The 137,895-nt window shown below is 58.8% G+C and overlaps 4 protein-coding genes, 2 long non-coding RNA genes and 1 other non-coding gene across 7 annotated transcripts; 4 read left to right on the top strand and 3 right to left on the bottom strand.

The window, feature by feature from the left end:
• The first annotated feature begins 40,871 nt into the window (after positions 1 to 40,871).
• Positions 40,872 to 40,956, top strand: TRNAR-GCG. Its single transcript has one exon. It is a non-coding gene; the product is annotated as a tRNA-Arg (tRNA).
• Positions 40,957 to 49,927: 8,971 nt separating this feature from the next.
• Positions 49,928 to 79,761, top strand: LOC115499602 (semaphorin-4D). The gene is made up of 15 exons (XM_030293708.1): positions 49,928 to 50,167; positions 59,601 to 59,949; positions 61,446 to 61,591; positions 63,791 to 63,853; positions 65,271 to 65,369; positions 68,187 to 68,280; positions 68,701 to 68,814; positions 69,515 to 69,666; positions 70,615 to 70,790; positions 70,879 to 71,035; positions 71,849 to 72,071; positions 72,838 to 72,953; positions 76,470 to 76,648; positions 76,732 to 76,775; positions 77,574 to 79,761. Exons 2-15 carry the CDS (start codon positions 59,850 to 59,852, stop codon positions 78,497 to 78,499), a joined length of 2,589 nt encoding a protein of 862 aa, XP_030149568.1. The 5' UTR covers positions 49,928 to 50,167; positions 59,601 to 59,849; the 3' UTR covers positions 78,500 to 79,761.
• On the bottom strand, positions 62,980 to 73,121 carry LOC115499604. The gene is made up of 3 exons (XR_003964212.1): positions 72,965 to 73,121; positions 64,697 to 64,703; positions 62,980 to 62,992 (listed from the first exon to the last, which is right to left on the bottom strand). It is a non-coding gene; the product is annotated as an uncharacterized LOC115499604 (long non-coding RNA).
• A 5,338-nt stretch (positions 79,762 to 85,099) lies between the features above and the next one.
• LOC115499603 lies at positions 85,100 to 87,711 on the top strand. Its single transcript, XM_030293709.1, has one exon. It carries the CDS (start codon positions 85,695 to 85,697, stop codon positions 86,667 to 86,669), a length of 975 nt encoding a protein of 324 aa, XP_030149569.1. The 5' UTR covers positions 85,100 to 85,694; the 3' UTR covers positions 86,670 to 87,711.
• A 3,061-nt stretch (positions 87,712 to 90,772) lies between these two features.
• On the bottom strand, positions 90,773 to 131,281 carry SECISBP2 (SECIS binding protein 2). The gene is made up of 17 exons (XM_030292688.1): positions 131,146 to 131,281; positions 130,162 to 130,307; positions 125,210 to 125,459; positions 124,945 to 125,017; positions 123,233 to 123,462; positions 120,359 to 120,440; positions 118,777 to 118,979; positions 116,477 to 116,599; positions 115,216 to 115,305; positions 113,687 to 113,819; positions 99,566 to 99,729; positions 98,963 to 99,098; positions 97,527 to 97,677; positions 96,834 to 97,054; positions 92,366 to 92,520; positions 91,964 to 92,135; positions 90,773 to 91,622 (listed from the first exon to the last, which is right to left on the bottom strand). Exons 1-17 carry the CDS (start codon positions 131,179 to 131,181, stop codon positions 91,519 to 91,521), a joined length of 2,469 nt encoding a protein of 822 aa, XP_030148548.1. The 5' UTR covers positions 131,182 to 131,281; the 3' UTR covers positions 90,773 to 91,518.
• A 111-nt stretch (positions 131,282 to 131,392) lies between these two features.
• LOC115499007 lies at positions 131,393 to 132,129 on the top strand. The gene is made up of 2 exons (XR_003964049.1): positions 131,393 to 131,471; positions 131,837 to 132,129. It is a non-coding gene; the product is annotated as an uncharacterized LOC115499007 (long non-coding RNA).
• A 543-nt stretch (positions 132,130 to 132,672) lies between these two features.
• Positions 132,673 to 137,463, bottom strand: CKS2 (CDC28 protein kinase regulatory subunit 2). The gene is made up of 3 exons (XM_030292690.1): positions 137,305 to 137,463; positions 134,287 to 134,414; positions 132,673 to 133,005 (listed from the first exon to the last, which is right to left on the bottom strand). The coding sequence occupies exons 1-3, from the start codon at positions 137,361 to 137,363 to the stop codon at positions 132,953 to 132,955; spliced, it is 240 nt and encodes a 79-aa protein (XP_030148550.1). The 5' UTR covers positions 137,364 to 137,463; the 3' UTR covers positions 132,673 to 132,952.
• Between the last annotated feature and the right edge of the window lie 432 nt (positions 137,464 to 137,895).

The raw sequence follows: 137,895 nt of genomic DNA, 5'->3' as shown, positions 1-137,895 counted from the left end.
TGGCTGTCACCATCTTATTCTTCGCTCTTCTGGTGTGTTGTGTGCTGTATGCTTAAGATTTTGGTGGAACAGCTTTTCCTCGTTTACTAGCTAGCCGTGAATATTCTTTTAAGTACCTGCGCAAAACTCCTGCCCACTTTTGAGTGGAGTTGTGTTCTTATATTCTGAGAGTTGTTTACATACTCTGGATTTAGGTCCTTTATTTGTATTGCAGATATTTTCCCTGTCTTTAGCTTGCCTTTTTTTTTTTAAGTTTTTTTAAATGTTTATTTATTTTTGAGAGAGACAGAGCATGAGCAGGAGAGGGGCAATGAGAGAGGGAGACACAGAATCCGAAGCAAAGCTCCAGGCTCTGAGCTGTCAGCACAGAGCCCGATGTGTGGCTTGAACCCACGGACCGTGAGATCGTGACCTGAGCCGAAGTCGGATGCTTAACCGACTGAGCCCCCCAGGCACCTCGCTTTTTTTTTTTTTTTTTATTCATGACCTCTTTCAAAGGGCAGATGTTTTCAGTTCTGATTAAATCCAATTTTATCTATTGTTTGTAGTAATTTGTGTCCTGTTTACGAAATCTTTGCCAGAGGCGTGGTCAGGAAGATTTTTCTCCTGGGTTTTCTTCGGAAAACATTATGGTTTTATCTCCCGCGTTTGGGTCTCATCCATTGTGAGTTAGCGTTTAATTGGAAAGTGCTGAGGATTGGGGTTTGCTGCTTTCCACGTTGGATAACCAGCTTCTCCAGCTCTTTGGAAGAAACGGCCCTTCTCGTGGTGCTCTCTTGGCATGTTGGGAGGTGACTGAGTTTATCCGAGTCGTTTTGTTTCTGGCCTTGATTCTGGCCCATCATGGGTTATTCCTCATCAGCCCCCAGCCGCTGTGTCTTTATGATTGCCGCCTTAGAAGAAGTCCTGAAGTTGGGTAGTCTCCCAACTGGGCTTTGTTTCCAGGATGGTTTTGTCTTCTTCTAGACCCTTTGCATTTCCATGTGAATTTAAAATCAGCTTGTCAACTTCTGTAAAAACGCGTGCTTGGATTTTTAGGTGATTGCCTGAACTCCTTAGAGCGAGTTGAAGGAGATTGACATCTTAACAGGACCGAGTCTCCCAGCCGGCAGGCGTGGCCGCCCTTCTGTCTGCACGCACCTCCCCTCGTGTCTCTAGTGACCTGCCGTGGCCCGGGTGCGGGTTTTATACGTGTTTTATCAGATTTGTTCATAAGTAGTCCATGTTGAATGCTATTACGAATGGATTTCTTAAGGTTTTATTTTCCAGTTTCTTGCTAGTGTATGGAAATATAGTTGATATTTTTATATTGTTTGTCCTGTGACCTTTCTAAGTTTACTTGAGTAGCTTTTCACGGAGCCCCTTAAGATTATGCACGTAGATAATCCTGACGGTTACGAAGAGGCACCGTTTTGCCTCTTCCTTTCCAGTTGGAATGCTTTTTGTTTTTCTCTTTTTATTCTGTTGTCTGGGGTTTTCAGTACAATGTTTCACAGCAGTGACGGAAGTGGATGTTGTTCCCGGTTCCCAATCATGGGAAGAGAGAACTTAACGCCTTTCTCGTGAAATATGATGTTAGGTGAAGATTTTATGTAGACGCCTTTTATGAGGGTGAAGAAGGTTTCTCATTTGCTGAGTTTCTATCGTAAATGGATGTTGAATTTTGTCATATGCTTTTTCGGTATCTTGGAGATGACTGTGTGGGTTTTCTTTTTTTTTTTCCATAATTATGGTGAATTATGTTGATTAATTTTTGCATGTTCAACAACCATGCCTTCCTGTTACAAACTCCAGATGGTCATGATGTATTATCTTTTTTATATATCGCTGGATTCAGTTTGCTACAATTTTATTAAGGACGTTTTTAACTATGCTCATGAGGTATCAGTATCGTGTTCTTTTTCTGTAATACCTGTCTGGTTTCAGTATTAGGGTAATGTGGAACCTACACAATGATTTAGGAAGAATTCCTTCTTCATTTATTTATTTATTTAAGTTTATTTATTCTGAGAGAGAGGGAGAGAGAGCGGGGGAGGGACAGAGAGGAAGACAGAATCCGAAGCAGGTTCCAGGCTCCAAGCTGTCAGCACAGAGCCTGACGTGGCACTCGAACTCACGGACCGCGAGATTGTGACCTGAGCCGAAGTCGGATGCTTAACCGACTGAGCCACGCAGGTGCCCCTTTATGATTTATTTATTTATTTTTGAGAGAGAAAGAGAGAGCATGAGCAGGGGAGGAGTGGAGAGAGAGAGAGGGAGACACAGAATCGGAAACAGGCTCCAGGCTCTGAGCCATCAGCCCAGAGCCTGACGCGGGGCTCGAACTCACGGACCGCGAGATCGTGACCTGAGCCGAAGTCGGACGCTTAGCTGACTGAGCCACCCAGATGCCCCTATTTATTTTTTTTAACAAAGAGCTTGCATGGGGCAGTGTTGTTTCTTCCTTCAATGTTTGATAAAATTTACTAGCGAAGCCACCTGGGGTTCTCTTTTCAGGTAAGAATTTGGTTTCCTGACCTAGGGCTGATGACATTTTCTGTAGGTGAGTCCTGGTGCTTCGTGTGTTTCAAGGAGTCTGTCCATTTCCTGCAAGCTGTCAAACTTGTTGGAGTCGAGTTGCCCACAGTATTCCTTTATTATCCTTCGAATGTCTGTAGAATCTGCATGAGGTTCCCTGTCCGGTTTGAGCCTGGAGACTTCCGGTGCCGGGCCCCGCACCCACCCGGTCACATCCGAGTCCCGATGGGAGGGAGGGCACGGGCCAGTGGTTTTGCCCAGCTGCTCGGGTCATTCTGACACGCGGCCGGAGTTGAGGACCTTCGAGGTGCAAGGAGGAGGGATTCGTCTATAGTTCCCGGTGGTCCAGCAGGTGTCCCAGAGCGGGAGAAGGCAGAGCTGAGAGAGCCGAGCGGGACACGGGGCCCTCTCTCTGCACGCGGGTTCTGTCTGGAGAGCGCCAGCAGAAGTGGCCTTGGGGGGCGGGGGCGGGTGTTGGGCTGGGGCCTCGGGTGAGGAGTGTGTTCAGAACGTGCCAGACCCTGGAGGCCTCAGGAGTGGGTGCCGAGGCCTGTGCTGCTGGGTGCTGGTTCGTGTTTTTAAGTCAGATTTCCTGACGTGTAATTTGTCTGGAGCAGAATTCACCCCTTGCCGCGTCCTGTCGTGTGAGTTCTGATGCACAGTCATGTAACCACCACCGAATCAGGATGTGGAAAATCTCCTTCCGCAGACTTCCTCGTGCCCTCTGGAGTCAGATCTTTCTCCCCCCGCCCCTGACCCCCTGCAGATCCATTTCCTGTCCCCGTAGACTTTTCCGGAACATCACGTAGGTGGACTCATACAGTTAGGTTGCAGGCGTCAGAGCAGGGATTGGTGCCATCAGGCCCAAGTGGAGGGGTGCATCTGGCGCCCCTGACTGATGCATTGGAAAGGCGGGGATGGGCACGGGAGGCCGTTACGGGAGGCGTTATGGCTGTTTCCGTGAGAACCACATTGTGAGGGATGTGCCGGATGCATTCTGTCCCCATCTCGCGGAATCCTGGCCACAGGACTCCCCTTTTTTATAGGTGAGGCCCTGGAGAACAGAGAGAAGGAGAAAGTTTTCACGGGGTCACTCAGCCAGGAGGTGGCGAACCCCCGATGCGGGCCCGGGGACTGGGACTTGAAGCCTGCAGGGACGTGTGCTTTCTGGACACAGCGTCTGAGGCATTTATTGCAGAGGGCATTTGCCAGTGTTTGTAAAAGCAGAAGCCACCGAGGGAGGGTCAGAGATGAGTAGTTACAGCGAAACCAGCGAGTCTCAAGAAATCACAGTGTAGAACGTGGCCACGGGATGGGAGATCAGCAAACACGTCACATGGTACGACCCGCCCGTTCCCAGGGCCGTAGGTGCAGTGAGGGTCTGTGGTTCACCCTGGAAGTAACGGCCTGTGCTTTTGAAAATATCATAAATGCGCCTCAACCTCTCTAAAGCTTGGTTTTCAACATGACACTGAGTTCCACGCGCCTCCCGTTTCCAAGTTTGCCAAGAAGGGGCCTTGCACTGTTGTCATTCCGTGGAGCCGTGGCCGCAAGATGGGTCTCGACGTCCTCCTGTGTTGCCCTTGGTGTGTGTCACCTGTCTCCCGTTTCTCTTGAGCGTGTTACACACACGCACACACACACACACGTACATCAGTCCCGAGAGCCCAGCGCGATTCTCGTAGGCTCGTCATACCTGCCTCGCTGAAAGAGCAGGTGGGTGTTTTACTGTTTGTCGAACTCTTAAGCAGCGAACATACTGTGGGAAGCCGAGCGGCCGCATCGGCCGGTGGGTGAGGGCCGGCTCCCGAGCGGGAGTGTGCGGTGACCGTGAAAGATCTCTTCTTGGCAAACTTGGAAGTGGGAGGCATGTGGCACTCGGTGTCATGTTTGAAAACGAGCTTTGGAGACGTTGCAGTATCTGTAGTATTTTCAAAAACATTTTCTGTTAGAACATTCAGGGGCGCCTGGGTGGCTCAGTCGGTTGAGCGTCCGACTTCGGCTCAGGTCACGATCTCGCGGTCCGTGAGTTTGAGCCCCGCGTCGGGCTCTGTGCTGACGGCTCGGAGCCTGGAGCCTGCTTCGGTTTCTGTGTCTCCCTCTCTCTCTGCCCCTCCCCCACTCACACTCTGTTTCTCTCTCTCAAAAATAAACATGCAAAAAAAAGTTTAAAAAAAAAAAAAGAGCATTAAAACTTCACGGCAGTCAGGAGGCCTGGCTGCATTCAGACCCTGACGGTGACTCACGGGTAAGACGTGCATTTTATACTGTGACCGGTGCACAGGTGTGCACGCACAGCACACCCATGCACACAGTACATGTGCACGTGTGCATACCTGACACGCACACACGTGCATACACAACACGGATGCACACAACACACACGTGTGTACATCCGCCACCAGAACCAAAGTTTTCCTCGACAGAGCACTCACCCTTCACTGCAGACAATACCTCTGATGTTTGCTCGGTCGCATCTTCTTTTTTTTTTTTTTTTTTTTTTTTTTTTTATTTTTTTTTTATTTTTTCAAAGTTTATTTTACTTTTTGGGACAGAGAGAGACAGAGCATGAACGGGGGAGGGGCAGAGAGAGAGGGAGACACAGAATCGGAAACAGGCTCCAGGCTCCGAGCCATCAGCCCAGAGCCCGACGCGGGGCTCGAACTCCCGGACCGCGAGATCGTGACCTGGCTGAAGTCGGACGCTTAACCGACTGCGCCACCCAGGCGCCCCAGTCACATCTTCTTTAGAAGCTGCTTCTGCCCACCCCCTGGATTGAAGACGCCCCCCTGGTGTCCGACTCGGGGTGCGACTGCGTGGACGGTTAACACGCTGGCATGACGTAACCTACGTATTTCTCATTATCGTCGGTCTGTCTGTGTCTGTGGCCAGGCGTGGGTTGGGACCACTGGCCACCGTGGAGCTGCCCGCTCGGGAGCCACAGGGCTGGGAAACTGGGTCACGGCTGGGTCCCGGAGCTGAGCAGGCAGAACTGGACTCCCGGCAGGCCTCTGAAACCCAAGGGAGAGGCTTGGGTTTCAAATGTGGGATCCCGCGACTGCTTCCGGTTCCCTCGGGCCTCCTGTGTGGGGCCCACGGTCCCCTGGCTCTGTGGACAAGACCACACGGGGACGGGCTTGGTTTCCACAGCAACCCCAGGAGGTGGTGGGAATGTGATTTTTAAAATAGATTCTGAGTGCTGAGGTCCTGGAGAGCGGCCTCTGGGGAGAGGCAGGTCCCCGTCACCTGCACGGGCCCCGTGACAAGCCCCGAGCCAGGCGCGGGCCTGCCGGGAGCAGAAAAGAGCTCCATGTCCGATGAGCACACCTCTTTGTGCGGAAGGAGTAGCCAGCTCCGCCCTCGTCCCCTTGTCGCCAGAGCTAATGCTGTCCCTCCTCTCGGCCAGAGAGGAAGCCGCCGGCGCCCCGTGCGCCTTGTCCCTGGTGAGCGGGATACTCCTGCAGAGGTTCGGGCCACGGCTGTTTGCAGGCCTTTGCTAGCACTTACTAGGTTGCAGATGCTAAACCAGACAGGAAGCTGTTTTCCAAACACAGCAGCTGTCGGGCTCCCTGGACCCCGGGCCAGCACGAGGGGCAGTGGCCTGGCTCGTTCGTCCAGAGCTGCCTCTGGAAGGGGCTTTGCCGGAAGCTGACGGACTTTGCGTGGCGGGGGCTCCCCGGAGACAGGAGCTGGGCGGCGCTGGTAAATGGTCTTCGCCCCTGGAAGGTGCAGACGCCTGTGTGCTCGGAGACAAAGGGGGATCGGTCTTGGGAGGGAAACGTGGCCACGGCCTGGGTCGTCGTCTTCGCCCTCAGAGTGACCTCCTCCTGGCCATCCTGCCCTGGGGCAGCGAGAAGCAGCAACAGCCCACGGACAGCAGGAGAGCTCGTTCCCCCAGCAGGGGCCCCCGCCCTCCAGCCACCCCTGCCCGCGGCCACCCACGCCACCTTGTGGTGCATCCCCTGCCCAGCCTGGTGGCGGCCTGTCCCCGCTTCCTGGCTTGACTTGAAATGCAAGGGAAGGTCACACCAACAGAGAGGGGCAGCCGCAGAACCATCCGACTGCCCTGCTTCCCTCTCTCTCCACCTCCCTCCGCGGGGAGAGGTTTGCACGCTTTACGGTAATACGCACACAGCCTGGCTTTGCTCACCAACGGAGCCCTGCCGTGCGGTGCCCAGAACGCCCCTGGGCTTTGCTCCGTGTGGCCTCTGCAACGCACACCCCCGCGTGTCGCCCTGCCCCCTGGCTCTGTCCCGTTGCTTGTGTGCGTCCCCGTTTCCGCGCCCGCAGGGTGGCCGTTACAGTGTGGCCGGCGGGTGTGAGTGGGGACTCGCGCAGAAGCCGCAGGGTGCTGCGTGGGGACGAGAGCTGCGGTTGTACCTCTGCCGTCGCTACCGGTGCGGGCCCGCGGTCTCTGTCCTCCCTGCGGGTCTGTGGCCTCGTGCCCGCTCAGAGCCTGGAGCACTGAGATGCCACACGAGGGGCCCGCGGCCCTGTGGCTGCCGTGCCGTGAAGGCCACGCCGTGGGGGACAGCGTGGCGGGCGGTCCTGGCCTCCGCGCCCTCCCTGCCGGGGCCTGCCTGACGCACGAGGGGACCAGCCGGCACGGACCGCAGCCCTCGGCGGGCGGATCTCCCAGCCGGGGCCTCAGACGTGGGAGCCCGGACGGATGTCCCTGCTGTGGCCCACGGAGCCGCGAGCCCACGCGGGTTTCAGGGTCGGGGGTCCTCGGTCGTGCCGCGGAGTGGCGGAGGCACGGGCTCCTGGGAGAGGGCGGCGGCCGGGGGGTGCGGTGCCCTGGGAGGAGTGGAGCGTGGCCCTGACAGGTGCCGGGAACGCGATGCTGTGGGTTCATCCCGCACGCTCCCCGGCTCTGGTGAACCGGGAGTGAGGGAACCGTGCCCACGCCTCCCGGAATCACGTGCGCGCACGCATGGTCCCTGGGCCGCCATAGCAAGGCGTCACCAACGTGGAGGCTTAGAGGACAGAAATGGATGCCCCCCCCCCCCCCCCCCAGTTCTGAGGCCAGAAATCCAAATCAAGGTGAGGGCAGGGCCACGCTGCCCCTGGGGACCTAGGGGAGGGTCCTCCCTGCCTCTTCCAGCTTCCGGAGGCTCCAGACGTCCCTCCGCGTGGCCCACAACCTGTGTCTCCGTCCTCAGCCGGCCACCTCCCCTGTGTCTGTCCCCTGCGTGTCTCCCGTCAGGACACTTGTCAGTAGATTCCGTGACCACCCCGATGACCCAGTATGCTCTCATCGTAACTCCCCGATCTTGACCTAATTTCCCGTGCAAAGACCCGCGTCCACGGGCTCTGGGTGGGTGCTCTTGGCGACCTTCTGTCGCCCACCAGAAGGCCAGGGAGACGGTCGTGGGGCTGGTGGCCCCGGGCTGGCCGCCCTTCACTTTCTCCAGGATGTATTTCTGCGGGGCTTTATCAGCAGGAAAATGGAAACCGCGGCTGCTTTCTGCACCGGGGGGGGGGAGTTCTACGAGCGAGAGCGCCGTGGAAAGTCGCTGCCGTGTCAGTCGTTTTTTCATTGACTCAGAGGGGAAACAGGAAAGGGCCTCTTGTCTTTTGATGCGAGTTTTTATCTCTGCCGGTGGGGCCTTTTCTGTTAAGTGGCGTTTCTGCAGAAACACTTGTTGAATTTTTGGTGTGAACAGGAAGTCAGATATGCTGACTAACTTTTCCTTTATTTTCATGACATTTTTCTTATCTGGAAAACGAAGCAAGAACGCGCCTCCTCGGGCCCAGGGTGTGTGCCGTTGACAGCTGCGTTTCAGAGTTCTGGCCTGTCACACACGTGTGTCTTCCCTGTCACACACGTGTGTGTGTGTGTGTACACGTGCGTTCATACAACATGGCGGTTTCCTGAAGGTGTGGTCACACCCTGGAGGGCGCGGCGCTGTGGTGTAGACAAGCGTGCTCGGAGACCTGCCGGGAAGCCGTGCGTGGCGCCGTGAGGGCCCTGCGCTTGGCGTCCCTCCCCCATGGTGGAGATTTGGGAGTTTCCGAGTCTGCCACATCCTTGACCACTTTTCTTCGTGTACCTCGGTGAGTGTTCTCATAGGGAAGAGTCTTCTGGGAAAGCAAGCAAAGCCTGTGTTTTTTTTTTAATGTTTATTTATTTTTGAGAGAGGGAGAGAGGGGAAAAACTCAAGTGGGGGGGGGGAGGGGCAGAGAGAGAGGGAGACAGCACCCGAAGCAGGCTCCAGGCTCTGAGCTGTCAGCACAGAGCCCGACGCGGGGCTCGAACTCACGGACCGCGAGATCGTGACCTGGCTGAAGTCGGACGCTTGACCGACTGAACCACCCAGGCGCCCCAGAAGCAAAGCCTGTTTGAAGGCAGTTCACCTGGAAGTTGTTTAGCAGACGCAGCCGAGTCCAGATTGGAGACCAGCAGGGCCATTGCCTGCTTCCTGTGGCCCATCGGGGTGGGGTGTCCCGAGGGTACAGAGCCCCTCATGTCCAGTGCTCTCCGGCAGGCTTCGGTCAGCCTTGGCTGTGCGGGCTGGGCCCCGTGGATGGTGGGGCCCAGAGAAAGGAGTTGGTGTTTGTCGTTGGCTGTGTGCGTGTGTGTGTGCATACGTGTGGGCATATGTGTGTGCGGGCACGCGTGTGCTCCTGGAAATTAGGGCGCAGCACGTCTTGACTGCGTTGGAAGAGGCCTTCACGGGTTGAGGGGTGTCTGCCTGTTAGGAGGCTCGTGGAACTTGTTTTCGTCCGCCTCAATTATATTTTAGCCCCATGATAAAACTCATTGCTCACTTGCCTAGTGCCTCTCGCTCATGTGGAGTGGTAGAGAATTGATCTCGACATTGTACGTGATGCAGCATGTCTTTCTGGGGGACAGCCGTGCGCCCACGCGCTGGGTTGTGAGTCCCCTGTGGTTCACACACGCGGCTGTTCCTGGAACCGTTCATGGGGCGCCTGGTGCTCACAGGGGTGAGGTTCTCCTTGGGAGTGGGGTGGCTCAGGCTGGGTGGCATCTGGAGGGCTGTGTCCCATTATATCAGTCAGTCAGGGTTCTTTAGAGAAAAGGAACTGACTGTGTGTGTGTGTGTGTGTGTGTGTGTGTGTGTAGGGGGAGGGGGGAAGGACTCTTTTTTCTGCTAAGACCTTCAACTGATTGGACAAGGCCCACTCACATTCTTGAGGGTGATCTGCTTTACTCAAAGCCTCCTGATTTGAATGTTAACTCCAATCAAAACATCCCTTCCCAGAAGCCCTTGGAATTGCTTGACCAAGTATCGGGCACCGTGGTCCAGCCACACGGACACATAAAACTAGTCACTGCGCCAATCAGTATCCCCGAGTGCCTCCACCCCGTGGCAGGCCACAGGTACGGTGAGTGAGCTTGCTCGGGGTGCTCACCGGGATGACCTACCTGAGTGGGTGCAGCCCAGGGCTCATCCCCAGACGCCCGGGGAGCAGCCAGCCCTGGCGGGGAAGAGGTGACACTTCTAGTCTCACTGACCCGGGGCCTCCCTGGGCCTGAGCTTATCCGGGCTGGCGCTGAGGGCCTCCCCCTGAGCCTCCGGGGATGATTCCTGTCCGCCTCCCTCCAGAACGCGCCGCACTCCCCACGTGGACACGGGGAGGTGTGTACTAACCGAAGGCCTCCCTCCCCATGTGGACACGGGCAATCCTCGAGAACACGCCTCACTCCCTGCTTGGACGCGGGCGGGGTGTGTACTAGCTGGAGGCCTTGGTGCTGTGCCTTCTGGTACTTTCTTTTTCTGTGAAAAGCCTTTGTTCGGGTTGAGGTCTTGCCGTTCTGTCCCCACCCCTCGTGAGCTTCGGAGGCTGGCCTCCTGTCCTCCTGTCCTCCTGGCCCCCTCTCATCCGGCCTCTTGACCAGCCTGCTAATTTGATGATAAATAATCAGGGTCAAACAGAAGACAAGCAGTGTGGTGTCCTGGGGCGGGCACGGCTGGCCATTTTTGTGGGTTTGGAACTGACCCCGCCTGGCAGAGAAGTGGAGGAAAGCAGGGAGCGGTGCTCCGGGTCCCCCCCAAACGGTAAAGGAGGTGATTTGTCTCTCTCTTCCATCAGGTGTGGTGTTGGAGGGGAGCAAGTGAGAGAGTGGATGGCAGAGGGAGGAGGCCGGTCCCGGAGCCTGGAGGGGCTCAGTGGGGCAGGCAGTGCGGCGGGCACAGGTGTCGGGGCCGCGACCTCGGGGTCGGGCGGCAGGAACGAGCATCAGTTCTCTGGGCCCGGCGCTCGGCGTGTGTCTCAGCTCCCCCGTGGGCTGAGGCTCAGAGAGGAGGGTCCTCTGACACCCAGGTCCACAGGCACCCCTCACTCCTGGGTCTGCGAGGTCACCGTGTGGGTGCCACGTGCCCCGGCCTTGGACGCGTCCCGCGAAGCCTCTGCTCTCCCTGCTTTCCCGGTGGCCTGGGTGTACCTGTTTGTGGCTGCTCTGGGGTCCACGGGCGCGGACCCTGGTCCTTCTGCAGGGCTGGTGGGCCGCCCCGTGGGCACCTGAACCTGCCCCTGCCCGCTGCGGGGGGCTGATTAGAATGTGCCGACGCTGGGGGACGGGGGCCGATGGTGACAGCAGGTGCCTGAGCGAGACGGCATCTCCAGGCCTGCCCCCAGGGTCTAACGCCCTGGCTCCTCCTCTCAGGAGTGCCTTCTGGAGTTTTCCAGGGTGGTCTGGCGGGGCATCCGGGGCTCCACAGCCGGCACCCCTGGGGGCACACCCGGGACAGACCTGAGACCTGACATCAGCCCCCACGTTTCACCGGGAAAGGTTCAGCAGGAGGGACGGGGCAAATTAAGTGAAAACGCTTCCTGAGTCTTGCTCCTTTTTGAGGGACACACGTCTGTGCGGACGTGTGCCTGCCGGTCCCCATGCTTTCTGCCCCAGCCTCGGCCAGGATGTTCTGGGCAAGGTAAAACCTGGAGGGGCTGACGGCGGGCGAGCTGGTCCACGTGCTCCGAAGCTGGGGTTCTGCGGGGAGGTCTCGGGGAGAGCGGCCTCGCCCCCGGAAAGGAGGGAGCCAGATGCAGTTTACAGAGGTTATTTGCTGGGCCCTCTCTGTGTACGCAGGGGCGGGGGGGGGGTATTCCTGGAAATGAAGAACTTGGAGGCGTTCGGATCGGTTTATATCTGTGTGTCCAGCACAATGTTTGTGATGTTCTTATTTGGATTAAAAGGACGCGATTTCTTGACTCGGGCGCCAACGCAGAGTTTAAGGGGAGGTTGATTCCTGCAGAAGGCTTGCGCCACATAGAACTGGATGCATGAGTCATACTGTGTTTTTCTGTCGCTGGTTCTTGGTACCAGGGGTCCGTATGCTGCAGTTCGCCTTTGCCATCTTTGGGGCTAAGTTTCTCGGCAGCCAGTGGGGCGGCAGGAGGGCTCACGCCCAGAGGCTGGCGCCCGGGGGTCTACAAAGTGGCTGCAGGTTTTCCAAATCTGGAGTGTGGGCCACACCACACGGTGCGGCTGCTGGGGGTCCGGACCTGCTGCGGCGGGGGCACCACCCGCCTGCTTTCTCTGCCCCCTCCCCTGGGGAGAGCCCCAGGAGGAGAGGACGCGGAGGGTCCGGCCATCTGTCACGGACTGATTTGCCCGGAGTCTCTGTGGCCGTGTGTGTCTGCATGAGGTTCCGTGTTCTGGTCCGCGCAGTCGTGGCTGAAAGTGCAGGCTGGTTCGTCAGACCTCGGATGTGTTTTGCTTAGGTTTTGGTTGCCTCCTGTAGGGAGCAAAGAGTGAGTCTTTGAAAATCCAGAGGATTGGACAGGGTGACCACCGGTCTCTGCTTTGGTCCCGGTGACCGTGTGAACAGACCCCGTCCCGTGCGTAAGGGAGCCTGCCGGCTGGACAGAACAGCGACGCGTCTCCAGCGAGAGCTGCCGTTCGAGTCTCTTCCTGCTTGCTTTTACGGCTCGCTGTGTTGTTTTATTTTCATGCAAGTACAGTTTTGTAAACCTGCCATTGTAGCCATTTTTTTTAGTTTTAGTCATTTATTGAGAGGGAGAGAGAGAGAGGGCGGGGAACGAGAGACGGGGAGAGGGTTTCTGAAGCTCTGGGCTGAAAGCAGAAAGCCCACCACGAGGCTCAAACTCAAGAGCCGTGAGATCACGGCCAGAGCCAAAGTCGGACACTTAACGGACTGAGTCACCCAGGCGCCCCTCTAACCATTTTCAAGGGTACAGTTTGGTGACATTAAGGACGTTCACATTGTTGTGAAACCACCGCCGCCATCTGTCCCCAGAACTTTCTCATCTTCCTGAAACTCTGTCCGTGTTACGTAATAAGTCCCCAGCCCTTCCCCAGCCCTTCCCCAGCCCCTGGCGCCCACCATGTCTCCGTCTCTGTGAGCTTGACCCTCAGGGGACCTCGAACAGATGGAATTACAAAGCATTCGTCCTTCTGTGTCAGGCTAAGAAACGAAAGCGTTTCTGAAAACATCACAATCCCACGTGCACACAGGCACACCTCCTTTTATTGCACTTTATTTTCGCGTGCTTTGCCGATAACCGCGTTTTTTACAGACTGAAGGTCTGTGGCAAGCCTGCGTCCCACGGTATCTCCCGCCCTTTCCTTATCACGATATGTGTCACGGTGATCCGTGGTCCGTGCCTGCGACTCGCCAAAAGCTCGGATGACGGTTAACAGTTTTCAGCAGTGACGCGTTTGTGACTAAGGCGTGTGTGTTGTTTTTAAATTAAAAAAAAAAAAAATTTTTTTTTAACGTTTATGTATTTTTGAGACAGAGAGAGACAGAGCATGAACGGGGGAGGGTCAGAGAGAGAGGGAGACACAGAATCTGAAACAGGCTCCAGGCTCCGAGCTGTCAGCACAGAGCTCGACACGGGGGCTCGAACCCACGAACCGCGAGATCGTGACCTGAGCCGAAGTCGGAGGCTCAACCGACTGAGCCCCCCAGGCACCCCGAGGGGTACAGTTCTATTATGAGCGTTAGAGCTTGTATAGATCTGTGTGACCACCACCATGGTTGGACACAGAGCAGTTCCATACCTCCCCCCCCCCCCAACCTATCCTGTTCTCTCCCTTTGTGTTCACCCATAACTACCCACTATACCTGATCTTCTCGGTCCCTGAGTTAACCTTTCAGGAACAGCTAATACGTGGAGCCACGTGGTGGGTTGCCTTCCGCGCTGGCCCCATCCACTCAGCATCGTGCTGCGTGAGGGACAGCGCATCTGTTTCACTATAGCATTCCATCGCATGCTTGAACACTTGTGGGTTCCCTGAAGGCACAGCTTCGTTTCCTTGGGATGAATGCCCAAGAGTAGAATTGCTAGATCATAGGGTAAGCGCGTGTGTTACTCTATCAGAAAGCACCAGAACGTCTCCTGGAGTGGTTGCAGCGTCTTACGGCACGACGGCATAGTTGTTCAGTCTGCAGACCCAGCAACCATTCAGTAGCTCCACATCCTCACCTGCACTTGGTGTCGCTACTTATTGCCTTTTCGGCCATCCCCGCGTGTGGACGGTGTGTCTCATTGTGGCTTTCATTGGCATGTCCCCATGGCTGATGACGTTGGCCATCTTCCCACGTGCTCATCTGCCATTTGTACATCCACGCCGACCCAGTGTCTGTGTGGGGTCTTTCGCTCATGTTTTAACTGGATCGTTTGTTTTCTTCCTGTCGAGTTCTGAGAGTTTGTCACGTGTTCTGAATACAAGTTCTTTATCAGATACATGACTTGCAGGTACTTTCTCTGTGTTTGTCTTTTAATTCTTGTAACCGGATCTTTTACAGAGCATAGCGTTCTAATTGCGGTTAAGTTCAGTTTAGCAGTTTACTATCATCGTGAGCACGCAGATGCAGGGCTCATTTCACATTGGGGACCTTGTGTCCTGTGACTTTGCTAAACTTTCTTGTTAATTCAGAGAGCTCCTTTTTAGAGATTCCTTAGGCTTTCCAACATGAGATAATAAGGAGATGCCACAGACGGGTCTGTGCACACACGGCCCACACCGTGGAGGGGATACCCCGATTTCTCAGTAACCGCAGACCGCCAGAACTCACCCGCGAGGAAACAGACATACCGTAAGCGCCAAAGCATCTGAATTCACGGTGAGGAACCTTCTGAAAAAGCCATCTCCAGACCCGGATGGGTTTACCGGCAAATTCCACCAAACATTTAAGGAGTAACAGCCATTTCACACAATCTCTTCCAGAAAACAAAAGAGGAAAAAAATAAAAGAGACAATCCTTCTGTCTCTTTATTTCATCTTTGCTAACTTGTATGTATCGTATATATTTTTCTTGCCCCCTTCCCTGGCCAGGCCTACTGCTGCAGAGTCAGACAGGAGCAGGGAGAGGGGACATCCGGTTGTCCCTGTCTCGGGGGAGAGCGTTCAGTCTCCCCACCGCGGTCCTTGTTGGCTGTGGGTTTCTTCATAGACGCCCTTTATCAGGGTGTGGGGTCCCCGCCTTTCTGTGCCTCGCTCGCTCATTTTATCGTGAGTGAACACCGAATTATTTCCGGGGCTTTTTCTACATCAGTCGATACACTCAGGTGGTTTTTCCTACGTGGACTCCCAGCAAGCTGTGTTACGTTTTACTGATTTTGCATATGGAGCCAGCCTCGCGTCCGGGGATAAACTCTATTTGGTTGTGGCGTACCTTTACATACACGTCGGATTCTGTTTATGGATATTTTCTTGAGGATTTTTGCATCTGTGTGTGAGGGATACAGGTCGGCAGTCTTTCCGTGCAGTGTTCGTCTGGTTTTGTTATCAGAGTGATCCCGGCCTCATCTAGGTTGGAAACCTTTTCTTCCTCTTCTGTTTTCTGGAAGAGATTGTGTGAGATGGCTGTTACTCCTTAAATGTTTGGTGGAATTTGCCGGTAAAGCCATCCGGGTCTGGGGATGGCTTTTTCAGAAGGTTCCTCACCGTGAATTCAGATGTTCAGTTGCGTTGGCGCTTACGGTACCGGGCAGGCTGTCTGTTTCCTCGCGGGTGAGTTCTGGCGGTCTGCGGTTACTGAGAAATCGGGGTATCCCCTCCACGGTGTGGGCCGTGTGTGCACAGAGCTGCCTGCATTTCCTCAACTGTTCGTGTGTCTCTGGAGTCCGCAGTGATGACACCTCTTTCTCCGGATACTGGGAGTGGGAGCGTATCCGATCTCGTGTTTGAAATCCAGCCTCTGGAAGGAGGCGTCGTCGCAGCCGGGGGCATTGCCCCATCTCCCTCAGCGCGGTTCCCTGGGCCCTCGAGATGTCCCCCGGGAGCAGCAAATGAGGGGCGGCAGGAGGAACAGGAAGGCTGTTAAGCCGCTGGGGCAGCAGTTGGTGCCCAGGGGCAGAAAGTGCATACGCGCCCCCCAGTGACCCGCACGTCCTCGTGTGTTTCCAGAAGCATCAGGCTGCTCCCGGGGAGAGTCTCCCCAAAGGACGGGGGACGCTCTGCGCCTGGTTCATGATGCTCAAGGGGACCCTTCCGGGCGCGGTGGCTGCAGTGCTCATCAGTTCCTGTTTTATCCGTTTCCGATCAAGGCTCACAAGCTGGGTTGCTCTTGAAACCCTGGCGAAGTGAATCCACGCGGAGCTTTCTCTCCGGGTTCACGCAGAGCTTGCTGGTGGTGCTGGCTCACCCGGCAGGGCCAGGAGCCAGGGTGTCCGCAGCACGTCCTCCCTTATGGGATGCCTCGTGAACCCTAGAGTAGACGTTTCTAGGCTGACGGGCTGTGGGTTGGGGCTCAGTCCGCTCGTGCTGCTGTAACCAAGCCCCGCAGGCCGGGCGGCCTCTGAACAACACAGCCTTGTTTCTCATGGTTCTGGAGGCTGGAGGCCCGAGACCAGGGTGCTGGCCCGGCTGGGCCAGGGCCTGCTTCCAGGTCTCGGGTCACAAGCTTCATTCACGCCGCATCTTCACATGGGGGCGGTGGGGGCGGGGACCTGGCGCTCCCGGGGTCTCTTCTAGAGGGTACTAGTCCCTCTGCTGGGGCTCCGCCCTCACGACCCTGTCACCTCCCAAAGGCCCGCCTCCTGACGCCATCACATTGGGGGGCAGGATCTGACACGCGAGTTCTGGAGGACACAGACCTTCCTCCAGTAGATGCTGATATTGTAGCATCTTCCTGTATGAGGGAAAAGGTCAGAGCTGGGGAGCGATTCACGGAGCAAGATTAATTTTGCTTCATTTAATTAAACAGTCTGTGTCTCGGGGCTTTAGAGTAGGAGAGGGATTTATAAGCAGTCGAGGGAACGTGTTTTGCGCGTGCGGAAAGACTGCTCTGGGCACGCCAAAGCGCTGTCCTGCGTGCGTGTGCAGTTTCCTATGTGATTTCACGGCTGGGCGACCACCCTGGTTGCTGGGTTTGGGCCGCCGTTGGCCTCGCTGTCCCGTGGCAGGTGCATCCTCCTGCCCCCCGTCTGCTGTAGGCTGCGTGTGTGGCGTCTGGGGCGGGGACGTTCCAGGCGGGGCGCCGGGAGGGCCGTGCGGGGCGCGGGGCGCCCCCACGACCTTGTCCCTGCAGCAGCTGATACGACTTACCGCCCTTCTGGGTGTGATTTCCGGCCTTATTCTAAGGTAGCACGTTTCCCGTAGGAAGTGCAGAAAGGAGGGAAATTAACATCGGCTCCTTGGCCGAGAGCGTCGGGGGGGAGGGGCATTCCTTTGGTGCCCACAGCCCCCATGTCTTCGGGGCTGAATTGTAGGCACTGAACGCCAGCGTGCTGCCTCGAGGGGCGTCCATGGGGGTCTGAGGTCTCAGAAGACGGGCAGGAGGACCGAGAGGGTGTGGAAGTGCGTGGGGGGCACACGCTCCCAGGAAGGGGCTCCGTGTCCGCGTCCATGCGTGGCCACCAGGAGGGAAGCAGGCAAGGGCCGTGGGTGGCGGTCCCTCCAGGAGAGGAGGGCCCACGCCACGTGCGGTTAACTCTGGAGATTAATAATTCACCTTCTTTCCAGCAGGTCGGCGACATTTTAGTCTTGTGTTGTGATTGCTTGTTAAAGAGGAAGGGAGCCCGCCGTAAGGCCGAGCTTTCTGGAGCTTGTGCCTTAGAACCTCGTGGTTCCATAGTAACGAGAGGGCTGGGGGCCGTGGAGACAGAGCCCCATCTTGAGGAAAGTTCCAGTCGTTGACGTCGGATTCACATTTGTCAGCGCCCTCCGACACACCCCAGAAGGCAGCCGCCCCCCTCAGCATCCCAGGAGGACGGAACTCGTGGGAACGCACCGGCCGTCGGGCACGCACCTGCCGTGGGGGCCCCGTTCCGGGTATGGATGAGCACACACAGCGCGGGGAGGGGTGCCGTCTGGCTGTGTCCTGGAGGGGTGCCCGCACGCACCGACCAGCTCGGGCCCTGACACGGACGTCCCTGAGCGTGGCCCCACACAGAGGAAGCCCCCGCCGTCCCGGCCAGACCCTTGTGTGTGTTCTGGACAGGAGTGACCTCTCTCTTCCCCAGACGGCCTCCGGGGTGAGCGTGTGCCCCACTGGAGCGCGCTCACCGTTGTCATGCGGTCCGTAGCCGTCAGCGTGTCTGGGGAGATGCACGCACGCTGGCGAGGTCTTAGGGGTGTGGGGACCCGGGCGAACGCATGTGGCTTCCCTGGCAGTGGTCTCACAGAAGGGGAAGCCCTCCCTCTGCTGTCCAGGGCTCTTAGAGATGTAACCCGGCGGAGAGTCACAGATTGGCGGGAAGAGAAGGCATTGAGCCGCCACTGTGTTTGTGTGAGAAAGAGGGATCTTTCCTTTTGTTCGTGCCATTTAGCCTTTTATGTGTCCGGTCCCAGGCAGCTCAAGGCGGGGGGAGGGGCTGGTCCCCAGCTCCCCACCCCGACTCCCCTGCAGAAACACAGGAGTCCTTCTCGACGCCACCCCTCCCCATCTGCCCCTGCACCATCGCCTGGCTGGAGACCCCTTTCCTCCCAGGTCGCAAAGCCCCGCCCCTCCCCACCCCCGACCTGGCACTTGGGAATGAGCAGCTTTCTGGGGGAGCCTCTGGGGTGAGTGTTTGCACAGTTTGGTGCGATGCAAGAAATCAATGGCCACAAGGACAGCCCTCCTTGGCAGGTTGCAGATGAATTCTGTCCTCTGGCCGCACAGTTGACTCCGTCCCGTGGGAAAAGCCATTCCGGGCCTGTCGGAGATCATTCCAGTATATTCCTTTACTCCACGTAATGTTTTATGGAGCTGAGATTCACATAACATAAAATGGGCCACGCTGCCGTGAACAACCCAGGGGCATCCAGGACATTCACAGCGTGGGGCGACCTCCACCTGGGTCTGGTTCCGGGACACTTGTCACCCCAGGGGAGCCCCGTCCCCATTAGGCAGTCACCCCCCCTGCCCTCCCCCACCCAGTTCTCCACTTCTCCTTCGAAGAGAAGTAACACCTCGTTGGTTCCTCATGAATAATGAGTCAAATAACATTCTTCACATGTCATTTTTTTTACAACGACCTTTTAACAACCGTCCTGCCCTTGGCTGAGCCTCAGTGCCCTCCATGGGGTGCGGGGGCTGAGAATCTGGTCATGGTGGGGGGGAGGGTGTTGGTGAGCTTCCCACGTGGGCTTTCCCCATCTTGTCACCTGGGCGAAACTGAGTCACCGTCCTGGCTGGGGCTCTGCCCCCCCCCCCCCGGCGAGTGCGCACTGGTTCATCTTCCCGTGACCAGTGGCGTGTAGTGTGTGAGAGGTTCACAGCTGTGGAGAGGGCTCAGTGCCAAGAACAGAAATATATCTGAAAAAAAGAAAGAAATCCCATAGCGTTCGGAGCCCACGGGCGTGCACTGTAGCCATAGGTGGCCGCTGAGCAGGGCAGAACCTCGCCGCAGAACGGTCTTGGCCCCCGTGGTGGTGGCCGGGACGTGGCCTGGCCTGTCCCCAGAAGGCTGCGGGCCACCTGCACCCCCTGCTCCCGGCAGACTCAACATGAAATGTGATTTTATTTAAAGCCTCCACTTGGTGAGGGCTGAACCTGTAAGTGGCCCGAGTCACGATTAGTCTGACTCGTGGGCCCTCGCCCTAGCGGGACTGGCAGGTTTTGAACTCTGTCATCCGCGACCCTGGCTTTTCCCGCTCCTGCAGCCGTGTGGGGACGTGGGGACGGGCCCGTCCCAGCTCTGCAAAACCGGCAGCTCCGGGCGGGGGGTGCCGACTTGGAGCAGGAAGAGAAAGCCCCCGGGGAGCCCCACGGAGCAGATTCAGCGTTCCGGGAGATGGAGCCTGGTTCGGAGGACAGACGGCTGGCGTGAGCTTCAGGCACATCCTCCGCTCAGCGCGGGCTGTGGCTGCGTCGTGGGCGGCCGTGGAGGGCGGCGTTGGTCTGCGGCCCTGAGTGACCCGCGTCGCCGTTAGCCAAAGCCCGGGATCTTAGGACATGTTCGTTTCTTCAGGTTTTAAAGAAAAAAAGTTTATTTATTTTGAGAGAGAGAGAGAGAGAGAGAGTGAGCGGGGGAGGAGCAAAGAGAGAGAGGGAGCGAGAATCCCAAGCAGGCTCCGTGCTGTCAGTTCAGAGCCCGATGCAGGGCTCGAACCCACGAACTATGAGATCATAACCTGAGCCGAAAGCAAGTGTTGGACGCTCAACCACCTGAGCCACCCAGGCGCCCCGTTCCTTCGCTTTTCACACATTCTGTCATCTTGTAAAAACCTGTTTTGTAGGGAAAACAGGGCTCACGTTATGCAGGTGTGCCCCAGAGAAAGGCATCTCCAGGCCGCGTGACTGCTCCTGCTAGCTTAAGGGGAGACCGTGGGTGTCCACTTCCCGGCTTTGCGGGAGACGCAAGGACCACAGGGCTCGTGACCCTCCCTCTGGGAGTTAGGAAGGCACCCTGTCGGAGTCATGGAGTGGAGTTCCCCACGCGTCCCGGCGTCTACACCGGCGAGAAGCTGAGTTTCCGGGATTTGCGACACAGCGTGGCCGAGCCGTTTCTAGGCTTGTCCGGACCAAACCGAGTCCGGCCAGCTGCTGGGAGAGGCGGTTGCTGAAACTCACCCCACCCTCTCTTAAATCCAACCCGCTAATCCACGGCTGCTGCAGAAACACACGTCAGCCCCAGGGCCAGCGGGACTCCCGGGTCAGAGAGGCTGAGGACAAGTGGTTTCTGTGCACAGGCCACTCCCCACGGGAGGAGGCAGATGGGGGCGGGGCAGCTTTTCCAGGTTTGTTTTGACAGCTTTCTTGTGTGGACACGTCTCGTGGAGGCTGGCGGGCGTCCCCGTTGTCCCCTTGGCTACTGGACGAGGTACGGTGGCCCGAAGGACACACACCCACAATTTGGTGGCACTGTGGTCTTTATGTCCCCTTATATACTTAATTTTTGGGGGACGTTGTTAGTTTAAGCTGCCGAGGGTCTACTGGGAAGGGAGTTTCGCTGTGAACACCTGCCCGTGTCCCATCCTCATCCATAGCTAACACAGGCCTCTGGAAGGTCCCGGATGGTCGTTGGCCATGTTCCTTCTAGAAAATGCTTCCCACTGACAGCGGGGAGCCCTGGGTTAGAGGCTCGTGCACATGTGTCTGCCTGAGCGGGAGCCCCAGAAGTTTTCCATCTGTGGGATATTTAAGTCACCCACCACGTCCTCCTCAGAAAGCCTGTCATGTGGACTGCACCACGTTCGGGGAGAGAGCGTTCTGCGGTCCCAGGGATCCTGGCCAGGCCTTCCCTGCCTCCGGGGGCCCAGGGAGCTCAGGAAACCCCCACCGTTGTTACCTTTCACGCTGTACGTAGTCTGCTTGCAAAAGGCAAATTAAAAGGAAATGCTTAAGAAGACTTAAAAGCATATTCTAGAATGTGTGTCGAGGTGGAAAATCAGCTCATTTAAGGGATCGGCTTTTCCAGTTTGGAGCGGTTCGTGAGTTCCTTGCGCGGACGCAGAGCGGTTGTGCTCTTCTGTTCCCGCTGCGGCCCATCCGTGGTGAGGGCCCGGGGGACGCGGCCTGAACCCAGGAGGCCTCTGTGAGTCGCTGACCGCTGGCTGGGGTGTCCTCCCCGTGACAGCAGGGACCGGGCCGTCCGCGAGGCTGGCTTCGAGGCTCGGATGGTCGGGGTCACTCACTCGTGCTTCAGACCTGTGCCCTCTGGCGCTGTGTCGACACCCCCCGGGCGCGGGCGGTCCACGTGTGGCTGGTCAGAGCCGCGGGTGTGGACATGCGCCGCAGGCTGGGAAGACCTGGGCTCAGGAGGGGCTGTTCAGTACCCTGTTCGTGGCTGTGAGTTGCTTGTGATTGTCTTCGGATTTGCGTTGGGCTGAGTGAAAGATACTGTAAGAACTAATTTCAGCCGTTTGTTTTTACTCTTTCCACATGACTTCTGGAAACATCTGAAACCGCACACTTGGCTTGAATGTGGCTCACCGGGCGTCTCGGTCGGCAGCACGGATCCAGCAGGGGGGACCCTGTTGCTTTCGGTTCCTGCATCCGCCAGGCCCGGCCCGGGGGGCTGGGAGGCCCTGACTAGAAACAGACACTCAGGCTTTGAGAAAACCGCTAGACCTGCGTTAAGTGCCACCGTTTCCCCATTTCCGTGGACATTTACGGACAGATGGCCGGCCCTTATCAGACAAGTGGGTTCGGCGCTCGTTTGTGTTTCTCCGGCGCGGGGGACCCAGCACCCTGCTTGGCGAGCGCGCTTGGGCCCCGAAAGGCCCCCCAGGCTCCCTGTTCTCCAAGCCTCCGTATCCCTGTTTTCCGTGGACGCAGAAACGTGCGGCGTGGTGGCCCGACGCCCCCCGCCAGCTGTATCCTGCACGCAGCTGTTGGTGAGCCGAGCCCACGCGGCGGTGACGGAGGGACCGCCGTTTAACCCCGTCCTGCCCCCGGATGTGCGGCTGCATGGGCTTCCCTGGGTCCTGCTGACGGGGGCCACCGTGGGGGCCGCTGTGGGCCCGCGGGAGTCCCGGAAAGAGGCCCGTGGGCGTTCCCACATCTGGCTGGGCTATTTATATCCCACAAAGGCCCGTTTTCCTCTGAAAGCGTGGGCATGTGGCAATGCTGTCATGCACGCGGGCAGAGCCAGTGAAACGAGCCTTTCATTAAGTGACTAGCTGGTGCGTCCAACACGTTCTCATCCACGTGCCCCGGCCTCGGGGCGTCACATCTGCCCTGCTGCGTGCTGCCGGCACATGTACTGGGCGTGGGCGGAGTGCGGCCCCCAGGGGGGCCCCACTCCCAGTGTCCTGTGTCCCTCCCCGGGGGGAGGACAGGCCCCTGCAGACCCCCTGTCTGCACCGCAGTCCCGTGCAGGGCAGCGAGATGGTCCGGGGTGCACGGGAGGGAAATCCAGTGGGGAGGGGTGCGGAGAGGAAGAGCCTCATTGAGAAGGGCGGCTGAGGAAGGGAAGACAGCACCATGCCTGGGTTGGGGAGGAGCGCTCCAGGCAGAGGGGACAGCAGCTGCAAAGGCCCTGAGGCAGCAGTGTGCCTCCTGCGTTCAGAGGACGTGGGGAGCCTGGGGGCTTCTTGGCGCTGGGGGTCCTGAGATGGGAGCCGTGGAGCCAAGAGTTTGGAAAGGCCTGCAGGCTTCCGGGGAGAAGGGAGCACCTGGGGTGCAGGGTGCCCACGTAGGAGGCCGTAAGGTGGTCTGGAGAGAGGATGGAGACACAGGCGAGGGTGCAGCAGCCGGACTGGGACGATGGCCCGGTTGCCTCTTGCTGAAAGGTGGAGCCTGGGGTGGGTGGGGGCCAAGGATGCCCTTAGGTCTGGCCGATCGACTAGAGAGTGGAGGCCAGCCCCCCGCTCCCCCAGGAGGTGTCGGCGGACCAGCCGGGGCAGAGGGCCAGTCTCCCGGAGGGTGGGCACCCTGCCTGGGGAAAAGCCTCATTCGTTCGTCCGTCTGTCAGCTGAGGTTGGCTGTGCGGGACGCGGGACGGGCCAGCCCCCGGGGAGCCCCCGCCACAACTGGAGAGACGGGTCAGGTGCACGAAGGTACGAAGGTGGGGCGTGGCAGGGTTCCCAGGGGTCTCAGCAGGTGGCTGTGCGCCGGGTGGGGGCGGGGGGAGCGGCAGAGGTCCTAAAGGGCACCCACTGAGCTCTGCGGGGTGCTGGCCGCCGAGGCATCTGGAAGCAGGGCTGGGAGTGTGGGAGAGGCAGAGGCCACCCATGGGGAGCCCTGGCCTGGTTTTCGGAGTCTGTGCAGCCTGTGTGGTTGGGGACAGGAGTGGCTTTAGGAAGGAGGCGCCTCCCTCCTCCAGCGCAGACCTCCTACCCTACCCTCCTCATGCCTGTCCCCCCCCGGGAAGGACAAGTCACCACCCAGGGACATGGACGGCCCCACCTCTGGGTCAAGCGGGGCCCTCATTTTTGCAGGCACATCTGCCTGCTGCCTCACTGTAAACCCGGAGGGGCCAGGTTGTGTTCATCACAGAGGAGAGTTCGTGTGTCTTGTGGTCTCGGCCGTATTTGGGGGAGGAGGCCGTATTTGGGGATTACTGACCGGCCCGGGCTCCCTCGTGAACTTGGACCGGGTCCCACTTGGAGCCACCCGCCCAGGCTCCGGGATTGGTGTTGTGGTCCCTTGTAGCATGCTGAAGAGTGGCCCCCAAAGAAGTCACGTCCCAGGCCCTGGAACTTGAGTGCCACCTTGTCTAGAAACAGGCTCTATGCCGATGTGATTCAGTTATGGACGTTGTGGGGAGGTGACCCTCGGTTGCCGGGTGGGCCTGAAATGCCATCACAGTGGCCTTCTGCGAGGAGGTGGCAGGGGCGGGCAGGGAGGCTGAAACACAAGAGAGGGTGACGTGAACACAGGAGCTGAGATTAGAGTGGTTTGGGCACGAAGGCTGGTTTTAGGTGGCAGCTTGACGGGCCGCCGGTGCCCACGTACTTGGTCTGGCAGCCTTCTGGGCATGACTGTGAGGGTGTTTCTGGATGAGATTAGCGCTTGAATCAGAGGGCCCAGGAAAGCAGACTCCTCCTCAGTGGGGGTGGGCCTTGTCCAATCAGGTGAGGGCCTGGATGGAGCAGAGAGGCAGAGTAAGGGAGAACGCCCTCTCTGCTAGGCTGCTTTGGGCTGGGTTGTGGTTCTGTCCCGCGTTCAGGGCTGGCCTGGACACACCATCTATCCTCCTGGGTCTCCAGCTTCAGCCTGCATGACTGCGTGATCTGATTTATTATACTAAATCTCTTTACGTGTACACGTCCTGTCGATGCTTTTCCTCTGGGGACCCCGACTAACCCAGTGGCCACAGATTAAGGGATGCGGGCAGCCACCAGAAGCTGGCAGGGGCAAGGGAGGGTCCCGTCCGGAGCCTGTGGAGGGGCCGCGGCCCTGCTGACACCATCATCTCAGCCCGGTGAAACCGATTTCAGACTCGTGGCCTCCAGAACAGCAAGAGAATAGATTTCTGTTGTTCTGAGCCACCCGGTTTGCGGTCCTCCGTTCGAGCTGCCGCAGGAAAAGAAGCCAGTATACACAGCCAGTATAAACAGTGCTCCCCTAAATACCCTGGCCACACGCACAGGCTGTTATTCAGTGCGTGGATTTCAGGGAGCGGGACCACTGGGTCAGGGCGTGGGTCTCTTTGTTTTGTAGATCTTGCCAGAGAGGTTTGCCAGCGTATCTAACGGCTGGTCTTTTCCCCGTGAGGACGTGCGCCTGCCCTGAGCCCGGCCTGCGTTCTCAGCAGTGGGCGTGCGGGGTCTGTCCGACTGTCAGTGTGCAGGGGACGCGGCCGCGGCTTTGCTACGTGACGCGTGTGTCCCTGCGTGCTGGTGAGGTAGGGTCTCTGCGTTCTTGTTCCTCCCGGGCTGTGTCTGTGTCGCCCATTTGTAGGGCTGTTTGTTACAGAGACTGGTGATCCCTTGCCGCCTTGAATATGCTTGTTCCTTGCCCTGCTGTTCGCTGCTCACTGTCGTCGGTGTGTCCTTTATCATCAGGATCAAGTCCTTTTACGCTTGACTGTGTCTGTGTGTCTTCTACGACTTCTGGCTCCGGCGTCTGGGAGGCAGATCAAACGGCTGTCCCTTGATTGCCTGGCTCGCACCGTATCGTCTTGTGTACTTGGGTCCAGCCCTCGAGCGTGTCTAGGGTGCTTCTGTACAACGTGGAATGAGGTTTTCGAGGGAGGGGAGTCCGCGTTTATGTCCTTCCAGTGTCCCGGCACAAATCGATAATCCACCCTTCCACCTGTGAATCGAGCTTCCGCTCTGCTCTGCGTCACTCCCCCGTCAGCGGGGCCCCTCTGGGGACTGTCCATCCCCCCCCCCCCCCCCCCCCGAGCCGTGCGCCAGCACCTGACAGGTAGCAGCTGTACCGGGTGTTCCCGTGCTGGTGAAGGAACCCCCTTCCCTGCGCTCCGTGACACGAGGGGGCGTCGCGTGAGTGTGCGTGCACGTTGACGCGTTTCTCATGGCCTCTGGGCGGAGGGCGGTCCGGGTGGACGTACGATAGCGCGGCCAGGGGCAGCAAGGAGGACGGCGGGGTGGTGATGGGAGGGAGAGCCAGGCAGAAAGGGACACGGAAACTGTCGCGTCGTGTACGATTACCCCTCTGTGCACACAGGTGATTGAGCAAGTGAAACAGTATCAGAGGAACGAGGCATCAGACAGGCAGCAGGGTTATCCTGGGGGAGAGACAAGACCGCACATCACACTGGCTCCGCCACTGTATCGGGATGTGCCGTGGCGTGGGTTTCCTCTGGGTGTGGGTGTTCTTACTTTGTACACGGTGAGGTGTGCGTGTGGATGGTGCGGGTGTGGGGGGGGGGCAGTGCACATGCACCATGAGGGTGTGTGTGCGGGAGCGTGCGTGCATGGTTGGGGTGCGTGTGCGGGAGCGTGCGTGCATGGTGTGAGGGGGGTAGTGCACGTGCACGGTTGAGGAGTGTGCGTGCACCATGAGGGTGCGTGTGCGGGAGCGTGCGTGCACGGTGGACGAGTGCGCATGCAGGTGAGGGTGCGTGTGCGGGAGCGTGCGTGCATGGTGCGAGGGGAGAGTGCACGTGCACGGTGGAGGAGTGCGCATGCACGTGAGGGTGCGTGTGCAGGAGCATGCATGAATGGTGGGGATGCGTATGCGGGAGCCTGCATGCATGGTGCGAGGGGGGGAGTGCGCATGCACATGAGGGTGTGTGTGCGGGAGCATGTGTGCATGGTGTGGGGTGCGTGTGTGGGAGCGTGCATGCATGGTGCGAGGGGGGAGTGCACGCATGGTGGAGGAGTGCGCATGCACGTGAGGGTGCGTGTGCGGGTGCATGGTGGGGGGGGGGTGGGGGGGAGTGCGTGTGCACGGTGAGGGTGGGGGGGGACTGCGCGTGCACCATGGGGGTGTGTGTGCATAGTGGAGGGCCGACGTGCACGGTGGGGCGTGTGCGTGCACGTTGTGTGTGCAGATGTACCATATCGTACACAGGTACCACGTGTGTGACTTTGGCTGCCCTCGCAAACTCATACCCAGGCACTGACTCAGACCCTGTGAACAACGGTTCCTTGCTTCTCCAGATGCCCTCTGTGCCCTGCTGTACTGCCCGAGCTGGGATGGCCCCACCCCTGCTGGGAGCCCGGTGAGGTCAAGGCCGGCACTTACCCGCCTGTGACCCCGGCCCCACCCACAGCACAGGGGCAGGGGTGCCTTGAGCATCATGCCCGGCACCCACAGGGCTGAAAGCTGGCCGGTCCGCAGGAAGACACCGGCCTGAGCAGGCGTGGGGCGGGGTGGGTACGGGTGCCGCAGGCCAGGGCTGTCCAGTCCCGCTCTGCCCCCGCAGGCCCTCCTTTGGTGGCTGCTGGTGGCCCAGCCTGCCCCACAGGTGGCAGGCACGGGTGGGTGGGGACCAGGGTACACATGCCAGGCAGGCTTATTTCTTTCCCAAATACCCGTGTGACAGAGTCTCCGCAGGAGCAGATTGTGGTACATCTGCTCCAAGGTCAGTGGAAGGTGAACTGGGAGCCTCCCTAGGGAGAAAGATGGGGGAGCAGGCCCCGTGGGCAGGAGAGGAGGATGGGGGGCGGACCCCATGGGCAGGAGGGGAGGATGGAGAGCAGGCTTCCCAGGGAGGAGGAGAGGACAGGGAGCAGGCCCTCTGGGGAGGACGGAGAGCAGGACCCCGTGGTCAGGAAGGGAGGGTGGAGAGCAGACCCTCTGGGCAGAAGGGAAGGACGAGAGGACAGGGAGGAGGCCCTCTGGGGAGGAGGGGAGGACAAGGAGTAGGCTCTCTGGGAGGAGGAGAGGCTGGGGAGGACAGAGAGCAGGCCCTCTGGGGAGGAGGGGAGGACGAGGAGTAGGCTCTCTGGGAGGAGGAGAGGCTGGGGAGGACAGAGAGCAGGCCCTCTGGGGAGGAGGGGAGGACGAGGAGTAGGCTCTCTGGGAGGAGGAGAGGCTGGGGAGGACAGAGAGCAGGCCCTCTGGGGAGGAGGGGAGGACGAGGAGTAGGCTCTCTGGGAGGAGGAGAGGATGGGGAGGACAGAGAGCAGGCCCCTCTGGGGAAGGGGAGGACGAGGAGTAGGCTCTCTGGGAGGAGGAGAGGATGGGAAACAGAGAGCAGGCCCTCTGGGGAGGGGAGGACGGGAGTAGGCTCTCTGGTAGGAGAGAGGCTGGGGAGGACAGAGAGCAGGCCTCTGGGGAGGAGGGGACGAGGAGTGGCTCTCTGGGAGGAGAGAGGCTGGGGAGGACAGAGCAGGCCCTCTGGGGAGGAGGGAGGACGAGTAGGCTCTCTGGGAGGAGGAGAGGTGGGGAGGACGTCTCGTGGGGGGAGGACGGAGAGCAGGACCCCGTGGTCAGGAAGGAGGGTGGAGAGCAGACCCTCTGGGCAGAAGGGGAGGACGAGAGGACAGGAGGAGGCCCTCTGGGAGGAGGGGAGGACAAGGAGTAGGCTCGTGGAGGAGGAGAGGCTGGGGAGGACAGAGAGCAGGCCCTCTGGGGAGGAGGGGAGGACAAGGAGTAGGCTCTCTGGGAGGAGGAGAGGCTGGGGAGGACAGAGAGCAGGCCCTCTGGGGAGGAGGGGAGGACGAGGAGTAGGCTCTCTGGGAGGAGGAGAGGCTGGGGAGGACAGAGAGCAGGCCCTCTGGGGAGGAGGGGAGGACGAGGAGTAGGCTCTCTGGGAGGAGGAGAGGCTGGGGAGGACAGAGAGCAGGCCCTCTGGGGAGGAGGGGAGGACGAGGAGTAGGCTCTCTGGGAGGAGGAGAGGATGGGGAGGACGTTCTCGGGGGGGGAGGACGGAGAGCAGGACCCTGTGGTCAGGAAGGGAGGGTGGAGAGCAGACCCTCTGGGCAGAAGGGGAGGACGAGAGGACAGAGAGCAGGCCCTCTGGGGAGGAGGGGAGGACGAGGAGTAGGCTCTCTGGGAGGAGGAGAGGATGGGGAGGACGTTCTCGGGGGGGGGGGGGACGGAGAGCAGGACCCTGTGGTCAGGAAGGGAGGGTGGAGAGCAGACCCTCTGGGCAGAAGGGGAGGACGAGAGGACAGGGAGGAGGCCCTCTGGGGAGGAGGGGAGGACGAGGAGTAGGCTCTCTGGGAGGAGGAGAGGATGGGGAGGACGTTCTCGGGGGGGGGGGGCGGAGAGCAGGACCCCGTGGTCAGGAAGGGAGGGTGGAGAGCAGACCCTCTGGGCAGAAGGGAAGGACGAGAGGACAGGGAGGAGGCCCTCTGGGGAGGAGGGGAGGACGAGGAGTAGGCTCTCTGGGAGGAGGAGAGGATGGGGAGGACAGAGCAGGCCCTCTGGGGAGGAGGGGAGGACGAGGAGTAGGCTCTCTGGGAGGAGGAGAGGATGGGGAGGACGTTCTCGGGGGGGGGAGGATGGAGAGCAGGCCCTCTGGAGAGGAGGGGAGGACGAGGAGTAAGCTCTCTGGGAGGAGGAGAGGCTGTGGAGGACAGAGAGCAGGCCCTTTGGGGAGGAGGGGAGGACGAGGAGTAGGCTCTCTGGGAGGAGGAGAGGACGGGGAGGACGTTCTCTGAGGAAGAGGGGAGGACAGGGAGCTAAGGAGGGTTTTGTGCAGGCCCAGGAGGGAAAGCCAGGAGCAGGAATCACTAGACTGGAGTCTGAGATGAGAAGGGCGGTGATCAGTGTCAGGAAGCAGCCGCGAACACAGGGGGTGCCTCGGGAGCCGGCATTCGGGACCCTACGGCCCTGAGGAGGAGCCCCCAGGCCTGAGGGGTTGGTACCATTTCCTCTCTCCTCTGGGTTCCCCTTACCCCCTTCTCCAGCCAGAGAGCTGTCCAGGCTGTGCCCAGAGCCCGGGGTCCCCCTGGAGATCAGTACCCCGGCCACGTGGTCCCCGGCCCTGCTGTGCTGGGCTCTCTCACCTCAGGGCCTCTGGGTTCCGTGCCTGGGAACTCACGTTCTGGCACGTGACTGGACGATGGCCCACCCACCACACAGACCCCCTGGAACATCCCCCGCGATGGCCTCTCCATCGAGGCCTTGGATTTCCTGGGGGGTCAGGGGCACGTTACTCGGAAGGGCCTGGGCTGTGTTTGAAGGGTGTGGAGCATGGCTTGCGTGGCTGATGTGTGGAGGGTGCCCCAGCAGAGGGCAGGGACGAGGGGGAGGGGGGTCCACGTGGCCGAGAACGGCAGTGGCGCTGCATGGGCTTTGTGCAGGGGAGGGGTCTCCGGGAGAGAAGCCTGTGCCCTGGGTGGGCCCCGCGAAGGTCAGGTTCAGAGAGAGGGTGATGGTCCATTGTCTGTCTGAACTGTTCTTGGGGACGCTGAGGCAGGATGTGCTCTGGGGCCGTGACTAAGACCAGAATTATATATGGTGTGTTGATGGGCCAAGTAGGTTGAATTAATGTTTAAAATTGGTACTGAGATGTGGTGAACCCGAACACAAGTCTGTGTTCATTTGGCCAAAATTTGTGCAGTGAGTTCTTTGCTACTTTTTTTTGTAAAGGAAAGTCAGTACGGTACCTGGCCTGCAAATACGGTTTTAAACAGTAGACACTTATGGGGCGCCTGGGTGGCTCAGTCGGTTGAGCGTCCAACTTTGGCTCAGGGCATGATCTCGCGGGCGGTGGGTTCGAGCCCCGCGTCGGGCTCTGTGCTGACAGCTCGGAGCCTGGAGCCTGTCTTCGGATTCTGCGTCTCCCTCTCTCCCTGCCCCTCCTCCATTCATGCTCTGTTTGTCTCTCAAAACATAAATAAACATTAAAAAAAATTAATAGTAGACACTTCTCTTGCTTCTTACTGAGCTCCGGGTGAACTCCGGGGCCGGCAGTCGTCCTGAGATGTGCCTGCTGAGCTAGCCTGGAGTCAAGTGCACTTCTTCTTTTTTTTTTTTTTTTCAACATTTATTTATTTTTGGGACAGAGAGAGACAGAGCATGAACAGGCGAGGGGCAGAGAGAGAGGGAGACACAGAATCAGAAGCAGGCTCCAGGCTCTGAGCCATCAGCCCAGAGCCCGACGCGGGGCTCGAACTCACGGACCGCGAGATCGTGACCTGGCCGAAGTCGGACGCTCAACCGACTGCGCCACCCAGGCGCCCCCAAGTGCACTTTTTCGATGGAAATGGGATCCAGTTCAAAACATCCTGTTCTTTAATTAGCCAGCGCAGGACTGTAAGTCTGAAAACATCCTCAAATTGCAACGCGTACTGCAGACTTCATAAACGTCTCAAGATAGGTAAATTGTATGCAATTGCAGTCAAAGAACATAATTCTGGAGTTCGTTGTCTCAAAATAGCTTTGAGGCCAGAAACATTCTTGGTCTGTCACAAATGACAGGATAAAGCATGTTCTTTTTTTTTTTTTTCAACGTTTATTTATTTTTGGGACAGAGAGAGACAGAGCATGAACGGGGGAGGGGAGAGAGAGAGGGAGACACAGAATCGGAAACAGGCTCCAGGCTCTGAGCCATCAGCCCAGAGCCTGACGCGGGGCTCGAACTCCCGGACCGCGAGATCGTGACCTGGCTGAAGTCGGACGCTTAACCGACTGCGCCACCCAGGCGCCCCAGGATAAAGCATGTTCTTAACGCAGGTGTCCCTGGGGCCACTGTCAGCCTGCGATGCGGGGGTTTGCGTCTGGTTTCCTTGCGTCTGATTTCCAGACCTGCTCAGTGCCCCCGGCTCCCCGGGCACCCGCCGTGGAGTGCGCCTTCTTGGACTTCCCACGCGTGCCGTCATGAGACCGGGGAGGCCCTGAAAGTTGCCCCAAACCCACGGGAGCCCGTGTGAGCTGCACCTGCTGTGGCCACCCTGCCTTTCCTTCTTCTCCTCCCCCTCCCCCTCCCCCTCCTCCTCCTCCTCCTCCTCCTCCTTCTCTTCCTCCTCCTCCTTCTTCGCCTGGTGCTGGGGGTGTGGTCCCCCAGGCTCTGGGAGGGCGGTGGAGGAGGGAGAGGTCCCGGGGACAGGAGCCTGGAATCAGGTGGCCTGTTCTGTGCAGGGCCTGCCTCCTTCTTCTCATCACCATCTTACTGCGTCTCCTGCCCCGGCTGCCTCATGGGTTCCTAGGCGCCCAGTTAGAAGGGGCAAGGGCTGTGCGCTTCCCGGCTGGGAGGGACCTCATCTTCGTGTGCTGGGCGCAGGGATCTTAGACCCAGAGGTGGGGACCCAGCACGTGTCTGTCCTGCCAGGCTGCACCCTGCACCTGTAGCACAGCGTCCGTCCATCGCGCAGACGTGGCCAATCCCTTTCTTGCTCATAACCAAGGCTCGAGCACTCGGCGTGTTGTGACGGTCACCTGTGCCCGCCCAGGTCACATTTCTGCTTCCTTCCGCGCTGGACGCGTCAGCCAGACCTCCGTCCTGGTGACCGCTGTGACGGGAGTCAGCACAGGCTGTAGGGGGCACACGTAGGTCAGTGTCCAATGTCACCGAGCACCGCTGTGTCCCAGGCCCGCGTCCTCCTCTTGTGGAGGGTGGGGTCGCCCGCGGCTTCTGTGGGAGCCTGCCCGCCCACCGCCCATGTCCTTGGGCTTGTTCGAGACCAGGGGGGGTGCCACCGTCTCCTCTGGGTGCCTATCTCCAGGCCTGCAGGGTCACACGGGTGCCAGTGCTGTGGGTGAGGTGCACCCACAGGGGCCAGGAGGCGGCGCTGGTCCCTCGCCAGCACTTGGTTTGGTTCCCCGGGTGAGTCGCGCTCTGCCCAGCTGTGCCGTGGCCCGCAATGTGCAGGTGCTCTGCCTACGTCCCTGCCTCGTCTGCCCTGACTGCAAACCCAGGCGCCCCGACCCTCCCCGTTTCCAAGGCCGGGTGCTCAGAGGGGCCGAGGGGCTCCCTCAGGGCCCCTCAGAGCCTGCATGCTCGCCTGTCCTCGTCCCGGAGCCCCAAGCCCTCGGTAACCGCGGTGGCCTGGCCTGCAGGACCCTCGGGCACTTACTGTGTGTCCTCACGTGGCTCTAAGTGGCCTTTCTCCTGGGGGAGCACACCCCTTCTCCTTCCTCGGCTGGGCCCTGAATGGGCCCACACACAAGAACAATCGAGCCCACATCGTGCACAGCCTGCCATTGATAGGGACGAGAATGGGGCAAGCGTGTTCCACGGCCCGAGGGAGGCTCACCGCACCGCCTTGTCCCGCTGCTGAAGGGCGCCTTGTGGTCCCCGAGGCTGGTCCCAGCGGCCCCGCCCAGGCTCGTCCCCGAGACCCCCCCTCCCCCGCGTCAGGACCAACGCCCCTGCAGCAGAGGTTCCCGGAGGCGCCCGAGGGCTGGGCCGCCGGCGGGGTCCTGAGCGCCGTCCTCCCGTGGCCAGTGCGGGAGCGCAGCCCCGGGAGAGGTGAGGCTGGCCGGGCGGGCGGCAGGGGTTTGGCGGGCGGCCAGACGTCCAGTGTGTTTCCTTTTTTCCTGTTTTACAGAGGACATGACTTGTCACGTTCCAGTAGAAAACCCAGAGCTCGCTCAAAGCCCTGGGTACGAGAATGTGTGAAAATCCGAGCTCGATCTTGCTGAGTGTTTGCCGCGTGTGGTGGTGTTTGACCCCTCCCCGAGGAACGGGGTTGCTGGCGGCCAGCCCCGCCTGGCTGGCCGGGGACCGTGCACAGGGCGGCTGGGTCCCTGGCGCACCTGTGTGTGTCATCAGCCCTGCGGACTGACGGACGACGGGCTGTCGTTTTCCCGGCTGTCGTGGCTCAGGGGAGGAGGAGGAGACAGCTGAGTTAAGGAGGCCGGCATCCTTCTGGCCCCCGTGACCGAGGCACGAATGGCCAGCCACCCTTCCCGAGGACCGGAGGAGCCTGTCCGTGAGAAGTCTGTCTGTCTGTCCCACTGGCCAGCAGGCGTGATTCTGGGCGGGCGCTCTGCTGGCCTGGGCATTGTCCCGGGTCCCCGCCTGGGGGGCTGATTCAGGTCCCCGTGGACGCATCTCGTGCATACTCTTCAAGGAAGCTGGTGAAGGCCGTGGGCGCCGTGGGAGTGGCCGGGGGCAGGGGACACCAGGCCTGGCTGTCCGGGGACGGCGCTGGGGAGGGCCGGTGTGGGTGGGATGTGTAGGCCAGGCTCCCGACGCTGGCAGCTCTGTGCAGGGGAGCGGTGCGGCTGCCGTGCAGGGTCTGGGCTGGGTCGTGGTGGGCACAGCCACGTGCACGCCAGGCGCCCTGTCCAGTCTGGCCTGGAGACCTGGGGCAGGTGCAGTCCCTGGGGGGGCGGGGCTGTGGGACAGGGCCAGAAGCACCAGGAAACCCGCAGCGCCTGCTTGAAGAGGCCGCCGGTGTTTAGGGGCCTCCTGAAAAGATGCTGTGCGGGGAGAGCCCGGGGTCTGGGAGCTGCTGGGGCTTGTTCTGAGCTTGGAATTCAGGCTGGAGGGGCTCTCCACAGGGTGCTTGTTAGCCTTCTAGAATTGGGGTAAAATTTGCATTTGAATGACCCGCTCTGGCCAAGATTGCCTTGGAATGTGTCGGTTTCCTGGTTGTTTTGCATTTCGAGTGAAGAGTCTCTTAGATCTTTATCCTACCAGCAGTTCTTAAAGCTAACAAACCCTACCTGAAGGTTGCCCTTCTCCTGATTTCCCTGCGTGCCCATCTGTGTTGGCACCTCCCACGCAGTGCAGGAACCCCTCCCCACCGTCCTGCAGGGAGCCCCCGGGGGCCTCAGAGCTCTCAGAAGGCAGACTGGTTATGTTCGGACTTCCCAGAATGAAAAATCACGTGTTGATTACTTCTCAGCATCAAGAAATCAGAAGTCCACCAAAAAAAGTAATTTGTTTTCTAGAAACAGAACCCAGGAGGTGTGCCCGTACGGGGCCACATGACCAAAGAGCAGGAGGGGTCTGTAGGGGCCTGCAGGAGGCAGAAGACTGGCTCCTGTGGACATCCATGTCCAAATCCCTGGAACCTGTGACTAGAGTTCACCCTTGAACAACGTGGGGGTTGGGGCACCGACCCCCGCACGGTTGGGAATCTGTGTGGAACGTTCGTCTCTGCAAAGGCTTAACCACTAATACGCTGAGTGTTGACCAGAAACCTGACTGATAACCATCAACAGCCAATTAACACTTATGTTGCATGTTGCTTGTATCCTGTGCTGTAAAGGAAGCTGGAGAAAAGAAACCGTCATTAAGGAAATGGTAAGGAAGAGAAAAGACATTTACAGGAGGAGACTGTATCTATTGAAAAAAATGCACGTGTAGGTGGACGGTGCGATTCAAACCCGTGTTGTTGAAGGGTCAACTGTACGTTACCAGTGGAGGGACTTCACAGGTGTGATTAAGTTCAGGCTCTTGAGATGGGGAGATTATCCTGGATTCTGTGGGCGGGGCCTAAATGTAATCACAAGGTTCCTAAATGAGAGAGAGTCAGGAGGGCAGAGAGGAGAGGGGGTGCTGCTGGTGAAGGGAGAGAAAAGCTTTTCCTCTACTCTCTTAGATCCTGTCAGTGGGGCCTGTGAATTAAACTGACAAATGACAGATTAACAGGAAAAAAAGGCACCTACGTTTTAATACCGTCACGTGCGCAGGAGCTTTTCAGAAAAGAAGTAAAAACCCAAGGAAGCAGTTAGACTTGGGGTTTGTGTAGCGTTGTAACCAAGGGCAATAAATTGGTAAGCGACGAGATAAAGGGAAGGCGGTTTGGGCTCCTAGGGGCCGTAAATTGTGGGCAGGTGACTAGGAAACTGGTAAGTAAGGGATGTTTCACAAGGTCCGGTCTGCAGAGTCATCTTGGTGCCTTCTCAGGGACACTTTTACGAAGGGAAATCTGTGTCCGGCTTTTATGCAGGACGCTATTTTCTCAGTTGCCTTCAGCTGAAAATAATCCTTCTGCCAAAGTGGCCTGCCTGGGCGTGGCCTGTTCTGACCCTCTTCACTGCCTCCTGAAGACAGAGGAAGGGACGAGATGAGCCCAGGAAGGTGGTGGCCTCAGGAAGCTGGAAAGGCAAGGGAATGGATTCCCCCCGGAGCCTCCAGAAGGACCCAGCCGATTCGTGGGTGCTGGCCCAGCAAGCCCCACGTCAGGCTTGTGAGCTCGGAACTGCCGTGTAACAGATTTATGTCGTGTGAAGCCACTGAGTTGGTGGTGATTTTCAGCCGTAGGAAACCAACGAGGCCCCTCGGGGTGCGGTCTTGCGCTCAGAGAAGCTTCGCGTCCATTTACAGGGACACAGCCACGAACGTGGCCACGCAGCGGAGAAGACGTGAAGGCCAGCGTGCAAGTGCATCGGGCTTGTGCAGACGGGGGCCGTGGGGGGCGACCCACGTGCATGTGCCCCCAGGACCCCGCTCGCTCCTGCTGCTGGTCTGGGACGGAGCTCTGAGCCACTCCCTGTAGGCGTGGGCGCAGCTGGTGCGTAGAGCGGCGGCAGCAGCTCGGGAGGAGCCGACGTCCCGCCGGTGGAGGACTGTACCCCGGGAGGGGACGGCGTGTGTCTTGGGACGTGTGTGGGGCTCGGCTTCTCTGAGAGGGATGGGGCGGGAGGGCGGGCCGTCCCTGGGCCAGGCCGGCCAGACCCCTTCCTGCCCCAGGGACCGGCCAGCGCTGTGCACGGGGTGTCATGCCGTCAGGGTCAGTTGGACGGGCAGGCCCCCGCGTGCACGCGCGGGGGAGGTGTGAGCGGGGCCACACGGGCAGCGGCCGATCCGGGCAGACGCAGCCAGCAGCCCCCGGTGCGCGTGAGGGCGGCTGCGGGTTCCAGATGCAAGAGCCCGCGGCCGACCCTGGGCGCGCCGCTGCTGCCACACTGCCCTGGTCGGAATGTGCCCCGTCACGGGTCCCCGTGTGTCCTCGCCCGTGAGGCCGGCTGGCTTGTACGTCCGTCAGCACATCCTGACCTTTCAGTTCCACACGCAGCCCCAGTCGGACCCCAGATGTCAGACCCCCTCCTTCCTCGGCCACGGTTCACGACTTGGGGTGCCTGTTTTCCAGCTCCGTGTTCGCGGGGGACACATGGGGGCTGCCATCCTTGCGGCTGAGGACTAGCTCTGTGTCAGCAGGGCCAGCGGATTTATTTCCTTTATGGTTGCTTCCGGCTTCTTCTGGAACGTCCTGAAAGCCAGATGGTTGGAGCCTTTCTCCAGCACCCGGCCCCCGACCCCCTCCTGCGGGCCCAATCGCAGGACGCGGGACCCCCACTGTCCCCGAACTCGGGTCTGGGGGGAAGTGCCATGCGTAGGGTACGATCTGAACCTCGAGTTTGGGGGAGGTGGCATCATACAGGAGCGAGAAGCGTGACACTTCCTGCCAGTCACTGTTGATGTCCCCACGGGGGGCCTTCGGGGGAAGCCCACGTCAGCTGCCTCTCCCAGACCCGTGGAGAACCACGGCTCAGCTGTCCCCCAGCTCTGACCCTGGACTCCCCTTGCTTGTCAGCTCCCACCCGGTTCCAGAACACGCACACACAGAGGCACAGAGCCATGCCACACACACACCCCACACACCTCCCACACGGCCACCACGCACATGCACACCAAGCACACATATAGTGGCCGACCTCACCTCAGGGCTCTTCTGGACCTCAGCCTGGAGAGTGTGGCCGGGAATCTTGGGAAGAGGGGTTCTTGTTCCAGAAAGCAGCCAGCACCCTCCTGACAGCCTCACTTCCTGGAGTCCGGCCTACACGGGGGCGGAGACCCTGACCCGCCCTCCACTGGGCGTCCCTGGGGGTGGTGGGGTGGTGGGAGGGGGCAGCCACGGGGCAGGAACCAGGTGGACGAGGCTGACTGTGACTGACCAGGCGGGCAGCCCGAGCGATTTTTCAGAAGTCTTACTGTGTCTCCCGGCCAGGGTCTGCCAGTCCGGAAACTCAAAAGGCTGGCGACAGGTGTCAGCCCTGGCCCCCGAGGGCAGTGCTGTGTGCGTTCTCCACTCACGGAGTTGGCCCTGGCGGAAGGGCAGAGTCACCGGGGGCAGAAGGTTCTAGAAGGGAGCAGACCCTGCTGGACCCTGCCCCTCGCTCCACATGCAAGGAGCCGTGTGACCTTCCGGCCACCCCTGTGTCCCCCCGAGACAAGTCATGGAGAGGTCAAGGGCTGAGTGCTGGGCCCTGGCAGCAGGCTGTGGAGCCCGGTCACCTTGGAGGGCACGGGAGGCACCTCTGACGCGGGGTGCCCGTCCCTGCGGGAGGGGACACGATGCTCCAGTGATCTAGAATCGGCAGAAGACGTGTCAACAGGAGGAAAGCAAGTGGAATTTCGTGAACAGGGGAGCCCCAAAGATCTGAGACGCTAAGAAGTGACCGAAGCAGCCTGGACAAAGAAACGGGGGGCTTGGGCTCCGGGAGCGCCGTCCCGCTCTGCAGCCTTCTCAGCCCCGTTCCCGGTCTCCGGCGACGCGGGTGCCTTCCGCCTCCTGGAGGAGGGGGGGTCCTTCGCACGGGGAGTGCATTTCCCGCTTCAGAGGACAAGGGGCCAGAGTGTCTTTCTCGCGAGGGCGGTTTCTCAAGCCCCTTGAATTCAACGTGTGCGGACGCCGTCACCTTGTGTTTCTGCCTCCCGGAACGTGGGAGTGCCAGCCCCCGTCTGAGCCCCTGTGTCCGCATCTTCCGGCGGGCTCTCCACCTGTCTCGACTTGGGGCGCCGAACCCCGAATGGGGGCAGGAGCTGCGGGGAGGAAGCACTGACGGCCGCGGTCTCAGGGCTGCACCTGCTGTGGTCGGGCGTGTATTTCTGTCTACACGGCCGGGCTCACCTGTCACGGGGTACGCGGTCAGCCCGGCTGGCTTTTTGTTTGCTCGCGGTGCTGTCATTAGGAAAGCCCCCCACCGCGTGTGCCTTAGTGTTTTGGGCTCTCACTGAGGCGGCTGTGATTGTGCCCCCTGTTAACAGCACCCCCTCAGATCTGGGCCCCCAGGTCCCCCTTAGGGTCCCCTCCTGGCTCTCCTCCGGGTGTGCGAAGCAGCGGCCCAGAGCATCACGGAGAGGCCACCCGGTCTGCTCTGACCACAGTCTGCCGGCCTGACCCCTGATTCGGTCTTGTTTGCAAAGGCCAGTGTGTACCCGGGTCCTCCCGTGACGGCCATTCAGGGCTCCCTCCCCCGACTGCAAGTGTTGGGGGCGGGGGGGTCAAGCCTGCCTCAGGTGGGTAGGCCGGCGTGGGCCTCGGCAGATGTGGGTGGAGGGATGGAGAAACCAAGGCAGGGCAGGAGCTGTGCCTGGCCAGCCTGGGGCAGCCCTGGGCCTGGCTGTTGGGGATGGCTCTGTGCCAGCCCGCTGGCTGCGTGGGTGCTGGTGACACTTTCTCTCTTCCGAGGCTCACGGTCCAACCACTGACCAATTCCGAGATCCCGTGGCAGCCACGCCTGAGAGTGGGGAGGGCCCTTTGCTTTATATCCCCCGAGAGACTGCCACGTCCCGGGGAGCCGGCCGGCTCATGCCCGTTACTAGACGTCTCAGGAACGTGCCTTCTGGGGAGTGCAGTGTCCGAGGCAGCCGGCTGTGCTCCCGCAGGCCTCACTTTCCGGGCCCCGGGGCCTGTGCAGGGTGCGCCCACGGGGGACCTCCCTCCTGGCCTCGGCCTCCACTTGGCTTCCTGTGTGACCCCGACCACCCGCCCCACCCCACCCCCGGGTCTTCTCCCTCTTTCTGCCTTAGAGTGTGAATGTCAGGTCCCTGCCCGGGTCAGTATTCACGCCAGCAGCTCCGGCTGTCAGGGCCCCCGAGTGAGCAGGTGCCGCTCTGCCCGGTGACATCCCTTAGGACTGGACTGAGGGTCAGAGGCGGAGACAGGAGCACACAGAAGCGCGATGACGAGGTGGCTTTCCTTGGCACTGAGGGCAAGCTCTCCCGCTCTGAGCTCTTTCCTGGGGGGGGGGGGGGGAGGGCAGGGAGGTGTACAAAGAGCTCAACCTGAAACCTGGCAGGTGGTCATTTTGCGGCTCTGCTGCGATGGGACCCTCTCCCCAGAGGCTCAGCAGACCCCGTTTTGTGCTGGGTCTGAATCACGTCATCACAGACAGCAGCAGTTCCGTCCTCTGTGCCGAGTGAGGGGTCTTATAAAAGCCCGTGCACGCGTGAGGCCAGCTCTGTCTTACAGCTCAGAACCTGAGGGCCAGAGCACGTAGGTGGCCCGGGTCACACGGCTCGAACCTGGGCGGCCAGGCCCTGATGCCCTCACTCCTGTTCATCCCTCTTGGCGGGTAAATGGGTGGCCAGCCCTCGGCGGGCGGGGCAGGGCACACGGACGTGGAGGAGGAGGAGGCATTGACCACGGAGAGATGAAGCCGTGAATGGCCCCTCCCGGCAGAGGGGGCCACGGGGACAGAGGTGTCCCTGAATGTGGCGGGAATGCGCTCCTGGGTGCTCAGGCCACCTCCCCATTCACTGCAGGGTAGCCTGAGAGGCTGAGAGACAGAATCTGGGGACACTGCAGATGTTTGCAAACAGCGTGGTGGTCCTGGAGGAGAAACGCTGAAAAGTGCATTTTCGAATATAAGAGAAATCAGGAGATAGAGTCCGAAGAAGGTGTCTAGAAATGCCCCTGAGGTCGCTGGCCCACAACTAGGTGCTGCTTGCAGCTGGCACCCATCCCCCACCCATCCCCGTGACAGGTGGTCACGGCCTGGCGCCGGGCCCGGAGATCGGGTGCACCTGGCCGCGGCGGGCTCACCTGAAAAGCAGGTAGCGCCGCCCCGGCGGGATCGCGGAGTCTGCGTGCGTGGGTGCTGGGTGCTTGGGGCGGGGGCCAGCCCGGGCCGCGCAGGGCGTGAGCCTCCCCGACCGCTTTTGACGTGAGTAAGGGGACGTTCGGTGCTGTTGTTTCCTGTCCTCCGTGCGTTTAATGATACATCGTGTCCATCCGTCCTCGTCCGTAAGCGTTGACCGGATGGTTTGTGTCGCCTGCATAGCGTGCTATGATGTTACTTACTTAGCCGGGTCCTGACGGCTACGCATTTAGACGATGAGTCTTCGCTGATGAGGCCGCGTGGACGTCAGCGTTCCCGGCTGGCGTCCTTCTGAACTGCTGAGGCCGAGGACACAGGCCTCCGGCGCTTGTCGGAGTCCTCGGGAGAGCCTGGCCGCCGCTCCGCCCTCACCGGGTGGGTTTTGCAGCCTGGAGGCAGGCACCCCCAGACAGGCAGTAACTTGTTTCCCACTCAAGACTGAGGGGCCCTTGGGGCGCCTGGGTGGCTCAGTCGGTTAAGCGTCTGACTGCGGCTCAGGTCACGAACTCCAGGTTTGTGGGTTCGAGCCCCGCTTCGGGCTCTGTGCTGACGGCTCGGAGCCTGGAGCCTGCTTCCGATTCTGTCTGTCTCTCTCTCTCTCCCCCCCTCTCTCTGCCCCTCCCTTGCTCACGCTCTGTCTCTGTCTCTCTCTCAAACATAAATATTTAAAAAAAAAAAAAAGATTGAGGGGCCCCAGTTCGCTGACACAGGGTCCATGCAGGTGTGTGTGTGAGGGGCCGCCCAGCGTGCCTCTCCTCTGGCTTTTCAGGGTAGAGGAGATGTGGCCCCAGGGACTGGATTGGGGGAGGGGTGGACAGGGGGGTCGGGCAAGCTCGGGCACGTGCTTCACATTTGTCTGTAAGGTGACAGACTATTGTGGAAAAATCCATCCGGCTCTGAAATTTTGTGACGAGTGCCCTCTCTGTGGCTGGGATTGCCATCCCAAGCCTGGGGCCTTTCCTGGGCAGCAAGGCGTGCCCACCTCCCTCAGGGCCACCCTCTCGGCCGCCCCCCGCCACCACCACCAGGCCGTCAGGGAGGAGCGGCAGCCTTGGAGGTGCTGATACAGCGTTTGCTTTAATGAGGGTTTATTGTCACCTGAGCGTACGTCCCCGTCTTGAGACAGCTTGACATTGAACACACACCTGGGGACCTCGTTCTGAGCACGAGACTTGTTGCCCTTCATTCCCTGTGCGGTCATCTGTTGGGGTCAGTTATTTGGTCGTGCGGTGCCTGGTGTTTATTTGGAAAGGCACGCTTCCCAGACTCCCAGGGGGGGCCCCGGTGCGCCGGCCGTGTTCAGGCGGTCCTTTATTTATTTATTTGTCATTATTTTTTTAATCTTTATTTTTGAGAAACAGCATGAGCGGGGGAGGGGCAGAGAGAGCGGGAGACACAGCATCCGAAGCAGGCTCCAGGTTCTGAGCTGTCAGCACAGAGCCTGACACGGGGCTCGAACTCAAGAACCCTGAGATCATGACCTGAGCTGAAGTCAGGCGCTTGACTGACCGAGCCACCCAGGCGCCCCCTCAGACCTTCCTTTATGACGCACCCGCTGTGCCCCTAATTTGAAGCACGTTTAAGATGTTGGCGAGAAGCTGGATTTAAAAGTGCCCGGTTAGGCCAGGTGTGTTTCCTAACTCGGGTCAGGGTCTCCTGCATAGGAGGGGCGTTTGCTCTCCGGCCCTGGGGAGTCCTAAGGTGGTGCTGGGGACAGTCTGGGGGCAAACGCCAGGTTTCAGGCTCTGAGTCCACTGCTGGCTGCTGGCATGACCTCCGGAAGTGTCCAGGGCTTGGTTTTCTTATGAAACAGGGATGGCGATGAGGACAGTGGTCCCTGGTTCATCGGTGTGGATGGAAGAGCCCCCAGAAGCAGTCGGCACGTCCCTGGTGTCATTCGGTGACCTGACCGGCTCTTTTTCCCACCCGAGGAGGCTCATGCTGGGAAGATGGGGAGGTCCGGCCCCCAGCTGTGTCTCCTTGGCATCTCACAGGCTGAGGGTAAAGGCACCGGGAGGGTGGGGGGCGGCTGCCTCCTGCGGAAGCTCGGGGGGCGGGGGTGTGGGGAGGCGAGGACGGGGGCTGCCTCCCCGCCGGGGCCTGGTGGTCAGGGGCCTGGTGGGTGGATGTGCTGTGTGCTCTGCGGGCCTCTCCCCGCCCCTCCCCCACACACAGAGCATCAGCTTCCGGGCCCAGAGCTTCCGGGACTAGAGGGTCCTTGAGGGACCCGGAGGCAGGTGGGGCGGGGCCACGACAGCCCCTGGGGAAGCCGCAGGCTGCTGACCAGGCCCAAAGACCAGAGGAGCCGTCTGCTTTTCCTGGTCGCCCCAGGGCCAGCCCGGCTGGGGTCTGGTTCTCTCTCCAGGGGTGCCCAGCACCCCGTGCCTGGAGGTAGGGCTGGACGCGCTGCGGGGTCCCTGTACAGGTGGAGGGCTGGGCGGGGGGCCGGGGGCTGTGTCTCAGTTTCCCCCCCGTCTGGAGCGAGGCTCGGGGTTCTCCTGCACCTGCTCGCGTTTGAGCCCTGTTGGGAGCCGTGCCTGGTGCCCGGTTGAGGTCTGCCTCCCTCTCTGCTGCCCAGCGGCTCCCCTGGGGCGGCCCTGCCTGCACTCGGCCTTCGGTGGGCAGTTGCAGGCCTGGCCCACGTCCCTTGCTGTGTCCGGCACGCGGCTGCGCAGGTGTCCTCGCAGGGGCGTGACTGGGAGGCACTGAGCGTGAGCCCAGAGGGACTCCCGGGGAGCAGTGGTGGCGCCTTTGTGTCTCGACTGCGTCCGCGTGTATGTGGTCACGGGAAGGGAGAAGTGCCCGGGTGAGGCCTGGCAGCGGGTGCTACAGCCAGGAGGGGCCGTTCACGAAGGGGGACACGGCCGCGTTAGTCTGTGGTCAGCCCCCAGGCGTCCCCAAGTCCACAGGGCCGCAGCCCTCCCCCCAGGGGGCCCTGCACAGGCCGACCTGGTCCCACGGGCCAGGCCCCCGTGCCCTCCACCCTGTACCTGGTGTGAGGACGGCGGGCTGGACGCAGGCTCCCCGGCAGAGCTCTTCCTGGGCGGTGGCCGTCAGGGACCCGCGAGGCCCGAGCCGCAGCGCTCACGGCCCCGCGTGTCCCCGGGGCCCACCCCTGGCCGGTCCGCATGTGTGCTGGGAAATCTGTACCGCGCTCGCAGAGAGGGTGCCCAGGGCCGGGAGTGGGGGGCCCCGTGGGCGGCACGGCCAGCTGGCTAGGCTCCAGGGCCGAGGCCCCCCCAGTCGCCAGGCCCGTAGATGTGCACGCGCGCGCACACACGCACCACTTCCTGAGTCCCTGGCAGAAAGCAGGAGAGCAGCGAGGAGGGTCACATTTCCTCAGCCCTCACCAGCCCACGTGTCTCACCAACAAGGGGCCCAAAAGATGGGAAACAGAGGCCTCTCCTCGGGCTGGTGCTGTTCTGGACCCACGTTTGGGGTCCCCTCTGTTGTGTCCCTGAGTCCCTATCCCTGGATGAGGGTGCCCAGCCTACGTGGCCCTGCTAAGGGGCCACCACAAGCGGGAGGCGACCGGTCGGGGCCAAGACCGTCCTCCAGGGATGCCCCGGCGGGGCCATAGTGGGTGGGTGGGGGGGGGCAGCCCCATTTATCCTGGTGTGAGAGTGTTCTAGAGGCTCTTCTAGATTTTTCCGTTGATTTTGGTTCCCGTGGATCATGCCTCCGTGCTGCTGGCTCCTGCCTGCTCCCTGGCACTGGTCCCGGGGGGGGAGGGGGAGGGGAAGGCGCCTCCATGGGTCGGTGGGTCGATGAGAGACCATGAGGGCCAGGTCACCCCTCAGCTGGGGTTGTCCCACCTGGAGCTGATGCGTGACGGTGACACAGCTGTGGCTACATTTCCCTGTCTCGTGCGTTCTGAAGCACCTGGGAGGTGACACGGGGCTCAGAAAGGGGACGCCCCCCCTGCCGTGGGGGTCCATGCCGTGGGAAGGACTGTGGGGCCAGGCTCCAGGGCACGTGATGGGGGATGGGACCGGGGTCCAGCGAGCCTGACCCGGGATATGAGGGGTAGACAGACCTCCTTCCTGTGCGGAGGCCGCAGAGTGGATTCCTGGAATCTGGGGTCTGGGCTTCACTTGACCTTCAGCAGAGGTCCCTCGCAGGCACCTTCCTGCCATCTGGAGGGACGCGGGCACTCGATGGTTCCAGCATTTCCAGTACTGTTGTCTCAACTGCCCCCCCTGCATCATTTGATGTGGCCCTCTCCTATCCCTGACACTGAAGCTGGGCCTGGAAACATCTGGAAGCTGAGAAGAACCGCAAGGGAGGGTCGATTGGAGGAGCGAAGCGGGCCCAGCATGGGGGCTCCTAGCGCTCCCCTCCAAGGTCACTCCGTGGTCATGCTTACACTGGGGTGTGCGTCTGCTGGTTGCTCGGAAAATAGAAGTATGATGGAGATCCTGGGTGTAGACCGTACGCGGGTGGCCGGATGGTGGGCGTCTGAGCGGCCGTGGAGAGGCCGGGACCATCCCAGGCGCCCACAGTATTTGTGTCCTTCTCCTCAGGCTGGGGGAGTGGCAGTTGGCTCGTCTCGTTCCGTGTGCCAGTCCACCTGCCCACAGTGGCCGCGTGACCCACCGTCGCTGGGGTGTGGGTGGGTGTGGTTTGAATGTGGGTCGGAAGAGGCGGTCATGAGCTTTGCTGCAGGGCGCTCTGTCAGCTGCGTCCAGGGACCCGGCTCGCATTTCCGGGGGTCCCTTTGAGGGGCGTAGAAGATGGTGGGTCGGAGCAAAATGTGTGTGTGTGGAGCGTGTGCCCAAAATAGCGCAGGGAGTTCGGCGCGGCGGCCCCGCGTGATGGCGTGGTGATGTTCCTCGTGTCCTGCCTGGAGGGCGGCCCCGGGGCCTTCCTGGCGCGTTTGGCGGCGCGTGTGCGGTCCCTGACGGGTTTCCCCGAGCGGAGAGCAGAGTCCGCGTCCCGGAGGGCGGCCAGGTGCGCGGACAGGGCCTCGTCCTGGCTCAGCCTCTGTCGACGTGAGCTGGATGGCGGCCTGCGGTCCAGCTGGCCTGGCTCCGCAGCCCCGCTGTGTATTTTTGAGGAGTCGCTAAACACGAAGGCGAAGAGAGTGGCACTTTGTGGTTTTTTAGACCTAAAAAAGAAATCCCCGCCTGGACCTGGGCTTGTCTGGGCTCCAGGGCCCATCCCTCCCGCTGTGGTTGGGAAGAGAGACGTCTTGGCGGTTCTGCAGCTGGACTGAGGCCCACACGAGGGGCAGGAGCAGTCTGGTCCCCCGGAGAAACCGTGCGCACTCCCCGTGCGGACACCCCGTGGGGGGCTTGAGCACCTCGCGGACCGGACGCCGCCCCGGGTGGCCCAGGGTGCAGTCCTGAGCCAGCCCCGGATCACGGACGGTGTCGGGCAGACTGTGCGACTCCTTCACTCCCTGGCAAGTGGCGAAGAGAAGGAGCCACCGTTTCTGGAGGACCCGCTATGGGGTTGGGAGACCCGTCATCTGTGCCCTGAGCTCCTGGAGACGTGGAGCCGGAATGTGCTTCCGTAGAGCGTGGCTTCCATCCCTGCCTGCTGTCCCCGGGGCGATGGGCAGTTCCAGAGCCTGGGGACCTGCTGACCAGGCCTGCGGACGATTGCAGGACGTGGGAGGGAGGGAGGCAGTCCCAGCTCTGCCGGAGGCTCGAGACTCATACCTGCCTTTGTGAGTCGGTTTCTCCTCCTGGACAAGGGGGCCTAAAACCTGTCCCCTCAGGGCTCTGAGGAACTGGGGGCAGCAGGGGACACACGGCTGGTACCCCCGCGGGTGGTGTGTCAGGGCTGTGGCCTTCTGTTGCTGACTGAGGCCCAGACTGAGGGTTCCTTCAGAGGTCCAGCGTTTATGGTCGGACATGTGTGCACTTCAGGGTAACGCGGGCAGCCTTCTGTCTTACAGCCATAAATGCCTATGGGGGGGCTGGGGGAGCAGCTGGGGGTGGCGGAGGGGCCGATGGAGGGAGTAGCTGGGGTGGTGGAGAAGCTACGGGAGTTGCCCGGGGACTGGAGGGTCAGTGACCTGTTCTAGTCCCCACAGCTGGGAGGTGGCATCCCTGGGCCTGGACGGGCAGGCTGGCCGGAAGCCTGAATCTCCCCCCCCCCCCCCCCCCCCGCTGCCTCTCCTGTTCGGGGAGAATAATCACCAACGGGATGAGACCTCTGATTGGCTTGAAAGAAGTATAAGATAGATGTCAGCTCTGTTTTATAGCAGAGAACATACGCCTTTTCGAAAAGAGCTCAACTCAGGGAAAAGCTTAGCAGAGTGGAGCGAAAGTAAGTTCTGGGGATTATGCGCGATGTTTCCCGTAGAGGGAAGCAGGCCTGTCAGGGCGATGCGTGTGTGCTCTGAGCCTGTTTGCTGCCCCCACTATTAAGGGACACAGCCTTAGGACCATCTTGCGGCTTCCCCCTGTGGCACCTGGACCTCTAGAGTTAGCCTTTGGGTTCTGGATGGAAGAGCTTCTGGGTTGAGTTTTGCGGGTGGTTAAAATCACTTTTAAAAGGAGGGTTTATTTTTTAATGTTTATCATTTTTATTTTAGTTTCCGAGAGACAGAGACAGACAGAGTGCTAGTTGGGGAGGGGCGGAGAGAGAGGGAGACACAGAATCCGAAGCGGGCTCCAGGCTCCGAGCTGTCAGCACAGAGCCCGACGCGGGGCTCGAACCCACGAACCGCGAGATCGTGACCTGAGCCGAAGTTGGATGCTTAACCGACTGAGCCACCTAGGTGCCCCTAAAAGTGAGTTTTAAGGGGTGCCTGGGTGTCTCAGTCAGTAGAGCATGCAACTCTTGACCTCAGGGTCGTGAGTTTGAGCCCCGTGTTGGGCTCAGAGCCAACTCAAAAAAAATGAATTTTAAGTGGGAAATTGGCAAAGATGTGAACATCGAACAGCCATCAGGGGGTGCTCTGGATACCCACAGGACACCCCAGAGAGCAAGGCCCAGGTCAGTCCGAGGCCCTGCACTCCCCTCTGGCCAGCCCGCAGGGAACACCTCTCCCACCCCTGCGCCCTGAGCTGGGATTCACCTGCACCCACGGACACGGCATCGCTTTGCTCTGTGTCAGAGTCCCTTAGGAGCAGGAGGTCCCAACAAATGTCAGATCCACGTTCTTGAAAACTTGGGTTTTGATGAAATCCACTTAGTAAACTTCAAAAAGGGAACCACATTTTAATAGCGTATGGCGTCGTGATTCAACACGTGCTCACCATGACGAGTGTCCCCATCTGCTCACCACACCGCGTTGTTACAGTATCACTGGAGATATTCCGTAGGCCATGCTTTTCAGCGCCGAGACCCACTTCTGTTACAACTGGAAGTTTGGACCTCTTTGTCCCCATCACCGGTGCCACCCACCCACCTTCCCTCTGAGGCCCACCGGTTTGTCCTCTGTGTTTAAGAGTCTGGTTTCTTGTTTCTGGTCTGGCGCTCAGGTACCACTTGTAAGTGAAATGTAGCATCTGCCTTTCTCTGGCTTGCTTCGCTCAGCATCGTACTCTCCAGCTCCATAAACGTCTCCAACGGCGACGCACCAGGGTGCCCTTAGCCACTCTGTTCTTCTTAGCAGCCGCATAGTATCGCGTCCTGCGGATGAGACGATTTACACCCAAGTAGCTCAGGCACACACATCACACGTGTGCATACTCCGTTTCCAGAGCTTTCCTATTCAGTAGTCTCCTCCTTGGCATCTCGCGTGCGTGGGGTGTATCCACCTGAATGCCCGGGGGGAAGGCTGCTGGCTCAGGAGTCCTTGGCATGTGTTGCCCAGTGCGTGTGGACGCGGCACGTACAGCCAGCCTGTCTCAAGCCGCCCTTCTCAGAAGTGAGGAATAGCCTCTGGCTTTAATGGGCAAACCCACAGTAAGGGGAAGGATAAGGGACTTTCGGAAGGCGAAGTCACATTTGCAGAACACAGGCCACATGCATGCGATACCCCGCTTCGCCTCTGCTCCGTACTCTGGTCGGAGCGCTCGTTGGACAGCGGCCACCAGGGCTTGGGCGTTGGGGCTCCCACACCCACCTGCGCCATTGGGAGGGGGTGTCGGTGGGGGGGGGGGCAGAAAAGGCCAAGTTTCTCCCTAGTGAGAGGGAAACATTTCTGCGACTTCTGAGTAATTTCGTTCCTTTCTCTTGCAAAAAAAGGCCTGTTGAATTCTTTTTATGTGCCTCCCGAGACGTTAAGCCGTTAAGCGTAGTCGAAGGAGATGCATAGTGAAAACAATACGATGTGTGCCGATGTGTGCTTGCGTGAGGAAGGTCTCTTGCATTCTTCAGGATGGCGGTACCTAATTATAGCTTGTGGGTCCTTCTGTCAAGAAATAAAGAACAGGCGTGGTGAGGAGAACTGGGGCCCAGGCCTGGCCGTTGACTGGGCCGGAAGCGTCTATTTTTATGCAGGAACCGCAGCGTCGAAGCTCCTTGGCGGATGCTGTGTCCTCGAGCGTGTGAGAGGACGTTTAAGAACACGGACATACACACAGGTGCCCAAACCTGCCGTGGTTGTTCGACGCCGTGAAACTAGGGTGAACACCACGCACGCCTTGTCCACCCGCAGAGTGCGCCCCCTGGGCTTGTATTTATGGAAAGGACGCAGGCTTATTGAATTTCTAGCAGGGAGAAGTTTCTCAGTTTTAAAATTCTTGGCATTCATCTTGTTTATCTAAACTTCCAGCTTACGTGTGATCTGCTTTCTTTGTCCCCGTGAGTGTTTTGGGGCATGTCCGGGTGGCCACTGTGCCCCGCCTGCCTGTGCAAACAGGTGAAGCCAGCACCCTGGGGTCTCATTTGCTCGGGGTTCGCAAGACGTGTCAGCAGCGAGGGGCCCCAGGTGACCCTGGACGTTGTGTGTTATAGGTGGGCATGTGGGAGCCAGGTACAGGCGTGTCTCTGTGCCGTGGGCGGGACTGGTCCCACTGGGGGGGGTGGGGGGCGCGTGGGAGGGACGGGGCATTGGCCGCTTCAAGCGAACGCCTCCCACTTCACAGTCTGTCTCCAGAAAAACGGCTGTACCAGCTTTTCAAGCACAAGAAAACCTAAGCTGTTCCAACCACAAGAAGGTGCTAGCATCTGACTGTGAGGTTTACAAACCGTGCTGGGTCTTGCAGTCATAGAGGGGTTCCTGCGTGGATTTCCTCTACACCTTGGCGCATCCTGTGCCGTGACTTGCTGGGCTGCCCTTCTGATTCTCTGTGACAGTTTGTCATGTTCCTGGACTCCGGCTCCCCATCCTGAGGGCTCCACCCGGACTTCTGGGTTTCGGGGAGGGGGAGTTCTAGATACATTTCTGAAGTTAATAGCTGATACTTTTTTGGCTAATGGTTAACCATGACTGTGGGTCATACTCAGTTGCCTTATTCTGCAGGTCAGTGGTTGGGGACCGGCCGGCTTGCACTTCCTTTATGGGCGAGCGGTCGCACACTTACCCCCTTCCCGTTTGCACAAGTGCAGGAATGCCACGCCCATCCTGGGTCAGAGCCAGCTGCCTAGAGGTTAAAAAGAATTGCAAGAGTTTCTTTCCAGTTCCTCTCCAGAGGTGATGCTGGGCTCACGTGCACGGGGAATTGAAGTGTTTCAATTTTCTCCTTTCCCGTCATTTTCTGAGCCAAGATTTCTGAAGACTCCGTCCTAGAAAGGATTGAGGGACGTTTCCAGAGGCACAAGATACAGGTAAAATCGCTTGGTTTCTACACCTGTATCCCAGCCTAGCAAAGCTGACACCTCGTAGAAGCTTCGGTGGAATCCAGCAGAAGGTGGGTCCCAGTTCCGTGTGCGCTCTCGGGGGCAAAGATCGGGGTACGGCCCGTCTTGCCACATCCCACCCTGACCCCCGCCTGCCCTGTGTTTCTTTTTTGGCTGTCTCTGGGCCGCCAGCCCCTGGAGGCACTGAAAAGCTCCATTTTCTCTTCCGGGGGTGCAGGTGGGTTGTCGGTGAGGTCCAAGGAGAAAGGAAGGTTCTCTATGCCACGCGTCCCTCGCTGGGGACTATTTTGTGATTAATCTTCATTTCAACCATGTGTTTCCAGTTTTAGGGGAAAGAGAAAAACCAGCTTGGTTTAAAAACAGAAGGAAAGCCCCTATCTCCTTTCCTCCTTTTACGTGACTTCTGTTTGGTGGCCGGCCTGGCAAGGCTGTGTCGCTCTGGCCTGGGTCTGCCCCGCGGCACTGTCACAAGGACCTGCTTCACCGGTTTGCTGGGGCAGTTTTGGTGAACACAGCTTTACCTCTAGTACTCAGCACTTTGTGTGTTTATTGCCTGGTCATACACATATGTGTTTTTTTTATTGTTTTTAATGTTTATTCATTTTTGAGAGAGGCAGAGCAAGCGGGAGCAGAGGAGCAGAGAGAGAGAGAGAGAGAGACAGAATCCAAAGCAGGCTCCAGGCTGTCAGCATAGGGCCTGACGCAGGGCTCGAACTCATGAACTGTGAGATCATGACCTGAGCCTAAGTCGGATGCTCAACCGACTGAGTCACCCAGGTGCCCCCACATAGGTGTTTTTACTTACACCTGCCCTGTCGGGCTGGGGCGCTGCTCTGCTAGGCTCCTGTGCCCTCGCTGCGCCCCAGGGCTGCCCGAGTCCCTGGGAGGTAGGAGTGCGCTCCGTGGGCAGGAAACCGAGGCTCGCCCTTGTTAACCCCCACCCTGCCCTCACCGGCACCTGCTAGCCCCAAGCCATCTTTTAAATTTCTCTCCGCCTTGTTGCAGTCTGTGGGTATTTTATTTTTAATTTTTTTAACTTTTATTTAGTTTTGAGAGACAGAGACAGAGCACGAGCATGGGAAGGACAGAGAGGCAGAGAGAGAGACGCACACACAGAATCCAGAGCAGACTCCAGGTTCCAAGCTGTCAGCACAGAGCCTGACGTGGGGCTCGAACCCATGAGCCGCGAGATCAGGATCCGAAGTCGGACGCTTAACCGACTGAGCCCCCCACGCGCCCCTGTGGGTATTTTATTTTCCTTTACGTTTCCATATTAGGGAGTTAAGCATGCTGGGGCTCATTCGGAGGTGGGACGGTTTTGTAAGCTGGGAAAGAAGGACACGAGTAGGTTCCAGTTAAGGCAGTGCTGTTCCAGTGTTTTCCCTAACTGCCTCTCACGCCTCCACCCGTGTCCGTGGCACTGCAAATGACCTGCCGGTGTCAGTGCTGTCCTCTGGCGCTCTGGAAGCCCGTCTGGGGGTGACGTCTGGGGCTGAGACCCGTGGCACCGGCAGCCCCGTTGAGACGGCCGGGAGGCACATACTCCGTGGGGCGGGCCAGCCATTTCCCAGGGCGGCCCCACTGTCCCCCACGAGCCAGCGTCCGGCCTGGACGGTCCAGTGGCCGCCCCGGAAGGAGCCGCCGGGAAAAGTCAGGCCAGTGGAGGAGAGCGGTTTATTGTCCCCAGAGCTGAGCCGGGGCCGGGGACGTCTGCAGGAGCCACACACGTCCCAGGAGGAGACGTGTTGTCTACGGCCGCGTGCGGAGGGTCTGGTGACGTCGTGCAGGTGGCGTGGCCTCTTTGCCGGGGCAGTCCCCGCCGCCCCTCTGCAGGCCTCCCGCCCATCTCTGCACCTGCCGGCCCTCCGACGGGTGGGCCGGTTGGTAAGTCCACGGCCCCACTGCCGTCCGTCTGCTCCCGGAGGCCCGTGCCTGGCGCACGCGTGGCCGGGGTCAGGCGAGGGAACGAGGGTCGAGGCGTGTCGGGACGCCCCCGTGGCTTGTCTCTGCGAGGCGGTAGAGGGTGAGCAGGCGTCCGGCCGTCCCGCCAGGTGGGGCCAGCGGGACCCGGCTCCAGGGCTGAGCACACGCCTCGCGGTGGGGCTGGGTCATCGTCGCAGGGCTTGTTGTAAGTTCTGGGGAAACGGTGAACTGTTCTGCGTGGGACTGAAGAGCTTCTGCCACCCGCCCTGAGTCTTGAGGGGACAGGGCCAGTTTTGCAAGGTGGTAACATCGGCCCCACAGCCAGGGGTGGGGCAAGGTTGCTGGGGGTGGGAGGGGAGCCAGCCTGGGGGCAGGCGAGGAGGGGCGGGGTTGGGGCGTCATTCAGGGAAAAGCACGGCGAGTGTGGGGGGGCAGCTGTGGAGTGGGAGGTCAGTCTGGGGGCAAGGACAGACACGGGGGTGTGGGCCAGCCTGGGGGGAAGGGATGGGGTGGGGGGGGTCAGCCTGGGGGTGGAGATACGGGGGGTCAGCCTGGGGGTGGAGATGGGGGGGGTCAGCCTGGGGGAAGGGATGGGGTGGGGGGGGTCAGCCTGGGGGTGAAGATACGGGGGGTCAGCCCGGGGGTGGAGATGGGGGGGGTCAGCCTGGGGGAAGGGATGGGGTGGGGGGGGTCAGCCTGGGGGTGAAGATACGGGGGGTCAGCCCGGGGGTGGAGATGGGGGGGGTCAGCCCGGGGGCAGACACGGGGGCTGTGGGCCAGCCTGGGGGCAGGGATGGGGGTGGGGATGGGAACTGGGACGGAGGGGGTCAGCCTGGGGGCGGGCAAGGGGGTGGAGAAGGGCCCGGGGTCACAGGGTGGGGGGTCAGCGTGGGGGCAGGTGAGAAAGCTGATCCCAGCTGGGAAGGGAAGGTGTGGGCAGGTGCGTGTCCTGTGCTGTCTGGGCTGCGGGGTTTTCAGGGAGAGTGACTTCGCCGGCCCTGCCCGGGCAGACCCGAAACAGGGTCCTGAGACACTATCCACAGCCGTCACCCGGAAGCCCCCTCACAGACCCCCGGCAGTTCGGGCTAGTTCACCCCTGCTGCTGATGGTAGCCCCGCCCTCCGTGGGGGAGGAGCGGTGTCCCCTTTGTGACCCACCCCTGTTGCCAGAGACGGTCGGTCGGTCCCCTGGTGTCTGTCTCACGGGTCCCCAGCTCGCGGTCGCCGATCACGTCTGGGAACCCCAGATCGGAATTTTTATGGTGTGGCAGAGTGCACGCACACCTCGCGTGCGTGTACACACACGTGTACGTACACGTGCACACGAACATATGCACACATGTGGGTATGTGTATACGTGAATGCACACAGGTGCACATACACTTGCGGGTGTGCGCGGGTGCATTGCACACAGGTGTGTGGCTCACACATGCGTGTGCACGCACAAACGTGCGTCATATGCACGTAGATCCGTGCACGCACACACCCACATTGCACGTGTGTGCACACACACGTGCAGACGCGTGCACACTTGCTGGTCCGCGGTTTTCTCTGCTGTGGGCCCCTGACTTGTTTCGGGGCCAGTCAGGAGTGGGACAGGCGCGCGGACGGCCTGAGTGAGGCTCTCAGTTCCATTCTCCTGACATTAGAAGGGGCCGTGCGCTCCTCGTGAGCCAGCACAGTTACGTGCAGGTAATGGGAGCGACGTCGCGGAACTCCGTCCCGCTGATGGGCTCCTGCCTCGGTGTCACTCATCCCCACGGGGGACGGGAAATCACAGCCCTGACACCCGGCTCCCAGCGAGACGCCTCTGCTTCTCAGAAGCGCCCAGGAGAGCCACCACGATGGCACTTTATCCAGGTGTTTCCGTCCTGACGCCTAGGCTGTGATTCTTACCGCCTCCCGGGTTCCCGCGGCGGCACACGGTGGCGTTGCGTCCGGGTGCGCGTGGTGCGCGCCCTGCTTAACGGTGCTTGAGTCCCGCCGAACAACGCGCGCTTGCTCAGAAGGAAAACGTCGAGCCCTTCCGATGTCATAAAGCAGACCGTGCAGCCCCCGCCCCCCCAGGGAGGGCATCGGGGTGGTGGGGGCCCTCTTACCTTCAGCTGTTGGTGTGGATTTTTTAAAGCCCATTCTGGAAGGAGAGGCAGCGTCCGGCTGAGGCCGTCGGGAAGCCCGCTGGCGCTGCAGCACCGGGAGCTCGCTCACGCCCTCCAGCGCGTCGGCGGGGTGGCCCGGGGTGGCCGGGAGCAAGCGGCCGCCGGGCCCCTGGATGGCAGTATCTGGGTGGGTCCAAGTTACAGGGCAGTTAAGAAAAATGCTTCCTCTCCTCACACTGACCAGCGTGAGCAGCCCGCGCAAGCAGCGTGCGCTCCTGCCGGCAGGAGTGGCCCTGGGGCCAGTGTCACTGTGGGGGAGGCCCGGCCACCAGGGTCAACGAAAGAATGTTCTGGAAGAAGGGCAGCTTGTGCCCAGGCTGGGGGCACCTGTGGGGTGGAGCACGGGATGGGACATCGGACTGCCGTGGAAGCGAGGGTGGGGTTCTCTGCCTCCCCGCCCCCTCTAGAGTCCCCTGAAGGATTTGCTCCAGCTTCACCTGCACCCTCCGGGCCTCTGGCCCCGCACCCTTAGCACCCGCTCTGCACCACACGGGGTGTCCTGCTCGGAGTCGTTCTTCCTTCTCGGGAAGGGACATGCGAAGCGGCTCCCTTGTTTTGCTGCAGCGCATCCCTCAGTAGCTTTCTGAGGAAGGGCGTCAGGGAGGTAAGAGGCTCGGGAAACGTTTCTGCGTACGCTCAGCTCACGTGTCGATAACTGGGTTCGGGACGGGATTCTGGGTGAGAAGCCTCCTCCTCCGGGATTCTCGAAGCATCCCGCCGCCTCCTGGCCGTCAGGGTGGGCTCCCCAGAGGTCATTGTGGAAGCTCCCGGGACCCCCTCTGTCTCCGAGGGTCTCCGATGCCGGCACAGTGCGCCGGGTGCGGTGGCCTTCGTTCATCCGTCGTGCTGCTGGGGACTTCCGTCCTGTAGACACGTGTCTTCCTGTTCTGGACACTCTCTTCTTCTTTGTCGGCTGATCCCTGTGTCTCTGCTTCCCTCTGGAACATCCGCGAGCTATCCCTTCTCTTTTCTCCCCGGTTTTTTTTTTTTTTTTTTTTTTAATTTTTTTTTTTCAACGTTTATTTATTTTTGCGACAGAGAGAGACAGAGCATGAACGGGGGAGGGGCAGAGAGAGAGGGAGACACAGAATCGGAAACAGGCTCCAGGCTCCGAGCCGTCAGCCCAGAGCCCGACGCGGGGCTCGAACTCACGGACCGCGAGATCGTGACCTGGCTGAAGTCGGAGGCTTAACCGACTGCGCCACCCAGGCGCCCCTCTCCCCCGGTTTTTATCTGGGTCACGTTGTGCACCTTTTAGGAAATCTGAATTTTATCTTCCCGACGTTCCAACTGGACATTTTGTGTCTTTAACCAAAATTTTACGTTCTTTTTTTTTTTTTTTTTTTTTTTTTTAACGTTTATTTATTTTTGGGACAGAGAGAGACAGAGCATGAACGGGGGAGGGGCAGAGAGAGAGGGAGACACAGAATCGGAAACAGGCTCCAGGCTCCGAGCCGTCAGCCCAGAGCCCGACGCGGGGCTCGAACTCACGGACCGCGAGATCGTGACCTGGCTGAAGTCGGACGCTTAACCGACTGCGCCACCCAGGCGCCCCCAAAATTTTACGTTCTAAATTCACTTTCATTTGCTCAGATTCTTGGTGGTCTCCTGTCACGGGGTCTGGCCACGGCTCTCCTTTGTCCACAGAGTCCCTTGAATACCAGCCGCGGTATGCGAGCACTGGCGGTGGGCGCAGACCTCATCAGAACCGCACCACACAGACTTCGATGCACGGTATTGCAAACAAAGAACTTGCCGTTCCGCGGTGCACGTTCCTGTTGCCTGTGCTATTACCCATCAGTGCCATGCCCTTGAAGCCACAAGCCTCCCGTGTCCGTCCGTGTGGCGGGAGGGCCGTGTGCTGGTGGCCACCGCGCATCCGTCCTGTCTCTGTGTTCGGTGACTTTGTACTGGGAGCACAGAGGCGCCATTTACGCCCCAGAGATGGGCACGTGCTGCGAAGCCGGCTCCGCACCCCTGCCCCTTGTCCCCAATTGCCGGCACACCGCTGACGATGTTCCCGTGTCCTCTTTCCAGTTCCCAAGCTCTGTTGGATTTTCATGGGCTGACGTGCTGTCCCCATGTTTGCCCTTACGGTTTCTGTCCCTTAGATGCCACTTGATTGGGCTTGAGAGGAGACTGAGATGAAGCTCTGAGCGTGGGTGCCTTGTTGCACAGGGATTCTGCCGTCCCCTGCGTCTGGGTTCTTAGCCTGGCAGCGGTGTGCGTCCTGGGATGTCCCAGGCCAGTGACCTCTCTCGGGGACCTGAGTGGGAAGTCACTGTGTCGTTGGGCCCTTGCAAACATTTCTGCCAACAGAGGGGGGGAGGGGGGTAATGAAACGTGCCCCCGGACCTCGAGTCTGCCACCAGAAGGTGCTATGGGCTGTGGACACGCTTGCCCAAAACCTCACACCCGCACCTCTTGTGATCAGGAAGCGCCCCCGCGCTGGTGTGTGTTTTGGCTTTTAATGAACTCTGTTTTTCTGAGCACTTTTAGAGCCCCAACGAAACTGAGCAGAAAGTACGCAGAGTTCCCTCACACCCCGTCCTCACACACACACACACGGCCTCCCTGGGTCAGCAAGGATCCTCCAACCCCAGCACTTACCCCTCCTCCCCTCCTGCCTGCCCCGCAGCCCCCGGTCTCACCACCACCCTGGTGTGGAGCATTCCCGGAAACCCTCACCCGCGCGGGAGCTCAGAGTTACGGAGGCTCTGGGAGCCACTGCCGGGGACCGATCAGCCACACGGGGAGAACGTCTCCTCGGGTAAACGAGACCGTGCCGTGGGCTTTACACGCACGATCTCTGGCGCAGACGCATTTGGGGATGTTGTGAATGGTGCTGACAGGTTGCAGACGGGCCCGTTCAGTGTGTCCAGCTGTGGCCTGGACAGAAAGGTGGAGGGAACGTGAGACGCAGAAGCTGTAAGGGAGGTGAACCATAGCTCCCCACTCAGGTTGAATCCGAGAGAGAGAGAGACGTTTTGTGTGGGAAAGTGACATGCTCTGATTTACATTAAAAACCTTACTGTGGCCACTGCTGCTGTTTCAGAAACGTACTAGAAGGACGTTTGGAATTAATCGGACTGCTGGTAACAAAAACCTGCAAAACGGTAACTTAGAGATTATTTGCTTACTAACAAGTGAGGTAGGCAGAAGAAAGCAGGTGTGAGGTCTCCAGTATGTTGTGAGGTCCCCAGTGGATTTCCGCTCGGCTGGTTTTAGAATGAGACCCTTATCTTCATGTTCACAAGGTGGCTGCCAGAGCTCCAGCCATCACATTTGAGCTCCAGGCACCAAACAGAGGAAAAAACGAAAGAGAAAAACCGCAAACACTAGCTGAGTCAGCCTTCTTCAAGAGCCTTCCCGGAATTCCTACCTAATAGCTTCTGTTCACGTGTCTTTGGCCAGAATGCCCCAGGGGAAGCTGGGAGATGAGGCTAGCTGGCCACATTGCCGTCCCGGGTACAGTCAGGCTTCTGTTCGTAAGAGCGAAGGGGCGCGGGTGCTGGGACAAGCGGGTGGTTGTCTGCAGCGCGCGGCAAGGACGGAAGCGGGCGAAGGCCTGGGCAGCCGCGCAGAGGTCCGGCTGGGGGTGGGTGTTGCTTAGATCGCATCGTGATACGGGTGGCCCTGGGGGCGGGGAGCCGGGGGGCGCCCGGAGCTCCTGAGCCGCCGGCAGCATCCGCACAGACCGCTGCTCCCCCGGGCCTTGTGGGACTTCTGCAGGGGTGTTGAGCGCTCACCGGACACTGAGGTCGCGTCACGAGCGGGTCACGTCGGGGACGCGGCACAGTCGAGTCCCCCCCCTGGCCTGGGCTTCCGGAGCCGCCTCGTTCCCCTCCCGAGGGCGGGAGGGCGTGGTCCCCGCCCCCGGTGAGCACGTGCCGAGCCGGCTCCGTGGGCCACCGCCTCCTTCCCTCCCCGCGTGGGCTTCCTGGCGCATCTTGGGTTGCGCTCAGAGGCGGCCCCGCCGTGCTGTGGATCCCCGGCGCGGGGCTTGGCCTTCAGACCGGCGCCCGTCCCTGTAAGTCGTTTTATTGGCACGCGGCCACCCGCCCCCGTTCACGCAGCGGCTGGCGCTGCTTTTGCACCCCCGCGTGGACCTGAGAGCCGGGACAGAGACCGCAGGACCCAAGACCCCCCAAGATGATGCCCCCCCGGCCCCCGCCCAGGAGGTGCCCGTCCCTGCAGAGAACGGGCTCCTCGCCTTCAGGGGCTGATGGTGGCCTCAGGCCGAGGGCAGACACTGGGTGGATGGGGCCCGCTGGGCGCGCCTTCTGCGGGAACAGGAGGTACGGAGCGGGTCCTCCCCCCCCGCCCCCCACCCAGGGAAGGCGGGCGAGCGGCTGAGGCCTGGCTGTGCCCGGTGTCAGCCCTCTCGCAGAGTCCCCCCAGGGGGCAGGAGCTCAGGACAGGAGCCCTCCGCTCCCCGCCGTCAGTCCTTCCCTTACCAAGCGGGGTGGGGCTGTCGCAGCACCCCGTGCACGCGAGTGAGAAATAGACGAAGTTAAAATTGAGAAGACCCCCGTCGAGTCCAGAGTGATGCTGAGGACAAGCCGTGCTGGGCTTTAAGGCTCAGACGAGGATTCCAGGGGCAGGATGAGGGAGGAGCCCCGGAGGGCTTCCTGGAGGCAGTGGCTTGCCTAGGTGAAGAGAAAATGAAAACTTCTCGCAAGACTGTCTTGGGAGGTTTGGTTCGGCCTGAAGTGTCAGGGAGCAGCAGGGGCTGGTACAGCAGGTTGCAGGGGCCCCGGGGAGGCTGAGCAGGAGAGGACTGTCGTGGGGGTGCGGAGGTGCGGGCTGCCCCTGTATGTCCCTGAGGGGTGGTGCCATCAGGGGGCTGAGGGGAGGGCTCCGGAGAGGGGCCCAGGGCTCCGTTGGACTGGGAGACCTGCGGGTGGAAGGAGGAGAAGGAGGCGAGCCGTCCCGCACGGCAAGGTCACGTGTGCGTGTGCGTGTGTGTGTGCAAACACGCCCACGGCTCAGCCTCCGTGCGGCTCTCTGGTCTTTCGCCCTGGCTGACCTCGACGGGGTTTACGGGAGCTGGGAAGCCAGGGTCTTAGAGGGAGAGCGTTCCCTGGTTCCACAGCTTTCCATCACGTTACCAGCTGGCCGCGCAGGGAGGAAGCTGGGCGGCCAGGCGGGCAGTGGCCCGGTCGGGGTCCCCGCGTCTGTCCCACGCTCTGCAGGCCCGAGGGGCGGGAAGCTCTGACCTCCTGGAGCCCCGGCCGCGCCCCAGGTGTCAGTGTGGTCAGTGCGGGGCTGCCCCCGGGAGCCCCGTGGCATCCTCACCACCCCCGCTCCTGCGCAGACAGAGCAGGGGGCAGGTCTAGGGATGGAAAGCTGGCGTTAGCACACGCCTCCTGAGCCGTAACCTTTCTTCTCATTGCTTCCAGAATTTCTCCGTGAGGCCGGAAAGAGGCATACCGTGTGAGAACCGGCTGGCCTTCAACGTTCGCGGTGGTGACCTTGCCCGGCGCCCGGGAGATGCGGGTCCTCGGGGCGCGTCCCGCCCAGCGTCTCCGGGCTGTGCTGTGGGTCACAGCTCCTAGGCTCTGAGCAGCGTCTGCCGTGACGCCCACCGCGGCCCCCCCGCCCACGAGCGTTTGCTGCCAGAGCCCCCTCTGCTGCGCCCACCCGTGAGGATGTGTGTCCCCGTCGGGGGGCTGCTGGCCACCCTGGCCACGGCGCTCGGGGTGGTGGTGGCGTTTGCTCCCGCCCCCAGGATCACCTGGGAGCACAGAGGTAAGGGCCCCCCTGCTCTTGGGGTTGACAGGTGGGCGCCCTTGGGTAGGTGGGTGCACGGCCGCGTGGGGGGAGGTGCCTGGGTCACGGGGAGCACGTGGGGGCTTGCTCAGGGCCTGCTGGCCGGGTTTCTAAATCGGGCCCCTGGAGAGGGCGCGTCTCTCCCTCGCGCCTGACGGCCGAGCACAACCACACTGAACGGCCTGTTTTTAGGACATTTAACCTGTGTGGCTGAGCTTGCGGCCGGTTGCTTTCATTTGCCCACGGTTCGTTTCTGATGTATCTGCCCTCCCGGGGGCTGTGTCTTGAGACCCCTGGCTGCTCGCAGGGGGTGCCGAGTGGTCTCGCGCACAACCCCAGGCAGCGCGTGCCGGGAGGGCCTTCGTCCGCGTGCATCCGTGCCCGGCACGGGGAGGTCAGGAGAGCAGAGAGCGTGAGCCCCAGTGACACATGGAAACCCAGGTTCAAGGCGCACCCGGGGGCGCCTGGGGGGCTCAGTCGGTTAAGCGTCGGACTCTTGATTTTGGCTCAGCTCACGGTTCGCGCGTTCAAGCCCCACGTCGCGCTCTGCGCGGATGGTGTGCAGCCTGCTTGGGATTCTCTCTCTCTCTCCTTTCTCTGCCTCCCCTGCACGTGCGCACTGTCGCGCTCTCAAGATAAATAAACTTTTAAAAATCTACATAACGAAAGATAAAAAGATACGCTGATGCCGGACGGACAGAGCGGAGAAAGCGCTCCTTCAGAAATAACGCCCATGCGTTTATCCTCCTCCTGAGGAGCTGACTGTTGAGTCTCTCGTATTCGGGGTTACGGATGCGGTTAGCTGATAAGTGAGAAATCTCCTTGACAGGTTTCTCTCCTTGTTTCTCTCCTTGACGGGTTTGTGGTGGTTATGCCTGAAAAATGCTTGGGGTAAGGGACAGATTTAGCGAAACAGAGTGTTTTTTAAAGGTCTTGAGGTAAATCATGATTTTTCTGAACAAGAAGAGCTTAACTGGCTTTATTCTCTATACACCTGTTGCGCGTTACGGTTAAACACACGTAGACGAGAGTCTGGGAGACACGGCGGTCGGCAGCCTGAGGCGTGAGGACGGCCCGCGGTCTCCTGGGCGGTCCCACGCTTGATGATCACGTTCCTGGGAGGTCACGTGCTTGGAGGTCACGCTCTCGGGAAGTCACATTCTTGGAGATGACTCTCCTGGGAGGTCACGTGCTTAGAGGTCACGCACTAGGCGGCCACGCTGCCGGGAGACCACACCGAGTGCAGGGCTTGAGGGAGCTCAAGGGATGTCGGGCCACAGTGCCGGTCGAGCGCAGTGGCTCTGGGGCCTCGCGGGGTCCCGCGCTCTGGGTGACCGTCCTAGCGGGTCTGCTCTCGCACAGGCGCCTGAGCTCTGGGGCAGCGAATCCGCCACGGGCCTGGCGACGTGAGTGTGCGTGGAAGCAAGACGGGGACTCGGGAGGCGCCCGGGCTCATGTCCTCCCTTCCCCCCCAGAGGTGCGGCTGGAGAAGTTCCACGAGCCGGGCATCTTCAACTACTCCGTCTTGCTGCTGAGCGAGGACAAGAGCACCCTGTACGTGGGGGCCCGGGAGGCCGTGTTCGCCCTGAATGCACTCAACGTCTCTGAGAAGCAGCACGAGGTGAGGCGAGGGCGCCCCGCTCTGCCCCCCGGGGCCGCTCACTGCGCTTCTCCGGGGGCGTCAGGCCCCTTCCGGGCTGCGGCCCCTCACCGGTCCCGCACGCCCACGGGCCGGTCACCTGGAGGCTTGCTTCCGGCCTGGGTCCGGGCCGCGTGTCCCAGGTGAGCCGGGCGGCCTCTGCCCTCCCTGGGCCGGCCACTCACCCGGGGCCCCCCTTCTCCTCTTGGAGTTTTGCACTTCTCATGACGGCAAATCTCGGCCACCCGGAGGGCAGAGGGAGCGGTGACCGTGAGGCCTGTCCCCTCTCGGGTCCTGCAGCCAGGTCGCCCTCTTCCGCCCCTGTCCTCGTGCTCTGCTCCCTCTGGAGGCTTTGAGGGTGGTCCCAGGCGCACGCTTCATCCGTAGGGCTTCCCCAGGTGTCTCCCAAAGGAAAGGACTCTTTTTGTCCACGTAACCGAACCACCATGGTCACGTCCAAAAGTGTCATCAAATAGCTGATGTTCGGGTATCAGAGACTCTCCTAAGGCTGCTTGAATGCCGTTGACGCGGGGCCGTCCGCGAGGCCGTCCGCTCTGCCCGTCACATCTTGACGTCCGGCCGCCGTGCTGGCCCCTTCCTGGGAAAGCCACCGCTCTGCGCCCTCAGTGACAGGCCGGCCCCTCCTCCGAGGCGGGGTCCTCGCCCCAGCCCTGGGCCTGTGCAGAGCAGGGCAGGGCCACGGGTGCCTCGAGGATCACAGAGCGGGATTTTCCGGCTCAAGGTTCCCTTCTGTGTTGGGAGCGGGAAGCTGTCGGTCTGGGGGGGGGGGGGGGGGGGGGGGGGGGGGAGGGCACACCTATCTGCTGCTCACGTCCCGCGGGGCCAGCTCCTTGGAAGTGGCTGGAACAGCCCTTAGAATCTTGGCTGTTATTTGCCAGTTTTTAACGAGTTCCTTCCCTCCAGAGGGAGAGAGTGGTGTTGGGATATCTGGTTTTTGAGAATGACCTTGGGGCCGTGTTTGAAGGGCCTGGATCCACGGGCAGCCGGAGCCGCCCCAGATGCTCAGACCGTCCCTTCCCCGGCGGGCGGCCTCTCCCCCACCGCTGGCTGCTTAGCCGCGACCCCAGCGGCTGGAATGGGCTGCTTCTCTCTGGAATCGAGAATCTCGATTCTGTGTTTTTGTCTCGGCCCCCCGACCGCGTGCTTATTTCTGCCGGACTCTCGGACGGGGTTCTGTGGTCATCAGCCTTCGAAGATAAGGGGAGTGCTGACCCCGTGGGTGCCCTCAGAGCCTCACTGCTCTGCTGATGCGTCCTTGTCCCCTGGGGGCCTAGGCCCTCGGGGACGTGACAGATACAAAGGGAAGCCTGCGCGAAACCCTAGGAACGTGACCGGGGCCCGTCAGCGTGCGCGTCCCGGGTCCTCGTGCACTTCACGTAGGCAGCAGTGAAACGGTTAGCGCATCAGCCTCCGAAGGAAGTCGCCCGTTGCCGGGACATTCCTTTTGCGTGTTCCGGGTAGGACTTCCGCTAAGACGTCCCGCACTGCGGATGCGGGAGGCGAGTTAGCGCAGGACCGCGTACACGGGGACTCGCCACTCTGCCAGCGGGCAGCTCCGGGCGCGTCCTGACCTCTGAGCACCCGGCGACTGGCTTCGTCTGGGCACCGGCCACGGGACTGGCACACGGGGAGGTGGGACAGCTTGGGGACAGTGAGGCAGGCGTGGGGGAGCCGCCGTCCTCCGGAGGGCGAGGGGCTGGGGCACGTGCCGGCCCCCATGACGCGTCCCCTGGCTCAGGTGCTGGGAAGGGGGGAGGGGGGGAGCGGGCGGTCGCCCCCTCACGGCCACGGTTGCGGAGCTGAGGGAAGCCGGTCCTGCCGTCCACCGACGGCCAAAGGAAACGCAACCCGTGTCCTTTTCTTCCCGCCCTCCGTTCGCTTTGGGGCGAAGGAGCCCGCACTGCCGTGGCTTGGCTCGCTGTGACGGACTGAAAACCCGACTGTCAGCCCTTTGAGCTTTCCTGCTGCTTTGCGGCGACGGACGGGATGCTGGGCGGCCAGGGGGGCTCTGATGGCTCCGGACCCCGGCGTCTGCCGGCCCAGCCTCGCTTTACAAAGCCTCGCTTGTGCGCTCTTTGTAAACTGTGCATTTTTACGCCGTATCCCCTTCCCCCTTGAACGGGAGCACGTGCTGAAACGGATTCTCCTCTCTCCCCACAGGCATATTGGAAGGTCTCAGAAGATAAAAAGGCAAAATGTGCAGAAAAGGGGAAATCGAGACAGGTAATTTCCGGTCTCGGAACCCCAGCAGCCTGGTGACGTGGTCGCGCCCCATCCTGCCAGGCGCCCTGTGCCCAAGCGATGAGGCAGGGTCGCTCTGAGCAGGTGCCAAATGTGGCGGGCATCTGAGAGATGTTTTTAAAGTTTGGCTTCGTTGGATGCATTCAAGTGGCCCCAAAACTTGGTACCTTCTGGTACCTTCTTCTGGTGCCTGCTGGCCGACGGCGTAAAGGGCAGAGTTCAGACCCCCGCTGCCTCCCAGAAGCCCGAAGGGGCGCCGTGGGATTTCTGGAGTTTGGGCAGCAGCCACCCCTTGAGAATCTGCTCCTTCCCCCGGGAGATGCCAGGCCAAGCGTCTGCCTCCCCCCGGGGCTCTGGGCACCCCCCGCCCCCAACCGGCACCGGGCCCATGTCAGAGTCTCCGAGCATCGGAGCCCATCTTCCGTGGCAGTGGGGGGCAGGATAGCTGAGTTAAGGTAAATTTCAACAGTTGGCTAATTGCAGAATAATCAAAAACGAGAAAAGAGAAAGTTTTGGCTGAAGTTTTTTTAGCAGAACATCAGACGCTTGTACTGAAGTCAGTAGATCCAAAGTTGCCTTAGGAAACGGGGAGAATGCAGGCTTTGTGACGTAATGACTGGGGCTGCAGGGAGGGTCTGAGAGCTGTCAGACCAAGGGCTCACCCGGCCCAGCGCAGAGGCCGCACGGGGACGCGGGCCCCTCCCGGCTCCCGTGGGCAGGACGAATTATTGCCAGCCAGTTGAAAACCGTCCTAGCGAAAAGAAACCCACGAAGCCTCGCCGAGCAGAGATAATTTCGGGCGAGAGCGCGTGCCTCCCGGTCCACACCAGCCCTGGAGAGTGTGCTCCTCAGTGACCTCTGGTTTTCCTGCGGGCCCTTTCTCTCGCGGAGCCGGCTCGGCCCCTCCCTCCCAGCCTGTCCCCTGCACTGGGGCCGGCAGGGTGGGGTCTCCTGGGGGGAGGAAGGCTGGCGGGATCCCACCTACTTTCCCCTCTGCGGCTCTGGCCGCACGTGTGAGGCACGGGCTGTGTGTTGGGTGCGACTAACGCGGATTTTCGGTGGCGGGTGTCCGGGAAGACTTGAGTCCGTGTGCCTTTGCTGAGTGTCGATCGGCGGCTGAGGTGAAATCCCGTGGCCCCTGGCGGCCGGCGGGGGGGGGACGCCGCAGAGAGCAGAGTGCTGGGTCCAGCGGGCAGACGCAGGTCTGTCGGGGGGACTGGGGCTCCGAGGCTGTGCCCGCCGCCCAGGCAGGGCCGAGCCAGCACGAGAAGACGGGGGTGTCCGAGGTGGCAGGTGAGGGGCGGCCGGGAGGCAGGGCCGTGAGGAGCCCGCGTCAGGCATGGGCGGGTGTCCCCCGGGGGGCCGGATGACGGCTCACGGGCGCGTTTCTCTCCCGCAGACCGAATGTCTCAACTACATCCGCGTGCTGCAGCCGCTTGGCCCCGGTGCCCTGTACGTGTGCGGGACCAACGCCTTCCAGCCAGCCTGTGACCACCTGGTGAGGCTGTGCCCCGCCCCCTGCCCCCCCCCCCCCTCCGCCACCTCGTCCCGGGTCGGTACTGCAGCTGGTGGGGCCCAGGCGGCGTCGGGGGCTCCCCGCTCTGCACAACAGCGGGCGTGAGGGTGTGGCCGCTCACCAGGGCGGGACCCATGGGGCCAGCGGAGCTGGCAGTGGGGGACCCGCTGGGAAGTGTGCTGGCGACACAGAGAAACCCCAGGGCGCCACGGTCCGGCCTCCTGTGTCCTCTTTGCCACGTTTTGTGCTCTGCGGGGAGACCTGCTGCGGCCTGCGTCCCGGTCAAAGGGGGGAGTCAGGACTCTGCCCCCAGACTACGTGTTCTCGGTTCACCTGTGTTACGGCCCGAACGCGTCCCCCACATCCACACGTTGTAGCCCGAATCCCGCCACGTGTTGGCATTTGGAGGTGGGGCCTCTGAGGAACTATCACGGTTGCATGTGGTCACAGAGGCGAGGCCCTGACCCCGCAGGATCGACAGCCTTCTGGGAAAAGCCGCCAGAGCCCCCTCTCCACCACATGAGGACAGAGAGAAGGGGGCCCTCGCCAGGCACCGGCCTTCCGGATCCCTGACCTCAGCCTGCAGCCTCCCGAGCCGGAGGGAATGGGCGTGTGTGCGGAAGCCGCCTGTCTGTGCCCGCTGGGACGGCCCGGCCCGGCTGCTGTCCGCTCCTGGGGCCTCACCACGCGGGTCCGCCGTGGACACGGAGCCGCCGACCTCGGCCCCGGAGCGCACCCCCTCCCGGGGGCAACAGCACCGCACGACTGTGCGAGCACCTCCCTCGCCGACCTGCATGGGTCCTGCTGAGCCGGGCCCGCCTGCTGCTGCACTGGGGCCTCTGCCGAGGGGCCCCCACGGCGTCCTCCCAAGGCCCTCGCTCCCGGGGCACGTTGGACAGCGTCTTGCTGGGAGAGATTCCTTTTACTCGGGCACCTGATGAGCCATTTGTAACAACCACCGGGAGAAGAGAAGACGCGTTTTTGTTTTTGTTTTTGTTTTCAACGTTTTATTTATTTTTGGGACAGAGAGAGACAGAGCATGAACGGGGGAGGGGCAGAGAGAGAGGGAGACACAGAGTCGGAAACAGGCTCCAGGCTCCGAGCCATCAGCCCAGAGCCCGACGCGGGGCTCGAACTCACGGACCGCGAGATCGTGACCTGGCTGAAGTCAGACGCTCAACCGACTGCGCCACCCAGGCGCCCCTGAAGACGCATTTTAAATGCACATGGGGATTCAGAGTGAGGCACGTGGTCTAGTGACCGTCCCCGACTTGGGACAGAGAGCATGCCTCAACCAAGAGCCTCGTTTGCTGGAACCCTGAATTAACTAGAATTTAAAGAAGATTCTCCAACCTTGAGTCAGAGATAAACGACAGCCCAAAGTACGGGCAGACGGAGTTTGCGCACAGACCCCCGGGGTGGGCGCACCCCCCGCGTGGCCGGCTGGCGGTCTGAGCCCACAGACGCTGGCTCTGTGGGGTGCGGTGCTCTGAGCTCTGAGTCTGGGTCCTCAGGACAGACGTCGCCTGGTTCTGCATAAGGGAAGAGCGTGCCGGGTCGTGTGAGAAACGCCCACACGTCACAGGGTTTGCTGGCTGGAGTCTAGCCCCTCCGAAGCTGAAAACGGATGGAGACTCCAATCCCGTAGTTGTAAGGGGGTCAGATGTTTCCTTTAAATCCGGGCCTGTTGTTCGGCCCCGTATTTTCAATAAGGACGTTCACGCCGACGGGAAAGTGGATCCCGCCTGTGTACCTGGCACCTAGATTGCGTGAGAAGGGACATACGTGGGCGTGCGGCACCCTGACCCGCGACCCCTAAACGCCTACCTGACCAACGCCAAGCCTGTCGTCGCCCACGAAGATTTACAGTCATTGCCAACGCCCTCTCGTGTCCGCTCTGCCCCCCTCATTCAGGCGGCCTCTAAACCTCCCCTAGACGGGCCATCCGTTCATGCCCCAATTTGTGCTTTGAGACCTGAGAGGGGGGTCTGCCTGGAGAGGTGGGCCCAAGATCCCCCCGGGCCTGTGAGCCCTCCCTCCGACGGGCGACGGGCCCGCACCCACTCCCACCGCTGTCCGTGTTCCTCAGCTTCTCCGCACTGGAGGGCGGGAGGTGGTGCCCACCTTCATTCATGCAGGCCCGTCCCGTGTTTCCGGCAGCAGGCGCGTGACTTCCCGCTCTGCCTCCAGCGGTGGGTTTCTTCTCTGACCCTCCAGCCTCCCTGCACTGTGCGGGCACGTGCCCAGCCGCTCACCTGTCCCCGGGCTCGGGGCCCCGTGTCTCTGTGCACAGAGCTCGCTCGTTCCTCACGTATCGGGGCTGCTCACTCCTTCCTCGGCTGGTTTTGGGCTCTCGGGTCAGGCCAGGAGGGTCCCCAACACTGAGGCCGTCCCCCGTGCTTTCTGTTAGTACAGGATGGGGTGGCAGGAGGGGGGGACGCCGCTGCTTCTGCCCATGGGTCTGGTCCGCCACGGCCGTGGGTGCCGTCCTTGTTGGACGTAGTTGGCGCACGGCCTTCCGAAGGCTCCCTGGGTGCCTCCCGCCTCCGGTCTGCCCTGGCCGCTCTGGGGCCCTAGAGCCGCCAGCATCTTACAGAGGAGTAAACCGAGGCTCCGAGGTCCTGCGCGGCTCTCGTGGCGCCGGCGTCCAGACCTGGGACTCACGTGGCCGCCCACGCGTGCTCTCCCCTCCGTGCCCCCGGGTGGCGAGTCTGTGAACGTAAATGGCAGAGCAGGAGGGTGCTGGGAGACTAGGAATTCAGACACCGCGTGATGCCCTTTCTTCTCGTTCGCTCGCAGAACTTAACGTCCTTTCAGTTTCTGGGGAGAAGCGAGGATGGCAAGGGCAGGTGCCCCTTTGACCCTGCACAGAGCTACACGTCTGTCATGGTCGGTGAGTCCCGCCCCAGGTCAGCACAGGCTCGGCTGCCTCCCCCTGTCCCGGCGGAGGAGACGCAGCCCCTCCGTAGACCCCTGTACGAGCGCTCGGATTCACTGCAGAAGGGTGACCGGCCACCCCCCATGGCCAGAGGTCACATGTGTGGGAAGGGGTCATTTTGTGTCCGTCCTCTGTGCGCGTCCCGTGGCCCCTCTTACACCCGAACGTGTTACTTCCCGGGTGCGGGTCCCCTGGGGTTCCCGCCCCAGCTGCTCGTGAAGCAGCTCTCGCGTGGAGCGCACAGTTGTCCACGCGAGGGACCGAGACGGAAGGCTCGCGACACAGCATCCGTGGCCTCCCTGCTTCCCTGGGCCGGGGGCTCGCGTCTGGCTGCCGACCACCCCTCCTCTCCTCTTTCTTCCGGGGCCGCTTAAGATGGGGAGCTGTATTCCGGGACGTCCTATAACTTTCTGGGAAGCGAGCCCATCATCTCCCGAAACTCGTCCCACAGTCCTCTGAGGACGGAGTACGCGATACCGTGGCTTAACGGTAAGAGGCAGGTGCCCCTGGGTCTGTCTGTCTGTGGCTCTGAGTCCCAGCGAGGGGCCGCAGACACCTCCGGGCTGGGACGGCCCCATGTGGGGTGCTTCTGGAGCTGCCGGGGCTCCGGACTGGGGCCTTCCTCTCCCTGAACACAGAGGTGGTGGTTCTTTGTGACACGAGAGCCTGGTGGTCCCTGCACCCAGGCTGACCGGCTCGCTCACCTTCAGATAACGTGTGCGTGGTGGATTCACGCAGCTGCTCACACGGGGCTCTAGTTGGCGCTGGCCGGAGGGCCGTGACCTCCTGGAGGCGGGTGGTCTGGGGGAGGAAGGACCCCTGGCTTCCCCTCACTGCGGGGCGGGTCTGCTGGTCGGGGGTTGTCCGCTTGAGGCACGTGCTGTTTGCACCAGCAGATGCGTGTGTTCTGGCGGGTCTCTGGGATCTGGGTCCCCAGGGTCCCCAGGGTCCCCAGGCTGCCTGCCATCGGGAGGCGCAGCCTGGGTTCTCGGGGCCGGCCCAGACCGTGTGTGTTACAACCGCGATCTCCGGCACCTCCTTAGGCCGAGGAGGACGGATGGGCACCGTGCCCGCCCCAGGCCCTGGGGTTTGTCTGGGGCATGGTGCATGCACTAGCTTGTGCCTTGGCCGGGAGGTGCCCGGGCCCCGCGCTGTGGCGGGGGGATAACCGGGTGTCTCTTGCCTGCAGAGCCAAACTTCGTCTTTGCGGACGTGATCCGAGAGAGCCCGGACGGCACGGACAGCGGGGACGACAGGGTGTACTTCTTTTTCACCGAGGTGTCCGTGGAGTACGAGTTTGTCTTCAAGCTGATGATCCCCCGGGTGGCGAGGGTGTGCAAGGTGAGCCCACTCCCCGATTCTCCTCTGGTCCCGGCTGGGAGGACCAGTCTCGTGGCCCGGGCTCCAGGCCTCCTCCTCCGAGATGTCCGTTCACCTACCTCGTCGTTCTCCCGAGCCACGGACGGGTGTGCACGGCCTGCCCCCGGGCAGTCCGGGAGTCTCCCTGCGGGCCCCGGAGCATCGGTGCCGAGTGTGGCCAGAGGCCCAGCCTCAGCAGGCCTGCTCTGGACACACCGTCCTCGGACCTCCCAGGCCATATAGGAAGTTGGCTTGTGTTCACCGCATGAGCTAAATTCTGCTAGAATTGGGATTTCGGCGTTCCTGCATCAAGGCGGCGAGGGGGGTGTGCGTTCACTGCCCCCAAGTGAGGATGCTCTGATTCCAGAGTCTTTGGCATCCAGATCTCTGCGTTTCGGGGCTCCCTCCAGAGCAGGTCACGTCAGGCGTGTCTGTGATTGTCCCGGGGGTGGGGGGGGCAGCCCACAAAACCTGTCTGGGGGGGACCTGGCCGAGGCCCTTTGAAACGACTGCCTCCCTCTGGGACGAGGAACGTGTCTGGGGGGACCCCCGACGTGTTGGCCTGAAGCAGACGGGAGCCCCCGCTCCGTGGCCCTGGCTCCAAGGCTGGCTCGCAGGGGTGGGGAGCACGGGGAAGGGGCGCGAGGCTGGCGGAGGTTCTGCCGCTGTGACGCCGTGCGTGGCCCGCCGGGCCCTCCGGCCGCCTCCGGGTGATCCGCGAACAGGCCTTTCTTGGTTCTGTGTTTTAATCTGAGACCCCAGCCGGCGCAGACCGGCTGCCGTGGCCACGTGGCCATCCACGGCCCTTCTTTTCCCACCGTGGCCTCCGTCCACCGAGACGGGGACGCTCGGGGCCGCGTACGTGACTGACTCCCAGCTGCCTACGGGGAGTCAGCCCTCCCCCCACTACGCACGTCTTTGGGGTTGCAGGGGGACCAGGGCGGTCTGCGGACCCTACAGAAGAAGTGGACGTCCTTCCTGAAGGCCAGGCTCATCTGTTCCAGGCCGGACAGCAACCTCGTCTTCAACGTGCTGCAGGCCATCTTTGTCCTCAGGGCGCCGGACCTGAAGGAGCCCGTGTTCTACGGGGTCTTCACCCCACAGCTGTAGGTGCCCCGGCGGGCCGGCGGGCGGGCGGGCTGCATGTCTGCGCTCCCCCCACCCAGGACGGTCACCCTGCCCCCTCGTCCCCAGGAACAACGTGGGGCTGTCAGCCGTGTGCGCCTACAACCTGTCCACGGCCGAGGCGGTCTTCTCCCGCGGGAAGTACATGCAGAGCGCCACGGTGGAACAGTCCCACACCAAGTGGGTGCGCTACAACGGGGCCGTGCCCACGCCGCGGCCCGGGGCGGTGAGTGGGGGCGGGGCGGGAAGGGTGGGCCCGCTCCCCTTCCCGCGTTCCCCTCACCGCGTGCCATGGCGCGGCTGTCCCTGACCGGGCCCGCGCCAAGAGGCTCTTCGGGCCAGCAGGGGTGTTTTGTGGACTCAACGTTGCGATAAAAATAGGTCTGTCTCACGTGCTGCTTCCCCCCAAAAGCACGGTTTCTCGGCAGTGGGCCGTACCCCCCACCCGTTAACGTGAGTCACGTTTGTGTCTTCCCGAAAGTAGTGACTCTTGTGTGGAAACCGGCATCTGCCCGTCATGTGGCTGGTGTGTGGGGCCGTGGCCCGGGCGAGTGGCCTGGGGCTCCTCCCTGGGGGTCCACGCCTGCCAGCAGCCGTCAGTTCCCTCCACGGGTGTCATGAAGTAAATCGTGGTCACGTGATTACGAATTTCGGTTGACCTTTGTGCTGTTTGGAACCAGACCGTTTTTAGTGATTTTAGCAGAGATGTCGAGGAAGAGCTATCAAGCGATAAGCCGTTATTTTTCAATTTCAAAAGCTCGATACGGTTTTCTCATTTACAAATAGACGCCAGCAAGTTCGCTGTGTGTCGTGAAGCGGGATTAGATCTCGTGGACACACGCACGGCTGCCCTTCCCGACCGGCTTTCGGGCCACGTCTTCGGATTCCTGGGGAAAGGTCGCCGCTCACTTTCCCCGTTGGCAACAGCGCTCCGCATGGCGTTGTCACCGTCTGCGCCCCGCGGGGGGCCTGCGTGCGGGGCTCGTGCGGGCCGTGCGTCCGTGAGCACGCGCGTTGACGGCCGGTCTGCCCCCCGCAGTGCATCAACCGCGAAGCGCGGGCGGCCAACTTCTCCAGCTCCCTGGGTCTGCCGGACAAGACCCTGCAGTTCGTCAAGGACCACCCCCTGATGGACGGCTCCGTGACCCCAACAGACAACAGGCCCAGGCTGGTCACAGGCAACGTGAACTACACGCAGATCGTGGTGGACAGGACCCGGGCCCTGGACGGGACCGTCTACGACGTCATGTTCATCGGCACAGGTGGGTCCGGCCCCCCCTGAGGACGCCGGCAAAGGCAGCTCCTTCTTGCCGCGAGGCCAGCGTCTCCCCGGGCGCCCGGAGGGGTCTCCGGCAGGGTTTCCGAGAAGCCGCCACCCCTGGCTGGCCTCCGCCGTCTGACCGTCAGACCGCTGGGGCGCTGACTGAATGGCCGAGTCCCGGCCCCCGTGTGGGGATCCAGGCCCGGTGGGTCGGGGCTGGTACGCCAGGAGTGGTGCCCGTGCGGGCCGGTTGAGAGCAGGTGGCAGAGAAGTCCCACGTCCCTGCTGGCTCCAGACGGGTCCCCACCTGGAACTCTCACGCAAGCGTCTCTGGAAGTCGGGGGTGGGGGGGGCTGGGGGGGTTGGGGCCGGAGCAACAGCGGCCGGAGGGCGCCGGGGTCGTTCCTGGGGGCTCCAGCGTGCCCTGAGCCCTCCCCTCCCCGGGGCCTTCACCACACGGCGCCCCGGAGGGCCGCTGGAGCCCGAGAGCCACCTCTCCTGTGATGTGGTAGCACCGTGTCGTGGCCCTGACTTCCGCGGGAGTCAGCAGTGGGAGGTCCGTTTCTCTTCCAGGAAACAGCGGAGTGACCGGTGCTGCTCACGCTGTCAGCCCGCGTCGCCAGTGGCTTCTCCTTCCCACGTCCAAAGTGCGGACGGCTTCGGCTCCTCAGCGTCTCATTGAGGGGAGGAGCCGAGAGGAAGAACGGGGGCTGTCGGCCGCCGTGACCGTCCAGGCGCGTCCCTGACCTGTAGCTTTGCCCTTGCAGACCGGGGCGCCCTCCACAAAGCTGTCAACCTCGAGAATGACGCCCACATCATCGAGGAGACCCAGCTTTTCCGGGACTTCGAGCCGGTCCAGACGCTGCTGCTGAATTCCGAGAAGGTAGAGAGGACAGGCGGGCGGCCTCCCACGTCCCTGGTCACCAGGCAGATAGGTGGCCTCACGCGTCCCTGGTCACCGGCCGGGCAGCCTCCCACGTCCCTGGTCACCAGGCAGACAGGTGGCCTCATGCGTCCCTGGTCACCGGCCAGGCAGGCGGGCAGCTTCACACGTCCCTGGTCACCAGGCAGGAGGGCGGCCTCACACATCCCTGGTCACCGGCCGGGCAGGCCAATCATCTGTGTGGTCCAGATGAGCTGACCTCCGGGTTCTTACAGAGGGCCCCGTGAGCCCTGGGGTTTGGGACGGAGGGAAGGCTAACTGGGGAGATGGAACAGTCGCCTCAAGTTGACCGAGCGTCCCGAGCTGCTGGGGTTGACGCCCATCCACAGGTGCATCTGTGGGCGCAGAAGAGCCCGCCCCAAGGGACGATGGTTACGTCTGTGAGCCTGCTCCCCCAACGAGGCACCTTCTCCCCCATCAGGGTCGGGATGGCGGCACCTTTGCCATAAATGCCGGGAGTGAGCGTTTGGGGCTCGGGGGCCGTAGGTCCCTGCCTTTGTGCACAGGCAGCCGTGGGACGTCCGCACACGGGTGGGCCTGGCTGCCTTCCAGCAAAGTCTTTTTTATGGAAACAGAGCTCAGGAGGTCATGTAATTTTTGAATGTCATGGGATATTATTCTTTTGATTGTTTTCCAGCCATTTGTATAAGACATGTTATTAGTTGGTGGGTAGCATAGAAACAACCAGCGTCCTGGGTCCGCTCTGGAGGCCGTCCCCTGCCATCTCCCCACGTGGCCTCGGGACACGTGCCTCCTCATTTACAGCCAGGGTGGAGAAGGCCGGGGCCCCACGATTCGTGGCTGCATGAGCCTGGCAGGCCGGTCCTGCCTTAGACTCCTCCTCTCCATCTAGGGGTCAGCAGACCCGGGGTGGCCCGGCCCTGTCCTTTGACTGTGGCTGACAACCTCACTTCCTGTAGAGCACCCACAGGGCCTCGTGGGTGTCCCCACGCTGCGAGCCCTGAGCCGACGGGCTCCGGGGACTTGGCAGAGCCAGGGTCAGGGCCAGAAACGGGAAGCCTGGCTGCGAGCCTTTTCCCTGTGCTGCAGTCTGACCGTCACCTGCACCCCGCCTGTAAAGCCTCGCTCTGGGCACCCGGCCCAGCTGCCCCGCCTCGCGGGGCGTTTCCCTGATGCCGAGGGTCTCCTGTCTGACCCAGCACAGTCCCCAGCCTCCCTCACACCTGGAGGGGGTCGGCCCGCAGCCCCTCAGGGCGGCCTCCCGGCCTGGTTCCTGATGGGGGCAGCGGGCAGCAGGAGGGGGCGCCCGGAGCCAGGAGAGAGAGAAAGGCAGAAGTCGACTTGTTGGCCAGAGCCACCCGTGGGTCCCGCCATCGTGAGTGTCAGAACTTGGATCTGGTTTTCAAACTTCCAGGGTCACCCAACAGGGCCGTCTCCGCTGCCGGAAGGGAAGGAGACCACAGAGCCTAGGCGGGCCCTGAGCCGGCAGAGACACGGCATCGGAGCCTCGCGGGCCCGTTAGGCCGCCCTCCCCCGCCCCTGCTCCCCGGCTTTGCTGTGGGAACAAGGAAGTCCTCCCGGCCGCGGCCCCGCTGCTCGGGTGCTCGGCCGGGCTGGGGCGCGTGCCCTTGGGGCCCCCAGATTGTCACGTGTGCACAGAACAGAGGCTGGGCCCCCGGTGCAGACACTCGAGACCACAGCCCCGCTCGCCAGTGTCATCTGGGGACGCGGGCTTCTGGGCGTGTGGGCGCCGGTCCTGCAGGACGGGTGAGGTTGAGGAGGATCTGGGTCAGCCCTGTGCTCACCCGTCCGCCCGCTGGCCATGCGGGGAGCCACTGGCCCGTCCTCCCAGGAGCCCTGCACTGGGGCAGCCTCGGCTGTCTGGCCCTAGCGGGAAGGTGTCGTGCGGGCCGCGGCCCCTGCCCTCTCTTTGGGCTGGTGGACCTGGGTAGGCTTGGGATGGCGTGTGCGCCCCCGCAGTGGCAGGAAGCGGCTGTTCGGTGTGGAAAAGACGCCCGCCGGCAGGTTCCTCTGGGCCAGGACGCTGGCCATCGCTGTAGAGGCCGGCCAGCAGCCACCGCTGGTCTGGGCCGGTTCCCCATCTGTCCTCATCTTGGTGGCCTGCTTAGCCGTACGGAGTTTTGTGGAATGATCCCGGTTTCCTCGTGCACAGATGGGGCTGAGGGTGTGGGGACGTGACCGTGGAGAGCACGTGTGCTGAGTTGTGGACGTGTGTTCAGACCCTGAGGGGCTAATGCTTGTTTGTGGAGGGACCGCAAGGCTGCCCCCGTCAGTCCGTCCTGTCTGCTGACTTGTGCGCCCACCAGTGGTCACGGCCACCCCTTTCCAGGGCGTTTTCCTGTCCGCTCCCCTCCACATCTGTTACTTGGTGGCCGTGTATCACGGGAGCCCAGCCCTGGGGTGGGGGTAGGGCAGGGATATGGAGCCCGCCCTCCCCACGGCCACGCCATGCACACAGGTCAGCGTCGGGCGGGGCTTCCCCGGCAGAGTCGGCGTCCTCTCCCGGGTCCCTTGACCTCTGTGAACCAGACTGTGATCTGGGATGGCGTCCCTGGTCCTGACAGCCTGGCAGGCACGTGATGTCACGTACCTGGGTCCCTGCTGACCGCTGTCTCTCTCTGCCACTTGTCACGTGAGAATCTGTTACAGAAGGGACTTCCTTCCTCTCAGCTGCACTCGCGCATAGTGGGTCACGGGGCGGGCGGCCCCAGGGCCTCAGAGCGGAGCCGGACTCGAAAGTTAACTCACAGCCTGTCCTCCAGGGGAAGGGCTGCGTGTCGTCTGGGTCGAAACCACCAAGTTCTGTGGAGCTTGGGAATGGCCAAGGTGTGTGCAGACGTCGGGGTGAGGTGTCGTGGGCAGAGGATGACATACACGCAAGTTCCGGAATTGCCCCCCCCCCGACCCTGCGGCCAGGGCTACACGGCAGGCGGCGTCCCGTGGGGGATCCCCCGTCCCAACTGAGCCCGGGAAAGCAGCCGCCCGGGTGGGGGGGGTCTCGCACGTGCTGGGAGCCCGAGGGAGCCCGCCTGGCCCTGTGCCCGGAGCACCGCTGTGGGTCTCCCCGTGCCCGCGTTCCTCCCCGCACAGCTAGACGCGTGCTGGAATCCACGCTCCGCCCACGCTCGGTGGCCCCTCCTTTCCTGGATTCGGACCCTGACTCGGGCTTCTGTGTGGCTCCCGTCGGGTGGGCAAGAAATGGGGCTCTGACCGTGCCCTTCGGCCTCTGGCCTGCGACCCCCTCCACACGGAGCGGCTGACCCCGAGCCCCAAAGAGGGCAAGGTCTCGGACGGAGGCCCCGAGTGCTCAGCGCGTGGGCGGCCGTGACGCTGCCGCGAGGGTTTGTCTCGGACCCCACCCCGCCAGGCTCCGGTTCTGGAGGCTCCTGGATGAGGAGACGTGGGCACGCGGGCCCGAGAGGCGCACGCCGGCTGCCCCCCCACGCACCTGTGCCCTCTGTTTCACACCTGCAGGGCGGAAGGCTTGTGTATGCGGGCTCCAGCTCGGGTGTGGTGCAGGCCCCCGTGGCCTTCTGCGGGAAGCACGGCACCTGTGAGGACTGCGTGCTCGCCCGCGACCCCTACTGCGCCTGGAGCCGGGCGGCCGCGGCCTGCGTGGCCCTGCCCCCGCACCAGACGGACGGCCCCAGCAGGTACCGAGGGCGGGGGACCCGCACCGCGCACACCCGTCAGGGGGAGGGGGCGCGTGCCTGACCCGGGCCCGGTTATCTTGCAGGACTCTGATTCAGGAGATGAGTGGAGACGCGTCCGCCTGCCCGGGTAAGTCGGCCGTCCTCGCCGAGCTCCCTTGGGGGGCGGCCGGTCCTCGTACCCATCTCATGATGCTTCGGTGTCGTGGCGTTGCGTCCATCCGGGTTCTCTTTCTCTGCTCCGAACAGAGGTCAGGTATCCGTGAGGATACGGAGGCCGACCCCCCGTGATCCCGTTTTATCGCAGAAAAGGGCGTCTGAGGTCGTGGGGTGTGTGTGTTTGTTGCACAAAAAGCACTCGGCGTCCACCCTGGGACACCCGCTCTTGAGATGCTCCTCTCTTTGCTGAGCTCGGGGCTGGTTAAACAGACCCTGAGGGTCCCACGGTGGGCGGGCGGCGCGGCGGGAGGGGCGTCCTCACCCCTTCGTCCCCTCCCAGGCAGCCGTGCCCTGGGCTCTCGCGTTCCCATCCCTGACCCGACAGCTGTCGCCAGCTGGGGCAACTTCGGGGTGGACCCCTCGCGCCCAGAGAGGCCGCGAGGCGGGAGCCACGAGCAGAAGCACGTGGCGCGTGGCTCCCGTGTTGCCGCTCGGCCCCCGGGGAACCGGGACGCCAGACGGGGTCCCTGCCGCTCGACTGTCTCCGACTGTCTTGTCTCCGACTTCCTTGTCCTGCTGGGCCGCCATCGGGGCTCATCTTTGCTTTTCTGTCACGCATGTCTTTATCTCCTTAGTTGTTCTGGAAGATTCCGTGTGGCTCCAGTGGGTGGAACTCTCGTGTCCTCTTGTGCGTGTTGACCTATTTTTAGAAGGAGCCGAGTAGCGAGCCGCGTTGTTGATGCTGTGCACATTTATTTTGATGTTCCAGATAAAAGTAAAGAAAGTTTCCGGCAGCATTTTTTCAAGCACGGCGGCACAGCGGAACTCAAATGCTCCCAAAAGTCCAACCTGGCCCGGGTGGTGTGGAAGTTCCGGGACGGCGTGCTCGACGCCGACGGCCCCAAGTACAGCCTGGTGGGCAGGAAGCACCTGCTCATCTTCAACCTGTCGGAGGGGGACAGCGGCGTGTACCAGTGCCTGTCGGAGGAGCGGGTCCGCAACGGGACGGTCCTGCGGGTGCTGGCCAAGCACGTGCTGGAGGTGAAGGCGGCCCCGAGGGCCACAGAGGCCCCCGCCTCGCCGGGCGCCCGGACGGAAGGCGGGAGGACCACCGCCCGGGCGGTGACGGAGCCCGCCCGCGGCCCCCCCCCGCAGACCTCCACCGCGCGGGTCCCCGTGCCCGGGGCCGTCGCCCCGCCGCCCAGCCCCGCGCCCACGGGCACGTCCTGCGAACCGAAGATCGTCATCAACACGGTCCCCCAGGTGCACTCGGAGAAGACGATGTATCTGCAGTCCAGCGACAACCGTCTGCTCATGTTCCTCTTCCTCCTCTTCTTCCTGCTGTGCCTCTGCCTCGTGTCCTACAACTGCTACAAGGGCTACCTGCCCGGGCAGTGCCTGAAGTTCCGCTCCGCCGTGCTGCTGGGGAAGAAGCAGCCCGTGGCGGACTTCTCCGAGTTCGAGCAGAGCGCCAAGGAGACGCTGGTGGAGCCGGGCAGCTTCTCCCAGCAGAACGGGGGGCAGCCGCGGCCGGCCCTGGACACGGGCTACGAGACGGAGCAGGACACCATGGCCAGCAGGGTGCCCACCGACAGGGAGGACTCGCAGAGGCTGGACGACCTCCCGGCCAGGGACGGGCCCTTCGACGTCAAGTGTGAGCTGAAGTACGCCGACTCGGACGCGGACGGGGACTGAGTCACCGCCGGGAGCCCGCGTCAGCACGCCTGTCCTGTGTCTTGTCTCTTGCGTCGAGCTTGTGATTTGGTCTTCGTCCTTTCGGAAAACGGCGAGCATCGCACCCCGGTCCCCCGCCGGGCCGCGGCGTGAGACGCCCCCGCGGGCGGCGCGTGGGGCCGGGCTGTCCCCGGCCCGCGGACGCTCGCTCGCGCCTGGAGCGTCCCCTCCTCAGAGCAGCCACTGAAAGATCCTTGAATTCCAGATTGGAAATGACGTTTTTGTTTATCAGATTGGTAACTTATCGCCTGTTGTCCAGATTGGCACGAACCTTTGCTTCCCAGGAATTATTTTTTATGGTTTTGCTTTTCTCGTGTTAGGTCGTTTCTGTTTTAAATCACCGAAGCAGACGTTCCAATATTGCGAAGATGTGCATCTTCCAGGTTTTGTTGTACGTTAGGGGAAAGATACAGCTTACGTTGCTTACGATTCTCAGGGATAAACTTACTTTGGGTAAATGTGTTCTCTACCTTTTAGACACGTAGACGAAACCATCTCTTGAGCACACTTTTTTTTTTTTTTTTTTTAATTTTATTCCTTGAGGGAAGCATCCTTTTCAGAGAGATTTTCTTTCTGTGGTTTTTTCTTCCCCCCTCTTGTTTTAACTCTTTCAAAGAACAGAAGACGGTGGAAGGCTGGCCCGTGAACCAGGCGGGGCCTTGAGCGCGGGTCGGCGGAGCCGGCTGGCCCCGAGCGGGGGGAGTGTGCGTTTTGCCATCAGATGCCCACGGCCACGGCTTGAAACCTCCCATGCAGATGGACGGACGGACGTTCACCGGGCATCCGCAGTCACGTCTGGCTTCTGTCTCCCGTCCACCGCCCACCCGGACGACCCGCTCGGCCGAGCCGAGCTGTCCACGCCTTCCGGCAAGCAGGACCGCGGTGGCCGGACTGGCCTGTGTCCCCACGAGGCCTGGCGGCTCGTGACCCCACGCCCCACGGCCCCGCGTGGCCCGGCGCTATCCTCGAAGGTGCGAGTGGGCGAGACGGTTCAATCTCCACCTGTTGCTTCCCATGCGCCGAGAAGGCTCTCTTTCCCGTGGCGAGGAGCAGTGACCTCTGGATCTGTGTGCCTGCGTGGACAGTGTTGTCTTAAGCATGATAGGACTCGACCGTTGTGGTGTACACATTTGTGTTTTATAAGATTTCCTTTGTTTTTATTTTTCTACTTTGAATTGTATACATTTGAAAAGTAACCGAATAAACGAGCAGCTTATATCCTCGGCGCGGGCACGTGGTTCGCTGCGGCGGGGACGGTGTGCTGACCGGCGGGCGGGTCTCGGGGCGGCCTCGGTCCCCTCTCTTTTCCCGTCTCTGCTTCCCTTCTCTGGCGTGCAGGCCCCGAGCCTCGTGACGTCTGCCTCAGCGGCCTCTCTCTTTTCTGTCCTCTGTCTCGCAGCCTCGTCTCTGCCCTTCCCTCCTCCGGGGTCCTCCTCCTTGTCCTGTCGGGGCCCCGGCTCATCTTCCTCTCCCCGAAGCCCCTGGCCGGCCTCGGCCTCGGGGCCTGACCGCAGCCCGCGGGTCGCCTTGCTGCCGCCCTTCCTGAGCGACCAGGCCCAGCACGTGCACGCCCTGGGGACCTTCCACCTCTTCTGCCAGGCCACAGGTGAGCAGGGCGCCTGTCGGGGCGGCGGGTGGGGGGCAGGGCCCCTGACAGAACACCCTTCCTGCGGCTTCTCCCACGAGGAGCCAGATGTTCACCGTCGCAGGCCCGGCAGCCCACGGTCGGTCGGTCTGTCGCGGATCTCGGCCTCCGCAGCCCCAGGGCCCCACGGTGGGCCGGGCTTGGCCCCGAGACCTCGGTTTGCCAGTCGCCCGTGTGCAGGGCTGCTCGAGCGTCTGCCCACAACTCGGGGGTCCGCCTATGTGTCATTTGGAGGTTGCAGATGTCGCTCCGGAGCCTCCAGAAGGGGCGTCCCCATGGCTCGCGTGGCGATGCGGACGTGCACGGCGGGCTGGGAGGGACCCGGAGGCGTCTCCGCTGTGCCACGGCCGTGCCGCTGCTCAGTAGCTGCAGGGAGAAAACGGGCGGTGTGTGGTTGCCCCGAGGGGACAAGTAGAGCCACTGAGAGAAAAAGAGCAAACTTGTTTCTTCTTGAGACTTTCGGCGGCGAGAAGCCGCTCCGGGTATGAGCCGGTCCCACGAACTCCCGCGTGCCGGGGGGAGCGCGGGGGAAGTTGCCCGTTGGGTGGGGCGCTGTGGAGACAGACCTTCAGGGCGGGTCCATGTGGCCCCGGGTCGCCAGCCCCGGGCCGGGGCCCAGCCTGTGCTGGGTCCCCCACAGGGCTGTTGGGCCGGGCGATTTCCCGTGGGGCCTCCCAGGCCCTCCGTGCAGGGGCCGCCGTCCTCCACGGGCACACTCGGGGGCCTCCCCGTCGCTGGGAGAGCAGGGGTCGCACGACCAGGTGAGGGGCCCGGAGCCAAAGCTTTGAAACGTGGCTTCTCTAGGAGGTGCCCGTTAGCGGGCGCGGGCGCACTCGTGAGCCGTCCTTGTGACTCGGGGGCTGAGAGCGGTGTCTGGGCCAGAGCGGGGACCACGGGGACCCCGTGCAGGGCCGTGGTTACGGGCTGGCGGCAGCCGGGGAGCAGAGGGGCGCGGTTCCCAGGCAGCCAGGGCAGGGGGCACGCTGGCCGTGGGGCGGGTCACCTGGAGCCACTCCGCCCTCCCTGCCCTTCTGCTGCTGAAGTCAGAGAGCCGGAGGGGCGTTTCTTCCTCCCGACTTCCCGGCTCTTGCCAGGCTCCCAGGTGAGGCCCCGGGGGCCGGGGATGGGGCCCACGGTCGGCGGCTCACAGCCCGAGGGGACGAGAGAGGTGGGCAGCGTGGGGTGAGAGGGCAGTGACGGGGTGGACTGAGCGGAGGGACCGCAGCCCCTGCCCCCTCCCCCCAGCCCCCGTGCTCCTTGCTTTCTCTCCCACCTGGACCTCCCGTTCCACGAGGCTCCCCCTGAGGCTGTGAGGCAGCCTGGGAAGGACCGGCTATTCCCAGGGGTCCCGATGTGCCCTGTCCCACCCAGAGGGAGGGCCGTGCATCCTCGTGAGGCCTGCTAGGCAGCGGTGACAGAGGCGGGTGCTAGAGACCCTGCAGCGGCCACCCCAGTCTCCCGAGCGCTCGCTTCTTTCTGCTTGGCCCGCCAAGCTCACTGGCATTGGGTCCCCCGGTGACACGTGCACATCCAGACACCTGTTCCCCTAAACCCAGCCCACAGGCCAGCGCTAGCTGGTTGTGCGAGGGGTGGTCCAAGCACGTGGTGTCCAAAATGATGGCGTCTCTGGCCCTCTCTTCCCTCGGGTCAAGGAAGGTGCCGGAACTCGGGACCAAGTTTCAGGCCGCTCTGGCTGAAGGCACCTCCCTCTCAAGGGTACCGTCCAGGCGGTCCCCAAGTGGTCTGCAAGCGGTCTCCCTCCCGCCTGGGGGTCACTGGTGTCACAGTGGCAGGGCCTGCGGCCCGAGCAACGCCAGGTGGGCTGTTGGGACGGGCACGGCCTCGGAGCCGTGACTCAGCGGGCTTCTCTGCTCACCGTGTCCCCGGTCCTCTCTGGACTGTCCCAGCAGAGCGCGTGTGTGCGTGCGCGCGTGCCGCGGCGGGCTGCGGGCTGTGCTTTGTGGCCACGCCTGTGTTCGTAGGGCCCCGGCCTGAGCGTGGGGAGGAGCAACCCGGGGTCCGGAGCGGGTGTCCCAGCCGCGCGCTCCCTCGGGGGAGCCGTGCGCGCGCGTCGGGAGGTGGCAAAACACGGGCAAGGGGAGGAGGGGGTCTCGAGCCGCAGAGACTCGGGCAGGCTTGTGGTCGCGTTTGGCGTTCCAGAAGTCACGAATGCGTGTTCCTCGTGGCGGAATTAGTTCAGATAAGCACAGAAGTCACCCGCACCGCAGGCGAGCAGGCTTAGCGGCACTCGGAGACACGGGTGTGAATCGCGTCTGAGGACGGAGCCCGTGATTCTTACACAAGCGGAATCTGTCGTGTCTGCCCCGCGGGCCCTGCTGCATCCCTGACGTGACCGAGCTTCTAAGACGCGTGTCTCTTTTAAAGCTGAGGACGATCCCCTGTACTTCAGGGGACGCATGGCTGTTCGGGGTCTTGGTGGCTTTTTGTTTTAACTACGGTGGTAGAAACGAGGGCCCTTTCAGGCCCGGGGGGCTGCAGGGGTACCAGAGGGTGCCCGGCCCAAATCCCTGATCTCCCACGGTGGCCGTGGGTGCTAGTGTTTTGGGGCACGGCTGGGCCCTGGGAGTAGTTGACGTGAGCCGGTCATCTTCCAGAAGGGTCAGAAGCCCGTCCGTGGGTGGGCGAGGCAGATCTGTGACCTTGCCGGGGTCTCTGTCCTCAGCATGGAGGGCGTGGTTTTGCTAGAAGCTGTGTGTCTTCCGTGGTGACAACGCGCGTGCCTGTACGCAGCCGTCCTCGTGTGTGGGACGGCCACCGTGGCTGGCACCTAAGAGGCTGGGCGCCTGGGCTGCTGACCCCTGCCCCCCACAGGTTTGTCTGTAAAGCGCCTTTTGCCACATGCAGTTCCAGAGGTCAGGACCTGGATATTCTGGGGGTCACTCTTCAGCTGGCCCCAGGGTGTGGATAGCCTTGTGACAGCGAAGCACGGGGCACTCTGAGGAAGAAGGTGGGACTCTGACAGAACTGCGGTGCCGGAGGCCCAGGAAGCCCCCCCTCCCCCCCACTCCCACGTTTGGATCCTGATTTCTGTGCAGGTGTGGACCCGGCCCGCAAGACAGCGCCCGCAGAGGGTCCCCTCCAGTGGGAAGTAGCTGGCAGGAGGCCCCTGGGTGACCACATGCGTGGGGACAGCTGGAGGAAGGATCACCCCTGGGGCCCCTACCGGGGATGTGGCCCAAGGACAGGGGCTGCACCCATCCCACACACCCCCTCAACTTGGGGCTCTCCCAGCCCCGAGGGGCTCTGGTTTTGTCGCGGAGCAGGGTCAGCTCTGCGCTGGCGGCCCCCTCAGCTGGCGTGGGGCGGGCTGGGGGCAGGGTGGAGCCAGCGGCCCCGCCGTGTCCCTCGTCCCTCGTGGCTGCAGACCCGGGGGCAGAGGGATCGCCCTGCCCGGGGGCACGTGCTGGCTCTGCCGCCTGGTTGTAACTGTCGCTTTCCCTCCTTGCCCTCGTCTGCGTTCAGGAGCTGGATAGCTTTAAAAAACAGTAAGTGCAACGTAAGTACTACTTAAACATTTTTAGTGCTTTACTGTGCTGAACACACGCTGAAAGGGTATTTACCAATGCTGAGTTTAAGGGTTTCAGGATACAAGGGCACGTGGTGTTTCCCCTACGGGCCATTCTCCAAGGCACCTTGGGTCATCTGGGGATTTTGCTCCTGAAGGGACCTGGCCATATGGCTTGGGGTGACAATTCGGCCCTGGCTCAAGCCACCCCAGCTCTTTGTCCTAAGGATGCAGGAGAACCTTCCAGAAGCTCCTGTGACCCATGCTGGTGGCTCCGGTCCTGGGCGGGTCTCCGTGAAGGTCACCATTGGACAGTGGGGATGAGGGGGAGTCCAGGCCTCTCTGGAACCGACTTCGGTGTCTATTCACAGAAAACTTCACGTTCTCGATCACAGTGCCTCACGAGAACCCCTCTTTTAAACTTGACCCCACCGAGGGGCTGTCCAGGAACGTGGTGGCGGGCGGTACGCCCAGCAGTGAAGGAGGCTGTGTGTGCCAACTGATGGGCAGGTGCACGCAGACACGTGTGTGTATGCAAGTCTGTGCACGCACCTGTAAGTGCCCTCAGGTGTGTGTGCATATGTGTGATACACAACATGGAACTATTCACAGGTAGAGGGCAGAACACTTGGGGAAAAACAAATGGTGCAGATGGAAGAAAAACCCAGAAATCCTGCCCAGGACACAGTCCACGGGGGCCTGTCCACGAGGCTGGGGGGCCAGCGCACTGCTGCGTGAGACCCTTTTGAACGCCTCCTGGAATTTGTTTTAGAGCCTGCGGCACATTCTTTCCAACAGTGTGTTTTACGTCGGCTGTAAAGATGCGTCCTAGCGCATCCGGAAGCTCCAGGAAGTGGTCTAAGCACCTCAAATTGTCTGAGGGCAGCACCACCAGCACGACGGCCACGTAGGCCTTCTTGGCGGGCCCCCGCGGGAACGTGCACGCGCTCCTGCATGCACAGCCATATGCAAGTAGGCTCCCGCACACGGGCTCCCCCCACTCCCCTGCACACGGGCTCCTGTGCACACGCTCCCGCGTGCACACCCATACATGCAAGGACTCCCACACACACACAGGCACACCCCCCGACACTCCCCTGCACGTGCACTCCCGTGCACACGTGCTCCTGCACACCCAGTGCTATTGCTTTGTGTACTGGGTTTTAGCCCTTGGCCCCACGGATTCCTCCTTGCTCCACATACAGAGCTAGTCCTTCCTCTGCTGACCGTCCTCCACGACACTGCAGTTCAGGTCATCCCTGGGTGGTTGGCAACTACATACAATATATATATATATATTTTTTTTAAGTTTATTTTTGAGACAGAGAGAGATTGAGAGTGTGTGTGTGCATGAGCAGGGGAGGAGCAGAGAGAATCCCAAGCAGATTCCACACGGTCAGCACAGAGCCCAATGTGGGGCTCGATCCCACAAACTGTGGGATCGTGACCTGAGCTGAAATTGAGTTGATGGTGAACTGAGCTACCGGGTGCCCCAGAATCTTGATTTTAGAAACAGGGCTTTCAGGGAGATCATGGTTAGGAGGGGCTGGCTTTGGTCTAGGTCGGCTCACAGCCCACCCCCTGGTGCCGTGCCGCCTGGCACAGGCAGAGAGGAGGGGGCAGTGGGGACGGAGGGGTCTTCGGCCCTTCTCAGTGCCCTGCCCCCAACTTAGGTTCTGGGGAGGCAGGGGCGGCCCCCACGGAAGCAGAGGTTCTGGTCACAGATGGGAGCAGGGCTGGGAGGTGGAGTTCCCAGGCACAGACCCTCCGTGCAGAATGGACGCCTGGCCCAGGGCACGGTCACCGGGCACTCCATGGGGGAGGTGCCCCCTGACGGCCTCAGCGTGTGCTGCACGGCACCGAGTTTTGGTTTGAAAGAACATCTGAGGTGAAGGAGCAGGGAGCCCGGGGGAGGGCAGTGAGGGCCCGCCTCTTCTCCCGGGGTCACGGGGGCACACGCCTCCTCTGGGGACACAAGGACTGGCATGAAAGCTGTCCTGCCCCTCACCGTGGGTCCAGCTGGGACAACAGAGGCCCCTGGCGTGGGTGCCTCCACACCGCCTGTCCCCACCCCGGTTCCCATGGGTCTTCGGTGGGAGTCCGGGGGCCACCGGGTAGAGATGGTCTGTGTGTCCCCAGGGCCCGCAGATGTCCACTTTGTCTGGGAGAAGAACGGCCGAGAACTGGAGATGTGCGTCCCCATGCAGACCCACGTGCTGCCCGACGGCAGGGCCCACGTGCTCAGCTGGCTGCGAGACGCCATCCGAGAAAGCGCCGAGTACCGCTGCTCCGTCCTGTCCTCTGCGGGCAACGGGACCTCCAAAGTGCGGGTGACCGTCGTGAGACACGGTGAGTGGCCCCCGCCCCTACCGCGCTCCCAGCTCCGACGGCGGGCGTGCTGGTGCCCTGGCGGCCGGCAGGAGGGAGGAGCGTGTGGCCCGTGCCCGGCCAGCCTCCCCGGCACTGGCGGCGCTTCCGCACCCACCTCCTGCCACCCGTTCACTCCTTGGCGCGTCTGGGACGCCGGTCCTGAGAGCCCGCGTCTCCCTTCTCTGTCCCCAAGTCCCCTCCCCTGCCACGTGGAGGCCTGCCTCACGTCACGTCCGCATGCTTTGCACACGGCCACCCAGGCCTGCTGGGGGTTTCCCGCCCGGCTGGGCCCGGGGGCCGCTGGAAGCCGGCTCTTCCTCGGGGAGGTGTGGACACTTGTTTCCTCCGCTCCACTCTACTTCCTGTGCTCTTTCTGGACCCGTTTTCCGAGCCGCTGGCCGCCTGTGAGGCAGCGCGTGTGCAAAGGGCCCGGCCCCCCACCCGAGCGTCTGGCCTCCCCGTTGCTGGCCTGGGGTCCCGCTTTCTCAGGTCTGCTCAGTTTCCACGGGTGCCTCTGCTTTTCAGATTCCAGGTTTTTGGGGTTTCCTCTTCTGTCCGCTTGCGAGAGTTTACGTTTAGGGCCCTGCTGAAAAGGTCCCTGTCCTTCCAGTACAGGACTGGGGACAGAAAGAAGTAATTGCAAAGCTCTCCCGGCGGGAATCCCTGTTCTTCCCCTTTCTGGAAAGTGTCCTGCCTGCCTGAGTCAGGTAAACCGAATCTTCACGTAAACACGGGGGCAGCACTGTCCGCAAAGAGCTGAGCGGAAACACAGAAACCACCATGCTCGCCTGTCACCCCGGCTGCCTGGGAGGCAGGCTCTGGTCCTCGGTTCACAGACGGTGACCCGACCTTGATCTCGGGTGGCGGGCTAGGACGTGAGCACAGTCGGGACATCTCGGGACGTGCCTGCCTGCCCACCCAGCCTGTCATGTCTACTGACGGGAGTGCCAGGGCAGGGGTGTTAGGAACGCAGGGACTCTCTCAGGACGGGAGTCCCTGCAGGGTCCCTTGGGGTTAAGGACCCCTGAAGGTGCCTCTGGAGCCCAGGCCCCGGCCCAGTCCTGCTCAAGGAGTAAGTTCCGCTTTACGTCTCGTGGGCTCAGGTCCCTGGCACTCACTTCTGAAACGAGCAACACGGGCCACGGGCAGAGCAGGGACATGGTGTGTTTCTGTTTCCAAACAACCACAGCTGTCTGGCCTGCACCACCCTCACAGCCCCACAGATCAAGCTCCCGCGACCTCCTGGGGGAGGTCCCTGCATCACCCCAAAATGCGGAGGGAGAGCGCCTTTCCTGCCCGGACAGGACTCACGCAGGATGAGGACGGGGCCAGCGTGACCCTGGGGCTGGTGGCCTGGGGAAGGGCAGGAGGGGGCTGCTGACCGTGGAAGTCCCCACAGCCAGAAGGCAAGGCCAGAGGAGTGGGCGCCTCACCCGCTACCGAACCAGAGACCCGGCTCTCAGAATGGCCTCGGCGGCCCGCACGCACCCGCCGTGCCTCAAAGGCCGGCAAGGCTGACAGCCGGCGCCCCACTTGTCTTGCAGAGGCGACCCACCAGGAGCAGTGGACCAGAGAGCTGGCCACCTGGAAGGCTGTGGCTGGGGAGCACGACCGCATGATGCGCAGCTGGAGGAAGGCGTGGGTGTGTGGCCGGGCCCAGGGTGGGCAGGGGCTGGCGGGGTGGGTCCTGCTGGGACCCCACGTGTGTGCTCTTGGCCCAGTCACTCTGCTTTCTGTAACCTGCAGCCTCTGGGCTCCAGGCAGATCCCTGGGAAGGGTCAGCATGGCGGGGGGGAGGGGGGGGGAACAGATGCAGGGGAGGGCCCGCTGGCTGCACCCCCTCTTGGTGGGGGGACTGCTGTCCCAGCAGTGAGGAGATAGGACAGGTGTCCCCAGCTCCCGGGTCGCTAACGCAGCCGGGAGGGCAGCTACAAGGCCAGAGATTTACCGGAGGAGACACCCTGTGGCTCGAACACAGGCCTTCAGACGTGAGCTCTCTCCTTGCTGCCAACACAGGCTGAGTGTTTGTGAGTCCTGCAAACTTAGCCCGCATGGGCCCCCTTCCTCGAAGGCCCTCCTAGACCCAAAGGAGGTGCACGTGGGCCGCGACGCTTGAGGCCTCCTCCCGTGTGTACGACAGTGGGGGGAGCGGGAAGGGCACGTGTTCTGCCAGGACCTCACAGTTCTGCACTGTTCTTTCAGGAAAGCTGTGACAAGGGCGCCCTTTAGGCCCCAGGACATGGTGCCGACTCCCAGCCGAGCCCGCGGCCACTGGAGAGACCCCAGGACAGTGGCTGCCACATTGCCTACTGAGATGTGACCATACCCCAGCTTCTGTGACAGAATCCAGAACCTGTGTTAAAAAGTTAGGTGCTTATGTGGGACAGAAGGGTCTGTCTGGCAGAAACAGGAAGCCAGGACAGGTCCTGAGCTACAGACAGACCTGGAATAGGTAGACGGTGGTGTGCGTGACGGGTCCTCTTCCAGAAACACTGCTGTTGCGCTCCGCGGCCACTCCGCGTCACCGGGGCGACTTCCTGGTTCGGCACGGGCCGGAGCCCCGCGTTAGCCCGGCTGCTGCTTGCCACCTTCCCACGGGGCTGCCGAACTGCCACGTGGCAGGGACAGGGCGTCCAGGCCAGTGGCAGGAACTGGCCTCCAACCTCGGGTGACCACGAGGTCCGACCCAGGGACCACAGGGACTGAAGGCCTCGTGGGCTTCCTCCCCGGCTCCCTCATGGTCTCAGGGCGCCGGGCTGCTTTAGAAAGTTCTGCGGGACCCGAGCTTGCAGGAGGCGCAGCAGCCGGCAGGTCGGTCCAGGTTCCTCCGGGTGGCGCCACCCGGCGGGTGCGTCCACATGGAGCCTAACGCCACACAGCCTGACCTCACGGACACCTCCCGCTTACGGAACGACGGCTTTTAACGGAATGCACGTACCAGAAAACCAAAGCCTCTGTTCAAAGCAGAGCTGTGGCTCCCCACGACCCAGCACACGGACACCGCCTCCGCTCGCGACCTCAGCCTGCGGCCAGACCCCTCGTTACGAAGCCACACACGTGTCCCGCCAGCTACGTGCGGGATCCGCCGCGAACGCGACTTCCTGAGGACGGCCGGCTGGGGCCAGATCCGCCCCGCTCACGCCATCACCCGTGGCGACGGCATTTGCCGTGGAAGGCCGCGGGCGCGCAGCGTGGGTTCCCGAGCAGGCGCGGCTCCGGCCGCCCGGGGAGGCCACGAGGGCTCTGAGCCCGGGACCTCCGGGTGCCGCTCGCCGTGTCTGCGAGGCTCGCCCACGTGCGCTGCAGCCCGAGCGCTCTCGTGCCCAACAGAAAGCGGGACGCGGTCAGCCCCCGGGGAGGGCTCTGCTGGGAAACGTGGTTAGGAGGCATGTGCTTCTCTGCGCTGGTGAGAAAAATAAAACTAAACGGGATGAGGTGTGTGCGCTTCCTGCGGCGCCGTCGGCACTGCGCGGGCCGCCGTGTCACCTGTGGCAGGAGCCTCTGCTGGGGAGGTGATGCGACCAGGCCAGCCCCAGCACTGAGTCACATGAGGAGCACCAGACCCCCTCCCCTGAGATCCACGCTCCACGGGCCCAGGGCTGGGGCTCTGAACACAGGGCCAGCATCCCCCGCCGAAATTCTTCAGTTTAACGTTCTCCCTATAGGTTACCTCTGGAAACGTCTCTCTCCATAATCTGAGTTCCATACCCATGACGGCAAACTTGGGACATGCTGACCGGGGACAGCAGGAAAAGCCCTGCCCACGCCACTCCTCCTGGCCCCCAAGGGAGAACCCTGGGGACAGGACTGAGGGCCTGGGCGGCCTCACTGCACGTCTCCCCACTTAATTTTTTTTAATTAGTTATCTACTTAAAGTTTATATATTTTGACAGAATAAGACTGTGCAGAGGGAGGGGCAGAGAGAGAACATCCCAAGCAGGCTCCGTGCTGTCAGCACAGAGCCCGACACAGGGCTCAATCCCATGAACCAGGAGATGGTGACCTGAGCCCTGAGCCGAAATCAAGAGTGGTCGCTAAGCCGACCAAGCCCCCCGTTTAAACAGCTCAGGACGCAAACAGAGAAGCAGACACACACTAGGAGCAGCCAGTGTCCAGAAGACAGGACAGCCTGGTGTCTGACACGTCCACACCACAGGCCACTTCTGTCGTCACTCACTCTGGCTCGCCACAAGCCACTCGCCTCTCGGGTACAGCACGTGACGTGACCGACCTCACCTAAAAGTGTTTGCAAAGGGGCGCCTGGGTGGCGCAGTCGGTTAAGCGTCTGACTTCAGCCAGGTCACGATCTCGCGGTCCGTGAGTTCGAGCCCCGCGTCGGGCTCTGGGCTGATGGCTCGGAGCCTGGAGCCTGTTTCCGATTCTGTGTCTCCCTCTCTCTCTGCCCCTCCCCCGTTCATGCTCTGTCTCTCTCTGTCCCAAAAATAAATAAACATTTAAAAAAAAAAAAAAAAAAAAGTGTTTGCAAAGCCAACGCGAGCCGTTGCTGAGCTGAGCACCAGTGGAGCCCCGCCTGTGCCGCTTGCTGTGTGACAGGAGAGGGGCAGGCCGGGCAGGGTCCGGGCACACAAACCCCGCCCCGCTCGTGCCCCTGCCTTTCGAGCCACAGCGCCGAGGGGCGCGGGCCAGGCCGCGGGGGCCCCACGAGGCTGAGCCGGCCGGAGGTGCAGGGCTCTCAAAGCATCACTCTTTATTCCAGGTAAATACGCCCTCCTACAGGAGAGCACGCAGGCAACATCCTGCCTGCCTCCCAGACAGAAACCACGGTCACAGTATGTTCGTTTACGAGAGAGAGAAAGGATCTGTAGATATCAAAACTGAAATTTAGGAACTTCGGTATACATCGCTTCTTTGAAAAATAAAGACAGAAAGGAATATCCGTATCAAGAGGTCACAGGTTAAAGAACCAATTTTCCCTCTGAGGCTCATTTTAGCAAATCCTCCAAGTATCCCCGCATCTTCCAGCCAGAAAGCCAGGTCCCCAGCAGGTCCCCTGCCTCGAAAGCGGCCCCGCCCCGCCTGGCTACTGCTTTGCGGCCCTGCTGGGTCCGCGGCCAAGAGCAGCGGCCAGGAGCAGCGGCCCGGCTGTGACCCCGCGGCTCCTTCCACAAACGAACGTGGCTCAGCTCTGCCACATCGGAGGCGGTTCCTTCACGGCAAAGAACTCCGAGCAGCACACACATTCCAGTCCTTTCCAGACTCCGCGTGCTCAGAGACCCAAAGCCACGACTTCGGAATTTTTGGAAAGGTTCCCGCCAGCACACCCGAACGCCCGTCCCCGGGATGCACATCTCGGATTCGCCTCCCAATCGAACAGCCACACGGAATACACGAGGCCAAGAAGAACTGTGAAGAAGGCCCCAGAGTCTTCCACACCCCCCTTCCTCACCCCAAATACACAACACACCCCGAGGAGTCTTCCTATAAGTTCAGGTTCATCATCTGCGAGGTTGAAGCCTCCAGAGAGTCCTCCAGCTCCAGGGCACCCCGACTGTAGGCTTCTAGGTGTTCTCTCCAGATTTCCACTAGAAGGGAGACAGCAGCACAGCTAAGGGACAGGCTCCTCCGGGAGGCGTGCCGCCCGGGGCTCGGTCCCCACTCGGGCCTGGCACGGACTCCCCCAGCCGGCCATCAGCACACACTGGCCTCGGGACAGCGCTGTCCTCACGGCCACACTCCACTCAGGTGCCGTCTGCCCCGAGGTCTGCGTGGGACCAGCTCTCGGGACACCAGGCGGGACCCGAGCCGGCCTTCAGCAGCGGGCCCTGCCGCGGGGTGGCCGTGCTGCCGTCCTGGGCGCTCCGCCCATTCCCACCTCCCCCGCCACGTCCCCGCACATCTCCGCCCCCGGCCCCCCCGCACTCACTGTAGCGCGGCTCATCTCTCCCGGCGGCAGGAGCAGGGGGGCCCTGCGGGGGCGGGCTGCCCGGGGCGGGGGGCCCAGGCTCCCCCGCCAGCTCCTGGCGTGCGTTCTCCAGCATGGTCTTGTACGCCTGCCGGGCGGCCATCGTCAGCTCCACCATCCTGTGGAACTGGTCCTGGGACGGAAGCGAGGGCACAGGTGACGCCCCCTCCCCACGGGGGGGACTAAGGGTCTCTGCCCGTCGGGGACGGCGCCCTCCCTGGGGAAGCAGGGGGACGGCTGGCGGGGACGCTGGCCACGTGAGGCGTCTCTGAGCAGCGGCGAGCTCAGAGCCGATTCAGAATCGCCGCACGTGCCCTGTGGGCCCCTGGCTCGGGGCTGCCCTGCCGGGGACGCCCGGCTCACCTGGGCCCCGTCGTAGCTGAAGATGCCCACCACGCTGACAGGGACGGCCTTGTTCAAACTGCGCCCCAGAGCCTTGCGGTTGAGAGCGAACACGAAAGGGATGTTCTGCTCGCAGGCATAACCGATGATGGTGTGCAGGGTATCGTCCAGCCCGCCTGGTCAGGGACAACAACCGACGGGAAACGCGTCACATGCAGCGTAGCAGTGACCCTGGTCGCAAAGGGCTTTTTTCTACAGACAGCAACACGGCCCAGCCACTCTCTAGTCAAGCGAGGCCCGTGCCGCACGTCACCGGGATGAGCCGGTCACTGCCAGGGCGTGGCCACCCTCGGTCACTGCCAAGGCGTGGCCACCCTCGAGGCAGAGCGCAACTCTCCAAAAGAGGCACTCCCTCAACGTACTAAAACACGTCTGCGTCGTCATCCTAAGGGACAGTGAAGTCTCAGTCTTCTAGAAGTGTCTCTGGACCCAGTTCCCACATGGGCGGGGGCCACGCCACCAAGCAATTCTGAGACAACACTGGCTGTGCAAGAATTCCGCCCCTCCCGACACTCTTGCCTGGAGAGCGTGTCAGACCGCACAGGGTGGGTCTGTCCCAGGAGACCCCCCCTCCCCCAGGCCCCACCTCTGGTGCCCGCACACGTCCCTGCGTTCCCCAAGCTCTGGACCAAGGGGCGACACGCTGCGGGGCCCCACACCCTCTCCTTCCATTCTTCTAAGTTGCTAGAGGCTCACAGCGCTCACCCCAGAAAAGCCTTGCTCACGTTTGCCCAGTTTATTAAAGGATGTGACAAAGATCTCGAGTCGCCAGCGCGGGAAGAGACGCACGGGGAGGCCATGCCCACTCCGGGTGCGCCACTACCCCGGCGTCTCCTGTGCACCGACCGGGAAGCTCCCCTACCCCAGTCCGGGCGGGACTGTGTGGAGGCTTCCAGACTAGTCATAGGACCCACTAAGTCACGGGCTCCACCCCCAGCCCCTCCGTGGGGGCCAGGGGTAGGGGCCGACTGGGACCCAGGTTCCAACCCTCTCATTTCTCGGCTGGCTCTCTTGGCAACCAGCCCCAGCTTGGGCGGGGTCCAAAAATCACCTCATTAACGTAACAAAACACCTTTCTTGTGGTCCTGGGAAACTCCAAGGATGTGGGGAACTGTGAGCCAGAAACCATGGACAAAGGCCAAACAGGAAGGAGAAATCTATTCTGGTCACATGAATGAGCCAACTGCGCTTAGTGTTCACTCAACACTCGCTGTGTCTCAGGCCACTGGTCACCTGTCCCCTGTGTATCAGCTCCCGTGTGCAAGGGACGGGCTGCACCCCACATACAGAGGTCACTGAGGGTCCTACACCAACGGGCGGGCCGCGGGCTCACCACCCACCCTGCCTCCGAGCGAGGCGCCAAGGACTCTGTGTGCAGGTGACGCGCCCGCCACCCCAAAACCTTTACTACAAGACAGCTGCACGTGGGTGTCTGTGCACAAGTCACACACACCTAACGAGTCCTCACGAAGGCCAGCAGTGCCAGCAAGGGTGGGTGTGGACAGCCACCAAAGACCACAGCAGGTAGGACCAGGTTTATCAAGATCTACAGAGCAGCTTCAAGGTGCGCCGGGAACAAAGATCACAAAGGGGCCTGTGCTCTGGGACACAGTGGTCCCGGGACCACCCACCACTTCTGTGTTCACCTGAAACTTCTGAAATACTCTCACTACAGTTAGGATTTTTTTTTTTTTTTTTTTTTTTGGGGGGAAAAATAACACGACAGAAATATGCAAGTGAGAAGAAGCCTTTTGAAAAAGGGAACTACCATCAGGCTAGCCTCACCAGGTAGGAGAGCTTGCTGTAATAAGGTGGGTTCCAGAAGCGACCCTACTGTGTGGGACTGAGTGCTGTCGGGGGGAGCACTGTGAAGCAGAGGAAAGAGGACAACTGGGTCGGCCTCTGGAAAGACCCATCTGAAATGAAATATAGTCTACCTAAACACAAAAATGAAAACGTGGAAGAACTAAGAAAAAAGATATAAAAAAACCTTTAATAACCTTGGAGTGCTGTGGTTGAGAAACGGCATAAAACCTAGAGCCAATTAAAAAAACAAGAATAAAAAACACCAACATGATAACACCACCCAGGATCCTCGCGTGGCCAAAACGATGTTTGGAAAACAGGCAAATGACAAACCAGGAAAGTACAACTCTTACCCAAGGAGCTTTCCTATTATATAAAAAGGCACACGTCAGTATTAAAAAGATCAACATCCCCAAACACGAGTGGGCGAAGAACATGAGCCAACAGTTCCCAGGAAAGTGCAAAGCCGCCCCCCACCTACACAGAAGGTTCTGGGTGCAGGTGCGTAACCCACACGACCCCCAAATGCACCAGCCCTTTCGTCCTCGAGATGTCCCCACCAGAAAGGACAGCATGCACAGCACATCCCTGTGCAGCACTAGAGACGTCCAGAAACCACCAGAACATCCCTAAGTCCCGTCCGAGCAACACAAGTGTGTGCAGAGTTACGAGCTGGCTCCCCAGACAGGCCATCAAGCTAAAAACCAAGGTGCCAACAGGGCCAGGACCAAATCTCTCTCTCTCTCTCTCTCTCTCTCTCTCTCTCTCTCACACACACACACACACACACACGCGCGCGCGCAGACACCATCAAGGACACGTCAAATGTGGGAATGGTGGCTCCTCTGGGGGTCGGGAGGAATCTGGAGGGCTTACTCCTCAAAAGAAAGGAGCGCCAGCACCAGGCTTGCTGCGGGGTCCTGGCCCAGCTCCTCTGTGCACAGACAGACCCCCGTGTGGAGCACCTAATATCTGCCTGGGGAGAAAACGTTGCCCATGTCCCCCAGCACCTAGTTACGTAGAACTATTTGATTTTCTTCCGAGAGAAACTTCTTGAAAGCATACGCCGCTGCGCTGGGAACCGGGTCAATCTGCAACCAGTCTGATTAACATTTAAGCTCCACATCCCTCCATTCTGCCCAGACCCTGGCCCAGATGCATGTGGGGACCAGGGAAGCATGCTCTGGGGGCAGAACCATCCAAGGACTAGCACTTCTGGGCCGACAGGAGGTGAGCGCACAGGAGGGGAGGCGGGCGTGCTCCTTAGCCACAACCACAGCGAGCTATTCCCCACTTACTGCTAGAAACTGCGGGAGCCCCCTCTGGCCTGTGTCCCCCACCCCCAGAGCTGACCACAAATGCCAGGGCCCCTCTGGTCCATGTCCCCCACCCCCAGGGCTGACCACAAATGCCAGGGCCCCCCTTTGCCCTGTGTCCCCCACCCCCAGAGCTGACCACAAATGCCGGAGCCCCCCTCTGGCCCGTGTCCCCCACCCCCAGAGCTGACCACAAATGCCAGGGCCCCTCTGGTCCATGTCCCCCACCCCCAGGGCTGACCACAAATGCCAGGGCCCCCCTTTGCCCTGTGTCCCCCACCCCCAGGGCTGACCACAAATGCCGGGGCCCCCCTTTGCCCTGTGTCCCCCACCCCCAGGGCTGACCACAAATGCCGGGGCCCCCCTTTGCCCTGTGTCCCCCACCCCCAGAGCTGACCACAAACGCCGGGGCCCCCCTCTGGCCTGTGTCCCCCACCCCCAGAGCTAACCACAAATGCTGGGGCCCCTCTGGTCCATGTCCCCCACCTCCAGAGCTGACCACAAATGCAGGGCCCCTCTGGTCCATGTCCCTGTCCCCCACACCTGGCGTTGACCACAAATGCTATGTGAGCAGCGACACCATGGCCACTGTCCCTTCAAAGGGCTGCTTCTCAGGGGACCCATGGCCAGAGCCACAACTTGGGTTTCCGGAGGGCTCCCCACACACCGCCGTGAGAGGGGCTATGGGGCGGCCACGAGGGGGCTCATGCTGAACACCACCTCCCTCTGTGAGTCAGGCTGGGCACAGGGTGTCCACAACCAGCCGCCCATAAATCCCCTGGGAGGGACACCCCTGGGTGCGGATGGTGAATGGGCTCCCCGGGTGGACGACACCCCACGCGTGTGTTCCATGTGACTCCCCGGGAGAGACTCTGGGACGGTCCGCTGCTCCCAGCCCTCAGTGTCTGCGAGAGCGGAGAGCCCCCCCCAGGTGTGACCTCCCAGTGCTCAGACGAGACAACCGAGACGAACAGAACGCTCAGACAGCTGCCACTTAAAACTCAAGTTCAGAATCGGCAGACGCAAGGCCCCTTGAGCAGACGCGGCACTCGCACACGGTCCCAGGCCGCCTTACCAAGCCGTCCCTGTAAAACGACCGCAAGCCGCCGGCTCCCTTTTCCTCGGACACACTGACGCGACGTAGTAAGTTTCTTTGGCCTCAAAGCAAAGAGGCCGCAGCCTCGGCGGGAACACAGAGCGGGGGCCCCGGGTGGGCAGGTGGCCCCCTGGAGACGGCCCCCGATCACAGGCGGGGAGAAGCCGCCCCGGCTGCGGCCGTGCAGGGACGCCACGGCCCAGCTCGTTACCTTTCGACTGAATCTTCTCACAGTTGGGGGAGATGATGATGCACTTCAGCTTCCTGAGCTTCAGGTGCTTGAGCACCTCCCTCAGCCCCAGCACCAGCCGGCGCTTGGTCTTGGCCTTGACCGGATCCTTCTGGTACATCCGGTCTTGGAAGCGCACCAGCTCTCTGAGCAGGTCCGTGACGCAGGCGTCCACCTCCTTGCTCAGCATCTGGCTGCAGTAACTGAAAGAAGGGGGCCGAGGCAGCTGCGGCAACCGCACAGCCCTCCGGGGGCCAAAGACCCGGGGCTCCCGGCCCACGGGGTTTCGTGTCCTCCCTGAGCCCCGACCACAAGGGACAGAGCCACTGTGCCCGGCTCCCCCAGCGGCCCGCCGCTGAGCCCCACGGCTGCTGCTGCTCACAAAACCCACACCCTGAGTGTGGACTGTGCCCTGGAAGGAGGCGAGCTCCCCAGAGAGCAGAGCACGAGACGGAGCCGGCCGCTCCCCGCTCATCCCCCCGCAACGCCAACCTCGACTACAGAGTGCCTCTGCCTTCGCACCAGCAGGACAAACACCCTGCAGATCAGGTGGCCGGACGTGGGGTCAGGACGAGGACGGAAACCGGGCCTGGCCCCACGGCCGGGCACGTCACGACAGGAGGGCCCGGCGCTCAACGCCAGAGCAAGCACCGCCCGCCCCGGACCGTCACTCACTCCCGGAATCTCCGGCTGTGGATCCTGGGGCAGCCAGCGCCGTCGGGGACCAGGCAGAGGCCGTCCGCCTCCTTCTGGGGCTCGGTTCTCGGCGGCTCTTCTGACTTGCGTTGCCCCGTGGGAGTGGGGGCCGCCGACTCCTCCGTCCCCTCTGCGACGCCACAGAGAAAGAGGCCGTGGCACACACCTGCGGGCTGGGGTCTCCAGAGCAGCCCCGTCACAATGCCACCGCTGGACGCCACACCGGGCGGGCTGGTGACGGGACGCATGCTGACGGCTTGGCAGAAACAGAAGGACCACCTCCCGCTCTGCTCCCTCCCCAACCCGACTTAGCCACTGACGATCGCTGGAGGGACACTCCTACAATTTACCATTTTAGCCATCCCGAAATGGGCAGTTCAGTTGCCAGATTTAATTTTGAAATTTAACCTGAAGTTCGTATCACCCAGTTTTAAATTACACAGTTCTTGACTCTTCATACATAACGGTTCAGACCGCTTCTTCAGCAAATGACCCTTTGGTGAGATCCAAACTCAAACATCCCAACTACGAGCTTCAAGCTCATGGTCCCCCCGTGACTTCTGGAGACTTCCAAGTACACGGGAGGGGACACGTCACCAGAGAAGTCTGCCCACCAGGACAGCACATGTGACGGACGACGTCTGGGGGGTGGACCCGGAAAAGCCCCAGGAAGCCCGCCTGGCAGAAGGCGTCTAAGGGTGGATGGCAGTGGACCCCCAAGCCCAGAGCCCCTCCAGGCACATGCCGACAGCAGGGGGTGCCCACGTCCTACACACACACACACACACACACACGCACACACACGCACACGCACACACATTGCCGGTGCCCCTGCTTCTGGTGGCCCCAGAGCGGAAACTCCCTGGACGCCCACCTGCCACGTGGCCTGTGAACACACCCCAGTGCCACGCGGCAGGGGACTACCGCCACAGGCCACAGACACGCCGCGGGCTGGAGGGGCACAGGTGGCAGGATTCCCCTGGAACAAAGTCTGGGCGAGGCCCCGGGCCGAGGGCACGGGGGCTGCTGTGCTTCTGAGCCGGGCGCCGTGCTCGCTCTGTGAGAAGTCCGCGAACCGCAGGCTCACGCTCCGTGTCCTGCTCTGAGCGCGTAGCTCAGTAGAAGCTCCCGAGCGTGTTCTCCGCACGGCACCACGACCCATGCTGCTGGGAGAACTGCCCTGCACTTACTGGCGGTCACCGTCACGGCCACTTCAGGTCGCGGGAACCGTTCGAGGACTCACGGATTGCCCTGGGGGCCTCGCCCCGCTGCCCCCGGAGCCTGGAGCGCAGGCGCCGGGAGATGTGTCCGCCCACGGGGGCTCCGACAACGACCCGCCTTCACGACCGGGCTCCCGATGGCCCCGCACACGGCCGCCCCGCTGGAGCCCGCGGGGCAGCAAACGCGCTCCGTACCTGAGGGCTCGGCTTGTTCCAGGGCCTCGTCGCCACCGCTCTCTCCGTCCAGCGCGGCGTCACTGGCAGGAGCCGGGCTCCCGGCGTTTTCTTGGAGACGCTGCTGCTTTCTCTCCTGCCGTTCTTTCAAAATAATCTTTAAAATTAAAGAAGCGATTAAAACACCTACACGCTTGTCCTCTTAAACGAAAAGCTCTCCTGCAAAACACGCCACCCGAGGTCAGCTCGCGGACACCGCGCCTCCCCGGGGCCTGCAGAGCCGGGCACGCTGGACCTGGGCCACCCTCTGCCGGCCGCGACAGCCCCAACGGGACCCGTATCCATGGAATCTGAATGGCAGGCAGATGACCCCGCGTGGGGTGAGAAGGAGGACGTCACGGCCAAGCACTCCCCGCCTGCAGCAGCAGGGGCGCCCTGCCGCGTCCCCTCTGCCCTGTCACCCAGGGGGGGACCGCTCTTCAGAGAACCACACACGCCTCTTCACAGGGCACATGCAAGGGGAGTCCACATCCACACGTAAAACGCTAGGGGCCGGAAGACGTAACGCACACACAGGAGAGTCCTAGGTTTTCCCGCGCCCAGTTTCAAATGGCCACCCTGTACCTTCTTCAACGACGTCGGCTTCTTGGCCTTGGGGACCTCCCTCTGCTTCCCCTTCTTCATCAGCGGGGCGCTGGAGTCCAAGGGGTTGTGTGGGGTCTTCACCTGGCTGAAGTGGCCCTTCTTCCCCGACGCGGGGTCTCTGGAGAGAACCGGCACCGCCCCAACTGCCACACGGAGGGGACGCACTCATCAGGCCGCCGCCACACTGCCCGTCCGCCCGTGACCTCCCTCGTCCTCATCAAACGGATGCTCACACAACCCTGTCACGGGCAATGGCTCTCAGGGGAGTTTGGTGTCTTCTGGGGGAGATCCAAAAGAGCCATCAACTGATCTGGGGAGAAGCGTCGTCCTATCCTGTGATGGCACCTGCACGCTGCCCGGGAGAGGGCAGACTGGGGGTGGGGTGGGGTGGGGTGGGGTGGGGTGGGCCCCCACCCTCCTGACACTAGGTATTTCCAGACAGCGCGTACTCACAACGGCTCTCCCAAGGAGTGCCTCCCCATTTCCAGCTGACCCTGCCTCTGCAGAAGGGGCCATGGGTTTCCACACATCCCTCCTCCCTCCCTAGCTTGTAAGATTCTAGGAATTCTTCTAGCGGATTCTCGAGTTTTCCAGACATAAATACACTCTCCTCGATCAGCTCCTGTGCAGCTGGTGACATCAGCCCACCATCCACACAAGATCACAGTTGTGCCTTGCCGTTTCCGCTGCGCTTTCCCATCCTGCTCCCCTTCCCAGCTCGTTCTGGCTGCGAGGAAACCCTCTCTTCCCTTTCTCTGGGACCATTTCCACACACACACCCCAGAAAAGAGAACGGGACAACACCCCCCACGTCCCCACCATCCAGCGTCAAGGACCCCACTATCTCCCTGCCCTCCTCGGGTCTGGAATACAGAGGTTACTGGCGTCTTCCCTGGCGGCACGCCGGGTGCCCTGCTTCGGCACACAACGGGTCTGCACTCCGGCTCCAAGCCACCGCCAGCCCCGTGCAGCTGCTGGGATCTCCGAAGCTGTGCTCCCACGGTCAGTTTGAGACGTACAAGCGACGAGCCGTTGTTGAACCAACCCCCCCCCCCCCCCCCCCCCCCCGCTGACCCTGCTCACATCCGCTCGCTCTGTCCCTAATGCCACCTCCCAAGGCAGGACCTCCGCCGGGCTCCTGTGACTCCCGCCACCTGGGCCCCTCCCGTCTGCCCTCCGCCAGGCGACTCTCCACACACGGCATGAGCGGGTCGCCTGGGATCCCTCCCACACACACAGTGAAGACGCCAACCCCCAGCCCCAAGAGCAGCCACCAAGCGGGACACAACTGTCATGACCGATCACGTCAGCCCCCTCGGACGCCACCAAAGGCTGACAGCAAACTACACAGCTCTACCGGTGCTCCATCGAAGTCCGGTGGGAACAGCACGGTCTGGGGCATCCCGTCCGGGGTGCTCCCATTCTCTCCCTGCCGACAGCTGGCTGCACCAGGGCGGAGGAGCACCCGTGAAAACCTGCAGCTTCACGGTCTCTGCCAGAAGGGGCTGCTGGATTCAGAGCGTGAGCGTTCAGAGAGGTGACCCGGCAGCAGGCAGGGCAGGCAGCCTCGGCGGTGGTCGTCTGCGGGCAAGCGGCAGGGCGAGAGCCAGGCCGCCCACATCCCTGCCGGCGACAGAGCCCTCGTGCATGTGCAGGCATCACACGAGTCCCAGGGCCCCGAGCCACGGCCGGCCTGAGCACGGCCCGCAAGCGAACACACACCTGTGACCACACGGGTGGAGGCGCCGGTGCGATCTCCACGCGTTTGAGCACAACCTCCGGTGCGTGTGCCGTGCAGATGCAGGAGTGACCCCTGGAGCGCCACAGAGAGTAGGAACAGGGAAAAGCCACCGAGCTGAGACACCAGCGAGCTCTCAGATTCAGACCTGCGCAGTTACTAAAAAACCCCCAACGAAACCACTGCCATCACTGCTCTCGGGGGTGGGGGTGGGGGTGGCGGGATTCAGAATCCTGAGCTGTGACAACATGCTAAGTAAAATGTTCACTCTTCTCAAGAAATTCTGAGACTTTCAGAAAAGGATGAGAAGAGAAGCCGGGTGAGCACTGCTAGCTGCGGGACGTGGCCGACGAGGGACTCGAGGCAAACGTGTGAGCACATCTGAAGCCAGGGATTCGATGAATAGAAACCGGGGAGAGGGCCCCGCAGTAGACCTGACACGGCAGGAACGCCAGTGAGGACGAAGAGGAATCAATACAAGCGATTCAGTTCCAAGAAAACACTCAAAGGGATTAAGAAACGCGAACCAACCTGAGGACAGTGGGGCGACGGACTGCAGACTGATGCACGCATAACGTGGGGTGAGGGAGACGAGAGAAACAGGCCTGAAAGTTCCCGAGTCTGAGGAGAGCATCGGCGCCCAGAGCCAAGGCACAGCCAAGGCAGGGCGCACGGAGATAGATGCACCCCACACGCGCCCGGGCCCAGTGCCGAAGGTCGACCACAGAGAGCAGGAGGACAGCAGTTCACCACGACGGGAGCGGGAGCAGGGGCACCTGCCGTCTCGCAGACGACAGTGGAGGCCAGAGCGTGACGGCACCCGGAGCACAGGCACGTGTGTTGGCCAGTCTCCCGGCGCCATTTTTCCAGTCAGATTTGCACCCCGTGTCTCTCTGTAGCAATTCGCACAAGATCTTAATCTTTTTCATCATTATTACTGCTTGTGGTGACCTGTGACCAGTGATCTTGGGACTTCCCACCGCAACTGTTCGGGGCCCCACGAACCACGCGCGTGTAAGACGCGGAACCTGATCGGTAAGTGTTATGCGCTGACTGCTCTACTGACCGGCCGTTCCCCGGTCTCTGTCCCCTTCCTTGGGCCCCCCCAGGCCCTAAGACACAGCGGCACTGAAATCAAGCCAGCTGACAATCCCGCCAATGGCCTCTACGTGCTCAGCCGCAAGAAGGCCCAGTGAAAGCCGAGACCAGCCAAAGGCCTAGAGCTCTTGTGACCGCCACGGTGGTTCCTGAAGGGCGCTAACTGCCACTCCATGAACGCACAGACAGTAAGAAAGTAGAAGCGGGAGAGCCTGGGTGGCTAGGCCGGTTAAGCGTCCGACTCTTGATTTCGGTTCACGTCACCATCTCACAGTCACGAGATCAAGCCCTGCATCAGGCTCTGTGCTGGGACCTGCTCAAGATTCTCTCCCCCCTGCCCCTCCACCACTTGCATGCCCTTTCTAAATTTTTTTTACTGTTTATTTTTGAGAGCGCGCATGCCCTAGCAGGCTGGCTGAAAACAGGCCTAGGGTATTCGGAAAGGGGGAGGGGCAGAGAGGGAGGGAGACACCGAATCCGAAGCAGCCTCCAGGCTCTGAGCTGTCAGCACAGAGCCCAACGTGGGGCTCAAACCCACGAACCGAGAGATCGTGACCTGAGCCAAAGTCGGACACTTAACTGACAGAGCCACCCAGGTGCCCCTCTATTTCTTAACAGAGAAAAAAAAAGGGAAAACAGCCTTACTGCTGATGCGGAGAACGTTTTAGTGGTCTGGACAGAAGATGACACCGGCCGCAGCCTTCCCTTCCGAGAAGCCTAACCCAGAGCGAGGCCCTGACTCTTCAGTCCCGGGAAGGCTGAGAGGGGTGAGGAGCCTGCAGAGGACGAGTCTGAAGCGAGCGGAGGTGGTTTCCGGAGGTCTGAGGAAGGAGGCCGTCGTCCCGACGTGGAAGTGCTAGAAGGGGCAGCTGCGGCAAGTTCTCTAGAGCATCCGGCTGAGGGAATCACGACGGCGGCCGCACTCACCGGCAGGTGTTCGGGGCCGAGGCCAGAGCCTCCCATAGGAAGAAGATGCCACCTAGGACTTTCCGTGGCTGGAGAGGAGAAGTCGGCGCCTGGCTTCAAAGCTTCCAAAGACGGGCCGGCCGTCTCATCGGGGCTAATGCGGCTGGTGACTTTAAGTTGAAGCCAACGCTCATTGACCATTTTGAAAATCCTAGGGTCTTTTAAGGCTAAATCTCACTTCTGGGGAAGACAGCAGAGTAGGCGGGTCCTAGGCTCAGCCCATCCCATGGTTACACCTAGATGACAGCCACGTGAGTGTAAATAACCCGGAAAAGGACCTGAAGACAGGCAGAACAGACTCTCCACAGCTAAATGTATGGAAGAGGCCACATCAAAGATGGTGGGAAGGGTGGAGACACGGCCTGGAGCCAAATGGACCCGTAGGACCGTCCACAGGAGGGAGAAATGCACCAGGTGCAGAGTGGAGAAGAGGAGACCCCACCCCAGACACCCAGAACCCACAGCGGGAAGATGAATCACCACACTTGGCTTTGAAAACCGGACAGGTCAAACACTGTGGGTTCTTAGTCAAGCAGGGCACAGCACCTGAAACATTAAGAATCAATAACTCTGCGCCGGGAGAACTGGAGGGCTACGGGAGACGGAGACCCACCCTCACAGAGACAGCACGGTAGCCTTGCGGAGATACAGCCTACAAGCAGCAGGCTGAAAACAGGCCTGGGGTACGCGGGAGGAAGATACGTTTACTGATCTCAGAGCACGCGCCGGAGGGGCAGGGATCCTCGGAAGACTTCCCCCAGAACAAAAGAGCTGGCAGGTGCCATTTCCCTCCCCCACCCCCCAGCCGAGACACCCAGGAACCTGTGGGAACCAGCACAGAGTGAACACTCTCCACCTTGCTTGGTAACACTGTGTCCTGCCCACACCCCAGCCCTGCCCTCTCCTGAGGACCTGCCCCCCGACCCTGGCCTCGGCAGCTTTCTGGGGCAGAGCTGCAGGCCCCCTCCCACAGTGGACTGGACCTTGCCAGCACTGTGCCCCTCACTCCCATGCTCTTCTGCAGACCTACCCCCTGCATCCAGGCCCGCCTCCGGGAGTTTTCCTTGTGCACCGCAGGTCCCCAGTGGCAGCGGACCAGCAGGGACCTTGCTGGTATCAGGAGCTCCGCCCCAGAGCTCTCCTGTCAATCTCCCCCTCCAACGTGCCCTGGGCCCAAGCCCACCCAAACCAGTGCCACAAGCCAGGCAGTGAGCAAGCAACTCCACAAGAGCCCAGCACCACTCCCAAGTGACTCCTGCCCCAGGATAGGGGACAATCACCACACACACCGGTCCGACTGTGGCCCCAGCAGTGGGCAGGGGTCGGACATCTGGTCTGATTGCAGGACCCACCCACCAACACAAGCTTCTCAGGAGACAACACAGGGAAAGCTCCCTGCAGTTCGGTCGGTGCTACCACATTGCTGGCAAACATCCGGTCTGACTCAAGCCTACAGCAGCCCCTGACTGGTGAGCTCGCAACACTCACAACACTGTTTGGGACCAAACACTGCCCAAAACAGGCACAGAGAGCCATTGCAGACTGAAGGAAAAAGTGCCTAGGCCACAACAGTAGGGCACATGCAACACGTGCAGGTGACGTCCCTGAAACGCCAGGCCCTAGGGAACAGGGGACACTGCACCACAGGGCACTGCAGAACCTCTTCCTCATAAGGCCACGACTTCCAAGAGCAGGAGACACAGCTGACTTTCCTAACACACAGAAACAGAATTAGACAAAATGAGGAGACAGAAGAGTATGTCCCAAAGAAAGAACACGGCAAAATCGGAGCAAGAGAGCTAAGTGAAATGGAGTTAAATGATATTCTTGACAGAGATTTAAAGTAATGGTCATAAAAAAAACTCAGTGGACTTGAGAAAAGAGTGGAGGACCTCAGTGACACCCTTGACAAAGAGAGAGAAGATGTAAATAAAGAACCAATCAGAGACAAAGAACTTAATAACTGGATTAAAGCGCACGAGATGGAATAAACTGTAGGCTAAAGGAAGCAGAAGAACCAATCAGTGACCTGGGGAACGTAACAATGGGAAACGAAAACCATCAAGTAAAAAAGGAGAGAGAAAAAGAATAAAAAATGAAAAAAGACTAAGGGAAGGAACTTAGCAGCACCATCAACTGTCATAACATTCATATTATAGGAGTCCCAGAAGAGAAAGGAGGGCAGAAAGCTAATTTAAAGAAATAATAGATGAAAACTTCCCAAATCTGGGGAAAGAAACAAAAATCCAGACACAGGAGGCACAGAGCTCCCCTGCCATACACACAAAATAAACGCAAGGAGGTCCACCCCAAAATACTTAGTAACTAAAATGGCAGAGGGGCACTGTGTGGCTCAGTCGGTTGAGCGTCTGACTTTGGCTCAGGTCATGATCTCACAGTTTGTGGGTTCGAGCCCCGTGTCGGGCTCTGTGCTGACAGCTCGGAGCCTGGAGCCTCCTTCGGATTCTGTGTTTCCCCCTCTCTCTGCCCCTCCCCTGCTCACACTCTGTCTCTCGCTGTCTCTCAAAAATAAATAAATGTATAAAAAACAAAAAACTTAAAATGGCAGAAATTACTGATAAAGGGACAATTTTAAAACCAGTGAGGGAGAAAACAGTTACATACCAGGGAAACCCCATAAGGTCATCAGCTGATTTTTCAGCAGAAGCTCTGCAAGCCAGAAGGGAGTGTGGCACGATCTAGTCAAGATGCTGAAAGGAAAAAACTTGCAGCTGACAACACTCTAGCCAGCAAGGCTGTCATTCAGAATAGAATGAGAGATGAAGAGTTTCCCAAACAAGCAAAAGTTAAAGGAATTCATCACCACTAACCGAGCCCTACAAGAAATTTTAAAGGGGCCTCTGTAAGTGGAAAGGAAAAACCACATAAGCATGAGTAAGAAAGGCAGGGAGCACAAAAGCAGTAAAATTAAGCATTATCTATAAAACTCAAAGAATTCACAAAATAAAAGGATGTAAACTATGACACCATATACCCAAAACACAGTGGGAAAGGAGTAAAAATTTAGTGCTTTTAGAAAGGATTCAAACTTAAGTGACCAACAACTCAATACAAACTATGTATAAGATATGATATGGAAACCTAATGACAACCACAAATCAAACACTGGTAACACATATGCAAAAATAAAAAAAAAGAACTCTATGTATATCACTAAAGAAAGCCAGCAAACCATGAGAGAAGAGAGCAAGAGAAGGAACAGAGACGATCTACAAAAAGAATCATAGAACAAGTAACAAAATGACAACGAATATGTTTCTATAAATAGTTACTTTGGATGTAAACGACTAAATGCTCCAGTCAAAAGACATAAGAAGACAGAATGAACTAAAACAAAACAAAACACTTAAATGTTGCCTACAAAAGCCTCATTTCAGACCTAAAGCCACATGCAGATTGAAAGGGAAGGGATGGAAGAGTGTTTATCCTGCAAAGAGAAATGAAAAGATAGCCAGCGTAGCAATGCTTTTATCAGACAAAATAAACTTTACAACAAAGACTGAAACAAGAAACAAAGAAGGACACCCTATATTCATAAAGGGGACAATGCAACAAGACAATAACTGTAAACATGTACGCACCCAACGTGAAGGTGCCCAAACACAAAGCAGCTACTAAAAAACATAAAGAGAGTAATCAATAGTAACACGTTAACAATAGGGGACTTTAACGCTCCACTTATGGCAATGGGCAGATAATCCAAGCAGGAAATCAGCAAGGAAACAACGGCTTTGAATGACACGTTTGACCAGATGGATCCAACAGATATATTTAGAACATTTCATCATAAAACAGAGTGTACACACTTTTCAAAGCGCACATGGAACATTCTCTGGAAGAGATCACAGATTAGGTCACATAACCAGTCTCATCGAATTCAAAAAGACAGAAGTCATTCCATTCATCTTTTCTAACCACAGCACTATGAAACCAAGAATCACAAAGAAAAATTTGGAAAGACCAAAAATAATTGGAGGTTAAACAACATACTACTAAACAATGAATGGGTCAACTAAGAAATCAAAAAGCACGTGGAAACAAATGAAAATGAAAACATGACAGTCCAAAACCTTTGGGATGCAGCAAAAGTGGTTTTAAAAGCAAAGTTTACAGCAATACAGGCCTACCTTAAGAAACAAGAAAAGTCTAAAATAACCTAACCTTACACCTAAAGGAGGTGGAAAAAGAACAAACCAACCCCCCAAACCAGTAGAAGGAAAGAAATCATAAAGATTATAGGAGAAATAAATGATATGGGAACTAAACAAAAAACAAAACAAAACAATAGAACAGATCAATGAAACCAAGAGCTGATTCTTTGCAAAGATCAACAGAAGCGATAAACTTTTAGCCGGACTCATGGAAAAAAAACAGAGGACTGAAATCAACAAAATCAGAAATGAACGAGGAAAAATAACTAACACCACAGAAACACAGAGGATTATACGAGAATATTATTGAAAATTATATGCCAACAAACTGTACAACCTGGAAGAAAGGATAGATTTCTACTAACATATAACCTCCACTAAACTGAATCAGGAAAAAATACAAAATTTGAACAGACCAATTACCAGCAAGGAAATTGCATCAGTCATCAAAAACCTCCCAACAAACTCAAGTCCAGGACCAGAGGGCCTCATAGGTGGATTCTACCAAGCATTTAAAGAAGAGTTAACACCTATTCTTCTCAAACTATTTCAAAATATAAAAGAGGAAGGAAAGCTTCCAAATTCATTCCATGAGGCCAGCATTATCCTGACACCAAAACCAGATAAAGACACTACAATGAAAGAGAACTGCAGGCCTCCATCACTGATGAACACAGATGCAAAAACCCTCAAGAAAATATGAGCAAACTAAATTCAACAACACATTAAAAAAATCATTCACCACGATCAAGTGGGGCTTATTCCTGGGATGTAAGTGTGGGGCTCAATATTTGCAAATCAATGAATGTGATACATCACATCAACAAGAGAAAGGATAAGAACCATATGATCATTTCAACGAATGCAGAAAAAACATTTGACAAACTACAACCACCATTCATGTTAAAAAGCCTTAACAAAGTAGATCTACAGGAAACACACTTCAGCATAATAAAGGCCACATATGAAAAATCCACAGCTAACATCATCCTCAATGGTGAAAAACTGCGGGCTTTCCCCTAAGGTCAGGAACAAGACAAGGATGTCCGCTCTCACCACTTTTATTCCACAAAGTACTGGAAGTCCCAGACACGTTAATCAGACAACAAAAAGAAAGAAAAAGCTTCCAAACTGTAAGGAAAAAGTCAAAATTTCACTATTTTTAGATATGATACTATATACAGAAAACTCTAAAGACTCCACCAAAAACTACTAGAACTGATAAATGAATTCAGTAAAGTCACAAGATACAAAATCAATGTACAGAAATTTGCTCTATTTCTACGCACTAAGAATGAAATAGACTAAAGAGAAATTAAGAACAGTCCCATTTACAACTGCGGCAAAGATAATAAAATACCTAGGAATAAAGTTAACCAAGGAGGTGAAAGACACGTACTCTGAAAACTATACAACCCCAGTAGAAGAAACTGAACATAACACACACAAATGGAAAGATATTCCATGCTCATGGGTGGGGAGAACAAATATCGTTAAGATGTGCATACTACCCAAAGCAATCTACAGATTTAATGCAACCCCTATCAAAACATCGAAGCATTTTTCACAGAACTAGAATAACCCTAAAATCTGTATGGAACAACAGAAGACCCCGAAGAGCCAAAGCAATCTTAAGGAGAATCAAACTGGAGGTATCATAATCCCAGACTTCAAGCTCTACCACAAAACTGTAGTAATCGAACCAGCACAAAAACGGACACACAGATCAATGGAACAGAATAAAGAAGCTAGAAATAAACCCACAATTGTATGGCTCACGGACCTTCAACAGTGGAGACAAGAATATATAATGGGAAAAAGTCTCTTCAACAAATGGTGCTGGGAAAACTGGACAGTTACACGCAAAGTAATGAAACAACTGCTTTCTTACACCATACACAGAAACAAGTTGAAAATTGATTAAAGACCTAAATTCGAGACCTGAAACCATAAAAATCCCAGAAGAGAGCATAGGCACTAATTTCTCTGACACTGGCTGTAGCAGAATTTTTCTCGGTATGTCTCCTGAGATAAGGGAAATACAAACAAAACTACTGAGACTTTATCAAAATAAAAAGCTTCTGCCCAGTGAAGGAAGCAATCAAACTTAAAGACAACCTTCTGAATGGGAGAAGTTACATGCAAATGACATAGGCAATAAAGGATTAGTATCCAAAATACATAAATAACTTACACAACACCAAAAAAAAAAAAAAAAAAAAAACCCAAAACAAAAAAAACCCAAAAGGAGTGCCTGGATGGCTCAGTTGGTTGAGTGTCCAACTTCGGCTCAGGTCATGATCTCAGTCTGTGGGTTTGAGCACCACGTTGGGCTCTGTGCTAGTAGCTCAAAGCCTGGAGCCTGCTTTGGATTCTGTGCCTTCCTCTCTCTGTCTACCCCTCCCCTGCTCGTGCTCTGTCTCTAAAATAAATAAAAACATTAAAAAAATTTTTAATAAAAAAAAAAGACAAAAGACATGAACAGACACTTCTCCAAAGACGACATTCAGATGGCCAACAGGTGCATGAAAAGATGCTCAACATCACTAATCATCAGGCCTCTAAAAGCCCTCCCTTTGCTCCTGCCCTGTGCCTGCCGTCTACCCTGTTGCCAGCCAAGGCCACACCTCCTGTCTCTAAGAACCTGGGAGTACAATAAAACTGTGTTCTCCTGAGCCTCTCCTCTGTCTCCTCCTGTGGCCACACCTGACTCACCATCCCATTAAAAAATACAGAACAAGGGGCGCCTGGGTGGCGCAGTCGGTTAAGCGTCCGACTTCAGCCAGGTCACGATCTCACGGTCCGGGAGTTCGAGCCCCGCGTCGGGCTCTGGGCTGATGGCTCGGAGCCTGGAGCCTGTTTCCGATTCTGTGTCTCCCTCTCTCTCTGCCCCTCCCCCGTTCACGCTCTGTCTCTCTCTGTCCCAAAAATAAATAAACGTTGAAAAAAAAAAAATTAAAAAAAATTAAAAACACCTCAGGAAAATAAAAGGTAGAGTCAGAGATGCAACAAGACCGACACAGCGCTGACAAGTGCCGGAGCTGGGTAAGGGGCACGTGGCGGGAGGGTGCACCGCCTTCTCTCCCTTCCGTTACCCTCCATGATAAAAAGTGAAAAACAAGAACCAAACAAAAAATCCTACCGAGTGCTCCTTAAAAACAATCCCCCCCCCCCCCCAACAGTGATTCTGGTGCCCGTGACGCTCAGCCTGAGCCGTGCCCGGAGTCCGTGCCTCCTGCGCACTCCCCACTGGTGGTGCCACGGCAGGCGGTCCTAGGGACGCGGCACGAGGGAGGGACACTGGATGGGGGACATGCTGCCTACTGGTGCCTCGACCCCTGTACTTCGGCTGAATTAACTGCATTCAGATATTTCAGGGCTGTACGCTGGGCGTTTAGTAAACATCACCATGAAAGTAGCACACAACCATCCTCCTGCCGTAGCCACAAGAATGCGGTTCAGAAATGCTCAGTACGTACCACTCAGCGGCCCGTACAAAAACGATCCACAGGAGAGACAGCATTTCCAATTTTCAGCTTCAAAAATACGCCACCTGCACCCTCCACCGCCCCAAGAATGGCTGGAATGAAGACCGACGTGACCAAACGTCGGTGAGAACCAGAACTTTCACACGTCACCGGTGAGCGTAAAACACACACGAGCAGTACGGAAAACGGTCGGGGACGTTCACCGACGAAGTATATCCCTGCCACGTGGCCCAGCAATTCCACTCCCAAGAGAATCAGAACCAGATACTCAAGTACTGGTTCGTGAACATTCACAAGAGTATCATTCACACAGCCAAAAGGGGAAACCACCGGCATGTCCGTCGATGGGTAAGTGGCTACACCTGTGGCCACTGGACTACAGGCCAGCCACGAAAGCCAGTCAAATGCCCACAGGAACACGGACGAACCCCAAACATGTTTTGCTCCGTGAAAGCCGACCGACACGCAAGGTCACACAATCGCACCATTCCGTCTATCGAGCACGTCGGAACAGGCAAACGCACAGAGAAAATGCGAGCTGGTGGCTGCCAGGGGCTGGGGAAATGCAGGGCTGACTGGGTGGGGTCTCCCTCTGGCACGATGGAAACGTGGAACCAGAGAGACGAGGACCACACAACGCTGTGGATGAACTCCACGCCACCGAACTGTGTCCTTTAAAATGCGTACTTTCGTGGTACCTGAACATCACCTGAATGAAAAACAAATAGGAACGACAGACACACATACACAACGTGAGTAAATCTCAAAAACAAACACCCTGACGCACGAAAGAAGCCTTCCACGAAAGAGCACGTACCACCAAGTCCCTTCACGCGAAGCTCTCGGACAGGAAAAACGACTCTGTGGCAGACCTAGAATCCACACGGGGCTGCCTGGGGCAGCGGCAGGGACGGGCTGGGAGGGGCCGGAGGCAGCTCCCGAGGATGCTGACGGGAGTCTGGGTCCCACAGGTCTGCGTGTGCCAAAACCCTGCAGAGGGCCTACCCAGGATGTGCACACCGCACCATACGCGTGCTTCGCCTCCAAAGAGAAACGACCCATAAGCGGAGACTGAGCTCTAGGTGATGACGTGCACGCCCCCACAGGCGGGGGCAACGTCGGCAATGTGCAACTTGGAAATACAGCAAAAAAACAAAACAAAAACAACACAAAAAAAATGATGGGCGGACGGGCCAGGGTCCGCTGGGGTCCCTTTCTTAAAGGGCCAGAGTAGACATTTCAGGCCCCTGAGCATCCGAGTGTTGCAATACTTAACCGTCACTTCTAAAGTCATCACTTTAAGTAACTTGTAAAAATCTAGTCTCTTAACCATTCCGAAACGCACAACCCGGGGCATCAATCACGCACAGTGTTGAGCGACCATCATCGCTCCCCATTCCCCAAGGATGTTCGTGCCCCCACGGAAAGTCTGTCCCCGCTCAACAGGAAGTCCACATACCCTCAACCCCCACGACCCTCTAATCCACTCTCTGCGTCTTTGTCTACTCCGGATACTTCCTGTACCACGTGCCCTTCGGAGGCTGGCTCGTTTCGTCAGCACACCGTTGTCACGTCCACCCACGTGGGCGCGGGTGGCAGGGCCGCCTTCCTTGCCAAGGCTGAGGAGCGGCCACCGGACGCCTGGACCCCGCTCAGTAGCCGTCTGCGCGGGTACACACCCGGGGCGTGGGGGCTTCCGCCTTTAACTGTGGTGATAAAGCCGCTACGAACACCGGCTTGCACGCGTCCCAGTCCGTTTTCAACTCTTCCGGGGGCACAGAGGAATGGAATTGCCGGGCACGTGACAACCTCCACTTAGCGTTCTGAGGAGCTGCCAGCCGGCTTCCAAGTCAGTCTCGGCATCTCACGTCCCCGGGAGCCCCCCATCTCTCGACCTCCCCGCCAACGCCTGCTACTTCCCGCGTCTGACTGCGGCGACCACAGCAGGTGTGAGGAGCCAGCTCGCTGAGGCGCTCGCTTGCATTTGTGCGGTGACTGATCCTTGGAGCATCTTTTCACGGGTTCCTGGTCCGGTGTGGATCTTCTTGCGGAGCGAGTCAACGCCTCTGCCTGTTTTTCAGCAGGTGTTTATCGCTGAGTTGTAGAAAGAGTTCGTAGATCTTTGGACATCAAACGCTCATCAGATATGTGACTTGCAAACATGGTCTCACATCCTGCAAGTAAATTATCTTTCCACTTTCTTGAAAATATCCTCTGGTACGCAGAAGTCCTCGGTTGGTTTTTATTTACGTGGTCCTGTTCACTGTCTAATTACGAGTCACGAAACTGACTTTTCTTTTCTTCCAGCATTTTTACGGGTTTAGTTCGCACACTTAGGTCACTGCCCCATTTTGAGGAAAGTGATGTATATGGCATGAGGCAGAAGCCCAGTTTTCTGTGGTGTGTAGAAATCCAGCTGTCCCAGCACCATCTTTAAAAGTGTTCCCTGTTCTTTTAATGAACATATTTGGCTAAAGATTCACCACCCATAGATATGTGGGTTTATCTCTGGACTCTCGATCCATCCTGCTGGTTATCTTTCTCCTTATCCCACTACCATGCACTCTGGATTCTACAGAAATACCTCTGATTACAAGATACAACAGTCACAGGGCAGTCGGGATGCAAAAACCCTTACCCGAGAACACCACCGGCTTGGAGGACGCTCTTGCGCTCTGGGCGTGCTGCTTCTTTTCCAAGGCTGCCAGCATCCCCCCCAAATCCAGCTGTACTGGAACCTGGCTCTTCTTTCCACTGTTTTTAAAATTATTCTAAGGAATTAAAAAATCAGAAGTTTATTTAGAATACTACTTCTCACAACCCTTTACTTTGTGACAATCCTCTACAAGATAAAATGAAACAGATTCATAGAGACCGTAAAAATCTTCTAAAAATTAAAGAAATCCCAGACGATGCCACATTATCTTTTTTTTTTAATGTTTATTTTTTGAGAAAGAGACAGAGTATGAGCTGAGGGGAGCAGAGAGAGAGGGAGGCAGAAGATCCCAAGCAGGCTCCAGGCTCTGAGCTGTCAGCACAGAGCCCGACACGGGGCTCGAACTCACAAACCGTGAGATCATGACCTGAGTCGAAGTCGGATGCTTAACCGACTGAGCCACCCAGGGGCCCCCCACGTTATCTTTCAGTATTACTGCCACGGTTGTTTATTTCCTCCTCCTCCTCTTAGAGCCCTGGGTTTATAATTAAACCAGCAACACATCAGTCTACGGCTACACTGTGAATAAGAGTGCATACTTATGGATAAAAAACCAAGACCTGTAGGAAGTCTGGCAACAAAAGTTTGTGTGAGGCTAAGTGACTGGTGTCACTGACTCACCCATCCAGTCTGCAACTGCCCAGGTGACTCAACTGAATGCCGTGAAGTCATGGGGAGAGGATTCAAAATACACACAGCAGGTAAGTATTAAATTTAGGCACAGAGTGGGATATACTCAGCAAATGTAAGCTCTGTCTGGAAGACTGCTGCATGCATGCACTCCAGCACCCCCACTGCTGCCCTCCTGCCTGGACGAGGGCCCATGTCAGGGGCGAACACAAAGGGCCCCATAGACCTGCTACAGAGACCTCCGCAGGCAGGGATGGAAGGTGACCCAGTTATGACACGGGAATCCCGTTAATTTGCACACGGGCTGAGAATTTTACTTCTCGCAAATGTGAAATTATTCCACCTCAAAAGGCGAAAGGACAACGAAGATGCTGGAGACGAGAGAAGACACCGGCCACGTGCAACCTCTCCATCTAGGTGGCGAATCCCAAGTTCAGCCCTGAATCCACCGGGGGGGGGGGGGGGGGCGGGGGTTCAAGGGGACCCAGCTCTTCACTTTGTATGAATCTTAGAGGCTCTCTTATTTTGGTTCCGTTAGACACTGCTGCCTCACAAAGGAATTCTTGTCCCCCCGTACCAGCAGCCTGTGCCCCTCCTTTCTGACACAGCAGTGGCAGTCAGTGACCAAGTCTCGGTACAAAGATGACAAAACATTTGAGCTTAGAGCACGTTTATGTCAACATGCTGGATGTGATTCTCCAATGAAGGAATGAATCACAACAAACCACCTGTCTTGGTACATAAAGAAATCTGGAAAATAAGGTTTAGCCGAGCAAGAAAAGTTCAGCCTGGAGCGGTGACGGGTTCGACCGGAACATTACCTGTGGCTGCTGTCTGGATTGAAGTCGCGGAGATGCCCCTCGGTCCCTGCGCTCAGACGCGGCAGCCAGGCTGGGAAAGTCCTCGGCGTCCTGAGCAAACCACACACCCTTTAGCCATCCGCGGAACACGAGGAGCAAGTGTGCCTAGGTGCAAGCCTTTCCTTGCTCACGTCCTTCCGTCTGCAACGAGCCCCACACAAGTCCTCAAGGGCACCCACACCAGCCCCACACTGTCTGACTCTTAGATTTACGGAGCAATGTTGTAAACCCCCCCCGCCCCGCCCCAGAGGGCAGCGAGCAGGGTCCTGAGGACATGGGGGCCCCTGACCCCCTGGGCATAGGCTGCAAGCGTGTTGGTCAGTCTAGACTCAGGAGACAGAACCTCCCTGTCTCGTGTGCTGACCCCAAGCTAGAAAATAGGGCAGGGGGCCTCTAACGACGACGTTCCCGCCATTTAAAAGCATCTTGCGTGCTTCTGTTAACATCTCAGCTGAGTCGCAGAAGTTATGTGGGAAACGAGGGCACAAACACACGAGCTCCTCGTTGGCACAAACCAATGCTCTATAGGGTCGTAGGTCTTCAAACGTGCGACCCCAAAGTCCTCGGGGGGGATGTTCCAGGAGCCCCAGGAGCCTCTAAGTATGCAGGAAAGTGTCAGGTCTGGCCCTATGCTGGATGCTGAGACACACTTCTGCCAGCGCCAGGAGCCAGGCCACTGAGTCCGGAACTGAGTCAGAAGCCAGCACGACTCCGTGCAGGACACGGGCTTTCTTGGGGCGCCACAGGAAAAGAATTTACAGAGCAACGCTGGAAGTTGGATGTAACTCCCTCGGCCAGGGCCCCCGATGGAGTTAGGGCACTCTAACTTTCTCTCCAGAGTAAAGCACACGAGAGTAACACTGCTGGATAGAAAAGCAGACCCCACAAAAGCCAGCAGGTCAAGGCAAGGGAAGACCAGGTGAACGAGATACTGAGGGTAAACGTGAGCCCCACGGTACACACGCTACCAGACCCCAGGCAGCAGTCCGTGTCTAGACCGCTCGCGCACTCTCGCGCTCGCTGGGCGCCCGTGCCAACTCGGGGACCACGCCGGGCCACCACAGTGAAGGAGAAGGGGGACAACTATTTTCTGTAGCACTGGGCAAAGACTATTAAAGAAAATAATGGAGACTTTCCCTTCGGAAGCCAGCACGAACCCACGTTTCTATCACAACAGACCCACTGTTACGTCATACGAGGTGAGTCATAAATATAAATGTACTTCAATCCTTGGCGGCTCTTGAATGGTCAAAACTTCGTATTTCGATTTAGACTTTTCTTTCTTTTTCTTATGCTTTCTTGAGGCTTCATTTTGCTCAGGATCGCCACCTTGTGACGCTTTGGACTAGAACAAAAAACAGCAAAAATCATGGGTTTTTAAGACATTCACTAGCGTGCTCACTCCCATGAGTCAGCAAACTTGAGATATCAGGTTGTACGACCACAGGGCAGCTCTGCTCCGAGTTTGGCTCCTCGTCCCTATTTTCCAGAGAGCCAGCGTTCAGCAGAGTAATCGAGGAAAAGAAGTCTGCTGAAATAGTTGTCACAGCTGGTTATTTTTAAACTGGTAGACGTGGACAAACCTACTTTTGAGCCAAAGAAGATGAATGTCTCTAATACCGACTCAAAGTCTTTTCAAACACTCGCGTGCCCCTTCCGGCACCAGGGCCCGGTGGTCCCTAAACTACACATCGGAACCCCCTGGGGAGCCTCCAGATGGGACAACTGCCTAGGCCCATCCCACACCGGCTGATGTGACGCCACTGTTCCCATGCCCCCTCAGTCCCTTGGCCTTTCTTCAATCAGGTCAAATGCACCTTGCCTCAGGGCCTTTGCACTCGCGCCCACACGTGGATGTAGGCTAGGACTGCACCGTCACTCCAGCTCAAGAGCAATGGCATCTCCTCGGAGCCTCTCCCTCTTCTTCCCCTCCGAGGCACTAACAGTACCTGTCTGCACAGCGCCGGACTGTCAGGACAGAAGCGCTAACAGAGCAGGGGCTCCAACAGAGCATCTGGGGTCCTGCTTCATCCCCAGCGGGGACTTGGCCTCCAGTGGTACTGAGAAGAAGGTTTACCTACTGACCCACGGGACCTGTCCATGGAATCTTGTTAGTGAACAAGGCAACTGTGAAGGATGATGTGTACAGAATGACCCCATTTTTGTCTAAAAGAAAAAAACCTCAAAGAGCAAAACAAAAAAATCTCTATTTGTTGATGCTCTGGGGACCGTGAGGTAGCTCACATACCAGGCTGTTGACACAGGCTTCCCTGGGAGGGAACAACAAAGGAAGGAGAAGATGACCTTGTTCACAAGCAGGTCTTTGTGGTATTACGTTCTGATGTAACATTATCTTGGTAATAAAAATTCACAGCAGAAGGCTTCAGAGGGAAAAACCACTGTGACCCCGTTATCTCGGTTACACACGAGACCACGCCCTCTGGGTTATCAGACCACAGGCAATCCCAATTTTCTCGTCTCTGGCTTAGAACGCTTCTAAAACTTTCCTTGTGCCTATAATCAAAATAGAATTTTAAAAGAGATTCTGCGAAAACAAAACCTCTCCACTCTAAGAATTTAACTGAGCGCCAGGAAAACTGGTTCGGATGGCGAGACGGCAGCAGAGGGGAAGCAGCAGCCAGAGGCCCACGCGCCCCATCCTGCGGCCTGTGCCCACGCGCCCCGAGCTGGCGGCACCGAGTGCAGAGGGGACTCGGCCGCTCCGCTGGAGTCCTGCACACGGTTCACAGAGCCGTGAGGGCAGGCACACAGGTGTGACCTCACCGTACCTGTCGCCAGCACACCTTCTCTCCCTCAAACTGACCGTCAACGCACAGCTCCCGTTTGCGGGGGACAGTCTGTGACACTAGGGGTATGAGAGAGTATCCTCGCCCTCCAAAAGACGGGACATCATTGCACTAAATAAATACGGCCACGTTACAACCTGAAATAACGTACCAGTACACAATGAGATTCGAGAACAAAATCTAGACCCATAAAAAAGGCTCTTTAAGAAATGAAACGAAGGGACCAAAAAGATGACCGCTTCAAATTAGAGAGGAGAGAGAAACGTGGATTCTGAAATGCTATCTCACAACAAGAAAGCTGCAGTTAGCCAAGCGTCACTGACACGCAGCTGATCCCACAGCGTGGAACTCAACTGTTTTACTGTTGAGTAAACAGGGAGAGCAGCTGGAATTCAACAGACGAAGGACGAGGGGCGAAAGAGCAAGCCTTTACACGCCAGAGCGTTAAGCTTCTGCCGGCGTCTCTCCCTCAGAGACTTCACGACGGCTCACGGCCACGGACACCACGGGTCTGAAACGGACAGGGCCCCTCCCTCTAAAAGCTCCCGCTCGTGTTCCCGGACTGGGGTTCGACTTTCTCTCAAGGTGCAAGTGGGACCAAGTCAGATCAGGACTACCGTATAGAATGGGACACTCCCCTAGGAACTGAGAAGAGATGACGAGACTACCCGGTCAGTGGCAGAGAAGACCAACATAACCCAAGTGGGACACATACCTTTTTAGTAGGGTGGACGTGTTTCTCTTTGCAGGAAGGGTCCGCAGAGAAAACTTCAGAGGGTGACATACTAGCGCTTTTGGGGTCTGCTGATGAAGCAACCGTCTTTAGGTTTATCATGGAAGTAACGTTTTTAGGGGCCGGTGGCCGTTCTGTAGATAATGTCTGCCGAACAACATAACCCATTGGTGTCCAAGATAACTCTGCTCAAAGATAACCAAAATCGTTGAACAATCTCAACAGTAAAATAAAAAGACTCAGAAACTGCAAACACGTCATCATGTGAGGCGACTACTCAGGCGTAATTACACTCAGACTAGAGCTCTAAACCTTCTCCCGGAGACGACCGTACTCACTAAGCTCTCTTCCTGGAGCGGGCTGAATTCACTTGTGAGCCTAGGTGCTCTGCCCGGAAACCGGATTTCCAACTTGGGGGTGCAGGTGGGGACACAAACTGTAGTTCTGATTAAAAACTACTCCACGGTTAAGTCCATACGGTAAACACACGAGATCAACGAGGCAAAGAGGAAATCTTGGCCCTGACCTCGAAATGGACCTTTAACACCACAGATCAAAGATCACGGATCTGAGCCGGGATTTCTTGCTTTTTAGGTCTCAGGCCTAAGTACTGCAATGCCGCTCCTCAGGTGCCCACCAGACTCTGTGCGGGCACAACAGGCCCCAGGCAGGCCGTGGCGCCCCCCCCCCCCCCCCCCCCGCCCCGAGGACGCCAGACTGAGCCGCACACCATCCGAGTCACCTCTTAGTGAAAGCCATTACTGAACCACACACGTCCCAGATGTGAGAAACGTAAAAACATCTTCGGTCAGGACAAGCTCCTTAGACAAACCGAAGGCAGAATTACTGAACTCTTCGTGAATGTCACTTCTGGGACAGGCCGACAGCTCTCAGTGGGGTCTGAGGCTCCCAACATCCCGGCAGGGCCCGCGGGGTCAGAACCGACGCCCCGACACACACAGCGGCCCCGTGCCTCCCCGCGCGCTCTCCTCCGGGCCACGGCCGGGCTTCTGGACAGCCGGGAGCTGGCTCGGCCCGCCCGACGGCCCGACGTGGAGGCCGAGCCGCGGGGAGCCGGTGGTCGGTGGAGAGCTGCGCAAGTGCAGAACGAGACTGCTCTCCTCATTGTGGGGTTTTCATCTTGAAAATGTTATTTTTCACAAAAACACGCTGTTAACAGGTACCGGGGGACCGGGGTTACTTGTAAGGGAATGACTATTTTGAACCGAGAATACTGCCGATCCGGACAGCGGGCACACACACAGCAGCTCCCCGGGGCTGGAGGGGTCGTAAGGGGTCCTGGAGCCAGAACCTCGGAGAACCACCAGGGCAGGTGATCGTTCAGGAAGCAGGTGTTCCTGAGTCCATATAACATCTCACTTCATCGGACACGCTGGAGGCATCTCTCTAGAATTCTCTGCTCCCGCTTCACAGCCCCGCGCGCAGACGCGGGGGGCTTGGGGCTGGCGTCCGCCTCCCGCCCCCACGAGGTCTCCGGGACGGCGTCCGAAGGGGCCCCGGCAGCCGAGGCCCAGCACCCGACGGAGGCCGCGGCCGCTCTTACCTCTGGCGCACGAGGAGGGCCCGGCCGCGGTGCCGGCGGCCACGGACTCGGCCGCGCTCGGGCTTCTCGCCGCTCCTTCACCCTAAAAGGCAAACCGGCATTTTCCTGCTGTTGCAAAGTGAAAGCAATCGCTTCATTTCTAAATAACGGCGTCCCTTGCCGTTCTTAAAATCTGCAAGATACGCGCGAATGAAAAATTCCAGATAAGTGAGGCGCCTGGGTGGCTCGGTTAGGCATCCGACTCTTGGTTTTCGGCTCAGGCCACGATCTTACGGTTTGTGAGTTCGAGCCCTGCATCCGGCTCCGCGCTGACAGTGCTGAGCCTGCTCGGGATTCTCTCTTCCTCTCTCTCTCTGCCCCTTCCGCACTCTCACGCTCAGTCTCTCTCAAAATGAATAAACTTAAAATGCCTTTTTTTTTTTTTTTTTTTTTTACAAATCCAAATAAATAATAAGTGCGAAATGCCAAACCTCACTCCTGTCAGGAGAAGCCGCCCGCCGAGCTCAGCTGAGCCCCCAGAGCTCCCTTCGCTGCCAGGCGACAAACACCTGTGCGTTGCTTTTACGTGCACCCAGTAAGGGGATCGCAGCACACGTACCACACCCCTTGTAAAAGATCAGTGTGACACGACTTCCGCGCCAGCACACAAGTGCTCACACCGCCTGCGGCCGGGGGCCTCCGAGAGAAGGCGGGAGCCACGGTTCCCCACACCCAAAGTCCACCCGAAGGTCCAGAGACAACCCATGTACGTCTTGTAACCCACACACCCTTCTGTAAAGCCAAAAAGGGCCACACACAGAGCACGAGGCGGCAGACGACACGGGGGCAGGTGGGCACACGAAGACTGCCAGGTGACAGGCAGTGCTCAAGGCAAAAGGTAAGTGACACATTCAAATCTGAATGGATTTAAAATAAATTCTAAAGCTCATATCCTTCAAGAATTTTCCCACTTTGCCATTTCATTAAATCTGAGCCCAGTAATAAAAAATGAAATTACTTAAACACAACCTGTTCTTGTAATAAATATAACTTACACGCTCACCGAGGCCAATGAAACACCAGAAACAGCTTTCAAGAACAATCACGTAAATTACACATATCAATAAAGATTCAGCACCACCGGTTTTCACAAAATACTTACGACAAGGAAAAATGCCCAAAGTTTTAAAAACTCAAACATGGGTGCCTGGGTGGCTCACTTAAGAATCCGACTCGTGATTTTGGCTCAGGTCATGATCTGTTTGTGAGTTCAAGCCCCGAGTTGGGCTCTGAGCGGAGTCTGCTTGGGATTCTCTCTCTCTGCCCTTCCCCTGATCTTTCAAGTTGAGGGGAACCCCCTTAGTTCCCACAACGTTCCATTAAAAAAAGATTTAAATGCTTAACACAGTTTTCTCTTGTACAACTTCAGACAAATACAGATGTTGAGCAACCTGATAGTTGGGGTGCTCACCCCTGGAGTTCAGTTAAAAATCCACATGTTAACTCTGGACTCCCCCCAAAACTTAATTAGTAATAGCCTACTATTGACCGGAAGCATTATTATCGACCACATGAAGGGTTAACACGCACATCCCACATTAGGCTGTATTCTTATGACGAAAAGAGCTGGAGACAAGAGAACATTTTAGAGAATTACAACGAAAAGAAAATATGTTTACAGTACTGTACTGATTTTACCAGGAAAGAAAAAAAAAAAAGAAAACTCCACAACTAAGTGGAGTTCAAACCTGTGTTGTTCAAGGTCAGCTGTTTTTTTCTTGTGTTTAAAGATCTACTACTAAGGAAAATCTTCCTTCTAGAAGGAAAAATTTTAAACTCCACATGTAATTTGAGTGTGAACACGTCACAAGGCCATGAGTCTGTAAATGTCCTGACACAGCACGTGTGCCTCACTTCGTCCAGATCCGCAGTGCTCAAGCAGGAGCAGGTGACCACGGCAGAACGTGTCAGACCCTACCCGCTGCGGCCCTCCTCGGAGTCCTGTCCCACTTCCCTAGAGTGCTCACGGGCTCGGATACGCACAGAGCAGCGGTGATGCAGACGGGGGCCCCTGGACGCTTGGCTACCACACACACCCAGCCGGGGCCACACCAAGCGGAGAGCCTTGTATATGAGGCGGCCAGCCGGCCCTCCCTGTCACGGCTGAGCCACCGGAAAGCGCCGCGGTGCGACAGGGACAGGGGCCACGTGGGGGAACAGTGGCTCTTCTGCCCGCCTCGGCACCCAAGAGCATATGAGGAGGCAGAATGCCTGCTCCGCTCAAGGGGAAAGTGGACGGGGGAGCCGCCCCCTTCCTGGTGTCCGTTCTCCTGGCCTTCCCGCCCTCCCACAACAGATATTTGTCACAAGCCGTCTTAGGGACTACTGACCTGATCATGTTTTTCCTGGAACCTGGATGAACTCAAACCGTGAGACCGAATGTGGAACACGGCATATTTTAAAGTCACTAAGCGGCAAACAAAACACACTTCCAGCCATCATTCTGCAGAGTCTGCGGACTCATCAGCGAGAGGTACGGGTCAAAGGCCAGAAAAAATCGGAAGCTACTCCCTGCAGTCCAAGATACTACTGTTTGACTACAACAACTTCTGTCGGTACCGCTAAGCGAACTGCCCAATGCCACGCTGGCGCAGATGCTCTCGAGGAGCCGTGTGGGCAGCAGGACGCTCACCAGAACCGAGCGCAGCTGCAGCAGCAGGCAGCAAACACAGAGTGGCTAATTAGGGGATTCTTCTAGAACAGCAGCTGCACTCAGGGCCGCAGCCCACACAGAAGGTCCTCTGGCGACCCGCACACCAAGACCCACCGCCCATGACAGCCACACGGGGGCGACGGGGGAAGAGGAATGGAACGGAGAGGAGGCCCCGCACTCACCTCTGCTGTCCCCGCGGCGGGTTCCCCCACCTCTCCCAGGAGAGAGAGGTCAGCTGAGGCGGAGCGCAGAGGCCCCCACCGGGGCTGCTTCCGTGTCTCTGCGATCTCCCTGTTCTCCGAACCCTGCAGTTCAGGAAAATCCATCCTGGTAAATTCAAACTCTGGTTTGGAGGCAGATGCACTTTTCTCGATGATTCTGGATTTCCTGTCCGTTCGTCTGTGATAACCATCTGTGTTTGCAGAATGAAAAGCAGGGTAAAGATGGAGGGGCCGTGCGCTGACCCGCACTCACGCTTCAACTGCACAGCAGGAAGTCTACTGTGGCTGACGCAGCGACGCGGCACCGTCCAAATGCCCTCGCTTTTGCTAGTGTTGCCAACCTGCGAGACGGTGGAAAACGGAAGGGACGGCAGGGGCCAGCTGCTCTGGCCGGGCCAACGGGCAGAAACAAGCAAAGCACACCGCCAACGTCGGGCGCAGTTCTAAAGCCAATGAACGAGTTCCCTCAATCTAATTATGCTGCATCTATAGAGTTCTGAAAATTTACAGGGAGGCCAACGATTTTCTTTTCAGTGTCAAATCTTCCACACTAGAGAGGAATTTTGAAACACAGCAAGTAAAATTAAACTTGGAACCTCTTTCCCGTTTTTCTCCTTCCAAAACCGATGAATCCTAATGTGGGCTGCGACATGACGAAGCCCCTGCATTTAATCATGAGACCAGAGTCATTACGGTTGACTGTTCAACTTCCCTTTCACGTTCCCATGTGCCAAATGGTTTTGGAGTAAAGTCAACACAAAGAGAAAAGTTTGTATACCAAGTAATGTAAATTACACATGTAAAGAAGTTGACCGTTCCCAGAAAATAAAGCTACTACAAAGGCTTTAACTCTTGGGATGCCCAGGTGGCTCCGTCAGTGGAGCATTCCAACTCTTGGTTTCAGCTCAGGTCATGATCTCACAGTTTGGGGAGTTCAAGCCCCGCATCGGACTCTGCGCTGGCAGCGTGGAGCCTGCTTGGGATTCTCTCTCTGTTCCTCCCTTCTTCCCTCCCTCTCTCTCTCAGCCCTTCCCCTACTCATGCTGTCTCTTTCTCAAAATAAACTTAAAAAAAAAAAAAGACTCTGACTCTATATAAATAAGCCATTAAACTGCACTAGTACATGATTTACAGGAAAAAGCACCACGCAGAATCGCTAACTTTCGGCCACAGCCTGGAACAGCACTTTCCAAGGCCAGAGTAGACATGTCCCCTGGGTAACTACACCGCCCAGGTCTGCTACTGCTCACGATGGGATGTAAACAGGAAACTCTCCCACCTACTAAAAAGCGTCCCACATGAACAGTAGGGAAGCGACTTCAAGAACGAACATGGTCAAACACAGTAGAGGATGTGGCTGCGATCTGCTTAAGGACATGTTCCGAGGCCTGTGGTGTCACCTACTCGCCAAGTGGGTTCTTGAACAGGAAAGGGCACATCGTGGAGCCTCCCCAGCAACAGGTCCTTCCCCGGGGGGAGAGGCCTCCAGGATCCCACAGGAGCCCACTGGCCTCTGCTCTTCTCAGCGAGCATGCTCGCAGGGACCGGTGTACAAAGGACAGTGGCGTTTCTGGGGCGAACGGGGTAGGACGATATGACATCAGAGAGTCTGTCACCGTCACCTGATTTCAAATTAGCATCCGCGAGAATGTAAGTAGGATGTGAGCCTCTACCTGATTTCACATCAGATGGCAGAGATCCGTCAGCCTTCTTGCTATCAAACTTTTGTTCATCATACGTTTTTTTCTGCAGGAAAAATTAAAAAGTTAACATGAATTAAGGAAACCTACCCTCATATAAAAGGCTTCAAAAAAGCTTAAACAAAAATCAATTCTTAAAGACACAAAAGTGATAAGCGACACTTAAGTATCACGTGAGAATCGACCAACTCTGCGTCTTAAACGCTCAAGCAGCCGACACACCACGGCACCTGCGAACCTTAAACGCAGCTCTCGTGCCTTGAGGGAGAGCGCACACCTGCTCGCTCCGTGGCTTCAGGGTCTGAAATGCTCGGTAACAGCCGGGGTGGCCGTAAGCATACGGGGCCCCGGGCACCGGGCACACGCGCGGTGTAGACTCCACGGGGTAAGGAGAGTAGCTGCACGGATGGACAGCGAGCTCAGAGGACAGATACTGAGGTGGAAAAGCTGAAGCTCCAAAGGCCACATCTTCAGTGTAGAGTTTCTGCCTAGATAAAAAGGGCAAATTTAGTGACAGATTTCGTACCACAAACCAAGGAGCACTTCTGGACTAGACACGTTTCAACTTCTCACTACTGTTGAGGTCATTTGTTCTAGCACTGAAAGATCTGTAATAGCCAAATAAAACCTCCCAGCATTTCTTTCCTGCTCTGCAAGGACAGATGCAGACCCAGTCCCACGTGCTCCCAGCAGCACTGAGGCATCCGTGACCGGACTGTGTCACACGTGCGGCAAAGCCCAGGGACGCCCCAGCTCCTCACTCCCACGGGGTCAAATGCTGGGGCAAATGCAAGACTCCCACAAGACCACTCTCCCTGCAGAGGGGGCTCTAACAGGCCCTGGCGCCCAAACCCATCTGCCAGCCCCACCCAGAACCTGCAGGCAAATGGTGGCCCAGGAGCTGCAACCCTGCCAACGACACGGGCACCAGACGCCCCATCTGCTCGGGCTGCCGAAACGTGACTTAACGCTGACTCTGTCAGCAAACATGGTTTTCAGCCAGGGGTTTCAACCACCTTGCAGTGAAAGCCGAACAACGGCGAAATGCTACGCAGAAGAGTTAAGACACAAAACAGGACCTTCTGAATCCCACAAATAAGCACCAGATGTGTCTGTGACTTCCCAGAGCTGCAACTTTTCTGGTGGAAAATCAGTGAAATCCCAGTGTGCGGGGCCACTGAAAGGCAGAAAAATCAGAGCTGACGAGCACACACCTGCATCACCTTCTCGCTGTTCAACGGCCAGAAGGTTCAGGCACGGGTTCTGCTCTGCTGCAAGGAGGAGCCTGCGCTGCAGGAGAAGGGAGTCACCGCCCAGGTGACAAGGCTAGACCTGCTACACACTTACCAGAATGTTCACTACATTCACGCCCACACGGTACCTAACTGTGGACAGCCTGCTATCACGGTCTATAAACCCACGACATTTTATAGTAAGCTCAGACCTTGTAAGATCGTCCACTAATTCTAGCAATTAACTACTCCTCGTGTACCTGCCTCTGTGCACCTAGTCTAGTGCTGTTCTCTGCAAAGAAAAAGATTCAAAGCTTCATCCCACTATGCTAACTCTAGATGCAAATCCGTTTTATTTTATCTGAAGCTCAGAAAATCTAATAGGGAGCAGATAAAAGTGAAGAATCTGTTCTTCAGAAGAGAACACGGGCGAAGAAGACGGGTTGACAGCAAAAAAAAAAAAAAATAGTAAAAAAGATGACGGCCCACGTCCCAAAACAGGATAAATGAAAAGAGTGATGAAACAGGTTAGGAAGAAAAAGGGACGCAGGATCCAGTGGTTTTGAAGGCTGTGGTCATCCAGAAAGTGTCCATCCAGGAGTCCAGAGACCTTGATCTGGGTCCCGCCTCTGCTCACAATCTAGTCCCACTTTGCACACGTCACCATTGGTCTTTCTTCCCACCGGAAAGTTGGTATTTTTCCTTCCAATCCAAGCCCAGTACAATTACGCGCAGAGAGCACCACACAATCAGATGTCACAGAGACATCCCACGGCATCTGTTGGGGCTTCAAATGGCTTGTCTGTAAAACTCCAGTTGCCACAAACTGCCCAGATGACCCTAAACCACAGAACACACCTCCCTCACACCCATCGTCTCATCCCACCCCCCGCCTTTACACTGGCAGTGCTTCTACAGCTGGTCTGCCCCCCCCAGTCCCCATGCTCACACGACCCCCACTGAGCTCCCTGCCCACTTCTCCCTGCCCCGTCCCTACCAACAGTCCCGAGTCTCCAGGACATCCTTCCTGCAAGCCCGGTCACCTCCTCGCCATGCCATCTTCGGGGTCTGGCCCTCTGTCACATCACTTGAACAGCTCCACTGGTCCCATCCCACCTTCCAAAAGCTTGTCCATGGAGGGTGCTCCCCTGCACTTTCCCTCCTCTCCAATCAGACTCGGGAGCCCACACCTGTCCTCCTTCCCCCCAAGACCTCACCCGCACCTGCAGGCCCTTACCCTCGCCAACTCCGGGCCCTGCTCTCCCACCTACAGGCTGTCCCACCGAATGGCTCACTCTTCCCCAAGTGGCACTGGAGCACCAAGCTGTACAGCTAGTCCCCAAGCAGCCCCTCTTCCCACCCACACTCCCAGGAGAGACCCCATCACTGTGCATGCATTCAGCCAGAAATCACCACAGCCTCTCTCCCACCAACACCCACACGGACCACTGAAGACTGTACTCCTTGCAGCAGGGCTCCCCGTATTTTCTTCTCTAGCTTCGGTGCCTGCAACCCAGTCAAAGCCTTCAAGCCCCTCTCCCTCTGAGTAGAACAAGAATCCAGGAGTGAGCATAACAACACCATTTAAAACACAACCAACAGTTCCCTACCTCCTGCCTAAACCATGCAGGCTTCTCCCAAGCCCTACACCTGCTCCTTTGTCCTTGATGGTCGTGCAAAGTCTTGCCCCCAGTCCCTGCAGCCGGGCCAGGATGTGTCGGGCTCCAGCCACCGCTCCAGCCACCCAACAGACCTGAGCCACACTCTGTCCAGGACTACAGGTTCTCACTGCTGAGAGATTTTAACTTAAAAGCACCCACATATGGGGCACCTGGGTGGTTCAGCCGGGTAAGCATCCGACCCCTGATCTCATCTCAGGTCTTGATCTCAGGATCATGAGTTTGAGCCCCACAATGGACTCCACACAGGGCGTGGAGACTACTTAAAAAAAAAAAAAGGAAAAAGCACCCACATCTCACAGCACACTGCAACACACTGAAAGGCTCAACACTTGCCAACATCACAGCAGCTTTGGGGACTATGCATGAACACAGGTCAGGACAGACTCTAACTCTGGTTTGGGCGCTACCTACCTGAATAACTTTAAACACATGTTTCTAGCCTCGGTTTCTCAGGTGTAGAAAGAACGTTACACTTCCCCGCCACCCCATGGGTTGGGACAAGAGCATGGAAACAAGTTCCTTATGGAAAATGCTATCCTTATTTTCATCAGAGGAGATCCCCATTTACACAAAATCTGGCTCATGCAAAGACTTCTTAGCCTCCATGAGAACAGACTAGATAATCAGTTCTCAGATATGTGTATCCCCATTTTGTCCCCTTCAAAGGCCCCTGTCTTTCCTGACCCCGCCCCTCTGCTTTCGTGCCTTTGTCCTTGTTTTTTTCTCAGGAATACTGTCAGCCATTATTTTCCTTGCTTATAAAGAACTTAAAAAAAAAAATCAAAGCTAAAAAAGGACAAGAGATAAAGAAACTTCATTTTTAAACTTAGCAATCCTATAAGCCTCAATTTCATCTCCATTCATGCCACTGCCAGAACATTACTTTAGCTGCAGGAATGTTTTCCACCTTTATTTTGGGTAACTGGAATCCCACCCAGTACATGGCTTCGAATCCTCGCCACTGAGTGAAATATATCTCCTACTTTATCTTGTGAACCACCTAAGGTACAAAACAGCTCAAACGTGATCCACGCCAACCTTCCTTTTACAAAGGATGAAATTACAATGGAAAACCTGGGTATTCCTACCCTAGCACATATAGGTAGAACCTCCAACGCTGTCAAAAAAAATACAACCTAGGGGCGCCTGGGTGGCTCAGTTGGTTGAGAGTCCGACTTCGGCTCAGGTCATGATCTCGCAGCCTGTGAGTTCGAGCCCCGCGTCGGGCTCTGTGCTGACACCTCAGAGCCTGGAGCCTGCTTCGGATTCTGTGTCTCCCTCTCTCTGCCCCTCCCCCACTCATACTGTCTGTCAAAAATAAACATTAAAAAAAAAATTTTTTTAATTAAAAAAAAATACAACCTAAGTACATCAGACAACTTGATAATTTTATTATTTATTCCAATTTTCATCTTTGAGAATACCACTGTAGAATTTATATGAAGTTTAAACTAGTTTCAATCATACTATGCAGACATGGAAAAGAAACAAGTATGACCCACATTAAAGGAGTGTAAAGACAATTCTCACATGAAGGGGATGCATACCTTACAAGTAAAATCTACAAGTACTCTACAAGTACTCTACAGAACAACACAAAACGTTTAATACATGTTTTTCTAAACTCAGCTAATAACAGAAACCATTTTCTAAATACCTAAAGAATGAAATCTCAAGAAGGAAAAGGAACACTTAAAAAAACAACATAAGCCTCCTTTCAACTCAAACGTAGAAGGATTTTATCACCCAGACTCGAAGAATCCTTCTCCCCAGGACGCTTATAAAGAAAAATGGTTAAAGCAAAACTCAACAATTTCCAAAGTACTATCCACACAAAGCAGGAGCCATATTTGAGAGTCCCCACTCCTCTCCAAGCATGATTTTAAAATGTTAAACCCTAAACCCAAAGAGCAGGTTTCTTTGTCTGGGCTTCTGTCTGCCGCCCATTCCCTGTCCCATCAGATACCTGATATAGTTTCAAACCCTATGCACAAATGATCCCTGAAATTAAGTTTCCTACTAACGAATGCAACGCAATCCCCATACTTTCCTTGCCCCAAATGATGGCATGAGTGTGGAGAAAGGAAGGGAGAGTTGAGGTTTCCGTCTTGATGCAGGGCACAGTTAGGTGGTGCCACTGGCTCAGACCCTTCTCGGCTGAGGAGCATCCTCCAGTCTTTCGAGAACTTTAAACAGGTTAGGTGCGGTATATATCGAAGTCTAACCTCCCTCCATCGGATCCCCAGGTACCACAAGACATTGAGAAGGGTACGTACTCAGGCCCCGGCAGCTCCTGAGCACACGGATAATACGGGGCTGCACAGCTAGGGAACACACGAGCTTCCGAAGACTCTGACCACACCACATTGAGCCCAGCAAATTTGGGGACAAACGGTTTGACATCTGCTGACAACTTGATGCCCTGAGGGAAAAAAAAGGGGGAGAGGTGGTTAACTACAGACATCTGAGGCAAGCCAAATGTGAACCAAAGAAACCCAAGAAAGCGGCTCGGTTCTAGCAGCCCCAGAAACGCTAATCCCAGTACTGTCCGTTGTTCAAATACCTCGCGCTCATAAAAATAATAATTTGTTCGCTAACAACTTCTCCCCCGACGCCTTTTATATTAAAAAAAAAAAAGTATTCTACCAAATATTACACAGGGCAGGGAGGGCAGGCAGTGAGAGCGGAAATAAAATCCCATCCAGAACACGTAGTGAGGACAACTGACAGCGCCCCCTTCGCTCCCACCCGCAGTGCGGGGATTCCGACCTCTCTCCGCCTGAGTCCGGGAGAACCCACAACCGCCCGCCAGCGGCCAACGGAAACACAAACGCACCGCGCAAGTTTACCTCCACCGAATTTCTCAAAAGTTACATAAAACCGTTGCTTTTCGCTCGGCGAACCATTAAGAGCTGTCTTGTGGGGACGCAGAGGCAGGCTTTGCTAGAAATCGTCCTAGCGCCCCACACCCTTGGGACTTGGACGTAAAACCCGCTCTTTCGGTTTCTTGAAGCGCACTAACATTGACTTCCGCGGACGCGCTTACAAAGCACACTCTTCCCTTCGCGGCGGGCCGGCGGCGGCCACCGCTCCAGCGCACTTTCGCACCGCCACTGGAAGCCGGCCGCTCCCCTCCACGAGCGCGGCGAGGCGGCGCGGGGTCGCCTCCCCCGGGCACCCGGACGGCCTCCCTCCAGGGGCCGCGTCCTCCCCCGCTTAGGAGGCCGCCCCGCCGCCCCAGTGCGGGGCGCCGTCCTCACCTCGCCCGCGGGCTCCCGCGGCCCCTCCGACGCCATGGCGCACGGCTCGGGGGAGACCCTGCCCTCGAGGCCAAAACCGCCCCGTCGGCAGGTGGCACGGACGCGCTGCGCTCCTCCTCCCCGCTTTTCCGCCTTCGGAGAGGACGCCGGGAAGCGCGTCACAGAAACGCGCCCGGCCCCGCCCCGCTCCCGGCCGGAAGTGCGCAGGGCGGCGGCCGCGCAGGGCCCGCGTGGGGCGGGGCGGGGGACACCGGAGGTGGGGGAAGAGGCTGCGTACCGCGTGGTGCGTGGAGCCGAGGAAAGCACGGACTTCCAGCACCCGGGAAGTGAGCACGGAAAATCAGTTCACGGCTGCCGCGTTCCTTCCGGCGGACAGCCAATGACCGCGAGGAAAGGAGTCAGGGAAAGTGGCGTGGTGTGGCCGTGGCGGGCGCGGGCGGCCTGGGGGTTGGGTTGGGCACCCCCCCCCCCCCCGCCGCGGGCTGTCTGGCCTGTAGGGGTTAATTAGGAGCCCAGCCGCAGGTTTGCTGCCCCCAGTATGGACGCTTGGGTTCGCGGACCAGCAGGAATTTAAGACGGGAAATGGGGACGGCTAGGTTCACCAGGTTTGGGCCTAGCAACTGGCAGCCCCCACTGCTGGAGGCGGAGGCCGGTGTCCCCTCTCACTCTGTACCGTTTGGTTTACCCACAGGGCAACAAGTCTCACACAGCAATTCTGTCGTCTTGCTTGCTAACCCTGGGCCCCCAGGGGCAGAAAGGAGTTCTAGGCTGCTGCTCAGCACCACTGGTAGGATTTGCAGTCCTCATCCATGTATGAAGACAGAGGAGCAGAGGAGGGACCACCAGACTGTCATCTGAAAGTGTTCCCCAGCACAGCAAAGATAGTCTGTGTTTGCATTCACCCTAGAGTACCGTAGCAGCTAAAGACAGACACAACATGTATCTGGAATAAAAGGTGTTTCACAGTGCCTTTCAACTTTAAAACTGCGGTGATATTTTCTGGGGAGCATTACGCCTACTTGGTAAATGGAGCCGAACAGGATTCAGTGGTTTCCCTTAAGGCCACCAGATGGGACAGTTCTTAGACACATTGGACCGTTCTCTAGGAACTAAACAGCAGAGCAGTGAAATCTAATGTCTCTATGAAACTTAGTCCTGCTTTTTAAGTGAACTCATGGTACCCTCATCAAACCAAGCCTTTTTAAACCCATTTAATATTTCTTTACATTTATCTCCTCCAGACCAGCATTGTAAAACTGAAATCATCTAACCACCTCAGTAGACACAAATTAACCTTAAGAAAAACCCCTTGGGGCACCTGGGTGGCTCAGTTAAGCCTGACTGACTCTTGATCTCTACTCAAGTCATGATTCAAGGTTCATGAGATCAAGCCTCCCTCCCCCACCCCCTCCCCCGACAGCCAGGAGCCTGCTTGGGATTCTCTCCGTCCCTCCCCCATTGGCACTCTCTCTCAAAATGACCGAATAAACATTAAAAAATTGTTTTAAATAAACAAACCCCAGTAAATAAATGCAACATATAAACTTTATTTAACAAAAATAACAGGCAAAGTCAAACAGGCACTTATATTAAGAGAAAAACTGACTAGAAGAAATTTACCTTGAATACCTTACAGTAACCTACTTGCAGTTGCATTTAACTGAGCTCTGTTGCTGTGAAGAATACAGCTTATGCACAGGTATGGATGAACGATTTGTACATTTTTCAAGTATTCACTGAATACTACCTTATATACACATATACATTAAATTTGAAAAAGATTTAATTGACGATCCCCAGATATACTTCATTTTTGTTGTTCTTTTGGAAGAGGTCGTCTAAAGAGAAGAATATGTGGTTCTGTGGAAACAAAATATTTTATGTAATTTTAATACAATACAGTTAATTTTCATTCACTAAATCCAAAATTCAAATTCTGAATTGAACCAAAATAAAATCAATCCACGATCAACTGTTACTTATTGAAGTATCCAAAATACATTTTGCTTCAAGTCACTGTCAACTGTAAACAGAAAACAAGCTGATAATGACAATATTTCCCTCTATGTTTTTTTAATTTTACCTACCCTGGAGAAAGAGATGCTAACTAAGTAGAGAAATCACTTTGGGGAAAATGGTTTCTACCTTTAGAATCTCCATTCCGGTGGAAAAGAGAAAGGTTACCTCTCTCCATGGGAAAAAGACACCGAATACCATAATCAAAACCCACCGGCCTGTAGAAAGTACAGATCCCTGGGGCCCACTCCCAAAGGTTGTTTCTTTGTAAGTGGGGGCCCCGGGTTCCATAGTTCCCCAGTTGCTCTGGTATTAACTGGAGAAAGAGCTTTTGAACTGGGATACGATTAGATGCCCCAATCCTTTAATTCAGTTTCTGATGCTGCTACTGCCGATTTCCTTCGACAAACAGAAAACAAGACTGCTCTAGTTTCACCTAATTCAGCTGCTATAGTATGCCTTCAAATTTTGTCGAAAGCATTAGAAGTTGTTTAAGTTAGATTTATTAGTAACACAAAGGTAGAATTTAGCCCCACAAGTTTTACTTTACCATCTCATATCTGGAAAACCCCACACATCAACACAAACACTCATAATGCACCACACACATAGCACGGTTCACTATGTTATCTAATTTCATCTGAATGTGGTAGATAATAATTATCCCTTACTAGAAGGCTAAACAAAAAGACAAATCAAAATCACTTCAAATTGCATTAACTTCTATGCACAGAACTTGAGGACACTTTAAAGTATCTTAAAATAAGTTCCTGGTTTTCAAAGGCAGGGGTGGGAGGGAACACCAGAATTACAAATATACTCCTGGCAAAATTAGATACTATTAATAACAACACATTAAAAAAAAAGACATTTTAAAATAAAACAGAATTGCCTATTTGTTTCTACTCCTTATCTTTTTGCAGGTAGAATAACGTGTTGCTTTCACTCATGTATTATGTACTTTATAAAATGGAAATTCTTTCTAGGGAGGAAAGCAATCGGCCATTCAAACTTACTGGTTACTTTGGGATTATCACTCAGTATCAAATATTACTCAACAATTTTCCACAAGTGCAACCCTACTATTTTATCTCAGTTGATGCCTTCCTAAATGGCAGAACTTACCCGGCTCATGGATCATGTAGTGGACCCAGCCTAGACTCTGCTGGACACCGAGCCTCCTCCACTCCTCTTCAGACATCAGATGGGTTTTTGGTACTTGTTTGGAAAGTTCTCTGGGTAGCATGACATGCCTGTTAAGATACAGCCAAGAATTAGTGAATACACCTTTCCTACAATTATGAGCACTTTAGAAATACATTTTCAGGATACTCAAAATCTGAGTTCAAAATAAAGATTTTTCAAGCAACTCTTGTTATGTTACTGTCGGCATCAATCTTCAGAACCATCTAATATCTCTAATTCTGATTTTTGATGGCCTATGTTCAAAATAGGGAGAGAAGAATATATGGTCGAAAAGCAGAAGACATTTTTTTAGGACTCCTCTTTTCTTCTCCAAGAGACTGCTTGCTACTTGTCCCCATGTTCTTCAGGAACAGAAGCCCCACACCTGAAATCAGGCTCATGGTTCTCCAAAACATCCCAACCAGCCCTACAGCTACCTCTGATGACTTAAATCCTGGCCAATAGGGTGTAAGGAGAAAATACGCCACTGATGGAAACTGTCTTCAAAAGGGAAGAACGTGCCCAACTCTCTTCCTTGTTCTTTCCTGTTGGTTATGAAGCCGACTGATGTGATCAGGGAGCCAGAGAAGCCATCTAAGACCACAGAAGCCTTGTAAATTGGAGATGGTTTCTGACTGTAGAACGGTCGTCCCAGACCCATGCAGCCTTTTACAGAAGAGGGAAAAAAACTAATTTGTTAATTTGGGTTTCCCACTACTCAACGTTATAGATTTGCAGTACACACAAGTCCTTATGTACCCTAGAAGTTTTTTCCAAATCCAAATCAAAAACAAACCCAAGTCCCACATATACATGTACCTGACAACCTTACACAATGACATTCAGTTTTCCATAAGTTACAGACCTCTATCCAGATGACCTATATCCAAAACCTATTAAGTTTTTTCAGGAAGGCTTGCAATACTCTCCAATGTCAAACCATCAAGAACATAATTGTAACTTCATACAACTTAAGAACAAATGTGCACCCTGCTTAATTACAGTAAAAAAAAACTTTATAAATCACCATTCCCAGTAGCAGTAAAGTTGCACAGTCATCCATAACCACGTTTCTTGACCTGGGTAAAATATCTACCACCTGAGTCCTTGGCCAGGTGGGGTGAGAAAGGTGCAATCTGGTCAGTGACCCTTTTCCGCACGGGAGAAAACGGAACCCCTAGCCCATTAGCACTCAGTCATCAACTTAAGTCTGTGACTGGTGAATTAAATACCGGTTTGGTATTATTTACAAAAAAGAAATGAGCCTCAAAACAACTATGTTGCCAGCCCTGCCATGAGGCTGCGGAATCCAATTATGCTCTTTTTACCAGTGCCAGTGAACTACAGTTGACCCCTGAACAACACGGGGTCAGGGGCCCTGACCCCCTGAGCGGTTGAAAACCCACATGTAACGTGAGGCCCCCATACTTACTGATAGCCAACCTCTGACTCGAAGCCTTCCTGCTAGTACAGCCAGCCAATAAACGTGTATTTTGTGTTACCTCGAAAAGCTGCTTTACAAGACACGTTCAAGGCTCTACAAATGTCGTCTCCGCCTTCCACAGCAACGGCTGTTACATTTCTCCCAGAGAAGCGCAATGTAGCCACGCTACGCACAACCACGGAATCGTGTCCCCGCTGACCGGGCCCGAGTCACAACCGCGGGAACAGGCTGTTTCCGGCCAGGTAACACCGGGCGGTGGAAGCAGCTTCACCGAGAGAACTGCGGCTGACTGCACAGGGACGCTTCCCAACTCCGTGTGAGAAAATACTGCCGAAAGCCAACGTTCCCTTCCCGACCGCGGGCGCGGGGGCAGAGGCCAAGGCCAGGTACGCTGGAGGCTCTGAGCAACAAGACACGGCCGAGGAGGGCGGACGGCCGACTGCCGACAGGACCTGGTCTGCAAGCCCAGGCGCAGAGGAGCCGCAGCATAAGGAAACTAGGAAAAGCCACGTCTGTACCTACAGCACAAACCAAACACCCAACAGACCCAATTTGCCGCTGCCCTCTCCCACCACGAACCGCTCGGCTAACTGGGCTACGAGCCTGGGGGGCGGGGGGGGTCTACCTTGCGCGGTGCTCCTCACTAACCGCGCCGGGGTCCGGAAACCAAGGGCGGAAGTACCGCCCCGAGTCCCGGAAAGTACCTTCCCCACTTGGGGCCCCCCGGTGCAGGACGCCCCGTCCCAGCCCCGATTGCCCGCCGTCGGACGCCCGCAGCGCGTCACTGCACGTTAGGCCCACGCACCACGGGAGAACCGTGTCTGTGCTCTTCCTCTACAAAACTGGGCGGGCAGACTTCAAATCGAAGTGTGGCAAGAAAACCGCATTTTCTAGCCGGGGCAGGAATGACTAATCGGTAGAGCTGCCCGGAAACACGCCCCGTTTTTCCCCAGAAACCACATTTCTAAGACCCAGGAGAGCGGAGAAACACCGACTCGAGGCCAGCCGCCGCGGGGCCCCCTCGAGCCCCGCCCCCGAGCCCCGCCCCCGAGCGTGCCGGCCCCCCGCACGGCCACGGCCGGAAGTGCCGAGCGCCTCCCAGCCGCCGCGTTCTCGCTGCTTGTCCCACCGCCGGGGGGAGTCCGGGCGCGTCTCACGGCGACTAGGGAGCCGAAGGCCCCCCTGGCCGGCACACCGAGGCCGCGGGACACGGCCTTGACTAGAGGGAGGGGTAGGCGCCCCGCCGCCTGCCCCGGTCCGCCGAACCCCGACACCCCAGCCAGGCAGCTCGCCCCCTGGCCCGCTTGGCCTCCTCGCCTCCGCGAACAAAGGGCGGAGGCCGGCGAGCCGCACGCGCCCGCCCGGGCGGGGGCGACCCGGCCTCGACCCCGGCCCCCCGTCCTTCAACCCCGGCCCGACCCGACCTCCGACCTCGGGCCCCGACCCGAACCCCGGCCGCCGCGCTGCGACCCCGACTTCGGTTCCGCCCAGAGCCCGGCCGGCTGGCCCCTCACCGGTACTCGTAATGCTCGTCGAAGTACTTGTCCGAGTAGTAGATCTGCTTGTGAGCCATCCTGCGGGCGGGCGGGAGCGACCGGGCTCGAAGAGCGGGCGCAGCAGGACCACACGTCCACGTCGGGCCAAGCCAACGACTCGACTGCGACCAACCGACCGCAGGCCGAACGCTCCCGGTTTGAATCCGACAGCCCACCGCTGATTGGACGGAGGCGTCGGCCAATCACGCTTCGCGCAAACTGCCGGGAGGCGAGACCGGCTCACAGCCTATCGTCACCCCCCATCCTAGGCGTTGGCTCCCATGATGAGCCAATCAGAGACCTGTTGCGAGGTCGCTCCAGGGCAGAAGTGGATGATTGGCAAGACGTGGGGACGAAAAGCTCCCCGAAGGAAAGGGGCGTGGCCGAGGAGGGCGGAGCCGGGATGTTAAAGGCCGCAGGGCGCGTGCGCAGAAGTTTAGAACGTTCCAGGTCCGCCGAGCCGTTGGGGTGGGCGGGTCGGCGCGAGGGGTGAGGTATCGCGGGGCTTGGCGAAGCACGGTGGGGTTGCGCGCCTAGCGTCCGCCTTCGCGCAGGCGCAGTCTGGGCGGC

This window comes from Lynx canadensis, chromosome D4, assembly GCF_007474595.2.
Source record: "Lynx canadensis isolate LIC74 chromosome D4, mLynCan4.pri.v2, whole genome shotgun sequence".
Classification (NCBI taxonomy): domain Eukaryota; kingdom Metazoa; phylum Chordata; class Mammalia; order Carnivora; family Felidae; genus Lynx; species Lynx canadensis.
This window is presented reverse-complemented; position numbering and strand designations above follow the sequence as displayed.

What these genes read in the sequence shown, in the direction of transcription:
- LOC115499602 (XM_030293708.1), top strand. Translation starts at nt 59,850, where the DNA reads ATGTGTGTCCCCGTCGGGGGGCTGCTGGCCACCCTGGCCACGGCGCTC. An exon ending in GGGTGGCGAGGGTGTGCAAG is followed by an intron (nt 69,667 to 70,614) that starts GTGAGCCCACTC and finishes TTGGGGTTGCAG; the next exon opens with GGGGACCAGGGCGGTCTGCG. An exon ending in CCACGCCGCGGCCCGGGGCG is followed by an intron (nt 71,036 to 71,848) that starts GTGAGTGGGGGC and finishes TGCCCCCCGCAG; the next exon opens with TGCATCAACCGCGAAGCGCG.
- SECISBP2 (XM_030292688.1), bottom strand. Translation starts at nt 131,181, where the DNA reads ATGGCGTCGGAGGGGCCGCGGGAGCCCGCGGGCGAG. An exon ending in GCCATCTGATGTGAAATCAG is followed by an intron (nt 123,463 to 124,944) that starts GTAGAGGCTCAC and finishes CTGCAAACACAG; the next exon opens with ATGGTTATCACAGACGAACG. An exon ending in TGAGAAGATTCAGTCGAAAG is followed by an intron (nt 92,521 to 96,833) that starts GTAACGAGCTGG and finishes GTCCCTGACCAG; the next exon opens with GCGGGCTGGACGATACCCTG.
- LOC115499603 (XM_030293709.1), top strand. Translation starts at nt 85,695, where the DNA reads ATGAAAGCTGTCCTGCCCCTCACCGTGGGTCCAGCTGGGACAACAGAG.
- CKS2 (XM_030292690.1), bottom strand. Translation starts at nt 137,363, where the DNA reads ATGGCTCACAAGCAGATCTACTACTCGGACAAGTACTTCGACGAGCAT. An exon ending in GACGAGCATTACGAGTACCG is followed by an intron (nt 134,415 to 137,304) that starts GTGAGGGGCCAG and finishes GTATCTTAACAG; the next exon opens with GCATGTCATGCTACCCAGAG. An exon ending in CTACATGATCCATGAGCCGG is followed by an intron (nt 133,006 to 134,286) that starts GTAAGTTCTGCC and finishes TTGTTTCCACAG; the next exon opens with AACCACATATTCTTCTCTTT.